This window comes from Haematobia irritans, chromosome 3 (assembly GCF_050003625.1).
Source record: "Haematobia irritans isolate KBUSLIRL chromosome 3, ASM5000362v1, whole genome shotgun sequence".
Classification (NCBI taxonomy): Eukaryota; Metazoa; Arthropoda; class Insecta; order Diptera; family Muscidae; genus Haematobia; species Haematobia irritans.
Genome location: NC_134399.1, coordinates 209,752,616 through 209,886,242, shown reverse-complemented (window position 1 = coordinate 209,886,242; position 133,627 = coordinate 209,752,616). Strand labels below are relative to the sequence as shown.

Here is a 133,627-nt window from a genome sequence, read left to right as displayed (position 1 = left end):
TAACACCGCATTCCTAATTTGAACCGGATCGGATGAATTTTGCTCCTCCAAGAGGCCCAGGAGGTCAAATCTGGAGAACGTTTTATATGGGGGCTATGGACCAATTCTGGCACGATTGTTAAAGATCATATACTAACACCATGTTCCAAATTACAACCGGCTTGGATGAAATTTGCTTCTCTTGGAGATTTCGCAAGCCAAATCTGGGGATCGGTTTATATGGGGGCTATATATAATTATGAACCGATGTGGACCAATTTTTGCATGGTTGTTAGAGACCATATACCAACATCATGTACCAAATTTCAGCCGGATCGGATGAAATTTGCTTCTCTTTGAGGCTCCGCAAGCCAAATCTGGGGATCGGTTTATATGGGGGCTATATATAATTATGAACCGATGTGGACCAATTTTTGCGTGATTGTTAGAGACCATATACTTACACCATGTACCAAATTTCAGCAAGATCGGATGAAATATGCTTCTGTTAGAGGCTCCACAAGCCAAATCTGAGGGTCCCTTTATATGGGGCTATACGTAAAAGTGGACCGATATGGCCCATTTTCAATACCATCCGACCTACATCGATAACAACTACTTGTGCCAAGTTTCAAGTTGATAGCTTGTTTCGTTCGGAAGTTAGCGTGATTTCAACAGACGGACGGACGGACGGACGGACGGACATGCTTAGATCGATTCAGAATTTCACCACGACCCAGAATATATATACTTTATGGGGTCTTAGAGCAATATTTCGATGTGTTACAAACGGAATGACAAAGTTAATATACCCCCATCCTATGATGGAGGGTATAAAAAAATTTTGACAAAATTTTCTATAAAAATAAAATTTTGACAAAATTTTCTATAGAAATAAAATGTTGACAAAATTTTCTATAGAAATAAAATTTTGACAAAATTTTCTATAGAAATATAATTTTGACAAAATAAAATACAAATAAAAGTTTGACCAAATTTGCTATAGAAATAAAATTTTGACAATTTTTTCTATAGAAATAAAATTTTGCCAAAATTGTCTATAAAAAATAAAATTTTGACAAAATTTGCTACAGAAATAAAATTTTGACCAAATCTGCTAAAGAAATAAAATTTTGACAAATATTTATATAGAAATAACATTTTGACAAAATTTTCTATATAAATAAAATTGTACGAACATTTGCTATAGAAATAAAATGTTGACAAATTTTTCTATATAAATAAAATTTTGAGAAAATTTTCTATAAAAATAAAATTTTGACAAAATTTTCTAGAGAAATAACATTTTGGCAAAATTTTCTATAGAAATAAAATTTTGACAAAATTTTTTGTAGTAGAAATAAAATTTTGACAAAATTTTTTGTAGTAGAAATAAAATTTTGACAACATTTTCTAGAGAAATAAAATTCGTTTTGTTTTTTTATTGTTGGTTTATTCTTCAATCATTTTGTTGTTTTTGATTTCAGCTTAAAACCAGACATTGACTAAACTACAAGTGTAGCTTAACCAACAGAGGAAAAGAATGTTTGTCAAATTTATTTTGAGAAAAGCCCTAAGGACTGCAAGATAGTTGGATGGACGCACGTTTCGGAATTACCACATTCCTCATCAGCATCCTCTACTTGCATCAAAACTATCAACCAATTATCAGAATAAATTCAGGCAGCTCACTAAACCCAAAGTGAACCACACTTGAACCTTTCGGAATGTCATGGACATTAACGAATGGTATTAAACCTACCGAGTGATGTATCGAATTCTATAAAAACGCTTCTCAACTTCCATATACAGAATATATTATATATTTATTATATTATAATTACATAGATTTATTTAGTGCAAATTATTATATTATTCTATAATATTCTAAAATTTATATTATATATTTATTTTACATTTTTTTATGTTTTATTTTTAATGTAAATTTAACACATACGTTATTTGTATGTAATCAATATATGTTTTTTTTTAACATGGATAAATTTGTATTTTTTTACAATAAATTTTTTCTAATAGATTGGAACATTGAGTAGGTGAGATATGTATAGGAAAATGGTGAGAAAGGATACTTTACTCGACAAAGGAAGAAACTTACACAACCTTTTATTTATAAAAATTGTTTGCAAAGATTACAAATACATATTTTACATTCGTCATTTGCAAAAATATTTATTTTTGGATAATGACTAGCGGAGACAAATTAAAGATAAATTTATATATACTGTATAATAAGAATATTGCAATGACATTTGAGATCAGTATGCATCACTGGTGTGCATAGTCAGCAACAGACTAACAAATTCCACAAATTATGATTGATAAATTCTTATTGTTCCATGATAAAGTACATTATTACTTTATAATAAGTCACTTCACAAAATGAAAAAAATATAAACAATATTTTTTTCATTAAAACTTTTAATTGAATTTGAAAAAAAGTTCAATTAACTTCAGAGTTTTATTGAATTAAATAATTTTTAACCCAAATCACAAAAATTTCGAAAACCAATCAGATTTTTATTTATTTTGTTAATTTCGCGATTGAAGCAATTATAATAAAAAATAGATTGGAAAAATTAATTTCGTGATCACACACAAACAATTGTTTTTCTGATTCAATCAAGAAATTAATTGATCTAATTAATTTTTTAATTGGAAAGTCTTCAATCACAAAAATTATAATATCTATCACAGTTTTAATGGGACATAAGAAAATACTTGATTAAAAAATTAATTGATCTCATTAGCAAATTTCAATTAATTTTTTAATTGATTCAATTAGAAATTGAATTGATTTTGATTGAGAAACTCAATTTTTTAATTAAAAATTAATTGAAATTAATTTTTTACTTAAAAATTAATTGAAAATTAGAAATAAAATGTTGATAAAAATTTTTATAGAAATAAAATTTTGACAAAATTTTCTATAGAAATAAAATTTTGACAAAATTTTCTATAGAAATAAAATTTTGACAAAATGTTCTATAGAAATAAAATTTTGACAAAATTTTCTATAAAAATAACATTTTGACAAACTTTTTTATCGAAATAAAATTTTAACAAAATTTTCTATCGCAATAAAATTTTGACAAAATTTTCTATAGGTATACAATTTTGAGAAAAATGTCTATAGATATAAATTTTTGAGAAAATTTTCTACAGAAATAAAATTTTGACAAAATTTTCTATATAATAAAATTTTGACAACATTTTCTATAGAAATAAAATTTTGACAAAATTTTCTATAGACATAAAATTTTGACAAAATTTTCTATAGACATAAATTTTTTACAAATTTTTCTATAGAAATAAAATTTTCACAAAATTTACTATAGAAATAAAATTTTCACAAAATTTTCTAAAGAAATAAAATTTTGACAAAATTTTCTATAGAAATAAAATTTTGACAAAATTTTCTATAGAAATAAAATTTTGAAAAAAACTTCTATAGAAATAAAATTTTGACAAAATTTACTATAGAAATAAATTTTCACAAAATTTTCTAAAGAAATAAAATTTTGACAAAATTTTCTATAGAAATAAAAGTTTGACAAAATTTTCTATAGAAATAAAATTTTGACAAAATTTTCTATAGAAATAAAATTTTGAAAAAAACTTCTATAGAAATAAAATTTTGACAAAATTTACTATAGAAATAAATTTTCACAAAATTTTCTAAAGAAATAAAATTTTGACAAAATTTTCCATAGAAATAAAATTTTGACAAAATTTTCTATAGAAATAAAATTCTATAGAAATAAAATTTTGACAAAATTTCCTATAGAAATAAAATTTTGACAAAATTTTCTATAGACATAAAATTTTGACAAAATTTTCTATAGATATAAAATTTTCACAAAATTTTCTAAAGAAACAAAATTTTGACAAACTGTTCTATATAAATAAAATTTTGACTAAATTTTCCATATAAATAAATTTTTGAAAAAATTTTCTACAGAAATAAAATTTTGACAAAATTTTCTATAGAAATAAATTTTTGGCAAAATTTTCTACAGAAATAAAATGTTATCAAAATTTTCTATAGAAATAAAATTTTAACCAAATTTTCTACAGAAATAAAATTTTAACCAAATTTCCTACAGAAATAAAATTTTGCAAAATTTCCTACAGAAATAAAATTTTAACAAAATTTTCCAATGAAATTCAATTTTGACAAAATTTTCTATAGAAATTCAATTTTGACAAAATTTTCTATAGAAATAAAATTTTGACAAAATTTTCTATAGAAATAAAATTTTGACAAAATTTTCTATAGAAATAAAATTTTGACTAAATTTTCCATATAAATAAATTTTTGACAAAATTTTCTATAGAAATAAAATTTTGACAAAATTTTCTATAGAAATAAATTTTTGACAAAATTTTCTACAGAAATAAAATGTTATCAAAATTTTCTATAGAAATAAAATTTTAACCAAATTTTCTACAGAAATAAAATTTTAACCAAATTTTCTACAGAAATAAAATTTTGCAAAATTTTCAACAGAAATAAAATTTTAACAAAATTTTCCAATGAAATTCAATTTTGACAAAATTTTCTATAGAAATAAAATTTTGACAAAATTTTCTATAGAAATAAAAGTTTGACAAAATTTTCTATAGAAATAAAATTTTTACAAAATTTTCTATAGAAATAAAATTTTCGCAAAGTTTTTTATAGAAATAAAATTTTGACAAAATTTCTATAGAAATAAAATTTTGACAAAATTTTCTATAGAAATAAAATTTTGACAAAGTTTTCTATAGAAATAAAATTTTGACAAAATTTTCTATAGAAATACAATTTTGACAAAATTTTCTATAGAAATAAAATTTTGACAAAATTTTCTATAGAAATAAAATTTTGACAAAATTTTCTATAGAAATAAAATTTTGACAAAATTTTCTATAGAAATAAAATTTTGACAAAATTTTCTATAGAAATAAAATTTTGACAAAATTTTCTATAGAAATAAAATTTTGACAAAATTTTGACAAAATTTTCTATAGTAATAAAATTTTGACAAAATTTTCTATAGAAATAAAATTTTGACAAAATTTTCTATAGAAATAAAATTTTGACAAAATTTTCTATAGAAAGAAAATTTTGACAAACTTTTCTATATAAATAAAATTTTGTCTAAATTTTCCATATAAATAAATTTTTGACAAAATTTTCTATAGAAATAAAATTTTGACAAAATTTTCTATAGAAATAAATTTTTGACAAAATTGTCTACAGAAATAAAATGTTATCAAAATTTTCTATAGAAATAAAATTTTAACCAAATTTTCTACAGAAATAAAATTTTAACCAAATTTCCTACAGAAATAAAATTTTGAAAAATTTTCTACAGAAATAAAATTTTAACAAAATTTTCCAATGAAATTCAATTTTGACAAAATTTTCTATAGAAATTCAATTTTGACAAAATTTTCTATAGAAATAAAATTTTGACAAAATTTTCTATAGAAATAAAATTTTGACTAAATTTTCCATATAAATAAATTTTTGACAAAATTTTCTATAGAAATAAAATTTTGACAAAATTTTCTATAGAAATAAATTTTTGACAAAATTTTCTACAGAAATAAAATGTTATCAAAATTTTCTATAGAAATAAAATTTTAACCAAATTTTCTACAGAAATAAAATTTTAACCAAATTTTCTACAGAAATAAAATTTTGCAAAATTTTCTACAGAAATAAAATTTTAACAAAATTTTCCAATGAAATTCAATTTTGACAAAATTTTCTATAAAAATAAAATTTTGACAAAATTTTCTATAGAAATAAAATTTTTACAAAATTTTCTATAGAAATAAAATTTTCGCAAAGTTTTTTATAGAAATAAAATTTTGACAAAATTTCTATAGAAATAAAATTTTGACAAAATTTTCTATAGAAATAACATTTTGACAAAGTTTTCTATAGAAATAAAATTTTGACAAAATTTTCTATAGAAATAAAATTTTGACAAAATTTTCTATAGAAATAAAATTTTGACAAAATTTTCTATAGAAATAAATTTTTGGCAAAATTTTCTATAGAAATAAAATTTTGACAAAATTTTCTATAGAAATAAAATTTTGACAAAATTTTCTATAGAAATAAAATTTTGACAAAATTTTCTATAGTAATAAAATTTTGACAAAATTTTCTATAGTAATAAAATTTTGACAAAATTTTCTATAGAAATAAAATTTTGACAAAATTTTCTACAGAAATAAAATTTTGACAAAATTTTCTATAGAAATAAAATTTTGACAAACTTTTCTATATAAATAAAATTTTGACTAAATTTTCCATATAAATAAATTTTTGACAAAATTTTCTATAGAAATACAATTTTGACAAAATTTTCTATAGAAATAAATTTTTGACAAAATTTTCTACAGAAATAAAATGTTATCAAAATTTTCTATAGAAATAAAATTTTAACCAAATTTTCTACAGAAATAAAATTTTAACCAAATTTTCTACAGAAATAAAATTTTGCAAAATTTTCTACAGAAATAAAATTTTAACAAAATTTTCCAATGAAATTCAATTTTGACAAAATTTTCTATAGAATCAAAATTTTGACAAAATTTTCTATAGAAATAAAATTTTGACAAAATTTTCTATAGAAATAAAATTTTCGTAAAGTTTTTTATAGAAATAAAATTTTGGCTAAATTTCCTAAAGAAATAAAATTTGTACCAAATTTTCTGTAGAAATAAAATTTTCGATATACACAGAAAAAATATCACCAAAATATTTCCAATTAAAAAGTTAATTGAAGTTGAAAATTTTTTCAATTAATAAATTAATTGATACAATTAACTTTTTAATCAAGATGGAAACATTAAGTTAATTAGGTTAAGGTTAAAGTGGCAACCCGATTAAGATTCAGGCTCACTTAGACTATTCAGTCCATTGTGATATTAAGTTAATTAACATAAGTCAATGATAGAAAATTTTAAAATTTTTAATTAAAAAATTAATTGATACAATTAACTTTTTAATCAAATTCGGAAGACTAATTCAGTTAAAAAAGTGCTGATTTTTTTTTTAAATTTTTAATTAAAAATGTATTTCAAACAATCATTTGTTAATCCAAATAAAAACTCTAAGCCAATTCAGAAAGTAATTAAAAATAGTTACCTTTTTTAATTAATAAATTAATTGAGTTTTGCAATCAACATCAATTAAATTTTTAATTGAATCAATTCAAAAATTTATTGAAATTTGCTAAATTTGGTTTTTATTCAAGAATTTTTTGTATGCCCAATTAAAACTGTGATTGATACTATCGTTTTCGTGATTGAAGACATTTCAATTAAAAAATTAATTGGATCAATTAATTTGGCGATTGAATCAGAAAAACATTTTTTTGTGTGTAAATAAAAATTTGACAAAATTTTCTATAGAAATAAAATTTTGACAACATTTTCTATGGACATAAAATGTTGACAAAATTTTCTATAGACATAAAATTTTGACAAAATTTTCTATAGACATAAAATTTTGGTAAACTCGTCTATAAAAATAAAATTTATATAAAATTGTCTATAGGAAAAAAAATTTTGACAAAATTTCCTATAGAAATAAAATTTTGACAAAATTTCCTAAAGAAATAAAATTTTGACAAAATTTTCTATATAAATAAAATTTAGGAATAAAATGTTGAGAAAATTTTCTATACCAATAATATGTTGAGAAAATTTTCTATAGAAATAAATTTTGGACATTTCTATCCTGATGAAATTCTTTTATCTCTTGCTGGCTATGCTTTCATTTATTTCCATTATAAATTTCGAGAGAAAAGACAGTGAAATAATATACTTCAGAGTTAGTATTTATCATCTACGAGGTCATTGATACCATCTACATTTATATTCAAGGACAATGGTTTATCCAGCACCAGTAGAGGTGGAGATTTCGAATCGACCATCGAGTTCAAACCAAAGACGGGCAAATCAAAATTCAAAGAATGCAAATGGTGTTGCAGTGAATCTGAACCACTCAGGTGAGAACTCGATTGCAGGTGCATATGATGACTATGGGGGTGATTTAAGATATAAGGATCCTGATCTGGTGAAGAGCTTTCCAAATTGAATAATGATGATGCGGCTGCGCCATGATGATTATGGAGAGTTTGTTGTAGTTGCTGCTCAAATTGTGAAGATGAATGCCCTGACAAGGCCTGTTCCAATGTTAAGTGATGCGATGACGGCGATGATTTATCCACATCCACATCATTGGCTTCATCACCCATCGTTAAGGTTTGATCCATATTTAGAATACATTCTGCTTTCAATTGTTCTATGGTATATTGATCGACATTAAGAAATTTCATTTCATCATAGGTTGAAGCTGAGGTGGTGTTATCGACCAAATCCAGAGAGCTATTAAAACAATTGACCGCTATAAGGCTATGATCTTCGTCCACAGTGTTAATATTGTGATTTATATCGGTGGCCTGATGATGATGCTGTTGATGTTGACTACTGGTACTGCTGTGCGATAGATGCTGATGATGATGGTGCTGGTGGTGGTGCTGCTCATGCTGATGGTCGATTTGTGGCGATTGATGTTCGTGCGGATTCAAGTCCAACGATGATGAAAGTTTCATCAGCGTTGAAGACGACGAGGTAGGTAAAGCAGTTTCATAAGTTAACTGGGATCCCGAAGATGGTGATTTCGTTGAGGTTGATGGTAGCTCATGTAGCCCATGATTGGCCAGGGACGATGGAGGATATGTAGACCATTCCATGGATAGGCTACCACCCCGTTCCAAACCCATATGATCGATATTAAGATTAAGAAATATATTTGGAGACATACGAGAGGGTGTGCTAATACCACCACCGCCACCAGCCGTACCATTACTACCATCACAAATGTTGGAGGAATTAGCTCCAATGCCTGTACCATCATTACTAAATGGAGTTTTACTCTCATTATCCAGGGAGTTGGATGATTGTGGAGGTGTATCGGGTAATAGAGTTGAACCTGCAGATAGAAGATAATCTTGAAGGTATTCGGAAATATTCTCTATTTCAGCAACTTACCTAAAGGTTGATCTAATTGCACCAATACATTATCATCATAACCGGGCCCAGGCAATTCTTCGCCATCTTTGAGTTCCACCTTTTCCTGTTTACGCCATTTGGCTCGACGATTTTGAAACCATACTTGAACCCTGGCCTCGGTCAAGTCTATCCTTACGGCTAGCTCTTCTCGAAAAAATACATCTGGATAGTGGGTGCGTTGAAAAGCTCTTTCCAATTCTTGCAATTGTACTGTATTAAATGTAGTTCTAAAACCATACAATAAGGGTTTTAGGAATCCAATGGAAAGAAAGACAAAAAGAAAAAATAGCATAAAAGCAAAAAAGATGACACATTAATGGAAGAAAGAATATGGGTAATGGTTTTTGTTGTCATTGATTTTTCTTTGTTGAATTGTCGTCATGTCTCTTACATTGTCGTGATGTTTTGTGTCTGTTGTCCAGGAAAATTCACCTCTATGGAAGATGTCATGTCACCCACCCCATGGGATGGACTAAAACTAAAATTGGTCAATAATATCCGGTAACATGGGTATAATACTTGTCTTACTTTGAAGTACACATACAACCTACGCAATAACTACATATGTAAACGTCTATTATTTATCCATGTTAAACGCACACACACACACATGCCATGGGTCATTCCATGGCATATCCAAGCGACGCGAATAAAACCAAAATTTATTATATCATTCCGTAAAAGGATGAAGTGTTATAACAAATAAAATTGATATTCACCCCATGTTCTGGTTTACGAATTCGCAAAATGCCCACGCTCAAAAAAAAATTTACTTGAATCCAAAGATTTTGCTTTCTCTTAAGGATTTTGGTTTTGATTCCCAGTCAAAGATGTGGCTGGGAATCGATTCATATACTGACTTCATTGAAAAGTTTATTGACTTTTGAACAAGGAAAATAACTTTAAACACGACAATATTTTTTCAGTGTATCTAAGTTTTAGACGCAATGTGAGACGCAATTTATGGAGAAACTATCAAAAAATTGTATTTAGATGAGCAAAGGTAAAATCCTTTGTAGGAGTTCAACCCACACCCGAGGCACAATTAAAATTTTAATTGAATTTTCAAAAATATTCAATTAAAAAGTTTAATTGATTCAACAAATTGTTTAATTAAAACAAAAATCAATCACAAAAATTTATATTATCAATTACTATTAATAATAATTTTTTAATTGATACTACCATAAAAATTATAGTAGGAATTAAAAAATTAATTGATCTAAATTAACAATTAATTGATACTATTAGTTTTTGTGATTGATTTTTGTTTTAATTAAACAATTTGTTGAATCAATTAAATTAAAAAAAAAAATAAAATTCGGTCAAATTTTTTGGATTCTCACTGACAATAGAGTATCTACTGAAAATAAATTATTGCATATTATTGAAGGTTGGTACTATATAAAAACAAGTATATACAGCACTAAGTTTGGCCGGGCCGAATCTTAAATACCCACCACCATGAACCAAATATTAGGGTTTCCTTTGAAATTTCAAGAGGGCTTGAGGACTTGAGGACACTTCCCGAAGATAAATTTAAAGATTTCACTTATGAGGACTATATCCGATTCTGGATTTATAAGAACCATTTTTGTTTGAGTTTTAGAGGAATCATTAACATCTCTTGTAAGTGTGCAAGAAAATTATAAAATAACGTCTTGATTTGAAATTTTAAATCTGTAGAAGTAAAATCAGGAAATTTTACATTGAGTTTCAAGCAATATTCATGATCAGTGCGCCTTCTACACCCTCAAGAAGTGAAGTCGGTCTATATGGAGGCATTACCAAATGGACCGATAAAAACTTAATCCGATACACGTTTTTGTGAGCCTAAAATACCAGAATATTTACAATTTCAGGCAAATCATTTAAAAACTACGGTTTCTAGAAACCCAAGGAGTTAAATCGGGAGATCGTTCTTATGGGGGCTATACTAAAATATGGACTGATACTCAGCGTTTTCGGCACACCTCTTTATGACCCGAAAATTCCTCCAGATTTCCAATTTCAGACAAAAAGAATAAAAACTTCGGATTCTAGAAGCCCAAGAAGTAAAATCGGGAAATCGGTCTATATGGGGGCAATACCAAAATATGGACCGATACTCACCATTTTCGGCACACCTCTTTATGGTCCTAAAATACCTTTAGATTTCCAATTTCAGACAAATTGGATAAAAACTACGGTTTCTATAAGCCCAAGACCCCAAATCGGGAGGTCGTTTTATATGGGACCCATACCAAAACATGGACCGATACTCCACATTTTTGGCACAAGTATTTGTGGTCCTACAATACCTCTAGATTTCCAATTTCAGGTAAATTGAATAAAAACTGCGTTTTCTATAAGCCCAAGAAGTAAAATCGGGAGATCGGTCTATATGGGGGCTATACCAAAATATGGACCGATACTCACAATTTTTGGCACACGTATTTGTGGTCCTTTGGCACACGTATTTGTGGTCCTACAACTCTAGATTTCCAATTTCAAGTAAATTGAATAAAAACTGCGGTTTCTATAAGCCCAAGAAGTAAAATCGGGAGATCGGTCTATATGGGGGCTATACCAAAACATTGACCGATACTCACCATTTTTGGCACACCTCTTTATAGTCATAAAATACCTCTGGATTTCAAATTTAAGGCAAATTGGATAAAAAAAAACTTCGATTTCTATAAGCCCAAGACCCCAAATCGGGAGGTCGGTTTATTTAGTTTATTTTTTTAGTTTATTTTTTTATTTATTTATTTGATCACAATATCAGAACAATAAGAATTATATTCTTTTATAGTTCAACATAGTAGTTTAGGAACACATAGTCATAAGATTTATATAAAGTATAAGTAAATATTATAGTATAGTAAACAAGACTAGATATATAATAAATAAAAGAAAATATATTTTTCCAAAAACAAAAACACAAAAGAAGAAGCAATAGCGAAGTTAACAATAACAAAAAAATATATATATAATGACCACCATATATTATAGAATTTAAGAAACGTACAGAGAGAAGGAGCTGAGATTTTTTTTTTTTTTTTTTTTTTAATGAATGAGTAATTTTAGGCAGCGCTAGTTAAAAAGCTCTTTACGGTTTTTTTTAAATTTGTCAATATTAATTAAGCATCTAACATTGTAAGGTAAATTATTCCATAGTCTTACAGCATTAATGAAGAACATTCTACTAGAGCTCACATATTTGAAGCGTTGTATAATAAGAGTCAAGCAGCGATTTGATTGACCAAAGATGAGCTTATCAAACAAGTAACAAGGCAATTTGTTCACTATAAGTATATGAAGAACGTCATATTCCTAAGTTTCAAGTAGTCTATAATGTCAATTCCTAGGACCTTGCTCCCCCATGACGTCATGCTGTCAAATCTCGATAGGCCATAGACATATCGCGTAGCATTATTAAATGCTACTCGTAACTTGTGCATCGAATGAGAATCCAATCCACTATATAATTCAGCAGCATAGCTAATCACGGGAACAATAAGTTGTACTACAAGTCTCCTCTTAATTTCCACCGGCGTGAATGCTGATGTCACCCGAAGATTGCGTAGTGTAAGGTAGATCTTCCCAATAACTGAGCTGACATGATCAGAACACGACAGTCTAGAGTTTAGAATGAAGCCCAGGTACTTGGCCTTCATAGTAAATTCTAAGCTAGTTTCCCCTAGAAGGATTCTCGGAAAGAAACCCAGATCGTATTGAGTATAGCTAATAGGGAGGATGCATGACTTAGACGGGTTCAGTTTAAGTCTATTCTTGGAAGCCCACCTATTGACACACTCAAGGTCTGAGTTAAGTTTCCACCCAAGATCCTCCAACAGTCCAACACGACTCGATATGATATATATGGGGACTATATCAAAACCTGGACCGATATAGCCCGTCTTCGAACTTGACCTGCCTGCAGACAAAAGACGAGTTTGTGCAAAATTTCAGCACGATTGCTTTATTATTGAAGACTGTAGCGTGATTACAACAGACAGACAGACAGACGGACATCGTTATATCGTCTTAGAATTTCTCCCTGATCAATAATATATATACTTTATATAGTCGGAAATCGATATTTCGATGTGTTACAAACGGAATGACAAACTTATTATACCCCCGTCACCATTCTATGGTGGTGGGTATAATAATATGCATTTAATACTAGGGACGCCATCTATGTGTCAGACCAAATGAAGTTTGACATTCAGTCGAAGCCCGTCAGCTCAGAATTTCTGACTATAACAGGTTGGCTGATAACCTGTTATAGTCAGAAATTCTGAGCTGACGGGCTTCGACTGAATGTCAAACTTCATTTGAAGCCATATTTTAAAGAAATCGCTATAAAATAATTGCCCTTGAAGCATTTGTGTGGCGACGTATACAGGCTTCAAGAGGGCTAATAAGTCTTCCACACTTTCCCATTCTGACTGACTTAGATTAAGCGCGGCATCGACATTTTTCAAGCAGAAGGCGAACATAGTAAGGCCTACTCCCAAAAATTGAGTTTTATTTTCCGAAGAAAAAATAAAACTCCAAAATAGAGTGTCATTTTCTGAAGGAAAAAATAAAACTCATAAAAAGAGTTTTATCTATGACGGATAAATAAAACTCTCTTTTTAACAGTTTCATTCGAGTTTTTATTTTTTTAGTCACAAAATAACGATTAAACAAGTATATACGGCCGTAAGTTCGGCCAGGCCGAATCTTATGTACCCTCCACCATGGATTGCGTAGAAACTTCTACGAAAGGCTGTCATCCACAATCGAATTAATTGGGTTGTGGTATCTTAAAACTTCTTAACATCGTTTTCTAAATTGTGAGTTAGTCCATACGTGGTATATATTAGACAAAAAAGGTATGAATAGGTTAGTCTACAAATAATTACGAATCGATATGGACTTTTGCACGGTACGTAGAGAGCCAGAATTGAAATATGGGGATCGCTTATATAGCGACTATATACAATTATGAACTTGATATGGACCAATTTTTGTGTGATTGGGGATCGATTTATCTGAGGGCTATATATAACTATAGGCCGACATGGACCTAGTTAGGTATGGCTGTTAACGGCCATATACTAGCACAATGTACCAAATTTCAACTGACTCGGATGAAATTTGCTCCTCCAAGTGGCTCGGGATCGGTTTATATGGGAGCTATATATGATTATGGACTGATATGGACCACTTTCGGCATGGTTGTTAATACCATGTACTAACATCACGTACCAAATTTCAACCGAATCGGATGAATTTTGCTCTTCCACGAGGCTCCGGAGGTCAAATCTGGGGATCGGTTTATATGGGGGCTATATATAATTATGGACCGATGTGGACCAAATTTTGGATGGTTGTTAGACACCATATACTAACACCATATACCAAATTTCAGCCGGATCGGATAAAATTTGCTTCTCTTAGAGGCCTCGCAAGCCAAATCGGGGGATCGGTTTATATGGGGGCTATATATAATTATGGACCGATGTGGACCAATTTTTGCATGGTTGTTAGAGACCATATACTAACTCTATGTACCAAATTTCAGCCGGATCGGATTAAATTTGCTTCTCTTAGAGGCCTCGCAAGCCAAATCGGGGGTTCGGTTTATATGGGGGCTATATATAATTATGGACCGATATGGACCAATTTTTGCATGGTTGTTAGTGACCATATACTAACACCATGTACAAAATTTCAGCCGGATCGGATCAAATTTGCCTCTCTTAGAGGCCTCGCAAGCTAAATTTGGGGGTCCGTTTATATGGGGGCTATACGTAAAAGTGGACCGATATGGCCCATTTTCAATACCATCCGACCTACATCAATAACAACTACTTGTGCCAAGTTTCAAGTCGATAGCTTGTTTCGTTCGGAAGTTAGCGTGATTTCAACAGACGGACGGACGGACGGACATGCTCAGATCGACTCAGAATTTCACCACGACCCAGAATATATATACTTTATGGGGTCGTAGAGCAATATTTCGATGTGTTACAAACGGAATGACAAAGTTAATATACCCCCCATCCTATGGTGGAGGGTATAAAAATAACTGTTACGGTCCCTGCACGCTCACAAAAAGTCGCTTCTGTAACATATACTCCCAAACATATTTTGCTTCAAGCATATACATCTTTGGGTATTGCCCAAACATTTATATGTTTGATCTCTTCCAACATATAATATGTTTGAAAGCATATTGGTCTAAACAATATATGTTTGGGTAGTCTAAGTTCCAAACATTTTGTATTTTTGCATCCAAATTCAATAATGTTGTCTTCCAAAAAAACAATATGTTATTATGTGAACATATAATATGTTTGGAAGCATTTTGCACCCAAAAATATTATATGCTTAAAAAAAATTCTCCCAAACAATATTGTGCTCAAAATTTTATTTATTTATTTATATATTTACAATCATAATGAATTATGAAAATAAACAGGTAATATAGGTGCTAACAACATAGGTTTTCGACCTGAATGCTCAAAATTTTGTTTCTGCCCAATTGTATATTCTCCCACATCTTTCTCACTTCCACGAGATTTTTTAGTTCTTAGCACCTTTTTCTGTAATACAAACATTGTAGAAGAAATTATTCAATTGTATGATTTTTTTATTTTAATTGTACCTTTTGCCGGACGGGGATTCGAACAGCGGACCACACAGTTTGTAAGGATCAAAGAAGTAGCTGATCAATTGCCCAAGGAAAAATAAAATGTTAATTTTGTAATAACAACCAACAACCACCAACTTAATTCAATATCGCTCCCTGTTAAATAGCGCTCCAAGCTACTAAACACATATATGTTTATAGGCTATTTCTAAATTAATATATGTTTGCATCCAAGCATATTATATTTACAAACATTTTATGTCCCAAACATAATATGTTCTAACATATTAACATATATGTCCCAAACATGTTATGCTAGTTTATGAACATTATATGCTTGCACTCAAAAATATTGTGTTTAAAAATTTGTGTTCCAAACATATAATGTTTATAGCCAAACATATGTCTTTTTCAGTCTTTTTCATCCATGTGGTTAGAACATATTATGCTTGATACATTACATTTTCACAAGCATAACTTGAAAGTTTCGCACAAACATATACAGTGAAGCCTCTGAAAGATGGACACTCACAATCGCCTATACTTTATCCACATTTGGGATGTGTTCACTTATGGGAGGTTCATTTAAATGTGTTAATAGAGCAAAAGTCCTCAGACAACTGTTCACATTTGGGAGGTGTCCGCACCCTCAACAAAAAAAAAGAAACGTTTCGTTAACAAACATATTTTTTATTCAATTAAATTAAAACATTTATTTAATGAATAAAGCCCTCTTGGACCACAGATTGATAGCTTTGAAATATACTACGGCAAAACTAAAGTATTAACAAATATGCAAAAAAAATAATAATACTTAAAACTAATGTCAATAATATTTTCAATACACTCAAAAAAAGTTTACTTGGATCCAAAGATTTTGACCTTCCTTTAAGGATTTTGGTATTGATTCCGAGCCAAAGATGCGGCTTCTTTAAAATAAAGACATTTTTTAGCGATATATCTGGCTTTAAATCGAGGACCAATAAAATTTAAATTAGGATACAGATCTCATTTATCAATTCTCATTTATCATTTTGCAGTGAGCATATATTTAACACATTTTGTTGCAAGCAAACAAATGTTTAGAAACTGGAATTAACTAATTGGGGCCTTTTGTTGGGAGTATATAATGCAGAGGCGATTTTTTTTTTTTGGAAAACGCAGAAAACTTACACGACTATTATGGTTTGTATAGTTTTTTTTTTTTTTGAAGCAAACTTGGTGCAATGGTTAGCATGCCCGCCTTGCAAACAAATGGTCGTGAGTTCAATCCCAGTTTCAACCGAACATCTTAGGTCAGTTGAAACCACTTAGAGAAGATTTGGCACACATTTTACTTGTACTCACTGTGAAAAATCCCAGCAAAAAAAGCATCGCCTAAAAAGTAATGAAAATGTTCTTTTTGGATTCGGAAGTGGTGCAAAATTAACGCAAAAGCGATGAATTTAACATGGGCTTGTCATAGGACGGAAGTCCTCCATTTCAACAACCGGTGCACAGAATTTGCATCACTTCTTTAGGTGTGATCCGAATTCAATATTTTGGTTGTAAATTAAAAAATTCGGTGATATTTTGTCAAATAAATATTTTTTATAATTTTTAATGGATTCTAACGCTTGTCTGAAATGTTTGACCTCAAATATTTTCAAAAAATCACTTCTTTAGGTGTGTTCCGAATTCAATATTTTGGATGTAAATTAAAAAATTCAGTGATATTTTGTCAAATAAATATTTTTTTAATTTTTAAAAATTTTTAATGGATTCTAATGCTTGTTTGAAACGTTTGACCTCAAATATTTTCAAAAAATCGCAATTTTTTCAGATTGGATTTAGCATTTTTTTCGACAAAATTTAACTAATTTGTACCATTTTATGAATTCTTAAATTGTTTTTAACCAATTTGAAACAAAAAAAGTTAAAATTACCCATTAAAAATATGAAAAAAGAATGTTATAAAAAATTGAATGAAAAGAACTTCCTGTGTGGTTACAATAAAGAACACCATTGGGAGTACATCTTCTGGAAGTGCTTTTGAAGTTGTGCCTTTGGAAGAACTTCCAAATTTTTTGCTGGGATATGGTAGCCTTAATATAAATCTATATCGGGCGAAAAATACACTGAAAAAAATATGTATGTGATATTAAAAATTACGCAATCTAAATTTTAGGATGCGAAATTTACAAAATATTAAGGGCACATTTCTTTAAAATAATGAAATTTTAATTAAAATAAAGTTTATAATCTTTTGTCATTAAATTTAGGACACAAATTTTGTAAATTTGCGTCCCTCCATTAAAGTCCCATGTCTTTGAACTAAGGCTAATTGTCCGTAAAGTAAAGAAACTCATTTTTGCTTTAATGAAATTGTCCTTAAATTAAGTGAAATATTGAAACTTTTGGAAATTTGTGTCCCTCCGTTAAAGATGCATGTCTTTGACCTAAACCAAAATTCCCTTAAAGTAAAGAAATCGTTTTTAAATTCGATGAAATATTGAATCTTCAGATTTAAGATAAATACGCTTCAATTATAGGCTAAGGCTTATTTTAAGGATTTAGAATCTTTGGTTTAATTTTTTTTTTGGATTGAGTATAGTTTTTACTTTGAAGTATCTGTTATAATTTGAATTTTTTAAACTTTTTTAAACTGGCGTTTGTTTGTACGTTAATGCCTATATTGATATACCACGAAAAGAGAATGAAAATTCGATAAATGATATCTGTATTTTAATTTTAGTGATCCTAGATTTAAAGCCAAAAATGTCTTTATTTTAAAGAAGCCGCATCTTTGGCTCGGAATCAACACCAAAATCCTTAAGAGAAGGTAAAAATCTTTGGATCAAAGTAAACTTTTTTTTGAGTGTAGATTTAAAGCCAGATAGGCCACTAAAAATTTCTTTATTTTAAAGAAGCCGCATCTTTGGCTCTGAAATTGAAATCTAGAGGTACCCAGCAAAAAAGCGTCGCCAAAAAAGTACTGGAGTTGTTCTTTTTGGATATGGAAGTGGTGCAAAATTGGCGCTGAAGCGATGAATTTAGTCATAGGATGGATGTCCACCATTTCAACAGCCGTTGCACTGAATATGCATCGCTTCTTACACTGAAAAAAATATTGTCGTGAGGCTAAATATTTCATGTCCTTAAAATACGAATGCAAATTTTGCTTAGCATACACCCAGAGAAGGAATATGTTCGCCTCAAACATGTTTTAAGAACAAAATGTTATTTTTGGGTGGTGACCATGTAACATGGTTTTCGCAACCATGTTATTTTCTCGAAAATCATGTATTTGATTTCGGCAAGCAGGTTATATTTGACGAGAAAATAACATTTTAGTGACAAACATGTTACATGGTCACCATACAAAAATAACATTTTGCTCTTGAAACATGTTTGAGGTGATCATATTCCTTCTCTGGTTGTAGAAAACACATTTCTCTAATATAAATTTATTTTCCTTGCCCAAAAGTCGATAAACTTTTCAATGAAGTCGTACTGTCCTTACAATTAAGTGATTTGACTTAAAAATGGTTATAATAACATTAAAGGAAATTTTTTTGGGCTAAGGTCAACTTAACTTTAACAATTCAGAAAAATTCTTTAAAATTAATGAAATTGCAAAAAATCGTTCAAAAATAGGACATGTTTTTTAACACTTTATTTGAAAAATGTTTTTTACTTGAAACATAGCATAATTTCTACTAGAAATCGAGTCAAAATTTGAAAATGTAAGTTGTCATTAACACGTTTTTAAAGGGCAATTGATAGCATATGAAGAAAGAAAGCTGAAAAAAACGAAAAATTAAAATTTGCTCCCTAGAATCAAGTACAAAAAAACCTAAATTTAAAAGAGAATTGTGTCTTAAAATTATCCTTACTTGAATTCTCCGCTTCTTTGGCTCGGAATCAATACCAAAAATTGTTAACGTAAAGATAAAATCTTTGGATCCGGACATGCATATTTTTCGGTGTAAGGTGTGATCCGAATTCAGTGTTTTCGATGTGATTTGAAAAAATTTGTGATATTTTAATAAATAAATACTTTTTAAACTTTTTTATGATTTAATGCATTCTAACGCTTGTCTGAAACGCTTGACCTCAAATATTTTCAAAAATGCGCATTTTTCTAGAGAGGATTTAGCAATTTTTTCGACAAAATTTAAATAATTTGAACCATTTTATTAATCCTTACTATGTTCCTAACCTTTTTGAAACAAAAAAAGTTAAAATTAGTAAAAAAAAAAAAACAAGTATATACGGCCGTAAGTTCGGCCGGGCCGAATCTTAAATACCCACCACCATGAACCAAATATTAGGGTTTCCTTTGAAATTTCAGGAGGGCTTGAGGACACTTCCGGAAGATAAATATAAAGATTTCACCTATGAGGACTATATAAGGTTCTGGATTTATAAGAACAATTTTTGTTTGAGTTTTAGAGGAATTATTAACATCTCTTGTAAGTGTGCAAGAAAATTATAAAATAACGTCTTGATTTGAAATCTTAAATCTGTAGATTTTCACCCAGGAAGTAAAATTTGGAAATTTTACATTGAGTTTCAAGCAATTTTCATGATCAGTTGGCCTTCTACACCCTCAAGAAGTGAAGTCGGTCTTTATGGAGGCATTACCAAATGGACCGATAAAAACTTAATCCGATACACGTTTTTCTGAGCCTCAAATACCAGAATATTTAGAATTTCAGGCAAATCAGATAAAACCTACGGTTTCTAGAAACCCAAGGAGTTAAATTTGGAAATCGTTCTTATGGGGGCTATACTAAAATATGGACCGATACTCACCGTTTTCGGCACACCTCTTTATGGCCCGAAAATACCTCTAGATTTCCAATTTCAGGCAAAATGGATAAAAACTTTGGATTCTAGAAGCCCAAGAAGTAAAATCGGGAAATCGGTCTATATGGGGACTATACCAAAATATGGACCGATACTCATCATTTTCGGCACACCTATTTATGGTCCTAAAATACATCTAGATTTCCAATTTCAGGCAAATTGGATAAAACTACGGTTTCTATAAGCCCAAGACCCCATATCGGGAGGTCGGTTTATATGGGCACCATACCAAAACATGGACCGATGCTCACCATTTTTGGCACACATCTTTACGGTTCTAAAGTACCTTTTGATTTCCAAATTCAGATAAATTGGATAAAAACTGTGGTTTCTATAAGCCCAAGAAGTAAAATCGGGAGATCGGTCTATATGGGGGCTATACCAAAATATGGACCGATACTCACCATTTGTGGCACACCTCTTTATGGTCATAAAATATCTCTAGATTTCAAATTTCAGGCAAATTGGATAAAAACTACGATTTCTATAAGCCCAAAAAGTAAAATCGGGAGATCGGTCTATATGGGGGCTATACCAAAATATGGATCGATATTCACAATTTTTGGCACACGCATTTGTGGTCTTACAATACCTCTAGATTTCCAATTTCAGATAAATTGAATAAAAACTGCGGTTTCTATAAGCCCAAGAAGTAAACTCGGGAGATCGGTCTATATGGGGGCTATACCAAAACATGGACCGATACTCACCATTTTTGGCACACCTCTTTATGGTCATAAAATACCTCTAGATTTCAAATTTCAGGCAAATTGGATAAAAACTGCGGTTTCTATAAGCCCAAGAAGTAAAATCGGAAGATCGGTCTATATGGGGGCTATACAAAAATATGGACCGATACTCACCATTTTTGGCACACCTCTTTATGGTCATAAAATACCTCTAGATTTTAAATTTCAGGCAAATTGGATAAAAACTACGATTTCTATAAGCCCAATAAGTAAAATCGGGAGATCGGTCTATATGGGGGCTATACCAAAATATGGATCGATACTCACAATTTTTGGCACACGTATTTGTGGTCCTACAATACCTCTAGATTTCCAATTTCAGGCAAATTGGATAAAAACTACGATTTCTATAAGCCCAAGACCCCAAATCGGGAGGTCGGTTTATATGGGGACTATATCAAAACCTGGACCGATATAGCCCATCTTCGAACTTGACCTGCCTGCAGACAAAAGACGAGTTTGTGCAAAATTTCAGCACGATTGCTTCATTGCTTTATTGAAGACTGTAGCGTGATTACAACAGACAGACAGACAGACAGACATACAGACGGACAGACGGACATCGTTATATCGTCTTAGAATTTCTCCCTGATCAAGAATATATATACTTTATATAGTCGGAAATCGATATTTCGATGTGTTACAAACGGAATGACAAACTTATTATACCCCCGTCACCATTCTATGGTGGTGGGTATAAAAATATATGAAAAAAGCGAGTTATAAAAAATTGAATTAAAAGAAATTCCTGAGTAATTAAAATAAAGAACATCTCTGGGAGAACATTTTTTGGAAGAGCATTTAAAGTTGTGTGTTTAAAGAAGTGCAAATACACTGAAAAAATATTTACGTGATATTAAAGATTACGCAACCTCATTTTTAGGATACGCAATTTACACACTATTAAGGACAAATTTCTTTAAAATAATGAAATTTTAATTAAAAGAAACCTTATAATCTTTGCTTCAAATTTTTGTTCATCAAATTTAGGACACACATTTTGAAAATGTTCGTTAAAGTTGCATGTCATTAAACTAAGGCAAATTTTCCTTAAAGTAAGGAAACACAATTTTTTTTGATTTAAAGATATCGTCCTTAAATTAACTGAAATATTGAATCTTTAGATTTAAGATAAAAACGCTTCAAATATAGGCTAAGACTTATTTTGAGGATTTAGCATCTTTGGTTTAAAGTTTTTTTGGAATTAAGAAAATATTTTCTACTTCGAAGTATCCATCATAATTCGGATTTTTAAACTGGCATTTGTTTGTACGTGAATAGCTTTATTAATATCCACCAGAGCTCCTGTGGATTGGGACGCTTACAAGAAGAATCTGAGAGGATACAAGCGAGAACTGAGAAAGGTTCAGCATAACTCTTGGAATGATTACTGCAGCAGCATTGAGAATACATCCGAGACTTCCAGACTACGGAAGGTGCTAGCATCCACGAACTCCGCTCCAGGTTTCATTAAAACATCGGAGGGCAATTGGACAACGTCCAGTGAGGAGACGCTGGAGGTACTATTGGACACACATTTTCCCGGAAATCAGACGGTTGAACCATGTACTGGCGGTGCCACAGTGACTCAGCGGTCGTTTCCTATCGAGGAAATTGTATCGGAATCTAGAATAATAAGGGCGTTCAATAGCTTTGGATCATTCAAATCCCCCGGACCTAATGGAATTACTCCGGCGGAGTTACAAGCGGTGGCTGACAGAATTATCCCCTGGTTGTCGGCGATATATATAGGATGTATCATCTTAGCATATATTCCAGAAAAGTGGAGGGAATTAAAAGTCGTTTTCATACCTAAAGCGGGAAAAGGCTCTCACTCGAATGCGAAGGATTTCAGACCAATCAGCTTATCATCATTCCTACTTAAGACTCTGGAGAGGATGATAGATATTTATCTTAGAACTATCGTCGATTCAATGAACTAGTCAGCATTATTGAAAGCTCACTATCTGTCAAAGAATACATAATCGTGGCGTTTCTAGACATCGAAGGGGCGTTCAATAACGCCCATCCGAGCTCGATATTAAATGGACTGACAACTCTGAATGTTGATCCAGGTATACTTAGGCTGTTAGACGAACTTCTAAGGAAGAGACGCATTTCAGCCACACTAGGACATGCAAACATACAAAGGTATGTGAACAGAGGCACTCCTCAAGGAGGAGTTCTATCACCTCTTCTTTGCAATGTTGCTATAAACAACCTTCTGGTTTCCCTAGAAAAAGAAAGGATACAAGTGGTGGCATACGCAGATGATGTGGCGCTAGCAGTCAGGGGAAAATTCCCATCAACAGTTAGAGATATTATACAGAGAGCCCTCCGGATGACTGAGAAATGGGCGAAAGATAATGGTCTTGGGGTAAATCCTGCAAAGACAGAGCTAGTCATGTACTGCAAGGATCGCGAAACTCCCACGGTTAGGCCTATTTCCTTAGGGGATTTTGAAATTCCCTTTAGTGAGTGTGCAAAATACCTTGGCGTCATTTTGGACAGGAAGCTGAACTTTAAGCTTAATATTGAAGAAAGAGCGAGGAAAGCAACAGTAGCTTTATACTCGTGCAAAAAGGCAATAGGGAAAAAGTGGGGACTAAAACCAAAAATTTTGCATTGGCTATACACGGCAGTGGTTAGACCTGTACTGCTATATGGTGTTGTAGTCTGGTGGCCGGCACTTAACCAGCCGACAAGTTTAGATAAAATTCAGCGTATGGCGTGCTTGTGTATCTCAGGCGCATTCAGCAAGACAGCAACAAATTCCCTTAATGTCATACTGCATCTATTGCCTTTAGACATTTTGGCCAAACAGTCAGCTGCAACAACGGCTGTGCGGTTGCGCGAGCTATCGCTGTGGTCGGAAAAAAGTTACGGTCATAGTTCGGTCCTCAAAATAACGCCAGATGTGCCTAACGTAGTGGATTACACTTTGGTCCACTTTTCGACAAAAAGTTTGAGACTCTAATTTCCAATAGTGAGGCGTGGTGTACACGGACCCCGGGGAATAAAATATATATAGATTTCTACACTGATGGCTCCAAATTGGATGGACAAGTGGGTTTCGGAGTATATTCTAAAGATCTGGAACTTCGAATAGCGAAAAGACTACCTGATCACGGTAGTGTTTTTCAGGCTGAAATATTAGCAATAAGAGAAGCGGTGAATTGGCTGAGAAGTAATGCTCCAAGCAATATTGGCATTAATATATACTCAGACAGTCAACCTGCAATAAAATCCTTGGACTCTGTGTTCCTCAAATCGAAAACGGCCATCGACTGCCGCAAATCTCTCAATGAGATGGCTGAGCAGCACAATCACATATGGGTGCCTGGCCATAGGAACATACCGGAGAACTGCGAAGCAGATGAGCTAGCATGGCTAGGAACTACCTTACATATTCCAGGGGAACTAGAATCTGTTGGTATGCCTCTGGCTACCTGCAAGCCCTTACTGCGTGAGAAGGCTGTCATGATGGCAAATGTTCGATGGGAGAATTGCAAGGGTTGTAACGACACCAAGCAAATATGGCCCCATTTAAACTTAAACCGCACACTAGATATGTTAGTGTTCTTGAGACGCCAGATATCACTCCTGATATCTGCTATAACGGGTCGCTGCCTGATAGGTGATTTTGCAAAAACTATTGGTGCGAAGTATAATGACTATTGTATGAGCTGTCATGATGCGGAGGAAAAGGAATCAATAAAACACCTCTTGTGTGAGTGTCCTGCATTTTGTGTAAGGCGTAAGCAAATTTTTGGGGCATATAGCTTCAGATTAAAAAATATACGAAAATCCGGTAAAACGGTCCCATATGAAGAAGAAAAAAGTGTTGTTCCACCAAGACAACGCACCGTGCCACAAGTCATTGAGAACGATGGCAAAAACTCATGAATTGGGCTTCGAATTGCTTCCCCACCCACCGTATTCTCCAGATCTGGCCCCCAGCGACTTTTTCTTGTTCTCAGACCTCAAAAGGATGCTCGCAGGAAAAAAATTGGCTGCAATGAAGAGGTGATCGCCGAAACTGAGGCCTATTTTAAGGCAAAACCGAAGGAGTACTACTAAAATGGTATCAAAAAATTGGAAGGTCATTATAATCGTTGTATCGCTCTTGAAGGGAACTATGTTGAATAATAAAAACGAATTTTGACAAAAAAATGTTTTTTCTTTGTTAGACCGGGGACTTATCAGCCAACCTGTTAGGTCTAGCCGGTATGTCTTTCTTCTCGACTAACTCTAGAGCAGCTCCTTCCCAAACTTGACCAATTAGTATCAGAGCAGCTTTAAAACATTCTATAGACCTCTGGTCCTCAAATGCGACTAGCTTAAATCGCCCTTGATACAAACAAGCCTCTTGGTGTCGAGGATCTGGGCCGGGAAACCTTTCCAGCACCTGTGAGTAGACGCCAGACAAAGCATTCTCAATTTCCCCCCATTTTTGCTTTGGAACCATACCGTCCAATGCTCCTTTATTAATGATAGCCATCACAAGGCTGTCTTTAGCAACTGAGGCAAACGATCGTTGATCCCTTTTGAAGGATGGCAGCTCATCCGGTAATCGTTCCCTTTTTCCAGCCTCAAGAATTCCTTGAGCCCATTTTAAGGAAACGCTTTGCTTAGCCGACAACGTGCTTGGGTCGACTGATCCTAATTTCTTTAGGATAAACAAAGCATTTCTTCGTTCCTTGAATCTCTTTCGAGAGGGATTACCTCCTTTTGATGTCATCACCTTAGAAAAGGTCCGACTTGTCAAAGTGTTACCGCCAGTCGACCCGTCTACAGGTCGACTAATTGGGCCTGACTCTTGGTCGCTGCCCAAATTTATAATTTCGGTCGTTACCCGTCCACTGGGTGCTGAAGTTAGCAACCCAGTGGATGACTTTGAATTTCGCTGCATGGTGGTTTATTATTTCCACCACACGTGAAATTCGTAATAAGTACTTATTACGATTAAATACTCCACTATTAGAAAACACGTCCGTTCAGTTCGACAGTTGAATAATCGTGGAGCGTCTAAAAACTGAAAGTAACTGATAATAGCCTTAAAAATTCTGAAAATATTTATGCTTGAAGCAGAATGTGTTTGAAAGAAAATGTTACAGAAGCGATTTTTGTTTTGAGGGTGTGGTAACATTCTATGAAATAAAAATGTAATAGGTACTGAAATATGGATGCTTTGTCATTTGAATCAATTTAATATAAAATGGTCATTACACTTTATTGCTTTTCATAAAATTTGGTCATATTTCTAGCTCTAAATACTCGGTCCAGCGTTTCGATTTGAATAAATATAAAATTGAATATATAGCTTCAATTACCTGTAACGTCGTTGCTTCCGCTTCATAGTTGTGCCTCTTTCCATTCAAAATTGTTTAAAAAAAATATTGAATTTCTTATAGATAAAACTAACTAATATCGATAAATTTATCGACTATACAAAATATATTATAACACTATCCATATATGTATGTGTGTGTATTAAGTAGCTTTAATACATAGATTTTGTCCCTTCTTTATGAGACTGTGTTAGTAAGTGTGCAGCTTCATTTCAATAAATATTTTTCTTTTTATTTTAGTAATAGGCGTGTTTTCGATTTTTTCCCAAAATTTTTTTTTCTAAGCGTTTTGTTTTGTTTCTTTTGCTATTTATTGTCGTTTCGTTTTTTTTTTTCTTTCAATAAAACAACAAACTAGAAATTTTTGTTTTGTGTCTACATTTCTAAGGTTTCACTGGTACTGTAGACTAAGGATTTTCTTCAATTTTCTTAGGGAAAAGAAAAAATTCAAATTTATTTTTTTTTCTCTTATTTTGAAACTATAACATTTTTCTAATAACAAGATTTAATTTTTTTATAAAATTATTCTTATTATAATTCTCCTAAATTAACGTATGGGAATTTATTAAATATTTATCGTATTTCCGTTTCCGTTATAAGATGATTTTTTTTTTAATTTTTTTTGTTTGAAAATTATTTTTGTTTCGAAAATTATCTCAGTAACACCGTCCACAGCACCGACTAGACTAAATTAAGGGATTCTTGAGTTTCTTTAAAAGCCAATGGTCATCTAGCACTATGGCTATTTTCTATTTTCCAATATTTAGTTTTTTTCTATTTTACACATTCATGTCTTTAACGTTTACAGTTCGTATTAGAGAAGCCTTAGGAATTAGTTTTTCACTATTTCACTATGGATTTTTTTTTTAGTTTGTAAGTGTGATATTTTTGTTGTTGTTGTCACTGTATTTTCCAATTCTTATTCCTTCTGTGTTTTTTCTATTCCATAGACCATGTGTGGGACTTGTATCAGTTGAAGAGTATACCAAAAAAAAATGTCTAGTATCTGTGTGGTATGGAATTACAATATAATGTTTGTCATTCATCCATCCATAAAAAAAATCCATCCCCTTGGTGGTCATTCCTCCACCAATATATTGTGGGAAAATTTTAAGCATTACTGAGAATTATTTCTAAGGTTTAAATATTTTTTTTTCGTTTTTATTTCCATTATAATTCCGGCACTATTTCAAAGTGTAGTGTCACTATCGAAGGATGTATTATTTTATTGAAATTTTATTTTGGCTTTGTTTTATCGACCTTTTCAAAATATGGATTTTTCGATTCCTATTTTTTAAATTTTTTGAAAATTATATTTTTGGAAAAGTCAATTTTTCAAATCTTTAAAAATTTGAAAAGTCGAATTTCGACTCTTCCAGCTATTGGAAAGTCGACTTTTGACACCGGCACTTTTATATATTTGATGAATTTTCAGCATAAAATAAGCAAGGGAAGTAAAAGACAAAAGTATTAAACGATTTTTTTAATTTGAAAAAGTCGAGTTTTCTACCTTTTATTTATTTTATTTTTTTTGAAAATTGGAAATGTCAATTTTCGAGCTTTTAAAAATTTGAAAAGTCGACTTTCGACTCTTCCGGCTATTGGAAAAAATTTGGTGAATTTTTTGTTTTCTGTGTACCCTCCACCATGGATTGTGTAGAAACTTCTACTAAAGACTGTCATCCACAATCGAATTACTTGGGTTGTGGTAATACTTGCCGATGGCAAGGTATCTTAAAACTTCTTAACATCGTCTTCTAAATTGTAAGTTAGACCATGTGGAGTATATATTAAACACAACAAGGCAGAATTAATACTTATATGAATTAATTCTTGATCGGTATATATTGGGGAGTTTTTTAATAATTACGAACCGATATGAACATTTGCGCGGTAATTAGAAAGCCAACTGTGAAATATGTGGGTCGCCTTATATGGGGGCTATATACAATTATGGACCAATTTTTGTGTGATTGGGGATCGGTTTATCTGGGGGCTATACATAACTATAGACCGATATGGAACAATTTTGCCATCGTTGTTAGCGGCCATATACTAGCACAACGTACCAAATTTCAACCGAATCAGATGAAATTTGCTTCCCCGAGAGGCTCCGGAGGTCAAATCTGGGGATCTGTTTATATGCATGGTTACCACAGTTGGTAGAATTCTACCAAAAATGGTAGATTTTTTACTGTTTGGTAGATTGGTAGAATTCTTGATGTTTTGGTAGGCTTTGCAAAATAAAAATTTGTCAAAATAAAATTTTGATAAAATTTTCTATTGAAAAAAATTTTTTGAGAAAATTTTTTAATAAAATTTTGGCAAAATTTTCTATAGAAATTAAATTTTGGAAAATTTTCTATAGAAATTAAATTTTGGAAAATTTTCTATAGAAATAAAATTTTGGCAAAATTTTCTATAGAAATAAAATTTTGTTTAGTTTTGTTAGTTGACCTTTGGAATTTTACAATTTTGGGATTATTTATTTGGCTTGAGCTCAAGCCAAACAAATAATCCCAAAATTGTGAAATAAAATTTTGGCAAAATTTTCTATAGAAATAAAATTTTGGCAAAATTTTCTATAGAAATAAAATTCTGGCAAAATTTTCTATAGAAATAAAATTTTGGCAAAATTTTCTATGGAAATAAAGTTTTCTAAAGAATTAAAATTTTGGCAACATTTTTTACAGAAATAAAATTTTGGTAAAATTTTCTATAGAAATACAATTTTAACAAAATTTTCTATAGAAATAAATTTTCTATAAAAGTAGTTGTTGTTGATGTAGGTCGGATGGTATTGTATTGGCCGCTAACAACCATGCCAAAATTGGTCCATATCGGTCTATAATTATATATAGCCCCCATATAAACCGATCCCCAGATTTGACCTTCGGAGCATCAGGGATGAGCAAAATTCACCCGATCCGTGGTGTTAGTATATGGTATCTAACAACCATACAAAAATTGGTCCATATCGCGCCATAATTATATATAGCCCCTGTATAAACCGATCCCCAGATTTGAACTCCGGAACCTCTTGGAGAAGCAAAATATAACCCAACCAGTTGAAATTTGGAACGTGGTGTAAGTATATGGCCAAAATTTATTCATATCGGTCTATAGTTATATATAGCCGATCCCCAATCACACAAAAGTTGGTCCATATCGGTTCCCAGCAAAAAAAAATTGGAAGTTGTTCCACAAACATTTCTTTTAAAGCCCATCCTAGAATCCCCCATCGAGTTTTTTCAACTTCCGATGCAGTCTTTTTGGACAAGTCCACAAACATTTCTTCTAAAGCGCATCGTGGGATCCCCCAATAATTTTTTCCACTTCTGATGCAGTCCTTTTGGACAAATGCACAAACATTTCTTCTAAAGCGCATCTTGGGATCCCCCAATGATTTTTTTCTACTTCCTTGTGGACAAGTGTTAGAAAAAACGCAATCAGGCTATTTTAAGTGCACATTTTGGACAATTAAAGTTTACAAAAAAAATAGAAAACTAATAAAAAATAGAAAACTAATAAGGAAAGTCTAAAGTCGGGCGGGGCTGACTATATTATACCCTGCACCACTTTGTAGATCTAAATTTTCGATACCATACCACATCCGTCAGTTGTGTTGGGTGCTATATATAAAAGGTTTGTCCCTATTTATGAGAGCTATATCTAAATCTGAACCGATTTCAATCAAATTGAGTACAATTAACTACACTACTAATTGTGCTCCTAGTGCAAAATTTCAACAAAATTGGGCCAAAACTCTGGATTCTAGGAACATATTAGTCCATATCGGGCGAAAGATATATACGGAAGCTGTATCTAAATCTGAACCGATTTCAATCAAATTTGGCACACATGACTATACTACTAATTGTACTCCTTGTGCAAAATTTCTAGCTAATCGGGATGAAACTCTGGCTTCTGGGTCCATAGAAGTGTATATCGGGCGAAATATATATATGGGAGCTATATCAATCAAATTTGGCACACATGACTATACTACTAATTGTACTCCTAGTGCAAAATTTCAACCAAATTGGGCCAAAACTCTGGCTTCTGGGGCCATATAAGTGCATATCGGGCGAAAGATATATATGGGAGCTATATCTAAATCTGAACCGATTTCTTCCAAAATCAATAGGGTTATAATCTGACCCAAAAAAGGAACACGTGTCAAATTTGAAGGCGATTGGACTTATATTGCGATTTAGACTTTGATCACAAAAATGTGTTCACAGACAGACGGACATGGTTATATCGACTCAGGGACCCACCCTGAGCATTATTGCCAAAGACACCATATGTCTACTTCGTCTCCTTCTGGGTGTTACAAACATATGCACTAACTTATAATACCCTGATCCACAGTGTGGCGCAGGGTATAAAAACAAGTATATACGGCCGTAAGTTCGGCCAGGCCGAAGCTTATGTACCCTCCACCATGGATTGCGTAGAAACTTCTACTGAAGCCGATGGCAAGGTATCTTAAAACTTCCTAACACCGTAATATATACCACATAGTCCATACGTGGTATATATACCACTACCACCACGGACAGACGGACATCGCTAAATCGACTCAGAATTTAATTCTAAGCCGATCCGTATACTAAAAGGTTGGTCTATGATTACTCCTTCTTGGTGTTACATACAAATGCACAAACTTATTATACCCTGTACCACAGTAGTGGTGAAGGGTATAATTAATAAAAAAGTAAAAAAATAATAATAATAAAAAAATAAATTTCATCCCCGCTGGAATTTGAACTTGTGCCGTTTGACTTTTTCGCTTCCATGGAAGTTCTTTTGAGAAGGTTTTGCAAATTACGAGAATTTTTAATTTTTTTGTTGATTTTTAATGGAAGAAATATATTTATACGAAAATATATGCCGATGCATAACATAGAAATTTTTTTTTTTTTTTTAGAAAAATATTTGATAAAAAATTGCCTCTGGTGAGATTTGAACCTGCGTTTCTTATTTTTTCGTTCGCACTACTAAAGAATATCTTGAGATGCAATTAGAATGTTATTCCTTGGTGTCGTATTGCGATCATATCACAAACATTTGAATTGACCTTTCGACGCTTTATGTTCAATGGCGTTTGTGGCTGAGTGTGCTAAGGCGTTCTGTTATGGTGCCTGCAAACTCAGGTTCAACCCCTGCTCGTAGCGAAAAAGTTTTTCAAATTGTAAAAATTAGATAATAGGAAAATAATAGTGTTAATAAAACATATGGATGAAAAAAGTGAAATTGGTGGGAAAAATTTTTTTTTTCGCTTTTTAAATTTCTTCATTCAAATTAACTTCCAGGGCACAACTTCTAAAGCAATGCAAAGGATCCAAAAAGGGAGTACTTCTGTCCTATGACAAGCCCATGTAAAATTCATTGGAGATGATCCAAGTTTCCATTGCGGATCCATTGGGGATCCAAACTACTTTTTTGGAAGCTCTTTTTTTGCTGAGTTCTTAGTCATGGCTGCGACTCGAGCCAAAAATAATCTACCAAAATTATATTTCTATAGAACATTTTGTCAAAATTTTATTACTATAGAAAATTTTGTCAAAATTTTATTTCTATTGGAAATCTTGTCAAGATTTTATTTCTATAGAAAATTTTGCCAAAATTTTATTTCTATAGAAAATGTTGTCAAAATTTTATTTCTATAGAAAATTTTCGCAAAACTTTATTTCTATAGAAAATTTACGCAAAATTTTATTTCTATAGAAAATGTTCGCAAAATTTTATTTCTATAAAAAATTTTCTCATAATTTTATTTCTATAAAAAATTTTGTCAAAATGTTATTTCTATAGAAAATGTTGTCAAAATTTTATTTCTATAGAAAATTTTATCAAAATTTTATTTCTATAGAAAATTTTCGCAAGATTTTATTTCTATAGAAAATTTTGTCGAAATTTTATTTCTATTGTCAAAATTTTGTTAAAATTTTATTTCTATAGAAAATTTTGTCAAAATTTTATTTCTATAGAAAACTTTGTCAAACTGAGTTATATACGTATTTAATCGGCCTTTCTTTTAGTTTAATATATACCACGTATGGACTTACAATTTAGAAGACGGTGTTAGGAAGTTTTAAGATGCCTTGCCAAGTGTTACCCCAACCCAAGTAATTCGATTGTGGATGACTGTCTTTAGTAGAAGTTTCTACGCAATCCATGGTGGAGGGTGCATAAGCTTCGGCCAGGCCGAACTTGCGGCCGTATATACTTGTTCTTTTTAATTTCGAAATTTTCTTTATCAAATGAAAACAAAAGCAAAAATAATGTTCTTGACTTTGTAGTAACATATTTACTTATTTTTATGATATCGGTATTGTAATACAGTTTAGTTACAATTATCTAAAATTAATTCAAATTTTCCATCCTCTTGAGTGTGTGTGCGATAACATAACAACAAAATTATTTATTGAAAATAATAAAATTCAATACAAAAGATTTATAAAAATGTGAAACAAAAGGTTAGACAGATATGACTTTAATAATGTCCACTCACGCAATATCATCCAAAAGATAGACAATAGGAAATTTGATGCTCTTCATAATGCGAAACATTTTCCTCTTGACCAACAGCTATAAAAGACCAAACTCCTATGAGGGAGCATTTAGTCTTAAATTTAAGTTTAGCACAATAAGTTAATTAGGAATTAATTATGCCTTGGGTGAGAATTATTAATGGATAAAAAATTCGGCATACAAAAATAAAATAGTGCAAATAAAAAAAAATCTTAAAAATCAATAACCTTTTTTAAGTGAATTGGGAAAAATATTTTTGGATTTTTTAATTAAACTAAATATAATAATAAATGTATATATGTGATTGAAACAGTTTGAATTGAATAATAATCTAGTGCATTTAAATTGGAAACATGTAAAACTCAGAAAGAAAAATCGGAAGACTTGTCAATTATTTTTTACCCTGACCCACACAACACCAACAGTGTACAACCGAAACCATCGAACTCGATTGGATTTTTTGGAACTAAAATCTGTGTATTTTATGTATTATAATATTCGAATCGCGAACTGGATTTTTTGATTATATATATATTTGTCAGCAATTTTTCTTTTTTACCACAATTATTATCAATGTATACTTTTAACGCCTAAAAGTATGATAAACCTCCCAGCAAAAAGAGCTTCAAAAAAGTAGTTTGTGATCCGGAAGTAGTGCAAACTTGGATCATTTCCTATGAATGAATAAAAGGGGTTGACATATGTTAGGCTAGGTTAGGTGGCAGCCCGATGTATCAGACTCACTATATATATCTTTCGTCCGATTTAAACTCATATGGCAACAGAGGCCAAAGTTCACTACCGATTTTCGTGAAATTTTGCACAGAGAGTAGAATTGATATTCTACCAATGCTTGGTAAATTTGATTGAAATCGGTTCAGATTTAGATATGGGTTAGGTTAGGTTAGATGACAGCCCGATGTATCAGGCTCACTTATACTATTCAGTCCATTGTGATAGCACAGTGGTGAACTTCTCTCTTATCACAGAGTGCTGCCCGATTTCATGTTAAGTTCAATAACAAGGGACCTCCTTTTTATAGCTGAGTCCGAACGGCTTTTCACCTTGCAGTGAAACCACTTATAGAAGCTTTGAAACACTCAGAAATGTCACCAGCATTACTGAGGTAGGATAATCCACCGCTGAAAAACCGTTTGGTGTTCGGTCGAAGCAGGAATCGAACCTTGTGTATGCAAGGCGGTCATGTTAACCATTGCACCACGGTGGCTCCCTAATTCGTTGACATAGGACGGAAGTACTCCATTTTTGGATCCTTTGCATAGCTTTAGAAGTTGTGCTTTGGAAGTAAATTGGAATGAAGTAATTAAAAAAACTAACAATTTTCTTTTCACTTTTTATTTTTTGTCAGTATTTTTTTGCACTTTTGTCTTTCACGTCACGTGCACACCTCTAGGTGGAAAGGAAGGAAGGGGAAAGGTAGCAGATATTTTCAAGCACATAAAACTGTCAAAGTTCGCAAAGAAATATCTGGTTTGGCAAACCATCTGTACCTGTGGCTTGAAAAGCAGCATTTTCATAGCTTCCGGGACTCTCAACCAAGAAATTTACGTGAAAGAGTGTTTGAATAAACGTTTGCTGCCTTTCCTGAAGAAACACGGTTGTTCCGTACTGTTTTGGCCGGATTTGGCATCTTGCCATTACGGTAAAAAGGCCATGGAATGGTACACCGCCAACAACGTGCAGGTGGTTCCCAAGGTCAAGAACTGAACTTTACCGTATAAATTTTTCATGCTTAGTTCTCTTGCTTTTGTATCGTTAACATTGAAAATTTAATCAGCTGGCAAAAAAACTGGGGTATTAGAGGGTTAAATTTTATATCAAGTAAAGTAATTGAAAATAGTTACCTTTTTTAATTAAAAAAAGAATTTTTAGTTAGTTTTGCAATCAACATCAATTAAATTTTTAATTGAACCAATTAAAAAATTAATTGAAATTTGCTAATGAAATCAATTAATTGTTTAATCGAGTATTTTTTATGACCAATTAAAACTGTGATTTATCGTGATTGAAGACATTTCAATAAAAAAATTAATTAGATCAATTAATTTCGTGATTGAATAAGAAAAAAAATGTATGTGTAGAAGACGCATTTTATTTATAAAAAAACTTTTTTTCTTGTCCAAAAGTCGATAAACATTTCAATGAAGTCGCTTTGTCCTTATAATTAAACTTAAAAATGAATAGCATAACATGAAGGATTTTTTTTTTTTGACTAAGGTCAACTTGACTTTAATAATTCAGAAAAATTCTTCAAAATTAATTAAATTATTTTTAAATTTGTTGTCGTTTTGCATCTTGACCAGGGCTGTGGAGTCGGAGTCGGAGTCTTGGAGTCGGAGTCTGAAGATTTTGCTGGAGTCGGAGTCGTAAAAATTTTGCTCGACTCCGACTCCGGCTAAACCAAATTTTTTAAAACACTTCACATATTTGTAACTAAGCAAGTTCTTACGCAAATAAGTTTCCATTGCGTTATTCATTCGATCAATGTACAGCATGATTGTAAATGAAAATCAACTTCCAATTACGGCTATCTTTTTATGTTTCCTAGAATGTTTGACTGGCAGATGGGCTGGATCGATCCATTTTAATGCCCATATCAATTTATTTGAAATGTTTCGAACAATCGATATTATTTTTATTTTATTTTAAGGCAATATACATATGTGGAATATTGGCAGAAAATTTTTTCAAAAATGTTTTTATAGAAAATTTTGTCAAAATGTTATTTCTATAAAAAGTTTTGTCAAAATTTTATTTCTATAGCAAATTTTGTCAAAATTTTAATTCTATAAAAATTTTATTCAAAATTTTATTACTATAGAAATATTTTTATACCCTGCTCCACACTGTGGAACAGGGTATTATAAGTTAGTGCATATGTTTGCAACACCCCGAAGGAGACGAGATAGATACATGGTGGCTTTGGCAAAAATGCTCAGGGTGGGCTCTTGAGTCGATATAGCGATGTCCGTCTGTCCGTCTGTCCGTGAACACATTTTTGTAATCAAAGTCTAAGTCGCAGTTTTAGTCCAATCGACTTCAAATTTGGTACAAGTATGTGTTTTGGCTCAGAATAGATCTCTATTGATTTTGGAAGAAATCGGTTCAGATTTAGATATAGCTCCCATATATATATATTTCGACCGATATGGACTTATATGGCCCCAGAAGCCAGAGTTTTACCCTTATTTGCTTAAAATTTTGCACAAGAATAACAATTAGTCTATAGTCAAGTGTGCCAAATTTTATTGAAATCGGTTCAGATTTAGATATAGCTCCCATATATATCTTTCGCCCGATATGGACTAATACGGTCCCAGAAGCCAGAGTTTTACCCCACTTTGGTTGAAATTTTGCACAGGGAGTAGAATTAGCATTATAGCTATGCGTGCCAAATTTGGTTGAAATCGGTTCAGATTTAGATATAGCTTCCATATATAGCTTTCGCCCGATTTACACTCATATGACCACAGAGGCCAATTTTTTGCTCCGATTTAGTTGAAATTTTGCACAGGGAGTAGAATTAGCATTGTAGATATGCGTGCCAAATTTGGTTGAAATCGGTTCAGATTTAGATATAGCTCCAATATATAGCTTTCGGGCGACCACAGAGGCCAATTTTTCACTCCGATTTAGTTGAAATTTTGCACAGGGAGTAGAATTAGCATTGTAGCTATGTGTGCCAAATTTGGTTGAAATCGGTTTAGATTTAGATATAGCTCCCATATATAGCTTTCGCCCGATTTACACTCATATGACCACAGAGGCCAATTTTTTGCTCCGATTTAGTTGAAATTTTGCACAGGGAGTAGAATTAGCATTGTAGATATGCGTGCCAAATTTGGTTGAAATCGGTTCAGATTTAGATATAGCTCCAATATATAGCTTTCGGCCGACCACAGAGGCCAATTTTTAACTCCGATTTAGTTGAAATTTTGCACAGGGAGTAGAATTAGCATTGTAGCTATGCGTGCCAAAATTGGTTGACATCGGTTCAGATTTAGATATAGCTTACATATATATGTTTTTCTGATTTCGACAAAAATGGTCAAAATACCAACATTTTCCTTGTTAAATCGCCACTGCTTAGTCGAAAAGTTGTAAAAATGACTCTAATTTTCCTAAACTTCTAATACATATATATCGAGCGATAAATCATAAATAAACTATTGCGAAGTTTCCTTAAAATTTTAGACTTTCCTTACTTGTTAAATGTATGTATTTGGGACAAACCTTTATATATAGCCCCCAACACATTTGACGGATATGGTATCGAAAATTTAGATCTACAAAGTGGTGCAGGGTATAATATAGTCGGCCCCGCCCGACTTTAGACTTTCCTTACTTGTTTTCTATAGAAAATTTAGTCAAAATTTTATTTCTATAGAAAATTTAGTCAAAATTTTATTTCTATAGAAAATTGAGTCAAAATTTAGTTTCTATAGAATATTTTTGTTTGTTACACAATTTTTTTTTTTAAATTTTATTTCTATTGATAATTTTATTTCTATAAAAATTTAAGTCAAAATTGTATTTCTATAGAAAATTTTGCCAAAATTTTATAGTAATAGATTTTTTTATTAGAAAATTTGGTCAAAATTTTATTTCTACAGAAAATTTGGTCAACATTTTATTTCTATAGGAAATTTTGTAAAAATTTTATTTCTATAGAAAATTTAGTCAAAATTTTGTTTCTGTAGAATATTTTGCAGAATTTTATTTACTACACAAAATTTTTTCTAAAATTGTATTTTTATTGATAATTTTTTCAAAATTTTATTTCTATAAGAAAAACTTGTCAAATTTTATTTCTATAGCAAATTTTCTCAATTTTTTTTCTTACTGATGCTCACTTATACTCACTGCTATAAAAATGTATTCAAAATTTTATTAATATAGAAATATTTTTTTCTATATAAAATTTAGTCAAAATTTTACTTCTATAGAAAATTTAGTCAAAATGTTGTTTATATAGAATATTTTGCAAAATTTTATTTCTATAGAAAATTTTGCAAAATTTTGTTTGCTACACAATTTTTTTTAAATTGTATTTCTATTGATAATTTTTTCAAACTTTTTTTCTATAAAAAATTTTGTCAAATTCTATTTCTACAAAAATTTTATTCAAAATTGTATTTCTATATATTTGGTCAAAATTTGATTTCTATAGAAAATTTAGTCAAAATTTTGTTACTGTAGAAAATTTTCCAAAATTTTATTTCTATATAAAATTTTGCAAAATTTTATTTACTAGACAAAAATTTTTCCAAAATTGTATTCAGTGAGCATACAATTTTGGAAAAATTGCTGCTAAGTCGAAAGCTTGTAGAAATGACTCAAATTTTCAAATTTTTCAATGAATGAATCATAAATGCATTTTTGCGAAATTGTCTAAACAATTATAAATATTTCCCAAATATTGCCCGAGTTTTGTAGAAGTCTGATTTGAGATTTTATCAAAATGTAGATCTAAATACAAAGTTGTGCAGAGTATATTATAATCGGCCCGCCCGACTTTAGACTTTCCTTGCATTTTTATTTTTCGTTAAAATTGTGTTACGTCCCATAACGTTAGATTTAAATTTTAAGTACATAGATTTTGTAGAAGTATATACAATTTTGTCTTCAGATTCAAATTCATGCATATGGAAATATAAACCTTTATATAGATCGCAACAAATTTAAAGGATTTGAAATAGTATCAATAATTTTGGTCCACAAATACATATACTGTTGGTATATTCTCATATTATGATGGGTATTTATATCATTATTTTATTTTTTAAACATTGCCATAAATTTGAAATATAGAATTCAATTGGCATCTAATGTGAAATTAAGATCTTTTTTGGCACACATAAATAAACACGATACTTTATATCGTCCACTTACGGTACCCCCACAATAGAACTACAAATTAGTGGTATTAAAATGAGATTTAGTTATATTACCCGGAGTCGACTCCGGAGTCGGAGTCGGAGTCGAGCTGATGAAAAATGCTGGAGTCGGAGTCGGAGTCGGAGTCGAGCAAAATTAGCTCGACTCCACAGCCCTGATCTTGACTACAAAGCAAAACAGTGTAAAGAGTTTTTCAACACTTTATTTTTAAGACATTTTGAACTTACATATGTGTACGGTTTTGAACTTACATATGTGTACGAACTTACATATGTGAACTTTATACCAACGTTTAGTTCATAAAATGTTTGAGACATACTTGAAAAAAGAAAGATTTCATTAAGCTGTGGAAAATTTCGAAAAAAATAATAAAATGTAACTACTAGTAAATATTTTTTTTGTTTTTCAATAAAAATAAGTTAAATTTAGCGTTAGTTTAACTACGGATTTTTTTTCTTAATTACCATTTACTCCTTTCTACCCTTTCTAGACGACATTGCTATGTGTTACAGTTCTAATCAGTGTCGTCTTTGGAAATCGCTTGATGGATAATCATTTTATGCGTTCCTCATCATCATCGTCATCATATGTTCGACCATATAAAAAAATCTCTCCCAAAGATGATTTTTTAGATGTTCTATCATCGAAATTCAAAGACGACTCTCAAGATATACCAACGCCCGAGGATGAATTCTATGAGAAATCTACACAAAAGTCACAAAGATTAATGTGTAAAGAAAACTGGTTGGATTTTATAAAACCTCAGAACAATTTTATTAATTGTGAAACAAATGCCATGCAGGGAGATTCACGAGAGCTACATGAAGATTTACTTGGAAAACCGAATCGTCCCGCAAAACAATTGCAACCGTATGGTAAAACCAAATCTCTAGTGAATGATATAATGGATACAGAGGACATTGATGATCACGCCTTGGGAAATGCGATGATGGGACCTTCTATTTCTACTTTACCTGAGGCGAATTTTAAGGAGTTCTACAATGATTTAATTTTAGATGCGGATAAGGAGATCGCCATGAAACGTAATGGCAATGCCATTGGCACTCCTCTGGGAACTGCACCCACAAGGGGCTGTGATTGTAAGGTGAAGGTAAATTTTACTAAAATCAAGAGAATACACAACAATTCAGTGTTGCCACAATGAATTTTTAGTTTGGACCAACATTTTTCCAAAATTGAACCAAAATTCGTACCAGCGGACCATTCTTCCAAATTAATTTAATATAATTTAAAAGCTAAAATTTTCCCAAAATTTTATTTCTGTAGAAAATTTTGTCACAATTTTATTTCTATTCAAAATGTTTATTTTTTATAGAAAATTTTGTCAAAATTTTATTTCTAGAAAATTTTTTTTATTTCTATAGAAAATTTTGTCAAAATTTTATTTCTATAGAAAATGTTGTCCAAATTTTATTTCTATAGAAAATTTTGTCAAAATTTTATTTCTACAGAAAATTTTGTCCGAATTTTATTTCTACAGAAAATTTTGTTTCTATAGCAAAATTTCTATGGCAAAATTTCATTTCTATAAAAAATTTTATTTCTACCGAAAATTTTGTCAAAATTTTACTTCTATAGAAAATTTTGTCAAAATTTTATTTCTATAGAAAATTTTGTCAAAATTTTATTTCTATAGAAAATTTTGTCAAAATTTTATTTCTACAGAAAATTTTGTCAAAATTTTATTTCTATAGAAAATTTTGTCAAAATTTTGTTTCTAGAACAATTTTTAAAAATTATATTTCTAGAAAATTTTGTCAAAATGTCATATCTTTAGGAAATTTTGTCAAAATTTTATTTCTTTAAGAAATTTTGTCAAACTTCCATTTCTATAGAAAATTTTTCCAAAATTTTATTTCTATTGAAAATTTATCCCTCATTTTATTTCAAAAAAAAAATTGTCAAAACTTTATTTCTAGAAAATTTTGTCCAAATTTTATTTCTATATAAAATTTTGTCAAAATTTTATTTCTATAGAAAATTTTGTCAAAATTTCATTTCTTTAGGAAATTTTATCAAAATTTCATTTCTTTAGAAATTTTTGTCAAAATTTCATTTCTGTAGAAATTTTTGTCAAAATTTTATTTCTATGGAAAATTTTGTTAAAATTTTATTTCTATAGAAATTTGTCACAATTTTATTTCTATAGAAAATTTTTTCAAAATTTTATTTCTATAGAAAATTTTGTCAAAATTTAATTTCTATAGAAATTTTTGTCAAAATTTCATTTCTTTAGGAAATTTTGTCAAAATTTCATTTCTTTAGGAAATTTTGCCAAAATTTTATGTCTAGAAAATTTTGTTAAAATGTTATTTCTACACAATTTTATCAAAATTTAATTTCTTTAGAAATTTTTGTCAAAATTTTATTTCTATGGAAAATTTTGTCTAAATTTTATTTCTATAGAAAATTTTGTCAAAATTTTATTTCTATAGAAAATTTTGTCAAAATTTTATTTCTATAGAAAATTTTGTCAACATTTCATTTCTATAGAAAATATTGTCCAAATTTTATTTCTATAGCAAATTTTGTCAAAATTATATTTCTATAGAAAATTTTGTCAAAACTTCATTTCTTTATTTATTTTATTTCTAGAAAATTTTGTCCAAATTTTATTTCTATAGAAAATTTTGTCAAAATTTCATTTCTTTAGGAAATTTTGTCCAAATTTTATTTCTATATAAAATTTTGTCAAAATTTTATATCTATAGAAAATCTTGTCAAAATTTCATTTCTTTAGGAAATTTTGTGCAAATTTTATTTCTATAGAAAATTTTGTCAAAATTTTATTTCTATAGAAAATTTTGTCAAAATTTTATTTCCATAGAAAATTTTGTCAAAATTTTATTTCTTTAGAAAATTTTGTGAAAATTTTATTTCTATAGTAAATTTTGTCAAAATTTTATTTCTATAGAAAATTTTGTCAAAATTTTATTTCTATAGAAAATTTTGTCCAAATTTTATTTCTATAGAAAATTTTGTCCAAATTTTATTTCTATAGAAAATTTTGTCCAAATTTTATTTCTAGAAAAATTTGTCAAAATTGTATTTCTAGAAAATGTTGGCAAAATGTCATTTCTTTAAGAAATTTTGTCAAACTTCCATTTCTATTTAGCTAAAATTTTATTTCTATAGAAAATGTATCCAAAATTTTATTTCTAAAGAAAATTTTGTCAAACTTTTGTTTCTATAGCAAAATTTCTACGGCAAAATTTTATTTCTATATAAAATTTTTACATAATCTTTGCATAATATTGTTTCTATACAAAATTTTTTAAAGTTGATTTATGTACAAAATTTTGACAATATTTTATTTCTATAGAAATTTTTGTCAAAATTTTATTTCTACAGAAAATTTTGTCAAAATTTTAAAATGTTTGAAAAATCACCGATTTGACGAAAATGGACCAACATCAACCAAATTCCATTTGGTCCGGACCAACTTTAAAATTTAATAATTTGTTGGATCAATTTTAGTCCGATCGGACCAAAATGGCAACCCTGCAATAATTATTACAGAGAGAATGAAAACACAAGAAGACGAAAATTTCTGTTCTACAAAAACAACAAATGTCAACCGTATATATGTCGCACAATGCATGCAGCTTTGGTATTACCGACGTTGCGGTCGAAGCGCTGTTTTGATAAATTGTTTATAAAGGCATCGGCAGTTATAAATTCAAATTATCTGCCAAAAAATTTAATGCAATGAAAACATTTATAAAAAAGAATATTTGTTACTACAAAGTAGGTTTTAAATCCTATTTTCTTTAGGTTTCGTAAAGTCGGCAGAGACCTGAACTGGGTGACGCCGACGCAAACTGTATGATATTTGAGAGAAGCGCCGGCAAAAACTGCATGATATTAAAGAAATTTTCCTCATGACAGTCACCTACGGACGCAGTTTCCCTTCACAGTTTCGTCCTCTTGTCTTTTTATTCTCTCTGTTATTAAGTATAATGGCATAAAAAATCAAGAAACCCACATACTATTGCAAGAGCAAATTACAAATCGAATTTTCGATTTTTGAAAATAGAAAATAGCAAGAGTGAAAATTCGACTTTTTCAACATTAACGAAAATTCAATTCAGATTACATATTTCAATTTTGATTTTTCGGTTTTAAAATTCGATTTGTCGAAAATTGTTTCCTATTAAATTTTACTCATGCTCATACTCACACTTCCATTTTCCTTTTCACAGAACGATTTAGTGGATTTGGGCCAACAACATTTTCCTCGTTATTTACTCAATGCTGTATGTCAAACAAATGATATGGGATCGAAATGTTGGAGTGGTTCCCTATGTCGACCTCTTGAATATAAAGTTAAAGTCTTAACATTTCGTACGATATTGGATAATGTACAAAAAGATTTGACACTTGCATGGCTACCAGATGATCTTAGGCAAATATGGAAATTCAAAACGGTAACTGTAACGGCTGGCTGCTTTTGTTCTTAAGATGAATGGAACCACTGTAAAATAGGAGAATGTGATTGTTATAAAAATTTTACAAATTAATGCGATAATGAATAAAAAAATATATTTTTGGCATCACAAAAATAATTTTGATAAAATTTAAAATCGTTAAAAATTTAATAATGAAATAAGGTTTTAAATAACAAAAATTTTAAAATCATAACATAATTATTAATCGAAGATATATAGCAAATTAACAAAAATGCAAAAATTGAAAAAAAATGATAAGTTGGTCTTTATCTACAAAAAAATATAAGAATAAATACACTAAAACAAAATAAAAAAGTAAACGAAATTAGTTTTGACATCAAAATGTTTTTTTTAATCATCACAAATTTAATGATCCAATAACACAAATAAAGAAAAAGGCAAAAATAAAAATATGATAAATTTTCATTTATCTAAAAAAAAAATATATAAATTAAATACATATTAAAATGTTTATGACATACTTTTTGTATATAGCATATATTGGCTGCATTATTTAATTCAATAAAAACAAATTGAATTTAAGTTTTCTCGGTATTTTTACTTGTCCGATGGTGGGCGAATAGCTACTTAGCCTACAAAAAAATTTGGGACAAAATTTCTATAGAAATAAAATTTTGTAACAATTTTCTTTAGAAATAAAATTTTGACAAAATTTTCTATAGAAATAAATTTTTTTTCAAAATTATCTATAGAAATAAAATTTTGACAAAATTTTCTATAGAACAAACGTCAACAAATTTTCTATAGAAATAAATAATAATAATATAGAAAAAAATCTTAACAAAATTTTCTATAGAAATAAACTCGATAAACTCAATAAAATGTTGACAAAATTTATTATAGAAATAAAATTTTGACAATTTTTTTTTTTATAAATAAAATTTTCAATGGAAATAAAATTTTGGGACAAAATTTTCCATAGAAATAAAACTTCAACAAATTTTTCTATAGAAATAAAATTTTCACAAAATTTTCTATAGAAATAAAATTTTGGCAAATTTTTCTATCGAAATAAAATTTTGAGAAAATTTTCTATATAAATAATATTTTGGGACAAATTTTTCCATAGAAATAAAACGTCAACAAATTTTTCTATAGAAATAAAATTTTGACAAAATTTTCTATAGAAATAAAAGTTTGACAAAATTTTCTATAGAAATAAATTTGTAGAAAATTTTCTATAGAAATAAAATTTTGACAAAATTTTCTATAGAAATAAAAATTTGACAAAATTTTCTATAGAAATAAAATTTTGACAAAATTTTCTATAGAAATAAACTCAATAAACGCAATAAAATGTTGACAAAATTGTTTATAGAAATAAAATTTATACAAAATTGTTTAAAAAAAAAAAAATTCTATAGAAATAAAATTTTGTGACAAAATTTTCCATAGAAATAAAACTTCAACAAATTTTTCTATAGAAATAAAATTTTCACAAAATTTTCTATAGAAATAAAATTTTCACAAAATTTTCTATAGAAATAAAATTTTCACAAAATTTTCTATAGAAATAAAATTTTGACAAATTTTTCTATCGAAATAAAATTTTGAGAAAATTTTCTATATAAATAACATTTTGGGACAAAATTTTCCATAGAAATAAAACTTCAACAAATTTTTCTATACAAATAAAATTTTGACAAAATTTTCTATAGAAATAAAATTTTGACAAAATTTTCTATAGAAATAAAATTTTGACACAATTTTCTATAGAAATAAAATTTTGTATAGAAATAAAAAAATTTCACAAAATTTTCTATAGAAATACAATTTTCACAAAATTTTCTATAGAAATAAAATTTTGACAAATTTTTCTATCGAAATAAAATTTTGAGAAAATTTTCTATATAAATAACATTTTGGGACAAAATTTTCCATACAAATGACACAATTTTCTATAGAAATAAAATTTTGTATAGAAATAAAATTTTCTACAGAAATAAAATGTTGACAAAATTTTCTATAGAAATAAAATGTTGATAAAATTTTCTATAGAAATAATATTTTGAGAAAATTTTCTATACAAATAAAATTTTGACAAAATTTTCTATAGAAATAAAATTTTGACAACATTTTCTATAGAAATAAAATTTTTACAAAATTTTCTATAGATATAAAATTTTGACAAAATTTTCCATAGAAATAAAATTTTGACAAAATTTTCTATAGAAATAAAAATTTGACAAAATTTTCTATAGAAATAAAATTTTGACAAAATTTTCTATAGAAATAAAATTTTCTATAGAAATAAACTCCATAAACTCAATAAACTCAACTGTTTATAGAAATAAAATTTTCACAAAATTTTTTTTATAAATAAAATTTTCTAGAAATAAAATTTTGTGACAAAATTTTCCATAGAAATAAAACTTCAACAAATTTTTCTATAGAAATAAAATGTTTACAAAATTTTCTATAGAAATAACATTTTGACAAATTTTTCTATTGAAATAAAATTTTGAGAAAATTTTCTATATAAATAACATTTTGGGACAATATTTTCCATAGAAATAAAACATCAACAAATTTTTCTATAGAAATAACATTTTGACAAAATTTTCTATAGAAATAAAATTTTGACAAAATTTTCTATAGAGATATTTTGAAAAAATTTTCTATAGAAATAAAATTTTGACAAAATTTTCTATAGAAATAAAATTTTGGCAAAATTTTCTATAGAAATAAAATTTTGACAAAATTTTCTATAGAAAAAAATCAACAAAATTTTCTATAGAAATAAATTTTTGACAAATTTTTCTACAGAAATAAAATTTTGACAAAATTTTCGATAGCAATAAAATTTTGACAAAATTTTCTATAGAAATAAAATTTTAACAAAATTTTTTATATAAATAAAGCTTTGGGACAAAATTTTCCATAAAAAGAAAACCTAAAAAAATTTTTCTATAGATATAAATTTTTGACAAATTTTTCTATCGAAATAAAATTTTGAGAAAAGTTTCTATATAAATAACATTTTGGGACAAAATTTTCCATAGAAATAAAACGTCAACAAATAAAATGTTGACAAAATTGTTTATAGAAATAAAATTTATACAAAATTGTTTAAAAAATAAAAATTTCTATAGAAATAAAATTTTGTGACAAAATTTTCTATAGAAATAAAACTTCAACAAATTTTTCTATAGAAATAAAATTTTCACAAAATTTTCTATAGAAATAAAATTTTCACAAAATTTTCTATAGAAATAAAATTTTGACAAATTTTTCTATCGAAATAAAATTTTGAGAAAATTTTCTATATAAATAACATTTTGGGACAAAATTTTCCATAGAAATAAAACTTCAACAAATTTTTCTATACAAATAAAATTTTGACAAAATTTTCTATAGAAATAAAATTTTGACAAAATTTTCTATAGAAATAAAATTTTGACACAATTTTCTATAGAAATAAAATTTTGTATAGAAATAAAAAAATTTCACAAAATTTTCTATAGAAATACAATTTTCACAAAATTTTCTATAGAAATAAAATTTTGACAAATTTTTCTATCGAAATAAAATTTTGAGAAAATTTTCTATATAAATAACATTTTGGGACAAAATTTTCCATACAAATAAAACGTCAACAAATTTTTCTATACAAATAAAATTTTGACAAAATTTTCTATAGAAATAAAATTTTGACAAAATTTTCTATAGAAATAAAATTTTGACACAATTTTCTATAGAAATAAAATTTTGTATAGAAATAAAATTTTCTACAGAAATAAAATGTTGACAAAATTTTCTATAGAAATAAAATTTTGATAAAATTTTCTATAGAAATAATATTTTGAGAAAATTTTCTATACAAATAAAATTTTGACAAAATTTTCTATAGAAATAAAATTTTGACAACATTTTCTATAGAAATAAAATTTTTACAAAATTTTCTATAGATATAAAATTTTGACAAAATTTTCCATAGAAATAAAATTTTGACAAAATTTTCTATAGAAATAAAAATTTGACAAAATTTTCTATAGAAATAAAATTTTGACAAAATTTTCTATAGAAATAAAATTTTCTATAGAAATAAACTCCATAAACTCAATAAACTCAACTGTTTATAGAAATAAAATTTTCACAAAATTTTTTTTATAAATAAAATTTTCTAGAAATAAAATTTTGTGACAAAATTTTCCATAGAAATAAAACTTCAACAAATTTTTCTATAGAAATAAAATGTTTACAAAATTTTCTATAGAAATAACATTTTGACAAATTTTTCTATTGAAATAAAATTTTGAGAAAATTTTCTATATAAATAACATTTTGGGACAATATTTTCCATAGAAATTAAACATCAACAAATTTTTCTATAGAAATAACATTTTGACAAAATTTTCTATAGAAATAAAATTTTGACAAAATTTTCTATAGAGATATTTTGAAAAAATTTTCTATAGAAATAAAATTTTGACAAAATTTTCTATAGAAATAAAATTTTGGCAAAATTTTCTATAGAAATAAAATTTTGACAAAATTTTCTATAGAAAAAAATCAACAAAATTTTCTATAGAAATAAATTTTTGACAAATTTTTCTACAGAAATAAAATTTTGACAAAATTTTCGATAGCAATAAAATTTTGACAAAATTTTCTATAGAAATAAAATTTTAACAAAATTTTTTATATAAATAAAGCTTTGGGACAAAATTTTCCATAAAAAGAAAACCTAAAAAAATTTTTCTATAGATATAAATTTTTGACAAATTTTTCTATCGAAATAAAATTTTGAGAAAAGTTTCTATATAAATAACATTTTGGGACAAAATTTTCCATAGAAATAAAACGTCAACAAATTTTTCTATAGAAATAAAATTTTGACAACATTTTCTATAGAAATAAAATTTTGACAAAATTTTCTATAGAAATAAAATTGTGACAAAATTTTCTATAGCAATAAATTTGTAGAAAATTTTCTATAGAAATTAAATTTTGACAAAATTTATTACAGAAATAAAATTTTGACAAAATTTTCTATAGAAATAAAATTTTGACAAAATTTTCTATGGAAATAAAATTTTGACAAAATTTTCTATAGAAATAAAATTTTGACAAAATTTTCTATTGAAATAAAATTTGACACAATTTTCTATAGAAATAAAATTTTGACAAAATTCAATTTTTCTGAAAATTTCAATTTTCGTGTTATTGTTATTTCGTGTTATATAGGTGTAGTCCCGCGTAAACTCAAATCGTTTGAACATTTAAAATTCGACTCGTCTACAATTCAAGGGATATTTATACACCATTCATTCGAAGAAAGCATTTTTAACTAACCAAGAAGTGGATCAAAAATATAAAAAAAAATTAATTTGGTTAATTAATTGTCACAAATAATTTTTTTTAAATTGTGGTAGAGCCGGGAGCCGAGTCCGAACGGCGTTTCCCATTGCTATGAAACCACTTAGAGAAGCTTTGAAACACTCAGAAATGTCGTCAGTTTTAACGGTGGTGGGAGGGGGTCCACCTCTGAAAATGTTTTTGATGTTTGACCGAAACTGGTATTGAACCCATGACCTTTGTATGGAAGAAGTTCATGCTAATGTTGAATCAATGGCCTACTGTTGAATCCAACCTAGTATATTTTGTTATCAGTAGAAAAATTGCAACAAATAATTTTGCGTCCATAAGGTCGCTGTATCCAATACCAATCCAAAAAATTGCATTTTTTCAATTCCATAGAGAAGTATTAACTTCGATCGAATTGATATAAAGAAAATGACCCACTGTACAATCCCGGCCAGAATATCTTGGTATCAAAAGTCGCTTGGGAGTAGGCTTGCCAGATAGCCGGGATTCGCCTGGACTGTCCCGGATTTCATCTGCAGGAAGTGTCCCGAATTTCTCACAAAATTTGTCAAAAATCCCGGAATTTCAATTGCTCAAGGCATATGTTTTAATTTTTCCCATCTATATATATAAAATTCAATTTATGTTTATTTGTTTGTTTGTTTGTTTGTTTGTATGTACCGAGTTGGCTCGGAAACGGCTGAACCGATTTACTTGAAACTTTCAGAGATCGTAGGGGGCGTTCATGTGGTGAAAATAGGGTACCTCATAGGGTACCACACCTGGTCGCGGAGGGGGACCTCCCCTTTGTCGGACTTTTTGAAAATTGGATCAAAGTTGACCGATTTCGTTGAAATTTTCGTTGAAGATTGGGGTTGGCATCTAGACAAAGATCCGCTACTTTTTATTTCGATATTTGGTGGCGGAGGGGGGCCTTTCCTTTATTCGACTTTTTTTAAAGTACAGTGAAAAAACTAAAATTCCCTAAATTATCTGAGATTTACAGAGAACATGTGGTGAGGTTATGGAATTAATATGGGGTACCCGATGATTTCATATGTGTATGGGGAGGGGGACCTCCCCTTGCCCTACTTTTTGAAACTTGGAACAAAATTATGCGATTTGCTTGAAATTTTCATTGAATGTTGGGGTTGGCATGTAGACAAAAATCCGCTACATTATTTTCCGATATTTGGTCGGGGAGGGGGACCACCCCTTTGCCCAAATTTTGTTTTTTTTTTTTTTGAAAGTTCAAACAAAACTAAACTCCCCCGACTGAAATTTTACAGAAAAAATGGGTTACGAAATTTATATCAGGTTCCTGATTTCTTAATAAAAATAAAAGGGCATACGGAGACATCCGCTTCTCTTAAGTACATACAGAGAAACAATTAAACTTTACCGAGTTACTTGAAATTTACAGAGGACTGGGGAGAGATCGTAACCTCCGTCAACCGTAATAGTTGATACCTGATTTTGTGATATTTGGACGGAAGAGAGGCCGCCCCTTTAGGATTATAATTTGCTTGACATTTTCTGGGACGTTTACAAAAGATACGCTTTTCGACATTTGGTCGGGGAGGAGGTCCTCCTCTAAAACTACAAAAAAATTTAAGTTTTCTTGAAATTTACAAAAGCAGTGGGGAAGGTTATGAACGAAGAGGCAACCTTCCTTGCCCCACACTTGAAGGAAAGTTTCAAGAATTTTCAGGGAAGGTTAGGGGTGTCGATATTGTATCGGGGAAAGTGACGTCCCTTTAAAACAATAGAGCAAAATTTAAACATCTCCGATCTACTTGAAATTTACAGGGACGTGGCAGGAGGTGATTAAATTTATACATAATTTTTAAATTAGTATATGATTTTTCGATATCTGGTTGGGGAATGGGAAAATTGAAATAAACTTTATCGATTTACTTCGATAGAATTTATAGGGACCATTAAGTAGTTGCGAAATTAATATAGGGTACGTGATAGTCCGATATCAGGTCGGAGTGGAGCGAAGATGGGGAGAGGGTTCCCTTTTGTCCGTTTTTTTTTTTTTCTTAAATTGAAAGTAGAGGGTTGTCCGTAAATGGGAACTCGGTACATAATTTTATGATTTTTGTACAGGCTTCTGCCAGACTTCTGTTTAGTAAAGAACTTAAATTTACATGAAATTGGCAGCCAACGTAGAGGGTGCATCATTTTCCAACATTTTAGCAAATGTTAATGTGGTAAATTTGTTTACTACTTTTGCTTTTTCCGATTTATTGGATGGGAAACAGTAATTCTTTGTATGTTATTATAATATATAGTGCTTAATTTTCAGATATGTTGAGGAGAAGGATACCTTTCCTTGACAAACCTCACTTAAAATTCACAAGAAATATAGAAGATTGTCCAACTACTTGAATACATAACATTATTAAAAAAATTTGGAGGAAAGGGTACACCCTCTCCCGCCGTATTTGTACCTATAAACGAAAAATCAAGTAGTCCGATTTATTTAAAAGAATTGAAATCTTTTCGAATTTGTTTTCAGCACGAAGGATATAGTTGACTAAGTTAATGCAAAATTTTCCTCCAAATACGCTTCGGAAGGCGCAGCGAAGCGGGCCGGGTTACGCTAGTTTCTTATACAAGAAAACTATTTGAAATTAAATCGCTTTCAAAAATATTTTTGGTTTTGGATTTTCATACTTTTTAAATGTACGTTTCTCTGTCAGATTTTTTGTCATTTAAAAGAAATGACAATCACTGTCTTTCGAATCATCAGCTCATGATGAGCAGTGAATATGAAAAAATATACGCACATCAAATGTATTCTCACAAATTATAATTATCAGTTCACGGTTAGTGTCCAAATCTATTCAAGTCTGTATTCCCTGCCAACATATCAAAATGGATTTGATCCCTATCACTGCCATAGACTCTTTAGTGGCACTATAACCATCCCCAACTATGATGCGAAATATACCCAAATTCATATCCATGGAGATACCCAAATTCCTAGTATCGAAAGGCACTACCAAAGAAACAGCGATCGGCACCTCAGATCTTGCTTTGTTTGCTATAACCGAAAGTAATTTACAGTAAATATGAGTTTAGGCTTCCATCTTGGGAGGAAGTTTCAGAGGTTCCAACATATTTACGAATTTCAAAGTCTTCAGACAATGACAACTACGACATGGCGTTTATGCAAATTTACCAAAAGAAAGACCAAGTGATAAACAATGGGCAAATATTCTCGAAAAATGTGACTGTTTTTGCTTGTCCCGACAAATCCCGGAATATACGGCGCAATGTCCCGGATTTGGGCAACCGTCATCTGGCAACCCTACTAGGGAGACAATAAAAACAATATGGTTATACTTTATTTTCAATTTTATTATCTTTAATAAGTCTGTCCTGCTTAAGCTATGGTACTTACAAAAAACGAAGGATTTTTTTCTTTGTATTTTATTGTTTCTTTCCCTTTGTTTTTCTGCTACCTATGTAGCATCATTATGAAATTGTTAATATCTTGTGCATAGTTATCCTTTTATTATTACTAATAGATTTATATTAAATTACTTAACAATTCGTATGTACAGTATAAAAACAAAATGTAATTATTGTTAAAAAAAAGATAAGGAAAATAGAAGAAATTATCGATCGAAAGAAAGAAAAGATTTATCTTACAAACTAAAAAGAAAAAAAAACTATATCAAAATGGTTTAGTAATTAATTAATCTATGTATATGGATAAACTTAAAAATACTTTAACTTACAAGACTAAAAATTAACAAAGAAAATCTTTGAAAATTGTTCAACAATTCAGTTTGTTTGGTTTGAATTTTTTGCATTTTGTTGATTGATTTAAAAATGGCATTTAAAATTAAAAAAAAAAACACATAAATTGTTTTATCAGTTCTTTTTCATCTGCTGTCTGTTCTGCTTTCTGTTAGTATATATACTATGATGGCCTTCTCTATAATCAGGAACAAATAAATCGAATAAGTATTGAGACCACAATTCTAAATATGAAAAAATTAAACAAAAACCATAACAGCAATACACACACACTCACAAATGTTTATTTGACTTCAATCACCAAATTAATTGGTCCAATTCTGTTTTTAGTAAAAACTTTTAATGTCGTAAATTGGCTTCTAAAAGGTGATTTTTATAAATTTCTTTTTTTATGTATGTATTTATTTACTTATATATTTTTTGAAGGTCGATTATCGATTTTCCAAAATTGACACACAGTCGATATCAACATGGTAAAATGTTACTTTGGCCACAATTGAATTGCTTGTGTGGTCTAAACTCCACTAATCGATTTTTAATTTTAACCAAAAAAAAATCTTATTAAAATTGCTTCTCAAATTTTCTTATTGCCCTAAATCGATGAATCGATTTTTAATATTGGCCATGTCCTTTTTCGATTTTTTTTTGTCACTGACAATGTTGATCAAAATCGAGTAACTGATTTTAAAATTTTTACTTTTGTAAAAGAAAATTCATTAAAAATCTTACAGGCGAACTTTCCAGTTGCAAAAATGGTGATACCGGTGTGTATGGGTGTGTGTGCATAAACTCCAACATACTTCCCAGTCTCTTTGTTTTTAGTAAAAACTTTTAATATCGTAAATTGGCATCTAAAAGGCGATTTTTATAAATTTCTTTTTTATGTATGTATTTATTTACTTATACATTTTTTGAAGGTCGAGTATCGATTTTCCAAAATTGACACACAGTCGATATCAACATGGCAAGATGTTACGTTGGCCACAATGGAATTGCTTGTGTGGTCTAAAATCCACTAATCGATTTTTTATTTTAACCAAAAAAAAATCTTATTAAAATCTTATTAAAATTGTCTTTCAAACTTTCTTATTGCCCAAAATCGATGAATCGATTTTTAATATTGGCCATGTCCATTTTTTTTTTTGTCACTGAAAATGTTGATCAAAATCGAGTAACTGATTTTAAAATTTTTACTTTTGTAAAAGAAAATTCATTAAAAATCTTACAGGCAAACTTTCAAGTTGCAAAAATGGTGATACTGGTGTGTGTGGGTGTGTGTGCATAGACTCCAACATACTTCCCAGTCTCTTTAAACAAACAAAAATGAATCCCAAAATGAAAATGATATTTGTAAGGCGCATTTGATCCATTTCATTAAACCTAAAAAAAGAAATCTTAGATGGTAACCTCTGAGATTTAAGCTAAAAATAAGCGTTATGATGATGCTGCTGTCTTAGCTGTTGTGCTATTTTCTTCGCTATTAATAATTATGGAGCTATCAATATGACCTCTGTCATTGTCTCCATTTTTATTATTCGTTGCTAGTAGAGTTTCTACAGTTGACTTATTTTCCAAAGGTAGTGATTTTTCTCCGTCTTCTGGTGTCAGTTGAATATTGGAGTTGTTTTCCAAGTGGTGACCATCAAGGCCATCTACACTATCACTTAAACTTTCTGTTGTTCCCATTGTTTTGGATAAATTAACTGGTGTTGGTGGTGTGCTGCGAGTTTTTTGATGTTCTCTTATAGCCAGAGTGAGATCAAGTTCAATATCTGAGTCCATTTCATTTTCCGACAAGGATAATGATGTACCCGTACGTTTCATTTTTATATGATTCTGAAAAAAAAAGAAAAATGAAAGAAGTAAATATTTAATAAAGATTGTATTAAGTAAATATTTATTAAATATTTAAATATTTAATAAAGATTGGCTATTTATGCTTAAATTAAAATGGCAGCCTGATTTTGAAAAACGGCACAGAACTTTAATTAAGCTCTTCAATAAATATACGGCAGATGTAAGCAGATAGAAGGGGACGTCAGATAGAGACATACTAACGACATATAGGTATTTTAATCAAAACAATAAAATCGATTTTTCTACTTTTAGAAAAAATTACAATATTCTCTGTAGAAATAAAATTTTGACAAAATTTTCTATAGAAATAAATTTTTGAAAAAAATTTCTATAGAAATAAAATTTTCAGAAAATTTTCTATAGAAATAAAATTTTGACAAAATTTTCTATAGAAATACAATTTTGATAAAATTTTCTATAGAAATACAATTTTGGCAAAATTTTCTATAGAAATAAAATTTTGACAAATTTTTCTATAGAAATAAATTTTTGAGAAATTTTTCTATAGAGAAAAAATGTTGACAAAATTTTCTATAGAAATAAAATTTTGACAAAATTTTCTATAGAAAAAAACTTTGACAAAATTATCTATAGAAATAAAATGTTGACAAAATTATCTATAGAAATAAAATGTTGTCAAAATTATCTATAGAAATAAAATGTTGACAAAATTATTTATAGAAATAAAATGTTGACAAATTTTCTATGGAAATTTTGACATTTTCTATACAAATAAAATTTTTGCAAAATTTTCTATAGAAATAAAATTTTGACAAAATTTTCAATAAAAATAAAATTTTGACAAAATTTTCTATAGAAATAAAATTTTGACATTTTCTATAGAAATAAAATTTTGACAAAATTTTCTATAGAAATAAACATTTTACAAAAATTTTCTATAGAAATAAAATTTTGACAAACATTTTCTATAGAAATACACAACAACAATGCTTAAAGAACAAAACCAACAATAACAAAACAAAAAGAATGGAAAAAGAAGAGGAAGCACGCTCAAAATAAACCCAGCCAACTGAATTCAAATCGATGATTTGACAGTGGCATAGGAAAAGAGATATGTTTGTTTCGAATTATTTCGGCATTAGCCGGCTATCATACAAAACCTTTTTTCGGATAATTGGTTGATAGTTTTGCTGCAAGTAGAGGATGCTGATGAGGAATGTGGTAATCCCGAAACGTGCGTCCATCCAACCATCTTGCAGTCTATAGGGCTTTGCCCAAATTAATTTCACAAACATTCTTTTCCTCTGTTGGTTAAGCTACACTTGTAGTTTAGTCAATGTATGGTTTTAAGCTGCAATAAAAACAACAACAATCCAGAAATAAAATTTTGACAAAATTTTATATTGAAATAAAATTTTGACAAAATTTTCTATAGAAATAAAATTTTGACAAAATTTTCTATACAAACAAAATTTTGACAAAATTTTCTATACAAATACAATTTTGACAAAATTTTCTATAGAAATAAAATATTGACAAAATTTTCTATAGAAATAAAATTTTGACAACATTTTCTATAGAAATAAAATTTTGACAACATTTTCTATAGAAATAAAATATTGACAAAATTTTCTATAAAAATAAAATTTTGACAAATTTTTCTATAAAAATAAAATTTTGACAAAATTTTCTACAGAAATAAATTTTTGAGAAAATTTTCTATACAAATCAAATTTTTGACAACATTTTCTTAGAAATAAAATTTTGACAAAATTTTCTATAGAAATAAAAATTTCTATAGAAATAAAATTTTGACAAAATTTTCTATAGAATAAAATTTTGACAAAATTTTTTCTAGAAATAAAATTTTGACAAAACTTTCTATAGAAATAAAATTTTGACAAAATTTTTTATATAAATAAAGCTTTGGGACAAAATTTTCTATAGAAATAGAATTTTGACAACATTTTCTATAGAAATAAATTTTTGACAAAATTTTCTATAGAAATAAAATTTTGACAAAATTTTCTATAGAAATACAATTTTGACAAAATTTTCTATAGGAATAAAATATTGACAAAATTTTCTATAGAAATAAAATTTTGACAACATTTTCTATAGAAATAAAATTTTGACAAAATTTTCTATAGAAATAAAATTTTGACAAAATTTTCTATAGAAATAAAATTTTGACAAAATTTTCTATAGAAATAAAATTTTGACCAAATTTTCTATAGAAATAAAATTTTGACCAAATTTTCTATAGAAATAAAATTTTGACAAAATTCTCTATAGAAATAAAATTTTAACAAAATTTTCTATAGAAATAAAATTTTGAAAACATTTTCTATAGAAATAATATTTTGAGACAATTTTCTATAGAAATAAAATTTTGACAAAATTTTCTATAGAAATAAAATTTTGACAAAATTTTCTATAGAAATAAAATTTTGAAAAAATTTTCTATAGAAATGAAATTTTGACAAAATGTTCTATAGAAATAATATTTTGACAAAATTTTCTATAGAAATAAAATTTTGACAAAATTTTATAGAGAAAATTTTGACAAAAATTTCTTTAGAAATAAAATGTTGACAAAATTTTATATAGAAATAAAATTTTGAGAAAATTTTCTATAGAAATAAAATTTTGAGAAAATTTTCTATAGAAATAACATTTTGACAAAATTTTCTATAGAAATAAAATTTTGACAAAATTTTCTATAGAAATAAAATTTTGACAAATTTTTCGTTAAAACTTTTAAAATTCGACACATTTACAATTCAAGGAATATATAAACACCCATTTTTTTTTTTTGCTAATCATTTATTCATTCGAAAAAATACATTTTTTTCATACTAACCACAAAAATTTGATCAAAAACTTCAAAATAAGATTGTTTTAAATCTACCAGATTGTGGAAAATTATTCTTCAAATTTTGGTAGATTATTTTTGGCACGAGTGGCAACCGTGGTTACGGGTCGAGTGGTATTCGTTAGAGGCAGAATTTTGTGTTCCGAATTGCATTCTCTCCCTGAATCTCCGACGTAGTCATTGGCAAGAAACGTGGACAACGAAGGCCCATTGCTTGCTAGCGTGTTTTTTCTCTGTCCTCTTTGAGGATAGAATAATAGGATGATCTGGGGTGATAGTCTTCGCCAAAAAGTGAATTTAAAAAATCTTCGAATTTCATTGTAAGAGCTAAAGACCTCTCAATTGGTGGATCCCACTGCCCCGGTAGTTCTGAATGCTTTACAATCAGGTTTGACAAGAATACTGGACTATTTCCTTAAAATACCATTTTTCTATCATTACTTACCCTATTATAAATTGATGGTTCCGATATGTAACCATCGTAGTCCTCATCTTCACTATAGAAATAATTATGGTGGTGAGGATCCACATTATGCATGGGATGATCTAAATCAGGTAATTTACACACAATTTGTGCCAAATCAATAAACGTATATTCGCTTAACGATGCATGATTATCTTTTTTCGGTGGCTCTTTGTTAAACCATTGATTAAAGCGACCCAAACGTCCGGCCTTAGCCATAGTTTCAAAATAGTTTTTACCAAAAACATAGCCCACATCACGTATCTCATCGAAACTACCAAAGGCAAGGGTTTTATATTTATCTATAGGTGGACGTATATATTCACAATAGTCGGAGTTTTTCACTTCCTGCAAGACAAACGAAAGTAAAAAAATTATTCGAATATTAGAATTATTTTTGAAAAAAAGACATAATTTTTTAAACTTACCTCCAATTGTCTAACACAAGAAACATATGCCAATCTTGATTGTATATCCGGTAAATCGGGAACCTTAACCGGTGATGTAAATGGATTCCATTTTTTATACAATAGCCACCATCCAGATAAATCATCACCATAATTGGTAAGATCTGTATCATCTTGTGAGCCAACATCGATGGCAATAATGTGAGCTGCACCTAAGTTTCGCATAACATCAGCTAAATATGGGAATAATTGATAATTTCGTTAATATTGCAATATTAATTGAAAAAATTATATATTGAGTAAAAGGATTGGGATATTTTTAGAGGATTGTTAGCATAACATAACTTAGCTTTAGTTTATACTACAAAATTTCTGACACAACATTAATTGGAGATTTTAATAGGTATTGGTAGAAAGCAAGGAGGGATAACCTTAATTTTTGGCAATCACGATTGTCACTCGAGCCAAAAAGAATCTACCAAAGTATGGAGAAAATTAATTTTATTTCTATAGAAAATTTTCTCAAAATTTTATTTCTGTAGAAAATTTTCTCAAAATTTTATTTCTGTAGAAAATTTTCTCAAATTTTATTTCTGTAGAAAATTTTCTCAAAATTTTTAGTCTATAAAAAATTTTCCCAAAATTTTATTTGTATAGAAAATTTTGTCAAAATTTTATTTCTATAGAAAATTTTGTCAAAATTTTATTTCTATAGAAAATTGTGTCCAAATTTTATTTCTATAGAAAATTTTGTAAAAATTTTATTTCTGTAGAAAATTCACTCAATTTTTTATAGAAAATGTTGTTAAAATTGTATTTCTATTTGTCACCATTTTATTTCTATAGTAAATTTTGTCCAAATTTTATTTCTATAGAAAATTTTCTCTAAAATTTATTTCTGTAGAAATTTCTCTCTTTTTTTTGCAATAGAAAATTTTTAAAATTTTGTCACCATATAGAAAATTTTGTCACCATTTTATTTTTATAGAATATTTGGTCAACATTTTATTGCTATAGAAAATTTTGTCAAAATTTTATTTCTATAGAAAATTTTATAAAAATTTTATTTCTATAGAAAAAAGTTTATAAAAATTTTATTTATATTTGCTCAACATTTTCTTTCTATAGAAAATTTTCTCAAAATTTTATTTCTGTAGAAAATTTTCTCAAAATTTTATTTCTGTAGAAAATTTTCTCAAATTTTATTTCTGTAGAAAATTTTCTCAAAATTTTTAGTCTATAAAAAATTTTCCCAAAATTTTATTTGTATAGAAAATTTTGTCAAAATTTTATTTCTATAGAAAATTTTGTCAAAATTTTATTTCTATAGAAAATTGTGTCCAAATTTTATTTCTATAGAAAATTTTGTAAAAATTTTATTTCTGTAGAAAATTCACTCAATTTTTTATAGAAAATGTTGTTAAAATTGTATTTCTATTTGTCACCATTTTATTTCTATAGTAAATTTTGTCCAAATTTTATTTCTATAGAAAATTTTCTCTAAAATTTATTTCTGTAGAAATTTCTCTCTTTTTTTTGCAATAGAAAATTTTTAAAATTTTGTCACCATATAGAAAATTTTGTCACCATTTTATTTTTATAGAATATTTGGTCAACATTTTATTGCTATAGAAAATTTTGTCAAAATTTTATTTCTATAGAAAATTTTATAAAAATTTTATTTCTATAGAAAAAAGTTTATAAAAATTTTATTTATATTTGCTCAACATTTTCTTTCTATAGAAAATTTTCTCAAAATTTTATTTCTGTAGAAAATTTTCTCAAAATTTTATTTCTGTAGAAAATTTTCTCAAATTTTATTTCTGTAGAAAATTTTCTCAAAATTTTTAGTCTATAAAAAATTTTCCCAAAATTTTATTTGTATAGAAAATTTTGTCAAAATTTTATTTCTATAGAAAATTTTGTCAAAATTTTATTTCTATAGAAAATTGTGTCCAAATTTTATTTCTATAGAAAATTTTGTAAAAATTTTATTTCTGTAGAAAATTCACTCAATTTTTTATAGAAAATGTTGTTAAAATTGTATTTCTATTTGTCACCATTTTATTTCTATAGTAAATTTTGTCCAAATTTTATTTCTATAGAAAATTTTCTCTAAAATTTATTTCTGTAGAAATTTCTCTCTTTTTTTTGCAATAGAAAATTTTTAAAATTTTGTCACCATATAGAAAATTTTGTCACCATTTTATTTTTATAGAATATTTGGTCAACATTTTATTGCTATAGAAAATTTTGTCAAAATTTTATTTCTATAGAAAATTTTATAAAAATTTTATTTCTATAGAAAAAAGTTTATAAAAATTTTATTTATATTTGCTCAAAATTTTCTTTCTATAGAAAATTTTCTCAAAATTTTATTTCTGTAGAAAATTTTCGCAAAATTTTATTCCTATAGAAAATTTTATTTCTATAGTAGATTTTCTCAAAATGTTATTTTTAGAGAAAGTTTTGTCCAAAATTTTATTTCTATAGAAAATTTTATAAAAATGTTATTTTTACAAGAAATTTTGCCAATATTTTATGTCAATAGAACATGTTGTCAAAATTTTATTTCTATAGACAATATTCTGAAAATTTTATTTCTGTAGAAAATTTTCTCAAAATTTTATTTCTATAGAAAATTTTGTCCAAATTTTGTTTCTATAAGTTTTTTTTTTTTCAATAGAATTTTTTTTTTTTCTATAGAAAATGTTGTCAAAATTGTATTTGTATAGAAAATTTTCTCAAAATTGTATTCCAATAGAAAATTTTATTTCTATAGTAGATTTTCTCAAAATTTTATTTTTAGAGAAAGTTTTGTCTAAATTTTATTCTATAGAAAATTTTATAAAAATTTTATTTCTACAGGAAATTTTGTCACTATTTTATATCAATTAAAAATTTTGTCAAAATGTTATTTCTATAGAAAATATTCTCGAAATTTTATTTCTGTAGAAAATTTTCTCAAAATTTTATTTCTTAGAAAATGTTGTCCAAATTTTATTTCTATAGAAAATTTTATAAAAATTTTATTTCTGTAAAAATTCTCTCAATTTTTTATAGAAAATATTGTGAAAATTGTATTTCTATAGAAAATTTTGTCACCATTTTGTTTCTATAGAAAATTTTGTCAAAATTTTAATTCTATAGAAAAATTTGTACAAATTTTATTTCTATAGAAAATTTTCTCAAAAATGTATTTCTATAGAAAATGTTCTCAAAATTTTATTCCGATAGAAAATTTTATTTCTATAGTAGATTTTCTCAAAATTTTATTCTTAGAGAAAGTTTTTTCCAAATTTTATTTCTATTGTCAATAGTAAATTTTGTCAATATTTTATATCAATAAAAAACTTTGTCAACATATTATTTCTACAGAAAATATTCTCAAAATTTCATTTCTGTAGAAAATTTTCTCAAAATTTCATTTCTGTAGAAAATTTTCTCAAAATTTTTTTTCTATAGAAAATTTTGCTTAAATTTTATTTCTATAGAAAATTTTATAAAAATTTTATTTCCGTAGAAAATTATCCCATTTTTTTTTTGTTTGCTATAGAAAATTTTAAAATTTTTTTTCTATACAAAATTATGTCACCATTTTATTTCTATAGAATATTTTGTCAACATTTTATTTCTATAGAATATTTTGTCAACATTTTATTTCTATAGAACAATTTGTCCAAATTTTATTTCTATAGAAAATTTTATAAAAATTGTATTTCAATAGAAAATTTTTTATAAAAATTTTATTTATATTTGGTCATAATTTTATTTCTATAGAAAATTTTCTCAAACTTTTATTTCTGTTGAAAATTTCTATATATGAATTACCTCTTGGTTGGAGAGAAATATTTTGCAAAATATACCAAAATATCGAGAACACTACAAATCTACCAAACAAAGAAATAGAATTCTACCAACTGCGGCAACCGAGATTGTAATACCTAACTTTTACGAAGCTTGGAAAAGTTAACTTTTCGATTTTTTAAAAATTGAAATTTTCGACTTTTGTCTTTGCAAAAGTCTACATTTCGCAACGTACCGAAAATTCAATAACATATTGAAGGCAGTCACATGGAAGAACGGACAGACATCCCCATAAAGTCATGGAAAGAAATTCGTCCAAACATACATAGGACTCTGCGTTCGAAGATGATTAACAACGCCATTGGTAAAAGTTTTTCTTCACCATGATAATTCATCGGTCCATATCTCGTCTATCACCATGATCAAATTGGTCGAATAGGACTACGAATTTCCCTCATCATGTCAAGGGTACATAATTCACACGAAATCGAAACCATGATTCTTCTTAAGCATCACAGTGCCTCCCTTGATTTCTTCTAGTTTTTGGCCATTATTGCAACTAAGAGGTACTTCAATTTTCTGTAGAAATAAAATTTTGACAAATTTTTCTATAGAAGTAAAAATTTTTATAAAAATTTCTATAGAAATAAAATTTGGACAAAATTTTCTATAGAAATAAATTTTCTGTTAAAAGTAGAATTTTGATAAAATTTTCTATAAAAATACAATTTAGGAAAAAACAAAATTCTTTAGAAATAAAATTTTGACAAAATTTTCTGTAGAAATAAAATTTTGACAACATCTTCTATGGAAATAAAATTTTGACAACATTTTCTATAGAAATAAAATTTTGACAAAATTTTCTATAGAAATAAAATTTTGACAAAATTTTCTATGGAAATAAAATTTTGACAAAATTGTCTATAGAAATAAAATTTTGACAAAATTTTCTATAGAATAAAATTTTGACAAAATGTTTCTATAGAAATAAAATTTTGACATAATTTTCTATAGAAATATAAATTTGACAAAATTTTCTATAGAAATAAAATTTTGACAAAATTTTCTATAGAAATAAAATTTTGACAAAATTTTCAATAGAAATAAAATTTTGACAAAATTTTCTATAGAAATAAAATTTTGACAAAATTTTCTATGGAAATAAAATTTTGACAAAATTTTCTATAGATATAAAATTTTGACAAAAATTTTCTATAGAAATAAAATTTTGACAAAATTTTCTATAGAAATAAAATTTTGACAAAATTTTCTATAGAAATAGAATTTTGACAAAATTTTCTATAGAAATAAAATTTTGAAAAAAATTTCTATAGAAATACAATTTTGACAACCGTTTCTATAGAAATAAAATTTTGAAAAATGTTCTATGGAAATAAAATTTTGACAAAATTTTCTACAGAAATAAAATTTTGACAACATTTTCTATAGAAATAAAATTTTGACAACATTTTCTATAGAAGTAAAATTTGGACAAAATCTTCTATAGAAATACAATTTTGACAAAATTTTCTATAAAAATAAAATTTTGGCACAATTTTCTATAGAAATAAAATTTTGACAAAATTTTCCATAAAAATAAAATTTTGACAAAATTTTCTATAGAAATAAAATTTTGACAACATTTTCTATAGAAATAAAATTTGGACAAAATTTCCTAAAGAAATAAAATTTTTACAAAATTTTCTATAGAAATAAAAAAATTTTCTATAGAGACAAAATTTTCTTTAGAAATAAAATTTTGACAAAATTTTCTATAGAAATAACATTTTGACAAAATTTTCTACAGAAATAAAAGTTTGACAAAATTTCCATAGAAATAAAATTTTGACAGCATTTTCTATAGAAATAAAATTTCGACAAAATGTTCTATAGAAACAAAATTGTGACAAAATTTTCTATAGAAGTAAATTTTTTGACAAAATATTCGTTAGAAGTAAAAATATGGACAAAATTTTCTATATAAGTAAAAATTTGGACAAAATTTTCTATAGAAGTAAAATATTGGACAAAATTTTCTATAGAAATAAAATTTTGACAACATTCTCTATGGAAATAAAATTTTGACAACATTTTCTATAGATATAAAATTATGATAAAATTTTCTACAGAAATAAAATTTTGACAAAATTTTCTATAGAAATAAAATTTTGACAAAATTTTCTATAGAAATAAAATTTTGACGAAATTTTCCATAAAAATAAAATTTTGGCACAATTTTCAATAGATAAAATTTTGACAAAATTTTCTATAGAAATAAAATTTTGACAAAATTTTCTATAGAAATAAAATTTTGATAAACTTTTCTATAGAAATAAAATTTTGACAAAATTTTCTATAGTAATAAAATTTTGACAAAATTTTCTATAGAAATAAAATTTTGACAAAATTTTCTATAGAAATAAAATTTTGGCAAAATTTTCTATAGAAATAAAATTGTGACAAAATGTGCTATAGAAATAAAATTTTGACAAAATTTGCTATAGAAATAAAATTTTGAAAAAATTTCCATAGAAATAAAATTTTCAAAAAATTTTCTATAGAAATAAAATGTTGACAAAAATTTTCATAGAAATTAAATTTTGACAACATTTTCTGTAGAAGTAAAAATTTTGACAAAATTTTCTAAAGTTTTCCTTATAACATTTAAAATTCGGCACATTTACAATTCAAGGGATATTTACAAACCCAAAAAATTGTCGCTAGTAGGAGAGATCAAAATATATACAAAAATATAATTGAGATCCGACAGATAGACCATTGACATTGCCACAATTGCTAAAATATTAATAGGGTCCAATAATTTTGAAATCAAAAGCCAAAATCTATCACATAAATTCAGTCAATTGATTTTTATTTGGATCCACTACATTTTTAACTGACATCAGTAATTGATTAAAAAAATTTATTACTTTAATCAATCTTTTAAATTCAATTATTTTGTGGCAGAAATTAATTGAATCAATTAAATTTTTCCACGTCTGAGAAGGTGAACAAAAATATAATTATTTTTTAATAATAAATTTTATAAATTTAAGTTAATAATATATTTCTTATGTAGATATTTGTATTTTTATATAGTTACTTTTTAATTTATCTTAAAAACTAATAATATTTCTATAACACTTAACTTTTAAAACAAAAATGCAGTGCGGAAATTTACAATAAGAACATCGAGTTTAAGCACAAAAAAAATCATTAAAAAAATTAAATTAAATTAAAAAAACACACACATATGAAACAAACAAAAAATTAATATAAAATAAACTTTTTTGAAATTAAAAAAAAAATAAGCATTACCTGGAACATTATTCGTATAACAACCGTCTAATAATAAATGTCCATCTTTATAGTCACAAAACGGTGGAAATACACCAGCAATGGACATGCTAGCACGGACATAACGCCACAGGTGACCTGGATATTTTAGAAAGAATATGTGAAAGAGAAAGGAGAGAAAAAGAAATGACGAAAGACAACAACAATAATACCAAATAAAAGGCAAATAGGACACACACCACAATTAGGAAGAAAAAAAGATAAAAAAAATTTATATGAAAACTAAATTTAAATTAAAAAATATATTGCAATGTTTTTGTTTTAAAACAAATGTTTTCAAATTAAAATAAAAATTAATGTAATAAAATTAAATTAAAAGCCACCAATGTATTAGATTTTTTTAAATAATATTTTTTTATAAAGAAAACTATAATAAAAAATAAAACCCACATTATTAGAAAAATAAAAATTAATGAAATTTTATATATATTATATAACAGGGATATGATTAATTTTATATGGTATATGCATTTAGTTATTGGGTGTGTGTATCTGTGTGCTTTCCATTTTGCATGATTTTGTTGGGGATTTTGGTTGTTTTATTTTTTTGCTTGTTGATTTATTTCTGAATTCACAGGGTGGAAACACAGGGAAAACAGGGTAACACAGAATTAAAAAAAATATTTAGGTGATTTAATCGATTTATAAAAAAAAACACATTCTGAGTTTTTTACATTTTATCTATAGATAAAAACCAAATTTTTCTAGGAAAAAAAACTTCAAACAAATCAACTAAGTAACATTTCAACTAAACGAACAGATACTTACTTGCCTTAGAAGGGGACATACACTCTCGTATATTTCAATCATTCATTTCTGTCTAATTTTTTTTTTTGTTATAAATAGTTGTAACAAACTAATATGTATTTCAAACAAAGAAAATAAAGAAATAAAATTTTAATATAATTAAAATAAAACAATTAAATTTCTTTGCTTTATTTAAAATAAATTTCCGATACTGCATTTTTGTTTTTTTTATTTTTTTGTAATTTGTTATTATCTAATATATTATAATTATTATTGTTTTTTTAAATAAGGCAATATCATTACAAGAGAAATAGAGGGGGGAAAAAGCAAAACATAAAACATTTACCTGGTAAATTATTTACATATCCACCATCCAGTAGCAAATGCCCATCTTTAGGATCACATAAAGGCGGCATATAACCGCTAAGTGACATGGATGAACGTACATAACGCCACAGAGATCCTATGTGGGAGTAAAAAAGATGTATGAAGAAAGAGATAGAAACACAAAGAGAGATAGATAGATAGCCAGAGATAGAATGGGAAGCAATCGCCTTGTTTCATGAGCTTAATTCAACTCAAAAGAAATGTTTTTTTTTCGTATAGAGTTCACAATGAAAATTATCCCGATGGTTTTTTTACACAGAAAAATATCAACAAAATATTTCCAATTAATTTTTTAATTAATAAATTAATTGATACAATTAACATTTTAATCAAGATAGAAACATTATCTTAATAAAAACAATGATTGAAAATTTTTAAATTTTTATTAAAAAATTAATTGACACAATTGTCTTTTTAATCAAACTCCGAAGACCAAGCCAGTTAAAAAAAGTGATGGATTTTTTTAATTTTTAATTATTTTGTTTCGAACTAAAAACATTAGCCCATTAAATGAAAATAGTTAACATTTTTAATAAAAAAAATTAATAGGGTTTTGAAATCAACATCATTTAAATGTTTTTTTTTTTTAGTCGTATAGAGTAACACAATGAAAATTATCCCGATGATTTCTTTACGCAGAAAAAATATCACCAAAAAATTATTTCCAATTAATTTTTTAATTAATAAATTAATTGATACAATTAACATTTTAATCAAGATAGAAACATTATCTTCATAAAAACAATGATTGAAAATTTTTAAATTTTTATTAAAAAATTAATTGATACAATTATCTTTTTAATCAAACTCCGAAGACCAAGTCAGTTAAAAAAAAGTGATGGATTTTTTTTTTAATTTTTAATTATTTTTTTTTTTCAAACATTCAATTTTTTAATCGACCTAAAAACATTAAGTCAATTAATTGAAAATAGTTAAATTTTTAATAAAAAAATTAATAGGGTTTTGAAATCAACATCATTTAAATGTTTAATTGAATCAATAAAAAAATTAACTGAAATTTGCTAATGAAGTCAATTAATTTTTTAATCAAGTAGTTTTTATGCCAACACACACAAATAAATTTTTGGATCCAATCACAAAATTAATTGATCCAATTAATTTTTAATTGAAATGTCTATAATCACAGAAATGATAGTATCAATCATCATACAAAAAAAAATTTCAGGAATTTTTTACCAATTAAAATTCAAATAGAGTTTTAAGAAATATTCAATTAAAAATTTAATTGATTAAACAAAGTTTTTAATTGAAACAAAAATCAATCACAAAAATTAATAGCATCAATTAATTTTTTAGTTGGATCAATTAATTTTTTAATTGACCTTCAATTAATTCTTTAATTGATACTATCATTTCTGTGATTGAAGACATTTCAACTAAACAAATTATTGGATCAATCAATTTCGTGATTGAATCAGACAATTTTTTTTGTGTGCATAGTCAATTAAAAAATTAATTGATCCAATTAAAAAATTAATTGATCCAATTAAAAATTAATTGATCCAATTAAAAAACTAATTGATCCAATTAAAAAATTAATTGATCCAATTAAAAAATTAATTGATACTATTAATTATTGTGATTGATTTTTGTTTTAATTAAAAAACTTTTAGGGTCAATTAAATTTTTAATTGAATGTTTTTGAAAATTCAACTAAAATTTTAATTGGAAATATTTTTGTGAAAATTTTTTTCTGTGCAGTTAAAACTTTGATTCATACTATCATTTCTGTGATTGAAGACATTTCAATTAAAAAATTAATTGGATCAATGAAGTTCGTGATTGAATCAGAAAAAAATTATGTGTATAGTTGGATCAATTAATTTTGTGTGTACACACAATTTTTTTTTCTGATTCACTCACGAACTTCATTGATCCAATTAAGTTTTTAATTAAAATGTCTTCAATCGCAGAAATGATAGTATCAATTAAAAAATTAATTTATACAATTAAAAAATTACTTGATAATAATAATTTTTGTGATTGATATTTTTTTCAATTAAAAAATTTGTTGAATCATTAACATTTTTAATTTAATATTTTTTAAAAGTCAATTTAATTGGAAAAATTTTCGTGATTTTTTTTCTATGTAAGCAACAGTCACACTGGGCAAATATTTAACCGAAATAAAAAAAATCATCAGAATTGTCAAATGATTGTAAAATTACATTGTTTTATAAATAAAAAGGTCCATGACACAGTTTTTATTTACCAACTTTTGGGGTATGGTCACACTGGTCAAATATTTCATCGGACTCATTTTTTTTTTTTTGCTTTTTTATATACACATCACCATAGAATGGTGACGGGGGTATAATAAGTTTGTCATTCCGTTTGTAACACATCGAAATATCGATTTCCGACTAGATCAGGGAGAAATTCTAAGACGATATAAGCACGTCCGTCTGTCTGTCGGTTGTCACGCTACAGTCTTCAATAATGGAGCTATCGTCCTGAAATTTGGCACAGAATCGTCTTTTTTCTGCACGCAGGCCAAGTTCGAAGATGGGCTACATCGGTCAAGGTTTTGATATAGCCTCCATATAGACCGATCTCCCGATATTACTTCTTGAGCTTCTAGAATCCATATTTTTTATCCAATCTGCCTGAAATTGAAAATCTAGAGGTTTGCTAGACCCATAAAGAGGTGTGCCGAAAATGGTGAGTATCGGACCATGTTTTGGTATAGCCCCCATATAGACCGAACTCCCGATTTTACTTCTTGGGCTTCTAGAATCCGTAGTTTTTATCCAATTTGACTGAAATTGGAAATCTAAAGCTATTTTAGAACCATAAATACGTGTGCCAACAGTGTCATGTATCGGTCCATGTTTTGATATAGCCCCCATATAGATCGATCTCTCGATTTTACTTCTTGGGCTTCTAGAATCAGTAGGTTATATCCAATTTGCCTGAAATTAGAAATCTAGAGGTATTCTAGACCATAAAGAGGTGTGTCGAAAATGGTGATTATCGGACCATGTTTTGATATAGCCTCCATATAGACCGATCTCCCGATTTTATTTCTTGGGCTTCTAAAATACGTAGTTTTTATCAAATTTGCCTGAAATTGGAAATCTAAAGGTATTTTAGAACCGTGAAGAGGTGTGTAAAAAATGGTGAGTATAGGTCCATATTTTGATATAGCCCCCATATAGACCGATCTCCCGATTTCCCACTTGGGCTTATAGAAACCGTAGATTTTATCCAATTTGCCTGAAATTGGAAATCTAGATGTATTTTAGAACCATAAAGAGGTGTGTCAAAAATGATGAGTATCGGTCCATGTTTTGGTTTAGCCCCCATGTAGACCGATCTCCAGATTTTTCTTCATGGGTTTATAGAAACCGTACTTTTTTATCCAATTTGCTTGAAATTGGAAATCTAGAGTTGTTTTAGAACCGTAAAGAGGTGTGCAAAAAATGGCGTGCATCGGTCCATAGTTTGGTATAGCCCCCATATAGACCGATCTCCGAATTTTACGTCTTGGGCTTCTAGAATCCATAGTTTTTATCTAATTTACCAGAAATTGGAAATCTAGAGGTATTCTAGGACCATAAAGAAGTGTGCCAAATATATTGTGTATCGGTACAGTTTTTGATATAGCCCCCTTACAAACCGGCCCTCCGATTTGAGGTCTAGATTCTAGAACTACAATTAGATGTGCTGAATATTGTGTGTATAGGTTAGGTGACAGCCCGATGTATCAGGCTCACTTAGACTATTCAGTGCATTGTGATACCACATTGGTGAACTTCTCTCTTATCACTGAGTGCTGCCCGATTCCATGTTAAGCTCAATGACAAGGGACCTCCTTTTTATTGCCGAGTCCGAACGGCGTTCTACATTGCAGTGAAACCACTTAGATAAGCTTTGAAACCCTCAGAAATGTCACCAGCATTACTGAGGTGGGATAATCCACCGCTGAAAAACTTTTTGGTGTTCGGTCGAAGCAGGAATCGAACCCACGACCTTGTGTATGCAAGGCGGGTATGCTAACCATTGCACCACTGTGGCTCCGGTGTGTGTACTTTAGTTTTTATCGGTCCATTTGGTAAGGCACCCTTATAGACCTATTTAAGATCTTGAGGGTACAGAAGGTGCACTGATCATGAAAATTGCTTGACACTGAATGTAAAATTTCCAGATTTTACTTCTCGTAATCATTTAAATAATTGGGATTGAAATCTAAAGATTTTAAATTTCAAAACAAGGCGTTATTTCATAATTTTCTTGCACACTTACACGAGATGTTTATTATTCCTACACGCAAAAAAATAATTCTTTCCTCCCAAACGAAATTTTAGACAAACAAAGTTCGTTTCTCATTTGCTTTTCGCTGTAAGGAAGTGTATTTGGGAGAAAAGTATATACATTTTGTGATAAACGTTTATTCTTTTCCAGGATGTAAAAACAATTTCATAAGGACAAACTCAAAAAAACATCGTTTTCTTGCTAATTGCATTTTCCCTCACATCTTTCTCACATCCATGATGTTTTTTAGTTCTTAACACCTTTTCCTGTAATACCAACAATGTAGAAGAAATTATACGATTTTATAAATTTTTAAAATTTTTTTTTACCTTTCGCCTGGACGGAGAATCGAACCGCGGACCATTCACTTTGTAAGCCAACACACTAACCACTGAGCTATGTACCTGTTATGGTCATCAATAGATAAATATCCATATAAGTTATATTTATATAGCATAGCTTGCGGCGCCCACGAACCGAATAAACAAAGTTTATTTAACAGAAACAAACATTTAGTTTGGCACCGTGGTGCAGTGGTTGCTACGTCTGACTTGCATGCCAAGGGTCGTGGGTTCGATCCCTGCTTCGACCAAAGTTTTTTTTTTTTTTTTTTTTTTTACATATATTCCAGATATGTTCGGAAGATTCCGAAAAAATGTTCAACATTACATTGTAGTATATTAAATTTTGAACTGTAAAATGTGTCTTATTAAAGACCTAAAGTCAGAAAAGAACAGTGTTTGATATAAACGAAATGGACTGTGTTGTTGTTTCAAAAATAACTTTTTTTATTGAAAAAATAAAAATTTTGTAACAAACGAATTTTTTTGGTGATAAAAGTTCAAAATTTTCGAGGCAATTCAAAAAACTCTAACAAAAGAAAAACGTTTTCGGTACACGTTTTTCAAACGTTTTTTTTTCTTTGCGTGTATAAATCTGATCTAGTCTTCATAGGTAAAATCTTTACTTTTATCTTCGGGAAGCGTACTGGTTGAACTGATCTGCTTGGGAAAATATCTGTCATCAAACCCCTCAGAAATTTTCAAAGGAAACTAGTATATTTGATTCATGGTGGTGGGTATTTAAGATTCGGCCCGGCCGAACTTACTGCTGTATATACTTTTTTTTTTTTTTTTAATTAATTTAGTATTCGGGCTTTACGGACAAAGAAGATTAAAGTACTTGATGAATTAAAGTCATTGAAAAAAATACATCGGAAAAGTCAAATGCTTTAAAAATTGCGTCAATGTATAAATAATAAATTAAATTAATTTTTAAATAAATACATAAAAAATAAAATACTAATGGAAATTAAAGGGGCCCTTAAAACAGATCTACAACATTTTTTTGGTCAAATGTTTGGCCAATTTAGAGTATGATCACCCCGGAGAAATGTTTGAGAATATTAGAAAAAAAATAAAAAATGGAATAACCAACAAATGCTTTTAAAAAAATACCAACAAAATATACAAATTTCTCACCAATTTTTCTTTTGTTGAAAATTTACCCAGTGTGACCTCTTAAGATATGCTATTTATTTTTTTTTTTTTAGAAATTCTATACTATAGAAGATATTAACAAACGACACATAAACAATTGACAAAAACAAAGCATTATTTCATTGTATGACCGCCTCCACATATTTGATATTGTTGACCTTTTCCAATTGTTTGGGTTCAAATTTTTTGAAACTATAATCCACTCACAAACATGTACACATAAATGATAAGGGACATAAAATAAAACCATCATAGATGAGTTTCATGAAGAGACAATCAAATGTTAAATTAAAAATAAAACATATACGAGTATCAAGAGTTTCTACTTAAATGTTATTTAAATTTTGTAATATTTTCAGTATTGGAGCAAACCATATGGGAAAGACCAAATTTCTGTTGGATCTGAGAAAAAATTGCCCCATACAGGGTATCCAAAAGTCGTATTTCGGTCAAAAAACTAAAAAATTAATTCTACAAATCGATTTTCAAGATTATCATATTCAACTTAGATTAAGCGCTATCGCTGAGAATTTCTAAAAAGTGTCACGAAAAGTATCACTTGCGATACCCTAATTAAAACAAAATTGTTACACTTTTTACACATTGAGCCACTCTGTGGAACAGGGTATTATAAGTTAGTGCATATATTTGCAACACCCACTAGACGAGATAGACACATGGGGTTTTTGACAATATTGTTTACGACAGGTCTATGAGTCAATCTCGCCATGTCTAGGTTGCAGTTTTAATAATCGACTTCATTTTGGGTCAAAATAGGACCCTATTGATTTCGAGAGAAATCGATACAGACTTACATACAGGACCCCTTCATCTCTTTCGGCCGATATGCATTTATATTCTATGTCGAAATCCCCTACGGGAAATGGATCAACCATAGGTCCGGTACAGGACTAGTCTCTGGTGTGTATGGACCAGTCCCAGTTCTGGTCAAAACGTATGGAAGGGCCCGGTCACTTTAACATGGGTCTGTCACTGGCGAGGTAAGTTTACACTTTATTTAGGACACGTCTTGGCCTCATTCCAAAGGACATATTATTAACCAGAAAAAAATTTCACGAACATTTTTCCAATTAAAGTCTTAATTGAGTTTTAGAAACTATTCAATTAAAAATTTAATTGATTCAACAAATGTTTTAATTAATTGAAATAGAAATCAATCATAAAAATTAATAGTATCAATTAATTTTTCAATTTGATCAATTAATTTTTTAATTGACTTTCAATTAATATTTTAATTGTTACTGTGATTGAAGATATTTCAACTAACAAATTAATTGGATCAATTAATTTCGTGATTGAATCTAAAAAAAAAACTTGTGTGTTTGTCTTGTTTCGTGTACCATTTTATTTTATACGTGAATTTAAATTAAATATATTTCGGGTGGAGTCTGTTAAAACTTTCAGCATACTGCAGATACAAAAGCGGACTATCGGTCAGAAAGTTGAAAGTCAATTCGACTAATCGATTTTCAGGTTTATCAAATTCAGCTCAGCTTTACTAAACGGGATTTCATGAATTCCAAAATCGGCAGTCAATATGAATTTTTATGGTTGTTAAAATTTGGCAAATATATTTTTAATACTATAACGAAAAAGTTATCAAACAAGTAAGGAAAGTCCAAAGTCGGGTGATGCCGACTATAATATACCCTGCACCACTTTGTACATCCACATTTTCGATACCATATTAAATTCATCAAATGTGTTGGGTGCTATATATATTCCCATATACATATATTTAAATCTGACTCGATCTGGTTAAAATTTGTTAAGACTTCTGTAGACTTAAAATTTAAGTCGGCTAATGGGGTGGAACAAAATGTTCAAAATTTCACATAAATCGGATTACAACCTCTGTTGACCTCTGTTGTCATATGAGTGCATATCGGACGATAGATATATATGGGAGTTATTATATCTAAATCTGAACCGATTTAAACTAGATTTGACATGCATAGCTAGAATATTAATTCTACTCCCTGTGCAAAATTTATAGCAAATTAGGGCAAAACTCTAGCTTCTGGGGATATACAAGTGCATATCGGGCGAAAGATATATATGGGAGCTATATATAAATCTGAATCGATTTCAACCAAAATTGGCATGTATATCGAAAACATTAATTATACACCCTGTACAAAATTTAAAGCAAATTAGGGCAAACTTCTAGCTTCTGGGGCCATATAAGTTCATATAAGTGCATATCGGACGATAGATATATATGGGAGCTATTATATCTAAATCTGAACCGATTTAAACTAAATTTGGCATGCATAGCTAGAATATTAATTCTACTCCCTGTGCAAAATTTATAGCAAATTAGGGCAAAACTCTAGCTTCTGGGGATATACAAGTGCATATCGGGCGAAAGATATATATGGGAGCTATATATAAATCTGAATCGATTTCAACCAAAATTGGCATGTATATCGAGAACATTAATTATACACCCTGTACAAAATTTAAAGCAAATTAGGGCAAACTTCTAGCTTCTGGGGCCATATAAGTTCATATCGGGAGAAATATATATATGGGAGCTATATCTAAAACTGAACCGATTTCTTCTATTCTGACCCAAAACACATACTTGTACCAAATCTGAAGTCGATTGGACTTAAATTGCGACATAGACTTTGATTACAAAAAAGTGTTCACAGACAGACGGACAGATGGACGTGGCTCGATCGACTCAGAGGCCGACCCCGCCAAAGACACCTTGTCTATCTCGTCTCCTTCTGGGTGTTGCAAACATATGCACTAACTTATAATAAATACCCTGTTCCAAAGTGTGGCACAGGGTATAAAAATCGAGTATTACGTAAACCAATGCAATGTCGATAATATGTCACTATATTGGTGAAGAAGAAAAGTGGATTAGTTGATTTGATCCGATTTAAAAAAATATCAAAAAACGAAGTCGATTAAGAAAATTACAAAAAAAGACAAATTTTTATCATTCTTTAACAAAACTCGATTTAACTAAAGGGTGATACGATCAAAATTTGGTCAATATAAACTTGACGTATTTCTTTCAATTTTGCATTTAAAAAATCTGAACTCTCTCATCTGAACTCATCCTCATTTTGAAGGTGTGTGTGTAGAATGCTGCTCCTATTTTGATTTTGGAATTCACTCTTCAGTTGTCAAAATGCCGTCCAAGCAAGAAGAGCAGCGTATCAAAATTTTGCTCGCGCATCGCGAAAATCCGAGCTACTCGCACACAAAGCTGGCAAAATCGCTAAAAGTTGCCAAATCAACCGTTACAAATGTAATTAAAGTGTTTGGGGAACGTTTGTCGACAGCCAGGAAGTCTGGATCGGGGGGAAATCGAAAACCGGGAGCCGCTGAGACGGCAAAGAGAGTTGCCGGTAGTTTCAAGCGAAACCCTAACCTCTCTCTCCGAGATGCCGCAAATAAGCTGGGTGTATCGTCTACAACCGTGCATCGAGCCAAAAAAACGAGCCGGACTATCGACTTACAAGAAGGTAGTGACTCCAAATCGCGATGATAAACAAAATACGATCCCGGAGGCTGTACACGACGATGCTGACGAAGTTTGACTGCGTGGTAATGGACGACGAAACCTACGTCAAAGCCGACTACAAGCAGCTTCCGGGACAGGAGTTTTATACAGCAAAAGGAAGGGGAAAGGTAGCAGATATTTTCAAGCACATAAAACTGTCAAAGTTCGCAAAGAAATATCTGGTTTGACAAGCCATCTGTACCTGTGGCTTGAAAAGCAGCATTTTCATAGCTTCCGGGACTGTCAAGCAAGAAATTTACGTGAAAGAGTGTTTGAATAAACGTCTGCTGCCTTTCCTGAAGAAACACGGTTGTTCCGTACTGTTTGGCCGGATTTGGCATCTTGTCATTACGGTAAAAAGGCCATCGAGTGGTACGCCGCCAACAACGTGCAGGTGGTTCCCAAGGACAAGAACCCTCCCAACACGCCAGAGCTCCGCCCAATTGAGAAATACTGGGCTATTGTCAAGCGGAACCTAAGGAAGACCAAAAAAACCGTTAAGGACGAGCAGCAGTTCAAGGCAAACTGGCTTTCTGCGGCGAATAAGGTGGACAAGGTGGCTGTACAAAATCTGATGGCAGGTGTCAAGCGTGAGGCCCGGCAATTCGGATTTGGAAAAGCGAAAGCCTAACTGAATATTTTTCCTGAATTTTATACTAATTGAACTTGAAAAAGAAATTTAATTTGATTTTTTAAATAAACGATTTCACCGATTTACACGCGATTTTCCTTGACCAAATTTTGACCGTATCACCCTTTAATCCACATTGTTAATGAAAACAACAACATAGCAACCATTTAAGTCAAATCCCTGAGCACAAGAATATATATGTGATATTATAATGAGATACCATGGGGAAAATTCATTATATATCTTAAATACTAAAACTAATAAAAATAATATTAAATTAACAATTACTTCAGGCAAAACAAAAAAAAATAAATTAAACAAACAACAGCCACTAAACAATCAATAGGGAGATAGAAAAATACAACTACAAAATAAATACAATTTTAAATAAATAATCAATAAATACTAATTTTAATAAATACTAAATATCTTTAAAGACTGGATTAAAAATTCAGAAGGTCTTTATTAATTCAAATATTACTTATATGCATGTAAAAAATCTCAGAATATGATTTTTAAAATAGAATTTTAGAATATAGATCGATGGTTTTGAAATGGAATATGTATCATATATAGCAAATGATTTACACATTAAAATATTTTCATAAAATATATAAAATTATTGTTTGGAATGACAATGTGAGAAGAAGTGCATTATGATTATCAATTTGTATGATGGGTGGTAAGAAATCTATGACAAAACTAAAACACAGTGTGTGATTTGATATTTGCTCCATGATTTATGAGAGGTTTCCATTAATTTAAGATGGTGCGCACAACAACACATTTAGATAATTAAAGAAATATTACAACAACACAAAAATCAATAAAAAATAAAAATATACAAAGCAATCATATATTAGCATCAAGAAAAACAAAACAAGCAAAAACTTACCATTCGTATGAATTCTATGACAACTAGCCGTTATATCTGTGGTCAATGTGAAATAGGGTATCCATAAATCTTCAATACTAACATCGCCAAATGTATCACGTATCGTTTTATTAAATTCACGGCCCGAAAACATGGAAGTTATTGGATAGGTTAAATCCAATAATTGTAAAAACCATTTGGTCATTTTCTATGAAAAGTCAGAGAGAGAAAAAATTTAATTTAAAATTTTATATCATATTGGAAATGTAGAAAAACCAACAATTTTTATATTACTCAAGTGGATCCATTATACCCTCAACCTAGGTACAAGTAATTAATAATAATCTATATATTTTGCTTTAAGATAAATAAAATTATTTTAATTAAAACTGTACTTTTTGTTTTTAATTTAAATTAAACTAAATTAAAAATTATAAAAAACATGGATGAAGGCATTGATCGAATATTTTAAGATTAAAAATTTAATTCGATAAAAATTAACTAAAGTAGCCTTCCATATTCCTAATAAACAAAAGAAATTTTGAAGATTAAAATTAATAATTAATTCCAGATGGATGTAAGTGAAAATAAATCCGTATACGAATATTCATTTCATCGCCACCTATATGTGAAAAATGATATATACGAATACAAAAAAAATGCGAGGATTATCCTCCACAACACTTACCATAAATTGACCAAACCCCATCTTTTTCCATTTGGTCACATAGGACTAGTGCCTCTACTTTTAATTTTCTATAGAAATAAAATTTTGGCAAAATTTTTTATAGAAGTAAAATTTTGGCAAAATTTTTTATAGAAATAAAATTTTGACAAAATTTTTTATAGAAATAAAATTTTGACAAAATTTTCTATAGAAATAAAATTTTGACAAAATTTTCTATAGAAATAAAATTTTGACAAAATTTTCTATAGAAATAAAATTTTGACAAAATTTTCTATAGAAATAAAATTTTGACAAAATTTTCTATAGAAATAAAATTTTGACAAAATTTTCTATAGAAATAAAATTTTGACAAAATTTTCTATAGAAATAAAATTTTGACAAAATTTCTATAGAAATAAAATTTTGACAAAATTTCATATAGAAATAAAATTTTGTTAAAAAATGTCTATAGAAATAAAATTTTGACAAAATTTTGTATAGAAATAAAATTTTGACAACATTTTGTATAGAAATAAAATTTTGACAAAATTTTCTATAGAAAAAAAATGTTGACAAAATTTTCTATAGAAATAAAATTTTGACAAAATTTCTATAGAAATAAAATTTTTACAAAATTTCATATAGAAATAAAATTTTGTTAAAAAATGTCTATAGAAATAAAATTTTGACAAAATTTTGTATAGAAATAAAATTTTGACAACATTTTGTATAGAAAATTTTGACAAAATTTTCTATAGAAATAAAATTTTGACAAAATTTTCTATAGAAATAAAATTTTGACAAAATTTTCTATAGAAATAAAATTTTGACAAAATTTCTATAGAAATAAAATTTTGACAAAATTTCATATAGAAATAAAGTTTTGTTAAAAAATGTCTATAGAAATAAAATATTGACAAAATTTTGTATAGAAATAAAATTTTGACAACATTGTATAGAAATAAAATTTTGACAAAATTTTCTATAGAAATAAAATTATGACAAAATTTTCTATAGAAAATAAAATTTTGACAAAAATTTTCTATAGAAAATAAAATTTTGACAAAAATTTTTTATAGAAATAAAATTATGACAAAATTTTCTATAGAAATAAAATTTTGACAAAATTTTCTATAGAAATAAAATTTTGACAAAATTTTCTATAGAAGTAAAAATTTGGACAAAATTTTCGATAGAAATAAAATTATGACAAAATTTTCTATAGAAATAAAATGTTGATAAAAATTTTCTATCGAAACAAAATTTTGACAAAATTTTCAATAGAAATAAAATTTTGACAAAATTTTCTATAGAAATAAAATTTTGATAAAATTTTCTTTAAAAATAAAATTTTGACAAAATTGTCTATAGAAATAAAATTTTGACAAAATTGTCTATAGAAATAAAATATTGACAAAATTTTCTATAGAAATAAAATTTTGACAAAATTTTCTATAGAAATAAAATGTTGACAAAATTTTCTATAGAAATAAAATTTTGACAAAATTTTCTATAGAAATAAAATTTTGACAAAATTTTCTATAGAAATAAAATTTTGACAAAATTTTCTATAGAAATAAAATTTTGACAAAATTTTCTATAGAAATAAAATTTTGACAAAATTTTCTATAGAAATAAAATTTTGACAAAATTTTCTATAGAAATAAAATTTTGACAAAATTTTCTATAGAAATAAAATTTTGACAAAATTTTCTATAGAAATAAAATTTTGACAAAATTTTCTATAGAAATAAAATTTTGACAAAATTTTCTATAGAAATAAAATTTTGACAAAATTTTCTATAGAAATAAAATTTTGACAAAATTTTCTATAGAAATAAAATTTTGACAAAATTTTCTATAGAAATAAAATTTTGACAAAATTTTCTATAGAAATAAAATTTTGACAAAATTTTCTATAGAAATAAAATTTTGACAAAATTTTCTATAGAAATAAAATTTTGACAAAATTTTCTATAGAAATAAAATTTTGACAAAATTTTCTATAGAAATAAAATTTTGACAAAATTTTCTATAGAAATAAAATTTTGACAAAATTTTCTATAGAAATAAAATTTTGACAAAATTTTCTATAGAAATAAAATTTTGACAAAATTTTCTATAGAAATAAAATTTTGACAAAATTTTCTATAGAAATAAAATTTTTACAACATTTTCTATAGAAATAAAATTTTGACAAAATTTTCTATAAAAATAAAATTTTGACAAAAATTTTCTATAGAAATAAAATTTTGACAAAATTTTCTACAGAAATAAAATTTTGACAAAATTTTCTATCGAAACAAAATTTTGACAAAATTTTCTATAAAATTTTGACAAAAATTTTCTATAGAAATAAAATGTTGACAAAAATTTTCTATCGAAACAAAATTTTGACAAAATTTTCTATAGAAATAAAATTTTGACTAAATTTTCTATAGAAATAAAATTTTGACAAAAATTTTCTATCGAAACAAAATTTTGACAAAATTTTCTATAGAAATAAAATTTTGACTAAATTTTCTATAGAAATAAAATTTAGACAAAATTTTCTATAGAAATAAAATTTTGGCAAAATTTTCTATAGAAATAAAATTTTGGCAAAATTTTCTATAGAATAAAATTTTGACAAAAATTTCTATAGAAAAAAAATTTTTGCAACGTTTTCTATAGAAATAAAATTTTGTCAAAATTTTATATAGAAATAAAATTTTGACAAAATTTTCTATAGAAATAAAATGTTGACAAAAATTTCTATAGAAATACAATTTTTACAAAATTTTCTATAGAAATAAAATTTTGACAAAAATTTCTATAGAAATACAATTTTTACAAAATTTTATATAGAAATAAAATTTTTACAAAAATAAAATTTTGACAAAATGTTCTATATGAGGCTCCCAAAACGCAATGTCTGAAACGCTGAAATGAATATTCCTATACGTATTTATTTTTTTTTTTAGACCGCTCGGTCAGCGATCAAATCAAATTTGTTGAGGGTATTTGTTCAATTTTCACTTCACGTTGTACTTACTTTACACCATTCTCTGGCTTTTTGTGTAACCGTTGTTATATTACGATCTGAGCACCATAGGGCACCCATTAAAGCTCCTATACTAACACCACCCACCATATCAATGGGTATACCAGCCTCTTGTATAGCTTTCATCATGCCAATGTGAGCAGCACCACGAGCTCCACCACCGCCCAATACCAAACCAATAGAATTGCCAGTTAACCAACGAGCCAAACGGGAAAAATCTGAATGCATATTGGGTTCAGACATAAGCACGCGACTGTACAAATCATTCTGTAAAAAAGAGAAAAATTATTTGTAAATATTTTTGCAACAATTTGATTTTTTTTAAGAATGTTCTAATATTATCCTTTATTTACTTAAAAATATATATACGGCCGTAAGTAATAAATTCCACATCTATATCAGAATTAGGGTTCGATTTGTATGAACCATGTTAACCTCATTTTTGCGAATGCTAGGCTAGGCCCAATTTCACTTCCCGCTTGGATAAAAAATGACACCAGGCTATGATGGTAGATTACAGCGACTATAGTTATAACTGTGTCCAATGGTATTTCCAATGTTAAAAGGATAGTAAGGATTCGCTTAGAATTTTACGAAATTATTTCTGCATTCGAATATGTTTTTCTGATTTTATATAAAAAAAATAAAATGAGAACTGCCAATATAAAATTAATAAACAATTTTGAATCATGTTACCATGGAATTTTTGAATTATTGACAATTTTCCTTCCTTATATATTTTCAAATATTTGAGATTTCAATTTAGTTTAAAAATAGAGCCCTTGCCGATAAACACGAAATCCCAAGGAAACGAAAATGAATACCAATAAAAATTGCGAATCCGATGGAGAAGTTCGTATTGAACTTGAAACAACTGCTGCAGCTTCATGCGATATAGAAAGCGGCGGCATTAACAATGATTCGGAGATTTTGAAAGATGAAACTTTAATCGGGCAATCTTCTAGAATATTCCCACAAGAAATGCTGGATATATTGAAATTGCAGCAAGAAATGTTAGATGAGAATGTTGCTGATACATATTCATCTGCAAAATCTTATAAAAAATGGAATGCTATGGATAATATAGCTAGGAAAAAGGAATATCTAACTAATCTCGTTGGGGTAAGTTTGAAGAACCCAATGATGGTAGAATTGCTAGAAGACAATAGAGAGTTGACCGAACGTTGCAATGAACTTATGCAGAAATTTGATGAATTGTCTAAAAGTTTGGACTCATTGGGTACGACAATGTCTTTTCCGATTTCTCTGCCAACAATTTGGGAATCTGAGGAAAATATATCGGGTAAGTTGAGCTTGCTTAATTAAACAATTTGAAGCTGTTTTATATTTTTTTTTTTTTTGTGTTTGCAGAAACAGTTGCCAGTGAAGTCTATGAGACAATGTCCTTTCCGATTTCTTTGCCAACAATTTGGGAATCTGAGGAAAATATATCGGGTGAGTTGAGCTTGCTTAATTAAGAAATTTGAAGCTGTTTTATAGATTTTTGTTTTGTTTTCAGAAACAGTCGCCAGTGAAGCCTATGAGAGTCCAGACATCATTGAAGAAAGTGATAGCATTTCATCATTGGTAAGACTTTTCAATCTAGCAAGTAGCAACTCGGAATTGAAACAGGCCATGACCAATTGTTCCAATTCCGAAGATGCCCTTGAGAAACATGACACTCCGGAGGGTCACATTCCAGAAAGTGATACCATTTGCCAATCATCTTTGGTATCACTTTCCAATCATAATAGCAACTCGGAATTGAACCAGTCAATGAGCAACTATGCCAATTCCGAAGTTGAGGAATATGACACTCCTAAGAGTGAAAATCAAGATATTGATGATAGTCTTTACCAATTATCTTTTGAAACACTTTCTATTCACACTAGCAATTCGGAATTGAATCTGAGCAACTATATCAATTCGGAAGATGCTCTTGATAAGCATGTCATGACACCGGAGGGTCATCCAATGAAGAATTTAATAAGCAAATCTTCACCAGCTCCCACAGTCATTATGGAAGCACCTCAGCGACAAGATTTCCATGTTATAGACATCATCAATACCCGTTCATCACCTGAACCCGGTGTCATGCAACGACCTTCTTTATGCCAACGCATATGGGATGCCTTAACTGATTTCTGTGCTGCCATTTGTTTATGCCTGAAGGCAGTTAAGTAGACAACTCTGCAATGGACAACTTTTGTACAAGCATTGAGTTTATTTTTCGTATATTTTTGCATATATACTTTTTTTCTTATATATTATACAATATATAATAAATATTGTTACAATATTAAACAAAAATTCTGAATTATTCCTTTGGGGGTTTCTTATCTTATATCCGTGTAGGAGTACAAATATGTTTCCAAATTCCAATTTTATTTTAGGTACAAGGGAATTATTTCTTTCATAGTTAAAATCGAAAGTGTAATAATACTTCGGGAACTCCATCAAAGGTGAATTATTTTGGGCGATTGTGGTTAGGGACCATAGATAATAAACCTCTTTGAAATTGGTATTCACAAGAGCAAGAACACTTTGGGGATATGGAGTAAGTTCTACAACCAAGGGCCTCCCATGGATTCTTTTAGAATTTTTTTATCGTAATTCCTTTCCTATAAAAAGACGAAATTCATCATAGACTCCCCCAAAATTATAACGATTTATGCCTACTTTCTATTAAGTATACTCTCCATAAATTCTATTATTATATTTTTATACCCACCACCATAGAATGGTGATGGGGGTATAATAAGTTAGTCATTCCGTTTGTAACACATCGAAATATCGATTTCCGACTATATAAAGTATATATATTCTTGATCAGAGAGAAATTCTAAGACGATTTAACCATGTCCGTCTGTCTGTTGTAATCACGCTACAGTCTTCAATAAGGAAGCAATCGTGGTGAAATTTTGCATTATAAACCGACCTCCCTATTTGGGGTCTTGGGCTTATAGAAACCGTAGTTTTTATCCAATTTGCCTGAAATTGGCAATCTAGAGGTATTTTAGAACCATTAAGAGGTTTGTCAAAAATGGTGAGTATCGGTCCATGTTTTGGTATAGTCCTCATGTAGACCGATCTCCCGATTTTACTTCTTGGGCTTCTAGAATCATTAGGTTATATCAAATTTGGCTGAAATTGGAAATCTAGACGTATTTTAGAACCACAAGGAGGTGTGCCAAAAATGGTGATTATCGGTCCATGTTTTGATATAGTCCCCATGTAAACCGACCCCCCGATTTGGGGTCTTGGGATAATAGGAACTGTAAGTTTTATCCAATTTGACTGTAATTAAAAATCTTCAGGAATTGTAGGACTTCAAAGAGGCGTGCCGAAAACCGTGGTTATCGGTCCATGTTTTGATATAGCCCCCTTATAGACTGATCACCCGATTTGGGGGTATAGAAACCGTAGTTTTTATCCAATTTGCCTGAAATTGTAAATCTACAGGTATTTTGGGACCATAAATTTATGTGCCGAAAATGGTGAGTTTCGGTCCATGTTTTGATATAGCCCCCATATAGACCGATCTCCCGATTTTAGTTCTTGTGCTTCTAGAATCCGTAGTTTTTGTCCAATTTGCCTGAAATTGGAAATCTAAAGGTATTTTAGGACCACAAAGAGGTGTGCAAGAAATGGCGTGCATCGGTCCATGGTGTAGCCCCTTCTTAGACCGATCTCCCGATTTTATTTCTTAGGCCCCTAGAAACCGTAGTTTTTATCCAATTTGCCTGAAATTGGAAATCTAGAGTTTTTTAGGACCGTAAATAGGCGTGCCGAATATATTGTGCACACCAGAGAAGGGATTGAACCCACGACACTCTGCATGCAAGGAGAACATGCTAACCATTGCTCCACGTGGCCAACAAATGTATGTTTCTGTTAGGTTAGGTTAGGTGGCAGCCCGAAGTATCAGGCTCACTTAGACTATTCAGTCCATTGTGATACCACATTGGTGAACTTCTCTCTTATAACTGAGTGCCGCCCGATTCGATGTTAAGCTCTCCTCCTTTTTATAGCGCTCCACATTGCAGTGGAACCACTTAGAGAAGCTTTGAAACCCTCAGAAATGTCACCAGCATTACTGAGGTGGGATAATCCACCGCTGAAAAACTTTTTGGTATTCGGTCGAAGCAGGAATCGAACCCACGACCTTGTGTATGCAAGGCGGGCATGCTAACCATTGCACCACTATGGCTCCCATGTTTCTGTTAAATAATGTTTTGTTTGCATCGGATTGTGGGCGCCGCAAACTATGCTATATTGTGTATCGGTACAGTTTTCGATATTGTCCTCTTATAAACCGGACCTCCGATTTGGAGTCTAGATTCTAGAACTACAATTAGATGTTCTGAATATTGTGTGTATCCGTCCATGTTTTTGGCATAGCCTCCCATAAGACTGATATCCCGATTTAACTCCTTGGGTTTCTGGAAACAGTTATTTTTGTGCGATTTGCCTGAAATTGTAAATATACTGGTATAGGATTTAGTTTTGATCGGTCCACAGAAAGTGCACTAATCATGAAAATTGCTTGATACTGAATGTAAAATTTCCAGATTTTACTTCTCGTAATCATTTAAATAATACGGGGAATAATCTACAGATTTTTAGATTTAATCAGCTTCTTGCACACATACAAGAGACGTTAATGATTCCTATAAAACTCAAACAAAAAGGTCCTTAAAAATCCAGAATCTGATCTAGTCATCATAGGTAAAATCTTTTAATTTATCTTCGGGAAGCGTACTGGTTGAACTGATATGCTCGGGAGAAAATCTGTCATCAACCCGCCCCCCCTTGTTACTATATGTGTGTGTGTGTGTGTGTGCAAATGAAGATGTATAGGAAAATGTAAACAACGACAAAAATTATCAATTAAAATTTGAGGAAATGTTCGGAATAAGTGCGACTTTATTTTTTCTGTACCAAACCGGTGAAGATTTGAACTGAGAAACTTCCCCGAAAAATGTTGAGTTATGCTTCCAATCCTTTGGAATTCCCAGATTGCCAGTAATTTTGTTTCAATATCCGTTTGATGCCAGAAATTCCCTTAATAACAAAATTGAGTAAATAAGATCCATTGGTCCGAACCTTAAATATCCACTAACTTGGATCACACAACAATTCCTTTCATAAACTTCGTTGGATTTCACAAACATCTATATCAGAAGTATGGTTCGATTTATTTGAACCATGTTAACCTCTTTTTTGCGAATGCACACACAATTTCACTTCCCGCTTGGGTAATAAATGACCATAACAGGCTATGATTGTAGATTACAGCGACTATAGTTATAACTGTATCCAATGGTATTTCCAAAAGGATAGCAAGTATTCGCTTAAAATTTGCAAGTATTCGCTTAAAATTTTTAAAATTTCGCTTAAAATTTCTACATTCGGATATGTTTTTTTGATTTTATATAAAAACAAAAAATAAAATGAGAACTGTCAATATAAAAATCATAAACAAATTTGAATCTTGTTACCATAGAAGTTTTGAATTATTGATAATTTTCCTTCTTTATATATTTTCAAATATTTGAGATTTCAATTTAGTTTAAAAATAGAACCCTTGCCGATAAACACGAAATTCCAAGGAAGCGAAAATGAATACCAATAAAAATTATGAAACCGATGGAGAAGTTCGTATTGAACTTGAAACAACTGCTGCAGCTTCATACGATACAGAAAGCAGCGGCATTAACAATGATTCGGAGATTTTGAAAGATGAAACTTTAATCGGGCAATCTTCTAGAATATTCCCACAAGAAATGCTGGATATATTGAAATTGCAGCAAGAAATGTTAGATGAGAATGTTGCTGATACATATTCATCTGCAAAATCTTATAAAAAATGGAATGCTATGGATAATATAGCTAGGAAAAAGGAATATCTAACTAATCTGGTTGGGGTAAGTTTGAAGAATCCCATGATGGTAGAATTGGTAGAAGACAATAAAGAGTTGACCGAACGTTGCAATGAACTTATGCAGAAATTTGATGAATTGTCTAAAAGTTTGGACTCATTGGGTACGACAATGTCTTTTCCGATTTCTCTGCCAACAATTTGGGAATCTGAGGAAAATATATCGGGTAAGTTGAGCTTGCTTAATTAAGAAATTTGAAGATGTTTTATATTTTTTTTTTTTGTGTTTACAGAAACAGTTGCCAGTGAAGTCTATGAGACAATGTCCTTTCCGATTTCTCTGCCAACAATTTGGGAATCTGAGGAAAATATATCGGGTGAGTTGAGCTTGCTTAATTAAAAAATTTGAAGCTATTTTATGTTTTTGTTTTCAGAAACAGTCGCCAATGAAGCCTATGAGAGTCCAGACATCATTGAAGAAAGTGATAGCATTTCATCATTGGTAAGACTTTTCAATCTAGCAAGTAGCAACTCGGAATTGAACCAGGCCATGACCAATTGTTCCAATTCCGAAGATGCCCTTGAGAAACATGACACTCCGGAGGGTCACATTCCAGAAAGTGATACCATTTCCCAATCATCTTTGGTATCACTTTCCAATCATAATAGCAACTCGGAATTGAACCAGTCAATGAGCAACTATGCCAATTCCGAAGTTGAGGAATATGACACTCCTAAGAGTGAAAATCAAGATATTGATGATAGTCTTTACCAATTATCTTTTGAAACACTTTCTATTCACACTAGCAATTCGGAATTGAATCTGAGCAACTATACCAATTCGGAAGATGCTCTTGATAAGCATGTCATGACACCGGAGGGTCTTCCAATGAAGAATTTAATAAGCAAATCTTCACCAGCGCCCACAGTAATTATAGAAGCACCTCAGCGACAGGATTTCCATGTTATTGACATCATCAATACCCGTTCATCACCTGAACCCAGTGTCATGCAACGACCTTCTTTATGCCAACGCATATGGGATGCCTTAACTGATTTCTGTGCTGCCATTTGTTTATGCCTGAAGGCAGTTAAGTAGATAACTCTGCAATGGACAACTTTTGTACAAGCATTTTTCGTATATTTTTGCATATCTACTTTTTTCTTATATATTATACAATATATAATAAATATTGTTACAATAATAAACAAAAAAAATCTGAATTATTCCTTTGGGGGGTTTCTTATCTTGCAATAGTTTTTCTTCGTATAGGAATAGATTTTAATTTATTTCAGGGACAAGGGAGTTCTTTCTTCCATAGTTAAAATCGAAAGTGAGATAATACTTTGGGAGCTCCATCAAAGGTGAATTATTTTGGGTCGATTGTGGTTGGGAACTATCGATAATAAACCTCTGTGAAATTGTTATTCACAAGAGCAAGAACACTTTGCTGCCATGGGGCCTCCCATAGGTTAGGTTAAAGTGGCAGCCCGATTAAATTTCAGGCTCACTTAGACTATTCAGTCTAAGTGAGCCTTCTGGGAGGCCCCATGGTTTCTTTTAGAAGTTTTTCATATTTCCTTTTCTATAAAAAGACGAAATTCATCATTAACTCACCCAAAATTATAACGATCTTATGCTTAATTTCTATTAATTATATTCTCCATAAATTCTATTACTTATATTCTCTAATGTGAACCGATTTGGACAGAATTTGTTTTTACACTTCTACAAAATCTCTACAACTTAAAATTTAGATCGGATAGAGCGCTGGAACGGAGCACGAGCTTTTTCGAATTAGCCTTTCTACAGATTCGGAGATGGTGTCATTTCTTCTACATCGCATTACATTAACGTCTCTTACACATATACACATCAATTTATACTTACAATTCGATATTGACTCTTGCGGGTAAACATACGTTTCACACATTGCACATGATGATGTTTAGTCACCCAGGGACGAGCATTTAACCACTGTAATGTATTATTCGGCTTAGAGCTATCGGTTTCCGAGTACAACAATACCAGCTCCTTTTGTGTGCGCATAGCCAAACGATCAATTTCACGTTCAAATTTACCCACTGCGGGGGCACGATCTCCCAAACCAACAATGAGTATGACATCAGCTTGACGCATACAACGTTGCGTCCATGCACTAAGGGATGCATCACATTGATACAAAGTAATGATATAACGATCCTCTTGCTGGGCCAACCAAGATGTCAAACGATACTCATTGCTCTGCTCAAAGGTATGAACTCCCAATTGTTTGCGAACAACTTCCGAAGTCAATCGCAAGGTGGGACCAATGGCACATAACGAGTGGAAAAGTTCATAGGTGAATGCTGTCAAGGGGACATCTTCGGATACGGGAACTAAGGCTACTGTGGAATATTTATGAGTGACGGGATTAGCTTCTAGCGGGGCTGCAGTGCCCGTTGATCGAGATTGCATTGTGCCCAAAATACGATGACTTAGCAGTGAGATTAACTTTGTCACCACAATGGGGTAACGCAGTTTAATGGCATTAAAGAGACCCTCTGGTAATTTGGCAAGCTCGGAGTCTCTTACAGCCATCACAGTTGTAGTACGACATGTCTCCGTTATCATTTCCACAATACCGACCAAATCACCTTTACCATATTCGCCTACAATCTCCTTTTTGCCACTTGATTGGGTGATAACGGAACGCATACGACCACTGAGCACAATGTAAGTACTATCGCTCATCTCATCTTGACGATAGACAGCTCGACCAGATTCCAAAAAGATCCAATCGAGAGCATAGTCACATTGTCTTACCAAAGGCGAGAGACGTCTGACAACACCATTGCCCAGATCCAAAACGATTTTAGGTCGTTCACGCATGATTTGATAGATGGCAGGGCGGCGTATGAAAGCAATACGACTGGGATAGAGGGAGGTAATGGTATAAGCACTAGCTTCACCCGTCAATACGGCCAAAGCGCCCACAATCTCGCCGGGATGGACATAGTGAATAAAACAGTCCACACGATCGGATTTGATGTTGCGAATGGCATCAACGCCACTCTGATAGACAGCCAAGCCACCAGTCATAACAAACCAAACACAAATATCATCGGAATTGCCCTCTTTGATGAGGGTCACATCGACATCGACCTCACGAACCTCAACAAATGGTTCTAGAAATGAGCGATCCTCTTCGGGTAAACCCAATTCCTTAAGGAAACTATCGACCGCCGAAGCATTTACCAATTGCATATCAATGGACCCAGCATTGACGTTAATTTCGGCCGGGGTCATTGAGTAACGGCGCGTCGACAGATTACCCACACTACCATGCGGATGATGGGATGAGCCTTGTGGTGGTGCTAAGTGAGATAGGGGAGCTTCATAAGAAGCTAAATCCTGCAGCATATCTGGAGGAGGAGTTGGATCCGAAAGACTATGCTGTAGCAGGGTTTCACCCTGAGATCGCCTGTGACCAGGTGAATGTTTCAATTGTGTTTGTTGTTGTGCTGCATTGGCATTTAACTGTTGTTGTTGCTGATGATGCTGCTGCTGTTGCTGCTGCTGTTGAGTTTGTTGCGTTTTCTTGTGGCGCATATGATTCTGGACCAATTCCGAGTTCAGACCCAAATAATTACGCAACGCTGTGAATAGGACACGTTGCAAACGTATCATAATGACTTGAATTACCCGTATCATGATATCAGGATTCTCATCAAAAACCTCTTTGAAAGCCTACAAGGGAGAGAGAGAGAGAGAAAATGATAAGGGTCCAATAAGAAATGTCGGTCATTTTGTAAACTCTGCCCTCACCTGCATAGGCAATCTTATAACTATACTCTTTTCCACTGCTTTGGCTGTGACAGTCTTATAGAAACTTGGATTCCCCGATAATACATCAACGAAACTTAACAACGAAGTTACCGATTCTCCCTTTTTCACTGTCTTCAATGACAATGTACTACCATCGGCATTCGAAATGAAAACATTTATTTGACCCGATTGGACAATAAAGACACTATCATCAGCATCTGTAATCTTAAAGAGGAAATCGCCTGGATCCAAAGTTATAACCTCGGTATGTTTGCACAATTTCAAAAAGATGGGTTTTTCAAAATGACCAAATATCCGTATACTCTGTAGCATATACAGAGCATCTGGTGGTACACGATCCGAACCTTCCATAGTCTCTTCAAGGTATTCCGCAGGTGGTTCTACAGTTTTCATTTGTAGGGGAATATTTTCTCTCCTCAGTTGCAGTAGACGCTTGGCAAAACGCATAACAGCTTTACGTTTTCTACCCTGACCTCCATACACTTGACCGGAAACATTTTTTACTTTGCGTAACATCCGGCGACCATAGAACAACATTTTATCACGTTTACGAAAACGTAAACCTCTCATATCACCCGATGCATATGAGCTTTGGGCTAGCAAAAGCTTTTGACGTTCTATATCACGTCGATAACGCCGATAGAAAATGTACCAAATAACCAGGATTAAAGTCAGGAGTCCAACACTGATGTATAAAGTCATCTGCAATGGAAGAAGAAAAGTTATCTTTAGATGGAAATTTCAAAAATTGTCTATCACTCTTAAAAAAAACTGAAACAATACACTGTATCGTTGACTATGTGACAATACTGAACACCTCTTTAATGGCCGTGATAAAAAAGTATGTTGGGTATGTTGAAAAAAAAAACCTTTCATTGTATGTATGAAAAATTTACTTTTCAAATAACGATTGAAAAAAAAAATTAATAATCTTCTAATTCGACTACAAACTCAACAACTAATCGACTGTTAATCACATTTGCCAAAGTTGATATAAAATCTACCAAAAATGGTAGATTTTTTACTATTTGGTAGATTGGCAGAAATCTTGATGTTTCGGTAGATTTGCGAAATATTCCTCTCGCAACTATAGAGATAAAGTTCTCTAAAGTAATAAAATTTTTACAAAATTTTCTATAGAAATACAATTTTGACAAAATTTTTGTTTGAAATATAATTTTGAGAAAATGTTTACAAAATTTTTATAGAAACAAAATGTTGACAAAATTCTCTATAGAAATAAAATTGTGTAAAAATATTCTATAGATATAAAATCTGGACAATATTTTCTAACGAAATAAATTTTTGACAAAATTTTCTATAGAAATAAAATTTTGACAAAATAAAATTTTGACAAAATAAAATTTGGAGAAAATTTTCTATAGAAATAAAATGTTGACACAATTCTCTATAGCAATAAAATTTTGAAAATATTTTCTATAGAAATAAAATTTTGAATAAATATTCTATACAAATAAAATTTTGACGCACTTTTCTATACAAATAAAATTTTGACAAAATTTTGCTATAGAAATAAAATTTTGATAAAATTTTCTATAGAAATAAAATTTTGACGCACTTTTCTAAATAAATAAAATTTTGACAAAATTTTCTATAGAAATGAAATTTTGACAAAATTTTCTATAGAAATAAAATTTTGACAAAATTTTCTATAGAAATAAAATTTTGACAAATTTTTCTATAGAAATAAAATTTTGACAAAATTTTCTAAAGAAATAAAATTTTGACAAAAATTTTCTATAGAAATAAAATTTTCACAAAAATTTCTATAGAAATAAAATTTTCACAAAAATTTCTATAGAAATAAATCCTGAGAAAATTTTTTATAGAACTAAAATGTTGAAAAAATTTTCTATAGAAATAAAATTTTGCAAAGATTTCCTATAGAAATAAAATTTATTACAAAATTTCCTATATGAATGAAATATGTGACAAAATTGCCTATAGAAATGAAATTTCTGGAAAGATTTCCTGTAGAAATTGAATAAAAAAATCCTTTAGAAATTAAATTTAAAAAAATACAATACAATTTTGACAAAATTTTCTAAAGAAATAAAATTTTGAATCAATTTTCTATACAAATAAAATTTTGGCAAAAATTTTCTATAGAAATAATATTTTGACAAACATTTTTTATAGAAATAAAATTTTGACAAGAATTTTCTATAGAAATAAAAAAAAATTCTATAGAAACAAATCTTGAGAAAAATTTCTATAGAAATAAATCTTGAGAAATTTTTTTAGAAATAAAATGTTGAAAAAATTTTCTATTTGTGACAAGATTTCTTGTACAAATTTAAAAAAAATCTTTAGAAATTAATTTAAAACTATTTTTTTTAGAAATAAAATTTTAACAAAATTTTATATAGAAATAAAATTTTAACAAAATTTTATATAGAAATACAATTTTGCAAAAAATTTTCTGTAGAAATAAAATTTTGGCAAATTTTTTTGTAGAAATAAATATTGAGAAAAATTTTTAAAGAAATAAAACTTATTACAAAATGTTCTATAGAAATGAAATTTGTGACAAGATTTTCAGTAGAAATTAAATTAAAAAAAAATTTGCTATGGAAATAAAATTTTGACAAAATTTTCTATAGAAATAAAATTTTGACAAAATTTTCTAAAGAAATAAAATTTTGACAAAAATTTTCGATAGAAATAAAATTTTGCAAAAAATTTTCTATAGAAATAAAATTTTGGCAAATTTTTTTGTAGAAATAAATATTGAGAAAAATTTCTAAAGAAATAAAACTTATTACAAAATTTTCTATAGAAATAAAATTTTGACAAAATTTCCAATAGAAATAAAATTTTCACAAAATTTTCTATTGAAATAAAATTTTAACGCAATTTTCTAAAGAAATAAAATTTTGACAAAATTTTCTATACAAATAAAATTTTGACAAAAATTTTCTATAGAAATAAAATTTTGACAAACATTTTCTATAGAAATAAAAATTTGACAAAAATTTTCTATAGAAATAAAATTTTGACAAAAATTTCGATAGAATTAAATCTTGAGGAAAATGTTTACAGAAATAAAATGTTGAAAAAATTTTCTATAGAAATAAAATTTTGCCAAGATTTCCTATAGAAATAAAATTCATTACTAAATTTCCTATATGAATGAAATATGTGACAAAATTTTCTATAGAAATGAAATTTGTGACAAGATTTCCTGAAGAAATTGAATTAAAAAATCCTTTAGAAATTAAATTAAAAAAACAAAAATTTTTAGAAATAAAATTTTTATAAAATTTTCTATAGCAATAAAATTTTTACAAATTTAAATTTTCTATAGAAATAAAAATTTGAGAAAATTTTCTATAGAAATACAATATTGACAAAATTTTCTATAGAAATAAAAATAGATAGAAATAAAATTTTGACCAAATTTTCTATAAAAATAAAATTTTGACAAAAATTTTCTATAGAAATAAAATTTTCACAAAAATTTCTATAAAAATAAATCTTGAGAAAAAATTTTCTATAGAATTTTCTATAGAAATTTTGCCAAGATTTCCTATGGAAATAAAATTTATTACAAAATTTCCTATATGAATGAAATATGTGACAAAATTGTCTATAGAAATGAAATTTGTGACAAGATTTCCTGTAGAAATTAAATAAAAAAAATCCTTTAGAAATTAAATTAAAAAAAAATTAGAAATAAAATTTTGACACAATTTTCTATAGAAATAAAATTTTGACAAAATTTTCTATAGAAATTAAATTTAAAAAAAATTCCTTTAGAAATAAAATTTTGACAAAATTGTCTGTAGAAATAAAATTTTGATAAAATTATCTATAGAAATTAAATTTAAAAAAAAATTCCTTTAGAAATAAAATTTTGAAAAAAAATTCTGAAGAAATACAATTTTGACAATTTTCTATAGAAATAAAATTTTTACAAAATTTTCTATAGAAATAAAAATTTGACAAAATTTTCTATAGAAATACAATTTTGACAAAATTCTCTATATATATGTTGGCAAAATTTTCTAGGTAAATGTTATTGCATCTAACTTTTACAACTAAACTAAACATATGAAATCCAGTCTTTTTCGTCAGTGTAACTTAAATAATGGTCTTTCTTATAAATTGTTTTAGTGTATATAGAATACATCAACTGTATATAAACACAATGTAAGTTTCATTTATCTACAAATATTTACATTTCAATTTCAAGTGCTTTGTTTACTTGTAATTAAATATTCTTTGGAAGAATTTTGAAATGCAAAAACCTCAAACGATAATATTCATTCATGTCACATTTTCAATTCTTGCTCGCCATAGAAAAGTTAAATAATTCATTAGAGTTAATATTCATTACACAACATTTCGACGTCTATAATTAAAAATCGTTCAGATGAAAAACAAAAAACCAAAACATAAAAAAATCGCGTAGATTGATTAGCCATTTGCATCACTATTTGTTATGCACATGGTTCTGTAGCAGATGCACGGATACCCGTCCAAAGTAACCATAAAAAACATTTTCTCTTCCTGGTTTCTATTCTACAGTGATGCAGTGTGCGTGATACTCAATTTGCAATGAACTAACAAATGATTTGTTTGGTTTTTTTATTTATTTAAAAAAATATAAAAGCATTATTGTATTTTTATTATCGCTTTCTGAAGAACATATAAACATTTTGCCGTTACAGGGTTGAACCCCTAAAAAACATTCATAATTCGTAAAAATTTTATTGCTATAGAAAATTTTTTCAAAATTTTATTTCTATAGAAAATTTTGTCACAATTTTATTTGTATCGAAAATTTTGTCAAAATGTTATTTCTATAGAAAATTTTCTCAAAATTTTATTTCTATAGAAAATTTTCTCAAAATTTTATTTCTATAGAAAATCTTGTGAAAATTTTATTTCTATAGTAAATTTTCTCAAATTTTTATTTCTATAGATATTTTTATCAAAATTTTATTTCTATAGAAAATTTTGTCAAAATTGTATTTGTATAGTAAATATTGTCAAAATTTTATTTCTATAAAAAAAATTTCCAATTTTTATTTCTATAGAAAATTTTGTCAAAATTTTAATTCCATAGAAAATTTTCTCAAATTTTTATTTCTATAGGAAATTTTGTCAAAATTTTATTTCTATAGAAAAATTTGTCAAAATTATATTTCCATAGAAAATTTTCTCACATTTTTATTTCTATAGAAAACTTTAATTTTTAAAAATTTTATTGCTATAGAAAATTTTATTTCTATAGAAAATTTTGTCAAAATTTTATTTCTATAGAAAATTTTCTCAAATTTTTATTTCTATAGAAAATTTTATCAAAATTTTATTTCTATAGAAAATCTTGCCAAAATTTTATTTGTATAGAAAATCTTGTCAAAATTTTATTTCTATAGTAACTTTTCTCAAATTTTTATTTCTGTAGATATTTTTATCAAAATTTTATTTCTATAGAAAATTTTGTCAAAATTGTATTTGTATAGTAAATATTGTCAAAATTTTATTTCTATAAAAAAATTTCAAATTTTTATTTTTATAGAAAATTTTCTCAAAATTTTATTTCTTTAGAAAAATTTGTCAAAATTTTATTTCTATAGAAAATTTTGTCAAAATTTTATTTGTATAGTAAATTTTGTCAAAATTATATTTCTATAGAAAATTTTGTCAAAATTGTATTTCTATAGAAAAATTTTCTCAAAATTGTATTTCTATAGAAAAATTTTCTCAAAATTTTATTTCTATAGAAAATTTTGTCAAAATTTTATTTCTATAGAAAATGTTGTCAAAATTTTATTTCTATAGAAAATTTTCTCTAAATTTTATTTCTATAAAAATTTTGTCAAAATTTTATTTCTATAGAAAATTTTGCCAAAATTTTATTTCTATAGAAAATTTTGTCAAAATTTTATTACTATAGAAAAGTTTATCAAAATTTTATTTCTATAGAAAATTTTGTCAAAATTTTATTTCTATAGAAAATTCTGTCAATATTGTATTTGTATAGTAAATTTTGTCAAAGTTTTATTTCTACAGAAAATTTTGTTAAAATTGTATTTCTATAAAAAATTTTCTCAAATTTTTATTTCTATAGAAAATTTTCTCAAAATTTTATTTCTATAGAAAATTTTGTCAAAATGTTATTTTGTCAAAAGTTTATTTCCATAGAAAATTTTCTCAAATTTTTATTTCTATAGAAAACTTTAATTTGTAAAAATTTTATTGCTATAGAAAATTTTGTCAAAATTTTATTTCTATAGAAAATTTTCTCAATTTTTTATTTTATCAAAATTTTATTTCTATAGAAAATTTTGTCAAAATGTTATTTCTATAGAAAATTTTGTCAAAATTGTATTTCTATAGAAAATTTTGTCAAAATTTTATTTCTATGAAAAATTTTTGTCAAACTTTTATTTCTATGGAAAATTTTGTCAAAATTTTATTTCTATGGAACATTTTGTCAAAATTTTATTTCTATAGAAAATTTTATCAAAATTTTATTTGTATAGTAAATTTTCTCAAAATTTTCTTTCTATAGAAAATTTTATCAAAATTTTATTTCTATAGAAAATTTTGTCAAAATTGTATTTGTATAGTAAATTTTGTCAAAATTTTATTTCCATTTAAATTTTCTCAAAAAATTTTTTTTTCTATAGAAAATTTTCTCAAAATTTTATTTCTATAAAAAATGTTGTCAAACTTTTATTTCTTTAGAAAATTTTGTCAAAATGTTATTTCTATAGAAAATTTTGTCAAAATTTTATTTCTATAGAAAATTTTGTCAAAATTTTATTTCTATAGAAAATTTTGTCAAAATTTTATTTCTATAGAAAATTTTGCCAAAATTTTATTTCTATAGAAAATTTTGTCAAAATTTTATTTCTATAGAAAATTTTGTCAAACTTTTATTTCTTTAGAAAATTTTGTCAAAATGTTATTTCTATAGAAAATTTTGTCAATATTGTATTTGTATTTGATCAAATTTGATTTCAATAGAAAATTTCGTCAAAATTTTATTTCTATGGAAAATTTGTTGCAAAATGTCATTTCTATAGAAAATTTTTTCAACATTTTAATTCTATAAAAATTTTTCTCAAGATTTATTTTTATAGAAATTTTTGTGAAAATTTTATTTCTATAGAAAATTTATTGCAAAATTTTATTTCTATAGAAAATTTTGTCAAAATTTTATTTCTAATTGTTTTTTATTTAATTTCTAAAGGATTTTTTTTATTTAATTTCTACAGGAAATCTTGTCACAAATTTCATTTCTATAGACAATTTTGTCACATATTTCATTCATATAGGAAATTTTGTAATAAATTTTATTTCTATAGGAAATCTTGGCAAAATTTTATTTCTATATTTTGTTAAAATTTTATTTCTAGAGAAAATTATGCCAAAATTGTATTTCTATAGAAAATTTTCTCAATCTTTTATTTTATCAAAATTTTATTTCTATAGAAAATTTTGTCAAAATGTTATTTCTATAGAAAATTTTGTCAAAATTGTATTTCTATAGAAAATTTTGTCAAAATTTTATGTCTATAGAAAATTTTTGTCAAACTTTTATTTCTATGGAAAATTTTGTCAAAATTTTATTTCTATGGAAAATTTGGTCAAAATTTTATTTCTATAGACAATTTTATCAAAATTTTATTTGTATAGTAAATTTTCTCAAAATTTTATTTCTGTAGAAAATTTTATCAAAATTTTATTTCTATAGAAAATTTTGTCAAAATTGTATTTGTATAGTAAATTTTGTCAAAGTTTTATTATTTTGTTAAAATTGTATTTCTATAAAAAATTTTCTCAAATTTTTATTTCTATAGAAAAATTTTTATTTCTATAGAAAATTTTCTCAAAATTTTATTTCTATAGAAAATTTTGTCAAAATGTTATTTCTATAGAAAATTTTGTCAAAATTTTATTTGTATAGTAAATTTTGTCAAAATTTTATTTCTATAGAAAATTTTCTCAAATTTGTATTTCTATAGAAAACTTTAATTTGTAAAAATTTTTTATTGCTATAGAAAATTTTGTCAAAATTTTATTTCTATAGAAAATTTTGTCAAAATTTTATTTGTATAGTAAATTTTGTCAAAATTTTATTTCTATAGAAAATTTTGTCAAAATTGTATTTCTATAGAAAAATTTCCTCAAAATTTTATTTATATAGAAAATTTTGCCAAAATTTTATTTATATAGAAAATTTTGTCAAAATTTTATTTCTATAGAAAATTTTGTCAAAATTTTATTTCCATGGAAAATTTTGTCAAAATTTTACTTCCATAGAAAATTTTCTCAATTTTTTTTCTATAGATAATTTTCTGAAAATTTTATTTCTATAACCCTTTCCGACCGTGTACGCACAATTGTGCGGGTAAGTTTAAGTCTCTATAATTTCTTTAATATATGACGTACTGCGATAAGAGCGGCAAAACAATAATTGTGTATGCTCTCTCTTTGTCTAAGAATGTGAAGAACCGTTATAAATATTTGTTTTTCATATTATTTTTGTAGTTTCAGCAGTGTACTTTGCGCATTTGTAAAAATGAGTGTAAGAGGTAAGTTTGCAAATAAATTAAAATTATTTAAGTTGTGGAATATTTCATCAAACAAGTGTTTTCAATAAGAAAACATATTAAATATTGAATACAAACAGTAACTTCGTGATTATTTTGTGTTTTGTGATATTTTTACGTCCGTACTTTTACCGGAATTTACCAGACTGCAACAATTGTGCGTATCCTGAAAAAACAGGATACAGGATCAAACTGAACAAACTTAATAATTTAAAATGTTCTATGTACACATAAATAACAGAACTCAAAAATTTAGGAAAATCTACCACGTGGATCGGCTATAGGTCGGAAAGGGATAAAAAATGTTGTCAACATTTTATTTGTATATTAAATTTTATAAAAATTTTACTTCTATAGAAAATGTTGTCAAAATTTTATTTCTACAGAAAATTTTGTCAAAATTTAATTTCTATAGAAAATTTTGTCAAAACTTTATTTCTATAACAAATGTTGATAAAATTTTCTAAATTTTATTTTATCTTATTTCTATACAAATTTTATTTCTATAGAATATATTATCATATTTTATTTCTATAGAAATTTTTTTCAAAATGTTATTACTATAGAAAAGTTTTTCTTTTTATAGAAAATTTATGTAATTCCGAAATTGATTATTATCGTTTACGTTAATTATAGAAAACAAATTAATCATAATACGTAGTTTGCATACAAAACAAATGCTATTTATTACATATGTTACGTAGTGGCACATACATTCTAAATATGTATGTAGATAAACTTGCATGCTAAATGAAATGAACATTTCAAAAGAGCACGGCACTTTTATTTGCTCACATTAAAAAAAAAGGCGGAAATTTTCTAATCGACCACTAGTGGACCACTGACTGAGTTAGTTGGCGGATTGTTTATCGGCATGTATGTCGGCGGTATGTTTAATTGTGTATGTACTCTTAATGGGATGGCTATAAATAGGCCCGGTATATGTTTGCAATTACAAGTGCACCCATATATTTATCAGTGACCAACAGTAGTGAGAAACCGTTACTTAATTATTTGAATTTACCTTGTTTTCAAAATTTTACAAATAAAAATTATGATGGCACATAAATACCTCATTAACATTATACTTCCAATATCCACTTTTTATAGATTTCAACTGTAATTTGCCATCTAAAAAAGGGATTTCAAATCCACCTAATGTGAGTGGGCTATAAGATAACAAATGAAAAATTTTACTAGGTTTTATGGAAAAAGTTTTGATCAATTTGACATGGGCACATTATTGTAACACAACATTTTTTACACATTTCTTCATTATTTGGTATACATAATGGGAAAAACGAATTGTTCCCATTATGTATACCATGGGTTGTATGAGTAATATAAATTTTAAATAGATTGAATAAGGTATGTGGTATGAATAATTTTAATTATTAATATTGCGTATACAACCCAGGTGGCATGTCCCTTTTTATTAATACTTGTTTCTTTATTCCCGTTATTTAATTCTCCAACAAATTGTTCTTAATTTTTCCATAGAAATAAAATTTTGACAAAATTTTCTATAGAAATTAAATTTAAACAAATTCCTTTACAAATAAAATTTTGACAAAATTGCCTGTAAAAATAAAATTTTGATAAATTTTCTATAGAAATAAAATTAAAAAAAAAAATTTCCTTTAGAAATAAAATTTTGAAAAAAATTTCTGAAGAAATAAAATTTTCACAAAATTTTCTATAGAAATAAAATTTTGACGAAATTTACTATAGAAATAAAATTTTTACACAATTTTGACAAAATTTTCTATAGAAATAAAATTTTGACAAAATTTTCTATAGAAATAAAATTTTGACAAAATTTCCTATAGAAATAAAATTTTGACAAAATTTGCTATAGAAATAAAATTTTGACAAAATTTTCTATAGAAATACAATTTTGACAAAATTTCCTATAGAAATAAAATTTTGACAAAATTTTCTATGGAAATAAAATGTTGACAAAATATTCTATAGAAATAAAATTTTGACAAAATTTCCTATAGAAATAAAATTTTGACAAAATATTCTATAGAAATAAAATTTTGACAAAACTTTCTACAGAAATAAAATTTTGACAAAATTGTTTATAGAAATAAAATTTTGACAAAATTTTCTATAGAAATAAATTTTTGACAAAATTTTCTATAGAAATAAAATTTTGACAAAATTTTCTATAGAAATAAAAATTTGGCAAAATTTTCTATATAAATAAAATTTTGACAAAATTTTCTATAGAAATAAAATTTTCACTACATTTTCTATAGAAATGAAATTTTGAGAAAAAATTCTATAGAAATAACATTTTGAGAAAATTTTCTATAGAAATAAAATTTTGACAAAAATTTCTATAGAAATAAAATTTTGACAAAATTTTCTATAGAAATAAAATTTTGACAAAATTTTTTATAGAAATAAAATTTTGACAAAATTTTCTATAGAAATAAAATTTTGACAAAATTTTCTATGGAATTTATTTTTTGCCAAAATATTCTATAGAAATAAAATTTTGGCAATATTTTCTATAGAAATAAAATTTTGACAAAATTTTCTATAGAAATAAAATTTTGACAAAATTGTCTATAGTAATAAAATTTTGACAAAATTTTCTATAGAAATAAAATTTTTAAAAAATTTTCTATAGAAATAAAATTTTGACAAAATTTTTTATAGAAATAAAATTTTGACAAAATTTTCTATAGAAATAAAATTTTGACAAAATTTTCTACAGAAATAAAATTTTGACAAAATATTCTATAGAAATGACATTTTGACAAAATTTTCTATAGAAATAAAATTTTGACTAAATTTTCTATAGAAATAAAATTTTGACAAAATTTTCTAAGAAATAAAATTTTGACAAAATTTTCTATAGAAATAATATTTTGACCAAATTTTCTACAGGAATAACACTTTTCGAAAAATTAGCTATAAGAATAAAATTTTGAGAAAATGTTTTAGAGGAATAAAATTTAATCTTTAACAATTCAAGGGATATTTGTAAACACAACTAATAATAGTAGGAGGAATCATTAATTCAGATCAGGTAGATATGTGGTAAAATTTTCTGCACATTTTGTTAGATTATAAGTGGCAACCTGGATTACAAATTGATTCATGGATTTTGGTCAAATGTCTAATACAAAACATTGGATAACATAACTTTTTTCCAATATAAATGGCGGATAAACGGATTGAGTCGATATTATAATCACTAAAAATCTTCTTCAGAAAATGAAATTTAAATTTAGAAATTGAATTAATATATCTTAATGCCAAATTAATTACTTTTTACACATTGTCGTGTCCCGTTCAAGTGGACACTTTAAGAAATTTATTTTTTATTCAAACGGGTTGTACTTGGTGGGATTTAAATAATATTATTATGTATACCGTCGTTTGGGACCAGGAGCACAGTCATATACTTATTCTAAGGTAAGTAAACCATTATTGCATATTTTATAGGCGAAGAAATTTTGTAGGATCGCTCTAATACGTGACCCTAGGCATCTCTTTTTTCGATAATTTCCACTAAGGAGATATTGTATGTAATTTATAGAAAAAACACTTTATTCTCTTTTGGATCCTTAATTTCCATTTCGATAAGCATCTAATTATATTTTATGTTTTCCCATAGGTTGAATGAGTAATATTAATTTGCATCATGTTAGGTGAGGTGGGGTGTATGAATAATATTAATTAATATTATGTATACAACCACTGTCCTCTATACACAATTTTTAGTACAGATTAATATACGAAATTAATCACTAAAAATCTTAAGACACAAATTAAACAATTTAAAAAACTTTTACTTTTGTTTATATTATTTTTCAATTATCCTACAGCATGAATATGGTTTTCGAACACAGTGTCCGACGATGTGTTTTAGATATTTATGGCGTTGTACGCCACGCAACATTACGTTTGTGTTGTCAACAACAACAAAAAATACTTAATAGAATGGTTATTTGTTTACATTTTTATTTGGTCTAGTATATTTATTTTTCCTATTATTGTAATTGTTTGTGTACAAGAATGAAATTGTCAATGGCATTGGTCAATGAACAACATATTTGCCATGATCTTCAAATGCTTCATAGTATTTGTGCGCATCGTTTTTTGGTTTTATTCCAAAATATTAAGTTGTGTAAATGTTATATCCCATTTTGTAAAGAGAAAGTTTTTTAACTGTGTAATTTTTTAATAAACAAATATCGAAATACTTCGAAACATAATAAAATCCATAAATTATATTTGGAAGTCGAAAAGGTCTTTTCGCATTTCTAACTAAACTTCAACTCATTTTTTGCCAAACTTTTAAGTAGAAATAACATTTTGAAAATCTTTTCTGCGGAAATAATATCGACAAAAATTGCACAATTTTTCTATAGAAAAAAAAAATTTTGAGAAAAATTTTTATAGAAATAAAATTTTGCGAAAATTTTCTAAAAAACAAATTGAGAAAAATTTCTATAGAATTAAAATTTGAGAAAATTTTCCATAGAAAAAAATCTTAGGAAAATGTTCTATAGAAATAAAATTTTTAGAAAATTATCTATAGAAATAAACTTTTGAGAAAAGTTTGTAAAAAAAATTTTGGAAAATTTTCTGTAGAATATAGAATTAAAATTTGAGAAAATTGTCCATAGAAATAAAAAAACAACAACAAGGATTAAAGAACAAAAAAGAACCTTCCGAAAAAAGGTTTTACATTGATAGCCGGCTTATGCCGAAATAAATTCGTACAAACATCTCACTTTTCCTTTGCCACCATCAAATCATCGATTTGAGTGAAGTTGGCTGGGTTTTATTTTGAGCGTGCTTCCTCTTCTTTCTTTCATTCGTTTTGTTAAAAATTTGAGAAAATTTTCTATAAAAATAAATTTTGACAAAATTTTCTATAGAAATAAATTTTGACAAAATTTTCTATAGAAATAAAATTTTGACAAAATATTCCATAGAAATAAAATTTTTACAAAATATTCTATAGAAATAAAATTTTGACAAAATTTTCTATAGAAATAAAAAATTGAGAAAATTTTCTATAGAAATAAAATTTTGACAAAATTATATTTGGAAGTCGAAAAGGTCTTTTCGCATTTCTAACTAAACTTCAACTCATTTTTTGCCAAACTTTTAAGTAGAAATAACATTTTGACAAACTTTTCTGCGGAAATAATATAGACAAAAATTGCACAAATTTTCTATAGAAATAAAATTTTGAGAAAATTTTCTATGAAATAAAATTTTACGAAAATTTTCTAAAAAAAATTGAGAAAAATTTCTATAGAATTAAAATTTGAGAAAATTTTCCATAGAAATAAAATCTTAGGAAAATTTTCTATAGAAATAAAATTTTGAGAAAATTATCTATAGAAATAAAATTTTCAGAAAATTTTCTAAAAAAAAAAATTGGGAAAATTTTCTGTAGAATTATAGAATTAAAATTTGAGAAAATTGTCCATAGAAATAAAATCTAAAATCTATTTATTTCTACAGAAATAAAATTTTGAGAAAAATTTCTATAGAAATTTTCTAGAATTAAAATTTGAGAAAAATTTCCATAAAATTAAATCTTAAGAAAACATTTCTATAGAAATAAAAGTTTCTATAAAAACAATTTTTTTCTCTATAGAAATACAATTTTGAGAATATTTTTTAATCAAACTTTATCTTATTTTTTGACAAACTTTTCTACAGAAATAAAATTTGGCACAAAAATTTCTATAGAAATAAAATTACAACTTCAACTCATTTTTTGACACAATTTTCTGTAGAAATAAAATTTGCACAAATTTTCTATAGAAATAAAATTTTGACAAAATTTTCTATAGAAATAAAACTTTGAGAAAATTTTCTATATAAATAAAACTTTGAGAAAATTTTCTATAGAAATAAAATTTTGACAAAATTTTCTATAGAAATAAAATTTTGACAAAATTTTCTATAGAATTACGATTTGGGAAAATTTTCTATAGAACAAAAATCTATAGGAATAAAATTTTGAGAAAATTTTCTATATATATTAAAATTTGGGAAAAATTTCTACAGAAATAAAAATTTCAGAAAATTTTCTGTAGAATTAAAATTTGAGAAAAATTTCCATAGAAATAAAATCTTAGGAAAAATTTCTATAGAAATAAAATTTTCCATAAAAATAATTTTTTTCTCTATACAATTTTGAGAATATTGTTTAATCAAACTTGAACTCATTTTTTGACAAACTTTTCTATAGAAATAAAATTTTGACAAAATTTTCCGTAGAAATAATATCGAAAAAAATTGCACAAATTTTCTATAGAAATACAATTTTGAGAAAATTTTCTATGGATTTGAGAAAATTTTCTACAAACAAAAATTTAGAAAATTTTCTACAGAATTAAAATTTGGAAAAATTTTCTATTGAAATAAAATCTTAAGAAAAATTTCTATAGAAATAAAATTTCGACTTCAACTCATTTTTTTGACACACTTTTCTGTAGAAATAAAATTTGCACAAATTTTCTATAGAAATAAAATTTTAAGAAAATTTCTTAGGGAAATAGAAAACAGTTATCCTTCGAAATATTGTATTAACGAAGAAATTTTAAAGATTCCATATAAACAAATATTTATTAAAAATTTAGTATTGAATTATAATGACAACATTTTCTATAGAAATAAAATTATGAGAAATGTCTCCATATTTTTTAGAAAATTTTCTATAGATATAAAGCTTGAGAACATTTTTTTAGAAATTTTCTAGAAATAAAATTTTGACAAAATTTTCTATAGAAATAAAATTTTGACAAAATTTTCTATAGAAATAAAATCTTAAGAAAAATGTCAATATTTTTAAAATTTTGAGAAAATGTTCTATAGAAATAACATTTTTAGAAAATTTTCTACGGAATTAAAATTTGGGAAAATTTTCTATAGAAATAAAATCTTAAGAAAAATTTCTATAGAATTAAAATTTTCTGTAGAAATAAGGTCTATTCGCATTTCTAATCAAATTTCAACACATTTTTATACACACTTTTCTGTAGAAATAAAATTTGGGCAAATTTTCGATAGAAATAAAATTTTAAGAAAAATTTCTATAGCAATAAAATTTTGAGAAAATTTTCTATAGAAATAAAAATTTGAGATAGAAATAAAACTATGGAATTAAAAATTTGACAAAACTTTTTATAGAAATATAATTATAGATAAAATTTTAACAAAATATTTCTATAGAAATAAAATTTTAGATAAAATTTTAACAAAATATTCCCTATATAATACAGTAAAACTTATATTACATTTTGAAAATTATTATGGTAACCCTACACCATGTACCATGGGAAGTAATAAGAAAATTTTAGAAATTTGAATAAACACAACCCAGTAATTTAAATTAAATGTCCAATAAATGATATAATCATAAAATTATATGGTCATTATTTTCCAATCCTCATTAATTCAAAAGCAATGAAATAGCAGTTAAACTACAAACAAATGAACGTTTCAGATAAATGTGAAAACCGCCCTTGGCGTGCAGTCAATAAAACAAATAGAAACATATTAAGCGTTATTTTAAAAGCAGTCAATAAAACAAACAAATTTGTTATCATCATTTTGAAGGAAATTCAAATGTATAACATCTCTTCGGGAGTATTCTTTTGTTAATTAACCTCTAAAGGGCAAACTGATTTATTTACCAAACCATTTTTCCCAAAACGCCAATTGAATATCAATACTAATGAAATACAATCGCAATCCATTTATTAGTAATAAATAAATTGTTTTCATTTTCATCAATTGGATCGATAGGTATGGGAATAGATTTTTATGAAGAATATTGTTATTCTAGAAAATATTCTTTATGAATTTTGTCTTTTCGGTTATACTCGTAGTTGGTAGTACGGGAATGAGTGCGTTTCCTCCAAACGGAATTTTCATGTTTATTGTTCCATTCTCATAATAAAATATTTATATTTAAATAATAATTATTATTATTGTATGTTATTCGTGTGGCGGTTCATTTTTTTTTGATTGATTTTTTTTTTCTTACATGTAATTAAGAATTTATTTATTTGGTATTTCAAACCGACCACAGAACACCCCCATAACTAAGTAAACATATGTTTTTACAAGAATTGTGTCTCAAGAAAAATGCAGCTGCTTCACTTTCTGGGCAATTCTATTTACTTATGAAATGTGTTAATGAAATTTAAAAGATAAACGTTCGCGAGAATACTAAATATTAACAATTATATCAGTCTTTATTTTATTTTGTCAAATTTTATTTCCATAAAAAATGTTGTGAAAATTTATTTCTATAGAAAATTTTCTCAAAATTTTATTTCTTTAGAAAATATTCTCAAAATTATATTTCTATAGAAAATTTTCTCAAAATTTTATTTCTATAGAAATAAAATTTTATTTTATAGAAAATTTTGTCAAAATTTTATTTCTATAGAAAACTTTGTCAACTATTTATTTCTATATAAAATTTTGTCAAATTTTTATTTCTATAGAAAAGTTAGCCAAAATGTTATTTTTACAGAAAATTTTCTCAAAACATTATTTCTATAGAAAATTTTGTCAACATTTTATTTCTACAGAAAATTTTCTCAAAATTTTATTCCTACTTTCTGTAGAAATATTTTCTCAAAATGTTATTTCTACAGAAAATGTTGTCAAAATTTTATTTCTATAGAATATTTTCTCAAAATTTTATTTCTATAGAAAATTTTGTCAAAATTTTATTTCTATAGAACATTTTCTCAAAATTTTATTTCTATAGAAAATGTTCTCAAAATTTTATTTCTATAGAAAATTTTCTCAAAATTATATTTCTATAGAAAATTTCCACAAAATTTTATGTCTATAGAATATTTTCTCAAAATGTTATTTCTACCGAAAAATTTCTCAAAATTTTAATTCTCCAGAAAATTTTCTCAAAATTTTATTTCTATAGAAAATTTTGTCAAAATTTTATTTCTATAGAAAATTTTGTCAAAATTTTATTTCTATAGAAAATTTTCTCAAAATTATATTTCTATAGAAACTTTTGTCAAAATTTTATTTCTATAGAAAATTTTTTCAAAATTTTATTTCCATAAAAAGTGTTGTCAAAATTTATTTCTATAGAAAATTGTGTCAAAATTTTATTTCTTTAGAAAATTTTCTCAAAATTATATTTCTATAGAAAATTTTCTCAAAATTTTATTTCTATAGAAAATTTTCTCAAAATTATATTTCTATAGAAAATTTTGTCAAAATTTTATTTCTATAGAAAATGTTGTCAAAATTTTATTTCCATTAAAAATGTTGTCAAAATTTATTTCCATAGAAAATTTTCTCAAAATTTTATTTCTTTAGAAAATTTTTTCAAAATTATATTTCTATAGAAAATTTTGTCAATTTTTTATTTCTATAGAAAATTTTGTTAAAATTTTATTTCTATAGAAAATTTTGTTTAAATTTTATTTCTAAAGAAAATTTTGTTAAAATTTTATTGCTATAGAAAATTTTGTCAAATTTTTATTTCTATAGAAAAGTTTGCCAAAATTTTATTTCTACTTTCTGTAGAAATATTTTCTCAAAATTTTATTTCTATAGAAAATTTTGTTTCTATAGAAAATTGTCTCAAAATTTTATTTCCATAGAAAATTTTCTCAAAATTTTATTTCTATAGAAAATTTTGTCATAAATTTATTTCTATAGACAATTTTCTGTTTGTTTTTTATTCAAGAAGTTTTTCTATTTTATTTAAAATTTCTGTACTTTTGGTTTACCACGTTAATTAAAATTTGATCAATAGATGATCACCTCAATACCGCTAATTGTGACATAATATACTTCTGTCATTTTAATTTCAATAGCTTTATGACGATTTTGTTTGCGTTATAAAAAAAAGAGATGTTTTGTCATTCTTATCAAATGCTACTCGTTCGTCATAATTATAAAGCGAATGTGGGTTATCAGAGCAAGTAATATTCCCTTGGTTTAATTAAATTATGGCAGTGTTTTGATATTTTGTCGGCCGAAACATTCGGAATAGTAAAAAAACAGCGATAGTGTTACCTTTCTCCAGATAGCCGATGTGGATAACACCATCTGCAGAATACGGTAAATATACGAAATGTTGAAATCGGGAATAAATATTTAAATGTGCCTGGTCAGTGTGGGTACAACACGTAAAAAAGCTTTTGGATGATTTGAAAGATGTCTACCATTCTCCATTAGGAGTTTGGTGTACATATATTCTGAGCCAAAGATTAGTCTTCAACACATTGAGAATATTTTTATTTTACAACTTTAAATCTAGATTGCATTAAATTAAATGTTGTAAAACATAGAAACATAGAAACAGATAAACTGTATTAAAAATAATCTAAAGACAGTTAATTTGATTATATATTGAAATCAAAAAAAAAAATATTAAGAAAAATTTGCCTTATATCAAAGGAAGATTACATATTAATTAATTATTTCTTTATTTTAATTGCTCCGAAAACTATCAATAGCATTTATGTGTTTTGAGCAAATTGCCTTTTTACGCTTTTTCCTGGAAAGAGCTGCGATCTAATAAAATTGCAGAAAAGGCAATTTATGGGTCTTCCAAATTTAGGAGGGTTTTTCAAGTTTGTGGGGATTTTTTGGCGGTAGCTTTACTCAAAGGATTTTAAAGGTAAAAATTGCCTATCTATATTCTATAAAGTTGGTTCAATTCGTATCCAAATTCAGAACAATTTTGAGAAAAAGCAATTTGAGAAGTAAACCCAAGCCACTAAAAATAAGCTAGTATGCATTAGCATTAAAATGCTGCTATTATAAAGTAAGAAATCGTATGTTATGTCAACAGTTTTTATAGAAAAATTGCTTAATGAGTTGAAAAATGATTAAATTACTTATTTCCTTTATTTCCAACAATTTTTACACTGCAACAGCAAATACTGTACAATTTTTACAAATTGAAAAACTTCTTCGCTGGGTCCGTTGGCACCATCACAGAACGCCTTAACACACTCAGCCACTCAGCCAAATGCCATTGATTATGATGCATCAAAATGTCTACTCAAATGTTTGTGATATGAACCTAATATGACACCACGACATAACATTCAAACTACTTGCTGAGATGTTCTTTATTATAATGAATGACAAAATAAAGAACGTTGGTTCAAAACTTACCAACGGCAACTGTTTTATTAAATTATTATTAAATATTAAAAAAAACAATGTTTTATATTATGCATCGGTTTTTTTTTTGACATATATTTTTGTAAAAATATATATGTTTTTCTATTAAAAATCAACCAAAAATTTAAAATTATCGTAATTTGCAAAACCTTCTCAAAAGAACTTTCATGGAAGTGAAAATGTCAAATGGCATAGATTCAAATCCCATCGGGGATGATTTTATATTTATTTTTTACTTTTTTATTGATTTTCTATTCTTTTTTGCGAAATTTAATCGTCCAAAACTTAAATTTTCACTCAAAACGGCGTGATTCCGTACTTTATAAGACTTCCCAGCAAAAAAAGAGCTTCCAAAAAAGTAGTTTGGATCCCCAATCTGTGATCCGGAAGTAGTGCAAAATTGGATTATCTCCAATGAATTTTACATGGGCTTGTCATAGGACGGAAGTACTCCCTTTTTGGATCCTTTGCATTGCTTTAGAAGTTGTGCCCTGGAAGTTTATTTGAATGAAGAATTTTAAAACGCGAAAAAAATTTTTTTCAATCAATTTCATTTTTTTCAATCATATTTTTTAATACACTATTATTTTCCTATTATCTAATTTTTTACAAACTTTTTCGCTCCGATCAGGGATTGAACCTGGGTTTGATGGCACCATAACAGAACGCCTTAGCACACTCAGCCACAAACGCCATTTAACATAAAGCGTTGAAAGGTCAATTCAAATGTTTGTGATATGATCGTAATACGACACCAAAAAATAGCATTCTAATTGCTTCTCGAGATGTTCTTTATTGAACGAAAAAATAAGAAACGCAGGTTCAAATCTCACCGGAGGCAATTTTTTTATCAAATATTTTTCTAAAAAATATTTTTTTATGTTTTGCATCGTTTTTATTTTTTATTTTCGGCATATATTTTCGTATAAATATATTTTTTTCTATTAAAAATCAACAAAAAAAATTAAAAATCCTCGAAATTGGCAAACCCTTACTCTTATAAGATTTGTTGGAGTATGTTAACGGTATTGTTTTATTTTTACAATACAAATATTATATAAAATGTTTTTTGTTTTGCGACCATGAAACTGAGATTTTTGAGTGTTTCATGCTTACTTCCTTAAATTGGGTCGAATTCTATGAAATCTCAAACTCGTCGAAATAGTTTTACAATACATATGGAATTTGAAGTACCCTATATAAACTCTGTTTTACAATAAATTCGAATTTTGCCATTTCATGTTACATATTTTTGTCTAATACTATTTAAATGGCTGTATGAACTTTGCAACCTTTGACTACCGATGTCCACTATAGAGGACATGACTTAATCGACTTACCCTGTATATACCGTACACCCAATTTTCAATTTTGTATGTCCTTTTTGTCAAACAACACTTCCTATCATACAGAAAAAATCAACAATTGTATACTATAAATAGGTTAGGTAGGTAACTGATCAAGGGCAATATCAGAAATTACAAAAGTGGGGATTTCACGTTTTTCATAGAAAAAAACTTGCATAAAATTGACGAAACACATATTCGACTATATAAAACTGGCAAGTTAATATTAGAAGGACCCCCTTAACATACTCCAACAAAAATTTTTAATAAAACGTACAAGGATAACGAATAATCAACGCTCAAAGTCATGTCCTTCCAGGTGGACATCAGTAGTGAAAGGGTTAAAAGAAATGTTTCTGGACTTGCCCAAAAGGACTGCATCGGAAGTGGAAAAAACTTGATCGGGGATTCTGGGATGCGCTTTAAAAGAAATGTTTGTGGACTTGTCCAAAACGACTGCATCGGAAGTGGAAAAAACTTGATGGGGGATTCCGGGATGCACTTTAAAAGAAATGTTTATAAAACAACTTCCAATTTGTTTTGCTGGGAGTTTTTATGAGTGTTCCGCTTTACAGAAATTCTCAACGGTAACGCTGATTTTTATACTATATAGCGTTTTTTATGAATACTCCAATTGTAATAATCGTTATCTAGTATGTACATTTTCTAGAGTTTTTATTTGTTTTTTTATTTAATTACAGTTTTAACTAATATACATAACTAATAAAAATAATAAAAAAAATTAAAATTTTCTTAATTGACTTTAATTGTTAATTTGATTAAGAAGTTAATTGTATCAGTTAATTTTTTAATTGATTACGATTAAAACCTCCATCAACTTTTTATTTGGAATTACTTTGGTTGTATTTTTCTGTATATTTATTGAATGCTCTTAAAATGATATTTTCTCCTGATCTATGCAAATTAAATATTATTAGTAAACATGTACTTATTTAATCGAAATTAAAAGAAAAATATTTTGATATTAAAAAAAATAAATTCCCTTAGACTTTAGTCTATATTCTTTCATTTATAATTAGAAAATAAATAAATAAAAACCCCCATATATCATACATTTGCAATATCAGCTGCAATGCCAACAACAAAGACATCAGTGTTTGGCAATAATCATTGCACATCTCAGAAAGTTCAATGATCTCTCTCAAATGGACATTGTGTGTGTGTCTGTATGTCACGCTCTGATATGTACCCCGCATATAAACGTTTAGGTGAATATTATCTAAAAACAGCTGCTACCATTGAAATTTACCACATAACGGAACAACAACAACAACAAAATGGAAAAGTAACAATTAAATTGAGCATACAAAGTAAACACAAGATTAAGGAGTGATCTTGCTTTTCTTGACAAAATCAATGTCATATTCTTTAGGAGAGTGAGAAAAAATGCTAATGGAAATCCTCAAAAGTGTTTTTGTTGTATTCCATCAATAGTTTCAATTGAGAGTAAACATGCAAAATCAAACCAAAAGAAAATCTCTACGATGACATTTGCACTTCAAACATACAAACACGTTTTGTATTTTTTACCTACAAATTAAAGAAAAAGAGAATTGATTATTTAAATTACTTTGTGCTATTGTACGGATATGAAACTAATAAATATGTACCTATAGATGTGTGTGTATATACTCGAAGGTTTGAATTTCGCATGGCGCTGCTATTGCCGGTGGTTCCAAAAGTTTTAATTCAATCACAATGCCGTCAAAGACACACACACCAACACAAACACAAACTAACAAAAGATCCCTGCAAACATTTTCTATCGAAAGTGCATCGAAGTAGTTTCACCCTGGAAGATAAAACTTTCATAGGCGATATCATTTTCTTATCGAGTAAGTGTTCCCGTTCGGGAACAAATGTCCCACTACGCGATAGTGTTCTCGGGGAATCGAACCAGTGACCAAAAGAAGTCAAAAAAGCGATAGTTATTTTTTAAAAATAAAAATCATGATCGTCCACACCGAGCTTTGAACTCGGAACCTTTCGTTTTCAAGTCAGAGGCTCTGTGCCACCCACGCTCGTTGGTTGATAGTGGCTTTTTACACACATGTACTCTCAGAGAGGTGCTATTGAAAAATTAGCTATGTCTATGTATGGAGTCTATATTTAGATTTTTGATCGCTGTTAGAGTCGAATTTGTTTCGAAACGGAAACACCCCACGCGATAGTTGTTTCTATTGTTGCTGTGCTTGAGATTTTACTACCAGAAAACTTCCTAGCGATACGAAATAGTGACATCTTAGCGAAAGACGATAAAACTATCACCCAAATGTTGGCAGGGATATAGCAAAACTTGTCGTAATTATTTGCAAACACAAGAGAGTCTATCCCATTATAGTTCGACAAAAACTTATTCAATAGATTTGCATTCTAAATAGTCTAAAGAAATTTATTCTGAGTTTTTTTTTTTTTTGGCAATCACCCAGTAATGTCTATACTAAATATAAAGAACAATGTGGGTAATTTTATGAACTCGCAAGACCATAGGAACGAAATCTATAAATCTATATTGAAAATTTTAATTGGAAATCTTTTCGACTTTAATGCACCTTTGAAATAAATAAAAACAAATTTTGTAACATATAAAGTTACCTTTATCAGTGAGCATTTTCTTTGGGAGCTAACAAAATCTATTGAAGACAACTGTTGCTATGTTCGCCTTGAATTTTTTTTTTGTAATTGCTCCCAAAAAAATACTAAATGACAGAGGGAAATTTTGTTTAAAGAAATTTTTACCAAAGGATATTTCATTTTTGAGTGTATATGTATTTTGGAACAAAAAGGAAGTTAAAAAAATTGTTATTTCAAATAGATTTGTTTGTGTATTATTGCATTTTTTAATTATATACATTATTTTTAATTTTATTTATATACGTTATAATAAACCTCCAAAAAAGGAAAATATCACTATATTTATTAAAGATTTCTGCAAATTATTTCCGAGTGATCACCTCAAACATGTTTAAGAGCAAAATGTTATTTTTAGGTGGTGACCATGTAAGTTCATATCGGTTCGTAGTTATTTGTAGACTTCCTATATACCGGTCAAGAACTGAATTATACCATAAGTATTTAATCTGCTTTTTTTGTCAAATATATACCACGTATGGACTGACTTACAATTTAGAAGACGGTTTTAAGATACCTTGCCATCGGTAAGTATTACCACAACCGATGTATTGCGATTGTGGATGACTGTCTTTATTAGAAGTTTCTACGCTATCCATGGTGGAGGGTATATAAGATTCGGCCTGGCCGAACTTACGGTCATATATACTTATTTTTAATAATTTTGATATAAACCATTTATATCTTGAATTATTTAATTTTAAACGCTTTTTAAAATTAAATACACAGACAAAATTTTCACGAAAATCAAATCAAAGATCGTTTGGCTCAACATACACCGGCTTCGACGGCTACCATCAAAAGTTAGTTTGACGATGTTCCCAAATTGTCACAGCAGGTCCATTTCATTCATATAAATATTTTTGTTTTAAAGTTTCTTTAGAATATTTCTCAAGGCCAAGTCTTATTATGAATTTGAGTCACCAAACTTTGGCAAATCTATGGAAATCAGTTTCCACTTTCGTTTGGCAAAAATTTATTTTCAAATTTATACGTGTATATATATTTTTGTTAATTTTTATATTTTAAATTCTATTAAATCATTCGTTATATTAGTAGTTATTCTAAATACCAGTTCACAATGATTGATCGGTTTGCAATGCAATAAAACCACAGTATTACAGTTTTAGTTTTATAATCACATTAACTTATTTGTTTATTTAGTTTTTGCTTTCTTAAATTCAACACCAAATTTGTTAAGCATGCAATCGCATTACAAATTGCTGAATAAACAAGAAAACTGTTTATGAACAAAAAACAAAAATCACACTTGTTTATATAAAAATGATTACACTTTTAAATGAAAACAAGTATATACGACCTTAAGTACGACCAGGTCGAATTTTAAATACCCAGCAACAAGGATCTCACAAGAATAACTTTACCTAAACGATTACATGAGAATCTATATAATGGTGGTGATGATAGGGATGTGAAATGGTGAAAAATATTTAATATGGGGGGTGTTTAGAAAATTATGAATTTTTACTGACCACCTCAGTTATATAAATTTAAGGATGTAAATTCAAGGATGAAACCATCAACTTTCACCTGATTCGAGGTATTAATTCTTTAATGCGACTTCTATGCAAATCAGGAAATCGGTTATACGGATGTTATATAAAAACATCGATATGATAAATATTTGACATATTTCTTTATGACTTAAGTTTCTGCTCATATAATTTCAGGTAAATCGGGAAAAAATTTGAGGCTTCTAGATGTTTCAGAAAGCAAACCGAGAGTCAGTTTATGTTATATGACCACTGTACCAAAAATCGGACTTCTAAAGCAAATTAAACCATACAAACAGACGGACATCGTTAGATCGTCTTTGAATTTAACACATTATCCCTTATAATGACAAACTTATTATATCTCCATCCTATTATGGTGAGTATAAAAATTAACTTAGCTGGCAAGTTTATTTTATTTATAATGCACTGAAATATTTATGATTTTATTTATACAAATATTCGTTAAATTTTTCTCGTGACAGCAATATTTTATTTATCACATGACAAAAAAAATATTCTTCACAATTAGTGTCTTCATAATATGGTAGGGAATTACCTCAGAGTATACTTCATTCGATATAATTGGAAAGAGTAACATTCATAAGGAACAGTGTTGCCAATATTTTCCTAAAGGGTGATACGGTCAAAATTTGGTCAATATAGACTTGACGTATATCTTTCAATTTTGCATTTAAAAAACCTGAACACCCCTCATTTTGAAGGTGTGTGTGTGTGTAGAATGTTGCTCCCATTTTCATTTTGGAATTCACTCTTCAGTTGACAAAATGCCGTCCAAGCAAGAAGAGCAGCGTATCAAAATTTTGCTCGCACATCGCGAAAATCCGAGCTACTCGCACGCAAAGCTGGCAAAATCGCTAAAAGTTGCCAAATCAACCGTTACAAATGTAATTAAAGTGTTTGGGGAACGTTTGTCGACAGCCAGGAAGTCTGGATCGGGGGGAAATCGAAAACCGGAAGCCGCTGAGACGACAAAGAGAGTTGCCGGTAGTTTCAAGCGAAACCCTAACCTCTCTCTCCGAGATGCCGCAAATAAGCTGGGTGTATCGTCTACAACCGTGCATCGAACCAAAAACGAGCCGGACTATCGACTTACAAGAAGGTAGTGACTCCAAATCGCGATGATAAACAAAATACGACGGCCAAAGCACGATCCCGGAGGCTGTACACGACGATGCTGACGAAGTTTGACTGCGTGGTAATGGACGACGAAACCTACGTCAAAGCCGACTACAAGCAGCTTCCGGGACAGGAGTTTTATACGGCAAAAGGAAGGGGAAAGGTAGCAGATATTTTCAAGTACATAAAACTGTCAAAGTTCGCAAAGAAATATCTGGTTTGGCAAGCAATCTGTACCTGTGGCTTGAAAAGCAGCATTTTCATAGCTTCCGGGACTGTCAACCAAGAAATTTACGTGAAAGAGTGTTTGAATAAACGTCTGCTGCCTTTCCTGAAGAAACACGGTTGTTCCGTACTGTTTTGGCCGGATTTGGCAACTTGCCATTACGGTAAAAAGGCCATGGAGTGGTACGCCGCCAACAACGTGCAGGTGGTTCCCAAGGACAAGAACCCTCCCAACACGCCAGAGCTCCGCCCAATTGAGAATACCGTATCACCCTTTATAGAAAATTTTGTCATATTTTTTTTTAGAAAAACATTTTATTTTTTTTAGAAAAATTTATCAAAATTTTATTTCTATAGAAAATTTTTTTAAAATTTTATTTCTATAGAAAATTTTATAAATTTTGTAATTTTTTTTCTATAGAAAATTTTTTAAAAATTTTATTTCTATAGAAAATTTTGTAAAAATTTTATTTCTATAGAAAATTTTATAAATTTGTTTATAGGAAATTTTGTCAAAATTTTATTTCTATAGAAAATTTTGTTAAAATTCTATTTTTATAGAAAATTTTGTTAAAATTCTATTTCTATAGAAAATTTTGTGAAATTTTTTTTTTTTGTTTTTTTGTTTTTGTTATTGTGCCACGAGGACCTTCGTGTGACACGGCTTGGGCTGATTGAGCCCCATATTAATGTGTGCTGAAATGGCATGCAAGGCTGTCGTCGTGCTATACACCTTACGGAAACCATATTGATGGTGGGCAGCTGGAAAATTCTCCACAACGCTGGGGAGGAGTAGTGCCTCAAGTCTTGGCTACTGGCGAGAGAAGGGATATCGATATGTACGATTCACTTTTACTGGAATCTTTGCCTAGCTTCAGTAGTGAAATCAGGTACTCAACTTTTTGGTTTGGTATTGGGCGGTGGTGGAGCAAGTGGTGCTGCTTACATTATTTTATGAAAGTAGAATTTATGGAGAGTATAATTAATAGAAATTAAGCATAAGATCGTTATAATTTTGGGGGAGTTAATGATGAATTTCGTCTTTTTATAGAAAAGAAAGAATGAAAGTCAAGATTTAAAAAAATCGTTGTTGTTGTTTTTGATTTCAGCTTAAAACCATGCATTGCCTAAACTACAAGTGTAGCTTAACCAACAGAGGAAAAGTCTGATTAAAGAAAAAAACCAACAATGACAAAACAAAACGATTGAAAAAAAATCTTAAAACTTCCATGGAAGGCCCTCGGTTGTAGAACTTCAACATACTCTAAAGCACAAAAGTGCTCTTGCTCCTGTGAATACCAATTTCAAAGAGGTTTATTATCGATAGTTCCCAACCACAATCGCCCCAAAATAATTCACCTTCGATGGAGCTCCCAAAGTATTATCTCACTTTCGATTTTAACTATGGACGAAAGAACTCCCTTGTCCCTGAAATAAAATTTCTATTCCTACACGGAGAAAAACTAATGCAAGATAAGAAACCCCCAAAGGAATAATTCAGAATTTTTGTTTATTATTGTAACAATATTTATTATATATTGTAGAAAAAAGTATATATGCAAAAATATACGAAAAATAAACTCAATGCTTGTACAAAAGTTGTCCATTGCAGAGTTGTCTACTTAACTGCCTTCAGGCATAAACAAATGGCAGCACAGAAATCAGTTAAGGCATCCCATATGCGTTGGCAAAAAGAAGGTCGTTGCATGACACTGGGTTCAGGTGATGAACGGGTATTGATGATGTCAATAACATGGAAATCTTGTCGCTGAGGTGCTTCTATAATTACTGTGGGCGCTGGTGAAGATTTGCTTATTAAATTCTTCATTAGAAGACCCTCCGGTGTCATGACATGCTTATCAAGAGCATCTTCCGAATTGGTATAGTTGCTCAGATTCAATTCCGAATTGCTAGTGTGAATAGAAATTGTTTCAAAAGATAATTGGTAAAGACTATCATCAATATCTTGATTTTCACTCTTAGGAGTGTCATATTCCTCAACTTCGGAATTGGCATAGTTGCTCATTGACTGGTTCAATTCCGAGTTGCTATTATGATTGGAAAGTGATACCAAAGATGATTGGCAAATGGTATCACTTTCTGGAATGTGACCCTCCGGAGTGTCAAGTTTCTCAAGGGCATCTTCGGAATTGGCACAATTGGTCATGGCCTGGTTCAATTCCGAGTTGCTGCTTGCTAGATTGAAAAGTCTTACCAATGATGAAATGCTTTCACTTTCTTCAATGATGTCTGGACTCTCATAGGCTTCATTGGGGACTATTTCTGAAAACAAAAACATAAAATAGCTTCAAATTTCTTAATTAAGCAAGCTCAACTCACCCGATATATTATCCTCAGATTCCCAAATTGTTGGCAGAGAAATCGGAAAGGACATTGTCTCATAGACTTCACTGGCAACTGTTTCTGTAAACACAAAAAAAAATCTATAAAACAGCTTCAATTGTCTTAATTAAGCAAGCTCAACTTACCCGATATATTTTCCTCAGATTCCCAAATTGTTGGCAGAGAAATCGGAAAAGACATTGTCGTACCCAATGAGTCCAAACTTTTAGACAATTCATCAAATTTCTGCATAAGTTCATTACAACGTTCGGTCAACTCTCTATTGTCTTCTAGCAATTCTACCATCATTGGGTTCTTCAAACTTACCCCAACCAGATTAGTTAGATATTCTTTTTTCTTAGCTATATTATCCATAGCATTCCATTTTTTATAAGATTTTGCAGATGAATATGTATCAGCAACATTCTCATCTAACATTTCTTGCTGTAATTTCAATATATCCAGCATTTCTTGTGGGAATATTCTAGAAGATTGCCCGATTAAAGTTTCATCTTTCAAAATCTCCGAATCATTGTTAATGCCACCGCTTTCTGTATCGTATGAAGCTGCAGCAGTTGTTTCAAGTTCAATACGAACTTCTCCATCGGATTCACAATTTTTATTGGTATTCATTTTCGCTTCCTTGATATCGGCAAGGGCTCTATTAGTAAACTAAATTGAAATCTCAAATATTTGAAAATATATAAGGAAGGAAAATTGTCAATAATTCAAAAATTCCATGGTAAAATGATTCAAATTTGTTTATTATTTTTATATTGATGGTTTTCATTTTTTTGTTTTTATATAAAATCAGAAAATGCAGAAATAATTTCGTAAAATTCCAAGCGAATCCTTGCTATCCTTTTAACATTGGAAATACCATTGGACACAGTTATAACTATAGTCACTGTAATCTACCAGCCTGTTATCGTCATTTATTACCCAAGCGGGAAGTGAAATTGGGCCTAGTTTCCATTGTGTGTGCATTCGAATATAGAGGTGAACATGGTTCAAAAAAAATCGAACCCTAATTCTGATATACATAGATGTTTGTGTAATCCAACGAAGTTTATGAATGGAATTGTTGTGTGATCCAATTTAATGGATATTTAAGGTTCGGGCCGGTGGAATGTATATCAGAATTAGGGTTCGATTTTTTTGAACCATGTTCACCTCTATATTCGAATGCACACACAATGGAAGCTAGGCCCAATTTCAATAACGATAACAGGCTACGATGGTAGATTACAGCGACTATAGTTATACCTGTTTCCAAAGGTATTTCCAATGTTAAAAGGATAGCCAACAATTCGCTTAGAATTTTACGAAATTATTTCTGCATTTTCTGATTTTATATAAAAACAAAAAATAAAATGAGAACTGACAATATAAAATTAATAAACAAATTTGAATCATGTTACCATGGAATTTTTGAATTATTGACAATTTTCCTTCCTTATATATTTTCAAATATTTGAGATTTCAATTTAGTTTAAAAATAGAGCCCTTGCCGATAAACACGAAATCTCAAGGAAGCGAAAATGAATACTAATAAAGATTATGAAACCGATGGAGAAGTTCATATTGAATTTGAAACAACTGCTGCAGCTTCATACGATAAAGAAATCGGCGGCATTAACACTGATTCGGAGATTTTAAAAGATGAAACTTTAATCGGGCAATCTTCTAGAATATTCCCACAAGAAATGCTGGATATATTGCCATTGCAGCAAGAAATGTTAGATGAGAATGTTGCTGATACATATTCATCCGCAAAATCTTATAAAAAATTGAATGCTATGGACAATATAGCTAGGAAAAAGGAATATCTAACTAATCTGGTTGGGGTAAGTTTGAAGAACCCAATGATGGTAGAATTGCTAGAAGACAATAGAGAGTTGACCGAACGTTGCAATGAACTTATGCAGAAATTTGATGAATTGTCTAAAAGTTTGGACTCATTGGGTACGACAATGTCTTTTCCGATTTCTCTGCCAACAATTTGGGAATCTGAGGAAAATATATCGGGTAAGTGGAGCTTGCTTAATTAAAAAATTTGAAGCTGTTTTATATATATATATATATATATATATTTTTTTTTTTGTGTGTTTACAGAAACAGTTGCCAGTGAAGTCTATGAGAAAATGTCCTTTCCGATTTCTCTGCCAACAATTTGGGAATCTGAGGAAAATATATCGGGTGAGTTTAGCTTGCTTAATTAAGAAATTTGAAGCTGTTTTATAGATTTTTGTTTTGTTTTCAGAAACAGTTGCCTATGAGAGTCCAGACATCATTGAAGAAAGTGAAAGCATTTCATCATTGGTAAGACTTTTCAATCTAGCAAGCAGCAACTCGGAATTGAACCAGGCTATGACCAATTGTGTCAATTCCGAAGATGCCCTTGAGAAACATGACACTCCGGAGGGTCACATTCCAGAAAGTGATACCATTTGCCAATCATCTTTGGTATCACTTTCCAATCATAATAGCAACTCGGAATTGAACCAGTCAATGAGCAACTACGCCAATTCCGAAGTTGAGGAATATGACACTCCTAAGAGTGAAAATCAAGATATTGATGATAGTCTTTACCAATTATCTTTTGAAACACTTTCTATTCACACTAGCAATTCGGAATTGAATCTGAGCAACTATACCAATTCGGAAGATGCTCTTGATAAGCATGTCATGACACCGGAGGGTCTTCTAATGAAGAATTTAATAAGCAAATCTTCACCAGCGCCCACAGTAATTATAGAAGCACCTCAGCGACAAGATTTCCATGTTATTGACATCATCAATACCCGTTCATCACCTGAACCCAGTGTCATGCAACGACCTTCTTTTTGCCAACGCATATGGGATGCCTTAACTGATTTCTGTGCTGCCATTTGTTTATGCCTGAAGGCAGTTAAGTAGACAACTCTGCAATGGACATCTTTTGTACAAGCATTGAGTTTATTTTTCGTATATTTTTGCATATATACTTTTTTTTTATATATTATACAATATATAATAAATATTGTTATAATAACAAACCAAAAAATCTGAATTATTCCTTTTGGGGGTTGCTTATCTTACATTAGTTTTTATCCGTATAGGTATAGAAATTTTATTTCAGGGACAAGAGAGTTCTTTCTTCCATAGTTAAAATCGAAAGTGAGATAATACTTTGGGAACCATTAACCGACCCTCCGATTTCATAACCTCTGAACGCTGGACATTTATCAACCGAAAGAAAGCCAACTGGGAAGGCTTCAGAAAATACACAGATCGCCGCTTCAATGAACTCCCGTCCCCTCCCATGTTCATGTTGCCCAGAAGGCGTTCTGGGACATTATCAACACAGCAGCCGCTCGCTTTATTCCAGCTGGCCGAATGTCCAAGTGAGGCCAACTTCCCAGCCGAAGCGGCAGGACTCGCAGACGAGCGTGATGAACGCCGTCGTGCTAACCTTGCTGATCCTAGAATCAGGGAACTGAATCTAGAGATTAGTAAAATAGACGACGAGCACAAGCGGAACATTTGGTTAGAGCACCTAAAGCAATATAACCTAGGCACAGGAACAGGTAAATTGTGGTCAATTTACCTGTTCCTGTCTTGAAATTCTCCGATTTCCCTTCTCTCGCCAGTAGCTAAGACAATTGAGGCACTACTCCTGCCCATCTTTGTGGAGAATTTTCCTGCTGCTAATTATCAACATTGATTCCGCAAAGTACGCAGTACGACAACGGCTTTGCATGTCAGCATTTATAAATAGCGGACTCAATCAGGCCAAGCCGTGTCACAGGACGGTCCTCGTGGCGTTTGACCTATCGGAGGTATTCGATACGGTCAATCATTCCAGACTTTTCGAGGACAACGAGAACACGTCCCTACCGGCAGGAACCAAGCGTTGGGTTACTAATTATCTGTGCGGGCGTCAGTAGTGCGTGGAATTTAGGGACAGGAAATCAAGACCCCGTACAGGGAGTTCCCCAGGTTGCGGAAAACATGAGGATATCCCCCACCAAATCCTCAGCCACACTATTCACTACATGGACGGCAGAAGTACGCAGGCAGTTGAATATTATGGTCGATGGCGAAATGATTTCGACCACAAATTACCCCAAGATTCTCGGGGTCAATGCGACATGTGACCCCGAAATGACCCCCGAAAAATCTGAATGCATATTGGGTTCAGATATAAGCACGCGACTGTACAAATTATTCTGTGGTAAAAAGAAAATTTATTTGCAACAATTTGAATTGTTTTTTAAAAGAATGTTCTCATATTATCCTTTATTTACATGAACGATTATATACGGCCGTAAGTAATAAATTGCACCGGCCCGAACCTAACATATCCACTAACTTGGATCACACAACAATTCCTTTCATAAACTTTGTTGGATTTCAGAAACATCTATATCAGAAGAATGGTTCGATTTATTTGAACCATGTTATCCTCTTTTTTGCGAATGCACACTCAATGGAAGCTAGGCCCAATTTCACTTCCCGCTTGGATAATAAATGACGATACCAGGCTATGATGGTAGATTACAGCGACTATAGTTATAACTGTGTCCAGCGGTATGGCTTAGATTTTTACGAAACTATTTCTGCTTTCGGATATGTTTTTCTGATTTTATATAAAAACAAAAAATAAAATGAGAACTGACAATATAAAATTAATAAACAAATTTGAACCATGTTACCATGGAATTTTTGAATTATTGACAATTTTCCTTCCTTATATATTTTCAAATATTTGAGATTTCAATTTAGTTTAAAAATAGAGCCCTTGCCGATAAACACGAAATCCCAAGGAAGCGAAAATGAATAACAATAAAAATTGTGAATTCGATGGAGAAGTTCGTATTGAACTTGAAACAACTGCTGAAGCTTCATACGATACAGAAAGCGGCGGCATTAACAATGATTCGGAGATTTTGAAAGATGAAACTTTAATCGGGCAATCTTCTAGAATATTCCCACAAGAAATGCTGGATATATTGAAATTGCAGCAAGAAATGTTAGATGAGAATGTTGCTGATACATATTCATCTGCAAAATCCTATAAAAAATGGAATGCTATGGATAATATAGCAAGGAAAAAGGAATATCTAACTAATCTGGTTGGGGTAAGTTTGAAGAATCCAATGATGGTAGAATTGGTAGAAGACAATAGAGAGTTGACCGAACGTTGCAATGAACTTATGCAGAAATTTGATGAATTGTCTAAAAGTTTGGACTCATTGGGTACGACAATGTCTTTTCCGATTTCTCTGCCAACAATTTGGGAATCTGAGGAAAATATATCGGGTGAGTTGAACTTGCTTAATTAAGAAATTTGAAGATGTTTTATATTTTTTTTTGTGTTTACAGAAACAGTTGCCAGTGAAGTCTATGAGACAATGTCCTTTCCGATTTCTCTGCCAACAATTTGGGAATCAGAGGAAAATATATCGGGTGAGTTGAGCTTGCTTAATGAAGAAATTTGAAGCTATTTTATGTTTTTGTTTTCAGAAACAGTCGCCAGTGATGCCTATGAGAGCCCAGACATCATTGAAGAAAGTGATAGCATTTCATCATTGGTAAGACTTTTCAATCTAGCAAGTAGCAACTCGGAATTGAACCAGGCCATGACCAATTGTGCCAATTCCGAAGATGCTCTTGAGAAACATGAAACTCCGGAGGGTCACATTCCAGAAAGTGATACCATTTGCCAATCATCTTTGGTATCACTTTCCAATCATAATAGCAACTCGGAATTGAACCAGTCAATGGGCAACTATGCCAATTCCGAAGTTGAGGAATATGACACTCCTAAGAGTGAAAATCAAGATATTGATGATAGTCTTTACCAATTATCTTTTGAAACAATTTCTATTCACACTAGCAATTCGGAGTTGAATCTGAGCAACTATACCAGTTCGGAAGATGCTCTTGATAAGCATGTAATGACACCGGAGGGTCTTCCAATGAAGAATTTAATAAGCAAATCTTCACCAGCGCCTACAGTAATTATAGAAGCACCTCAGCGACAAGATTTCCATGTTATTGACATCATCAATACCCGTTCATCACCTGAACCCAGTGTCATGCAACGACCTTCTTTTTGCCAACGCATATGGGATGCCTTAACTGATTTCTGTGCTGCCATTTGTTTATGCCTGAAGGCAGTTAAGTAGACAACTCTGCAATGGACAACTTTTGTACAAGCATTGAGTTTATTTTTCGTATATTTTTGCGTATATACTTTTTTCTTATATATTATACAATATATAATAAATATTGTTACAATAATAAAAAAATCTGAATTATTCCTTTGGGGGTTTCTTATCTTGCATCCGTGTAGGAATAGAAATATGTTGCCAAATTCCAATTTTATTTTAGGTACAAGGGAGTTCTTTCTTCCATAGTTAAAATCGCAAATGTGATAATACTTGGGGTGAATTATTTTGGGCGATTGTGGTTGGGGACCATAGATAATAAACCTTTTTGAAACTGGTATACACAAGAGCAAGAACAATTTGGGGTTTTAGACTATGCTGGAGTTCTACAACCAAGGGCCCATTATACCCTTCATAAATTCTATTATTATATTTTTCTTAATACATTGGGCGGTGCTCCTCCACCGCCCAACACCAAACCAATGGGAGTTGAGTACCTGACCAGACTCCTCAATTTGTCCTTGGAATCACTCATTATACCCGATGTCTGGAAGATGGGTAGGGTGTTTCCACTACTGAAGCCAGGCAAAGATTCGAGTAAAGGTGAATCGTACATACCGATATCCCTTCTCTCGCCAGTAGCCAAGACACTTGAGGCACTACTCCTCCCCAGCCTTGTGGAGGATTTTCCAACTGCCCACCATCAACATGGATTCCGTAGGTTAGGTTAGGTTAGGTGGCAGCCCGCTGTATCAGGCTCACTTAGACTATTCAGTCCATTGTGATACCAGATTGGTGAACTTCTCTCTTATCACTGAGTGCTGCCCGATTCCATGTTAAGCTCAATGACAAGGGACCTCCTTTTTATAGCCGAGTCCGAACGGCGTTCCACATTGCAGTGAAACCACTTAGTGAAGCTTTGAAACCCTCAGAAATGTCACCAGCATTACTGAGGTGGGATAATCCACCGCTGAAAAACTTTTTGGTGTTCGGTCGAAGCAGGAATCGAACCCACGACCTTGTGTATGCAAGGCCGGCATGCTAACCATTGCACAACGGTGGCTCCCTAATCCTAATGGATTCCGTAAGGTACATAGCACTACGACAGGCTTTCATGCCATTGTAGAACACATTAATATGGGACTCAATCAGACAAAGCCGTGTCATAGGACGGTCTTCGTGGCGCTTGACCTATCGAAGGCATTCGATACGGTCAACCATGCCACACTATTCGAGGACATCGAGAATACGTCCTTACCGGCAGGAACTAAGCGTTGGGTTCTGAATTATCTGTGCGGACGCCAGTCGTAAGTAGAATTCAGGCACAAGAAGTCAAAACCCCGTAGAGTTAAACAGGGAGTTCCCCAAGGTGGGGTGATATCTCCTGTACTGTTTAATCTCTACCTGTTCTTGATTCCACGCCCTCTTGACGGCGTCGTGACTATATCATATGCGGACGATTGTACAATCATGGCATCCGGGCCCATTGTTGATGACATATGCGATCGATTGAACGTCTACCTCGCTGATCGCCCATAGCACCGGAGGAGAGAGACCTCCCACGGCAGACCAGGTTAGTTTTGGCCCAATTAAGATCAGGCAAGTGCAGCCGCCTCAATTCCTACTTATCAGTAATTGAAAGCAGCGTAGCTGACATGTGTCCCATCTGTAATCAAGGGCCACATGACACTCGTCACCTTTTCGCTTATTTCTATAGAAAATTTTGATAAAATTTTATTTCTATAGAAAATTTTGTCAATATTTTATTTCTATAAAAAATTTTTCAACACTTTTTTCTACAGAAAATTTTGTCAATTTTTTTTTTCTATAGAAAATTTTGTCAAAATTTTATTTCTATAAAAATGTTGTCAAAATTTAATTTCTATAAAAATGTTGTCAAAATTTAATTTCTAAAGAAAATTTTATTTCTAAAGAAAACTTTGTCAAAATTTTATTTCTATAGAAAATTTTGTCAAAATTTTATTTCTATAGAAAATTTTATCAAAATTTTATTTCTATAAAAATTTTTGTCAACATTTTATTTCTACAGAAAATTTTGTCAAAATTTTATTTCTATAGAAAATTTTGTCAAAATTTTATTTCTAAAGAAAATTTTGTCAAAATTTTATTTCTATAGAAAATTTTATCAAAATTTTATTTTTATAGAAAATTTTGTCAAAATTTTATTTCTATAGAAAAATATGTCAAAATTTTATTTCTATAGAAAATTTTGTCAAAATTTTATTCCTATAGAAAATTTTGTCAAAATTTTATTTCTTTAGAAAATTTTGTCAAAATTTTATTTCTATAGAAAATTTTATCAAAATTTTATTTCTATAGAAAATTTTGTCAAAATTTTAGTTCTATAGAAAATTTCGTCAAAGTTTTATTTCTATAGAAAATTTGTCAAATTTGTCTATAAAAAAATTTGTCAAAATTTTATTTCTATAGAATATTTGTGAAGTGCCTCTTAGCTGGAGTGGAATAATTTGCAAAATCTACCAAAACATAAAAAAAAAACAAATCCTATTATCCCTAGGCCAAGTTAGAAACATATAATGTTAAAAAACTTGTAAAAATTTAGCCATGCTTCTAAAAATTTTCTTCTGGCTACATCGTCATGGCAGTCATGGCCTGTAAGTTTTGAAGTAATGAAATTGTAAGCTGAGTATGGGGCAGCTATCATACAGTCCAGTTACAAAAAGAATTTGTATCCCAACATTTTATTTTTATTTTAAACTCCATTTAGACAATACGGATAGGATAGTACCATCAGGTCTTCTTGACTAAAAGGTGATGGTCATCCATGCATGAAATTGGAACTATCATGGTACAAATAACTGTCCCATTTAGAAAATTGCAATAGTAGGTTATTCCATGGTAATTCCATTCCATTATTAGTTGATGCTTTGCATTAAAAGTTTGGCTAATATCCATGGAACGACGTTTATTTCATTTCATTTATTATTCTCCAAAGTAATATATACAAAGTCAGGCCCAGCCCCATTAACAACATATTATATATTTATGCACTGATAATATAGCTACATAATAATAGTATTATTAAGAAAAAATATATTAGAATTTTACAAAAATTAAACTAATAAAAAATATAAAATTAAAAAAATTGAATTAACATAAAAAAATTCTAAATTCTAAATTAATTTCCTAGGGTAGGTATAGTGGCAGCCCGATATTTCAGGCTCACTTAGACTATTCAGTCAATTGCCATACCACAGTGATGAAAATCTCTCTGTGCTCCTTAGCCTTAGCACCAATAAAGAAATAAAAAATATGTACATTTGATCCATCAACAATTCCATCAATTATATACTTAGTAAATGAAGATATCAAAGATATGGAGCCCAAATCAAATGGGTGAACAGATACTATGTAGGTGGTAGATAACTTCTTCCAAATAAATGTTGATACCTTCGATATTTAGAAGAACTAGAAACAAGTCCATATGGGTATTTTTTAAAAGAAAATCAACAACAACCTTAACCGAAAAATCAACAATGGCAAAAAATCAAAACAAAGACGTGAAAGGCACACAAATAGTTGATAAGAAATGCCACTGCCACCGCAGTTAGCATAACGAAATTGGGAACAATAAAAAATCAGAAATCATAGCACAATAGAATTGTGTGCTCAGGGTATGTAGGTATGTACATTTGTCGATAATAAAAATAGAAACGCAATAGTTCCAGAATATTATTCAAAAAAAAACTTGTTCTCTGAAAACGCACTTACCGCTGTCCTAAACTCCATGTTGAGTAGATGCCACCAGGCATCTGAGAATATGTCGCCATAATCCTGGGCTGTTGTTCTAATCACCCCAATGATATCCATTGTGTTATTCCAATTTTGTATTACTGATTTGATGGTAATAGCTATACCCTTCTTCCAGAGCTAAGGAAACTGTTTTTTTGTAAATCAAAAATGCACAAAACCCGGAATTATTTGCATTTCATTTATTTATTCTTAGAAGAAATAAAAAAATTTCACACCCCCATCACAAAAAGAGACCGTGACGGAAAAGTTTCTTGTAGTTTTTTTTCGGCTCGCAGAAATGCCTCTCTTGTATTTGGGATTGTTGGATATTGTCGAATAAATTGAGTTTTGCTTGTGGTTTCGTTCGTTTGTTGATTATAAAGGGGTAACCATAGAAGAAAGCGGTGAAAACAGCTGACTACAGTTGGGTGAAAGAAACGAAGATTATGGCAGCGCTAGTCACCGTCAATGTGTAACACTCACACACACATACACCCACTTCAGTGTTCTATTTTGCACAGAAACAACAACAAAAAGCGGAAGAAATTCTTTTTGCAAATGTCTTTTACGATTTGTTGTTTTTTTATATTATAATTAAGAATATATGGTTAATTTCTCATTTAAATTTTTTATTCATCACTTTTAATTCATCAGCACTTGTTTTTTGCTTTTACTTTTCCCCTAATCTCCTATACACAATAGAAAGATATCGAATTTTTTCTTCGGCAAGAACAATGTTAGGAAATATTAAATTATTTCAATTATTTCGTATCAGCAACACATTAATTATTTCAACTTTCTCATTATTATACACTGTTAAAACTTTTCTATGTTAATTCCCGATTTTTCTTTGTACTTTAATTAAATATTTTAGTAAAATCGCTGAAGAACACAGAGACGAAACCGTCGCAGTAAAATTTCGCAAAAGAATGAAGAAGTTTTGCCAGTGTTGCCAACTCCCCAAGGCCAAAAAGCACCAAAAAATATATTATCAATTCTAACATACCACCTTCCAGCACAAAATCGAAAATTAAATGCTCTAATAAAAAAAAAACTTCCGAAGATGTATTATAGAATTTTTGTGAATTGAATTTTAAGAAGTTAAGGTGGGTATGAAGATCGAGTTTAGCCGCTAAAATAGTAATTTTTTCATAATTACTTTTCTTTAATAATTCATTTTAAGGAATACAAACTTTGTGAAAATTTGTTTTTTGGCCATTCCCCATCAATTTGCAGCAAACATGCATAATTTTTTTGCCCATTTTTACTGATATAGTTTTCACTTTAGCTGCAAAACTCGAACTTAGTACTCACCATTATGAACCGCTATTTTAATTTAGTTTGATCAGTGACTTTCAACTTTCAAAATATTAATATATGGAAGGAGTCTATTGCTTATTTCAGTTGTGCGTGCTTTTGTGAATTTAATACAAACGTTTAAATGACATCTTTACCAAATTCAAAAATTCGGCACTCATCGCTCGACTTTCCTACAGAATACCCTAAATAACAATATTAATTAAAAAATAATCAATACCAACTTCATAACAATCAAATTCTATATTTGGCAACAAATTTGAGTTTCTTCAGCTCTTGAAAGTCTAATCAAAATTTTTGTATCAATTACTTAATACTGTTTAAACTAAAAAAAGCACCAAAAGCACTAAATGAAAATGCCAGAAAGCACCAAGTTGGTGCTTTTTTTGAAAAGGCACCAAAAAGCCAATTTGGTGCTTTTTAGAAATCAAAAAGCACTAAATTTGGTGCTAAAAGCACCAAATTGGCAACGCTGAGTTTTGCTGTAAACACTTGACATTCGCTTAAATAGTTCCGGCACGTAAGGTAATGTATGAACGTCAATTATCAAGTAACGTAATGTAACGCATCACTAATGCCTAAATTGAGACACAGCGCAAAGCGTTATCATGATTCGAGTTCCCGTTGCCTTCTATGTATTAATTAACTATTTATTATTAACACAGACACTAACGCTCTGTAAGAAATCGTAAAGGCCAATGAGCAAGCCTTATCTCCATTCATACAATGTGCAATGTACGCACAATCGATAATTTATTATGAAAGCAAGTTGCTATCTTACTAAATAACCGTGTATTAGAACAAGACAGATATAGTTCTAAGTTTACCATAACTTATCGATAAATAAATAAAATAAATTAAATAAAACATACTTACTTACTTACTTGCCTTCTATGTATCATTATAGCAATCTCGATAATACTACGTTCGTACTAGACACGAAAACCTCGTAAACGAGGATTTGCAATAGGCAAATATCAGCTGGCTTGTAGAGGATTTCAACAAAATCTCTTTCAAAATCCCCTATACTGCCTTGTATAACTGTGGTTTTATGCGCTTTACAGACTATCAGTTATACCGGACGACAGTGCTCGTGTCGAACATATCCCATATATTGTGCACATTATAAGTTAAGTCCGAAGGCTTAATCGATACTGCTGAATGGATCGATAACACATTTACCGATTATTTAGTCATCGCCGACAAGTCATATCGATCCGACACACTTAATATTCTTTACAAACACCGACATTCCGTCCGGAATAACTGATAGTCTGTAAAGCGTATTAGTACTAAAAATGCGCTTTTTGCAACCCTTTCCCAATTGTCGTTGTAGATGAATGTGTGTCTGCGTGTACACATACGGGTTTGTGTTTGGATTGGTATATTTACAAACAGCTGTTAAATCCTCAAATCTACCAAATCTCGTTATTTTGCCAGTCCAAACATTTGAGATTTGTAAAGAGATTTTGGTTCTAAATAGCTAGAATTCGTGTCTAGTGCGAACGTAGTATAAATTGATATTTTGCAGGGTCTTTCCGAGTGAATTGTGGCATTTGCATTTGTTAAACCGGTTCAGGACCGGTTACTCAATATCTTCCCTGCCAGCATTTCAAAGTTCCATTTCAACCTCATCGTTACCACAGACTCGTAAATGTCACTTCAACCATCATGAAAAGGTACATCAAAAAGTACATGCAAGTAATTTGCCATCCCTACGGTTAAAAAAGCCATTTTTTTGTGAAACGCCAAGCGCAACCAGCTTGTTATATTTTAATTAAATAAAAACGAAAATAAAGTTCTGAAAACATAGATTATACGCTTAAAATTGTGAAAGGTATATTGGTGAACAATTTGGTGATTTTCCAAATGGAATAAAGTGATTGTTTTTCAGATATTTTACAGACACGCTGCCTCCATGGAATAAAAACACTGGTTAATAGACGCAGCAACATGTAACTCGCTACTTGTAATTCAACATCATCATTAATGCCAAAAATTATGTTAAATGTAATGTGATAGTGGTATAAATGTTATATTTTCAAGAATTTGTAAATGTTTAATCAAATTAATAAATATCTAAACAAACGTGTTTTACTCGACCACAATGATTCTTTTACAACTATCTTAAAATGCACTTTTTCTGATTGTTTGGAGGGTCCCTTATTGGCGTCGTTCTAAATTGATCTATAAAGGCACCTAATAATTGCACTCATGCGAAACATTTTTGTAGTAACTTGGCGTGGTACAACTTCTCAATAGTGACGGCGCTTTTCCGACGAGTTTTTGATGTCGTATATGATTGTTTTCGACGTAGTGGGGATTCTCAAAAGAGTCCCCAAATTCAAAAAATGTTGGCAGGGTTATTGTTACCCTGCCAGCATTTCAAAGTTCCATTTCATCCTCATGGCTACCACAGACTCGTAAGTGACACTGCAACGATCGCCAACTGTGATGGGGGGAAGTGTATGAAAAAGTATGAAATGTACATGAATGAATTTTGCCATACATTATTCCGGACGACAGTGCTCGTGTCGAATATATCCCATATATTGTGCACATTATAAGTTAAGTCCGAAGGCACAACCGATACTGCTGCATGTTTAT

General features: G+C 28.9%; 8 protein-coding genes and 3 long non-coding RNA genes across 13 annotated transcripts; 8 read left to right on the top strand and 3 right to left on the bottom strand.

Moving 5' to 3' along the window:
• Positions 1-7,741: 7,741 nt before the first annotated feature.
• Positions 7,742-27,165, bottom strand: Pph13 (PvuII-PstI homology 13). The gene is made up of 3 exons (XM_075300064.1): positions 26,640-27,165; positions 9,058-9,305; positions 7,742-8,998 (listed from the first exon to the last, which is right to left on the bottom strand). Exons 1-3 carry the CDS (start codon positions 26,681-26,683, stop codon positions 7,836-7,838), a joined length of 1,455 nt encoding a protein of 484 aa, XP_075156179.1. The 5' UTR covers positions 26,684-27,165; the 3' UTR covers positions 7,742-7,835.
• Positions 27,166-33,294: 6,129 nt separating this feature from the next.
• Ptth (Prothoracicotropic hormone) lies at positions 33,295-43,960 on the top strand. 2 transcript variants are annotated; one of them, XM_075302532.1, is made up of 3 exons: positions 33,295-33,343; positions 39,607-40,221; positions 43,340-43,960. In XM_075302532.1, exons 1-3 carry the CDS (start codon positions 33,335-33,337, stop codon positions 43,595-43,597), a joined length of 882 nt encoding a protein of 293 aa, XP_075158647.1. In that variant the 5' UTR covers positions 33,295-33,334; the 3' UTR covers positions 43,598-43,960. The 2 variants fall into 2 exon arrangements, with proteins under 2 accessions (XP_075158647.1, XP_075158646.1); XM_075302531.1 differs by having other exon boundaries at positions 39,607-40,227; positions 43,340-43,955.
• An 8,301-nt stretch (positions 43,961-52,261) lies between these two features.
• On the bottom strand, positions 52,262-130,614 carry sws (patatin like phospholipase domain containing sws). Of its 2 annotated transcripts, none has more exons than XM_075302525.1 (9): positions 129,683-130,614; positions 90,771-91,493; positions 88,854-90,692; positions 81,073-81,348; positions 77,393-77,579; positions 66,508-66,624; positions 58,272-58,483; positions 57,826-58,191; positions 52,262-54,523 (listed from the first exon to the last, which is right to left on the bottom strand). In XM_075302525.1, the coding sequence occupies exons 1-9, from the start codon at positions 129,779-129,781 to the stop codon at positions 54,122-54,124; spliced, it is 4,221 nt and encodes a 1,406-aa protein (XP_075158640.1). In that variant the 5' UTR covers positions 129,782-130,614; the 3' UTR covers positions 52,262-54,121. The 2 variants fall into 2 exon arrangements, with proteins under 2 accessions (XP_075158640.1, XP_075158641.1); XM_075302526.1 differs by lacking the exon at positions 66,508-66,624 and adding an exon at positions 65,376-65,492.
• LOC142231867 (uncharacterized) lies at positions 81,836-83,149 on the top strand. Its single transcript, XM_075302528.1, has 4 exons — positions 81,836-82,384; positions 82,453-82,536; positions 82,601-82,668; positions 82,974-83,149. Exons 1-4 carry the CDS (start codon positions 81,898-81,900, stop codon positions 83,022-83,024), a joined length of 690 nt encoding a protein of 229 aa, XP_075158643.1. The 5' UTR covers positions 81,836-81,897; the 3' UTR covers positions 83,025-83,149.
• Positions 86,682-88,061, top strand: LOC142228974 (uncharacterized). Its single transcript, XM_075299502.1, has 3 exons — positions 86,682-87,189; positions 87,256-87,339; positions 87,397-88,061. The coding sequence occupies exons 1-3, from the start codon at positions 86,703-86,705 to the stop codon at positions 88,059-88,061; spliced, it is 1,236 nt and encodes a 411-aa protein (XP_075155617.1). The 5' UTR covers positions 86,682-86,702.
• On the top strand, positions 109,376-112,648 carry LOC142231871 (uncharacterized). The gene is made up of 2 exons (XR_012720948.1): positions 109,376-109,480; positions 112,220-112,648. It is a non-coding gene; the product is annotated as an uncharacterized LOC142231871 (long non-coding RNA).
• LOC142231866 (uncharacterized) lies at positions 119,160-120,516 on the bottom strand. Its single transcript, XM_075302527.1, has 4 exons — positions 119,921-120,516; positions 119,772-119,855; positions 119,647-119,714; positions 119,160-119,341 (listed from the first exon to the last, which is right to left on the bottom strand). The coding sequence occupies exons 1-4, from the start codon at positions 120,405-120,407 to the stop codon at positions 119,291-119,293; spliced, it is 690 nt and encodes a 229-aa protein (XP_075158642.1). The 5' UTR covers positions 120,408-120,516; the 3' UTR covers positions 119,160-119,290.
• Positions 121,183-122,583, top strand: LOC142231869 (uncharacterized). The gene is made up of 4 exons (XM_075302530.1): positions 121,183-121,802; positions 121,890-121,973; positions 122,038-122,096; positions 122,402-122,583. The coding sequence occupies exons 1-4, from the start codon at positions 121,316-121,318 to the stop codon at positions 122,450-122,452; spliced, it is 681 nt and encodes a 226-aa protein (XP_075158645.1). The 5' UTR covers positions 121,183-121,315; the 3' UTR covers positions 122,453-122,583.
• LOC142231868 (uncharacterized) lies at positions 124,581-125,836 on the top strand. The gene is made up of 4 exons (XM_075302529.1): positions 124,581-125,078; positions 125,142-125,225; positions 125,283-125,350; positions 125,656-125,836. Exons 1-4 carry the CDS (start codon positions 124,592-124,594, stop codon positions 125,704-125,706), a joined length of 690 nt encoding a protein of 229 aa, XP_075158644.1. The 5' UTR covers positions 124,581-124,591; the 3' UTR covers positions 125,707-125,836.
• On the top strand, positions 129,490-130,771 carry LOC142231870 (uncharacterized). Its single transcript, XR_012720947.1, has 2 exons — positions 129,490-129,593; positions 130,578-130,771. It is a non-coding gene; the product is annotated as an uncharacterized LOC142231870 (long non-coding RNA).
• A 1,910-nt stretch (positions 130,772-132,681) lies between these two features.
• Positions 132,682-133,128, top strand: LOC142227925 (uncharacterized). The gene is made up of 2 exons (XR_012720014.1): positions 132,682-132,857; positions 132,915-133,128. It is a non-coding gene; the product is annotated as an uncharacterized LOC142227925 (long non-coding RNA).
• Positions 133,129-133,627: the final 499 nt, after the last annotated feature.

Coding starts and splice junctions, on each gene's coding strand:
- LOC142228974 (XM_075299502.1), top strand. CDS start 86,703: ATGAATACCAATAAAAATTATGAAACCGATGGAGAAGTTCGTATTGAA. Junction 87,190..87,255: donor ATCTGAGGAAAATATATCGG/GTAAGTTGAGCT, acceptor TTGTGTTTACAG/AAACAGTTGCCAGTGAAGTC. Junction 87,340..87,396: donor ATCTGAGGAAAATATATCGG/GTGAGTTGAGCT, acceptor TTTTGTTTTCAG/AAACAGTCGCCAATGAAGCC.
- LOC142231866 (XM_075302527.1), bottom strand. CDS start 120,407: ATGAATACCAATAAAAATTGTGAATCCGATGGAGAAGTTCGTATTGAA. Junction 119,715..119,771: donor ATCTGAGGATAATATATCGG/GTGAGTTGAGCT, acceptor TTTTGTTTTCAG/AAATAGTCCCCAATGAAGCC. Junction 119,342..119,646: donor GTGAAAGCATTTCATCATTG/GTAAGACTTTTC, acceptor TATTCACACTAG/CAATTCGGAATTGAATCTGA.
- LOC142231868 (XM_075302529.1), top strand. CDS start 124,592: ATGAATAACAATAAAAATTGTGAATTCGATGGAGAAGTTCGTATTGAA. Junction 125,079..125,141: donor ATCTGAGGAAAATATATCGG/GTGAGTTGAACT, acceptor TTGTGTTTACAG/AAACAGTTGCCAGTGAAGTC. Junction 125,226..125,282: donor ATCAGAGGAAAATATATCGG/GTGAGTTGAGCT, acceptor TTTTGTTTTCAG/AAACAGTCGCCAGTGATGCC.
- Ptth (XM_075302531.1), top strand. Junction 40,228..43,339: donor GCTGTGATTGTAAGGTGAAG/GTAAATTTTACT, acceptor TCCTTTTCACAG/AACGATTTAGTGGATTTGGG.
- Pph13 (XM_075300064.1), bottom strand. CDS start 26,683: ATGGAAAGAGGCACAACTATGAAGCGGAAGCAACGACGTTACAG. Junction 9,306..26,639: donor CGGAAGCAACGACGTTACAG/GTAATTGAAGCT, acceptor GTATGGTTTTAG/AACTACATTTAATACAGTAC. Junction 8,999..9,057: donor GCAATTAGATCAACCTTTAG/GTAAGTTGCTGA, acceptor TTCTATCTGCAG/GTTCAACTCTATTACCCGAT.
- LOC142231867 (XM_075302528.1), top strand. CDS start 81,898: ATGAATACCAATAAAAATTGCGAATCCGATGGAGAAGTTCGTATTGAA. Junction 82,385..82,452: donor ATCTGAGGAAAATATATCGG/GTAAGTTGAGCT, acceptor TTGTGTTTGCAG/AAACAGTTGCCAGTGAAGTC. Junction 82,537..82,600: donor ATCTGAGGAAAATATATCGG/GTGAGTTGAGCT, acceptor TTTTGTTTTCAG/AAACAGTCGCCAGTGAAGCC.
- sws (XM_075302525.1), bottom strand. CDS start 129,781: ATGGATATCATTGGGGTGATTAGAACAACAGCCCAGGATTATGGCGAC. Junction 91,494..129,682: donor ACATGGAGTTTAGGACAGCG/GTAAGTGCGTTT, acceptor CTTCCATTGCAG/ATGACTTTATACATCAGTGT. Junction 81,349..88,853: donor GCAAGAGTCAATATCGAATT/GTAAGTATAAAT, acceptor TCTTTTTTACAG/AATGATTTGTACAGTCGCGT.
- LOC142231869 (XM_075302530.1), top strand. CDS start 121,316: ATGAATACTAATAAAGATTATGAAACCGATGGAGAAGTTCATATTGAA. Junction 121,803..121,889: donor ATCTGAGGAAAATATATCGG/GTAAGTGGAGCT, acceptor GTGTGTTTACAG/AAACAGTTGCCAGTGAAGTC. Junction 122,097..122,401: donor GTGAAAGCATTTCATCATTG/GTAAGACTTTTC, acceptor TATTCACACTAG/CAATTCGGAATTGAATCTGA.